Here is a 141709-nt window from a genome sequence, read left to right as displayed (position 1 = left end):
GTTTGTCAAATAAAAACGAAAGTGCTACAGTTTCAAAATCCAAAAACTTTTTGGATCTAAACAAGGCCTCAGTGTCGACATCAGGCAAACAGGTTCAAATAAAAATTTTGTGCGAATAACTACATCTATCTATAGGTAAGAAGAACGAGAACCAGTAACCATAATAATCTTCCTCATCGCAGCTATGAACTAAAACTCAACAAAATAGGAGTGACTACAAAAATTAAGCAGGTATAGTGATCATCCTCCGTTGAATCTGGACATTCATCATTGGCAAAGCATCCCAAAGCATCTAGATCGTTGTTTCTGACAAAAACAGGGAGGTTTCCCTGTTACTAAATGTCAATGCAACATACCAAAAAAAAAATTGTTTCCAGCAAGAACATGGTATAAACGGGATACTCATACATATAAGTAAGTTTGATGGATTGAGATTTTATTGTAACAAAATAAAGCTTCAAAAGCTGCCATGTAGATATATGATGTTTTCTCAACTCAACCTATACAATGGCACTTCTAAATCATTTTCCAGTGGGAATAGTTTCAAGATTTTCATTGCCCTTTCTGTCTGAGTTAGCAGATGGTCACTACATTGGAAACAGTTTCATTAGCGCTAGCAAATCATGTGGACAATATGGTGACTAAGTTTAAGCATCACACGAGACTGAATTTTCTGAACTTAGTATCTACACTATGCATTGAAAAGAAACATTCCTTACTACAAATGAGGCATCAAGTGCTAAATCTGTTGCAATAGTACCCATGCTCATCCCACTGGGTACAGTATAATGGTGTCTCTTTGCAATAGAACAAAACATCACCTCAACTCCAGAACTCCTGTAAATCAAAGCGCTGAAAGAGTTACAGGGAATCGGAGAAAAGCTTCAAGACATGTTTATTTAATTTTTTAATCACTGTTAAGATCCATCTGCTTGCCAAAGCTCCAAACCATACAAGATGAGAAATTTACCAAGAAATATGTGGCAATGGCAATTATGAGTAGAAAGGCAGACCTCATTGATCCCTTTGCCCTGACAATCTGCTGCTGGACTGAGAAACTGAAAAACAAAGAAAGAGAGCACGAGCTGCTTCTGTACACTAAACAGAGAATCATAATTTCTGCTATGTGCAGATAAAAAGGTAGTATGAAACATTGCAATGCAGCCATTGCGCACATTGCCTAAACATCATCAGACAAAGAAATAAATGATGACAAAATTAACATATCAAGTGAGAGTTCTAACTGATATGGACCATAGCAACTTAGCAAGTGTCTTACTGTGTAGATTTTACCCAGGTATCAACACATTTCGAAGTACACCACAACATATGATTAGAAGCATCTTCTGAATATCCGCAGAAAATAATTTCTGAATAAAAAACAATTGCAGTCAATTATCCCATATTGGCCAGGCCATCAAGGTTGGTAACCAGTGCCAAGCACACATTCACCTGATCAAATTGCTATAATTGAGTGATAATTCGATTAAAAGCAAGGTAAATAGATAACCATGTTCACCTAATCAGCATGTTGTGCATTTTGGCATAAGAGACGACAACATTACATCGTCCAGAAATTCTGAAATTTGAACAATTACTGTTAAAGAAGCAAAAGAGAGATAAATCACCATGAAATAGTTGGGCACCGTCATCCATGAAGGCCAGCGCAGGGAGAAGAAGTGGCAGGGCGTTGGCGTCAGCGGGAGAGAAGCAGTGGAGGGGGTTAGGGAGGCGGATGGTTGGTGCTGGAGGGCCACAACTTGTGCGGCCACCACGGCAGGGCGGCGTGCGTGCTCGAAGCGGTGGTGGCCGAGTTCAGCGCCGGTCTTGTCCACGCTCGCAGCGGTGGCGCGTGCTGCCTTGCCGAGTGGCTGGGGCTGCAGCCAGATGGCTAACCCTGGCGCCTGCCAACGGCGGCTGCGACCAGGTTCCACACCCTCGGATGGCAGCGAGGACGGGGATCGGGGCGGAGCGAGGACGACTGCGCGGGCGCGAATGGCGAGGTCGACGACGCGGGTTTCCTCGGCGAGGCGGTGGAGCGGTGGAACGGTCTTCTTGGAAATCCATACTGGGAGAAGACATGCGACGAGCTGGGAGCGGGTCAGCGGGATGGTACTGCGAGTTCGATTGGGCGGAGAGGATCTGGTAGCCACGGGAAGAAGGGGGAGCGAGAGAAAAAGGAAGGCAGGCTGCGGTGATTGCGCGGAACGGCGGCGAAGCTATCGGCAAGTGCGGTGATTCCTCGGGTGCTCGTGGGATCATAGATTGCGGCGATTCCTTCTTTTTGGTGCGGAAGCGAGGGGAGTGCGGTGCGGGAAATGAGTTCTGCGGGAGCGAGCGAGGGGAGTAGTGTGGACGATTGTGTTTCCTATGTTTTGTTTTATAGTTGTAGAGATAGAGATATACGTACTCGTATGCAGCAGCCGGCAGGTTAACAGAAGAATCGGAGTATATTACACATACATAATAATCGTTTTATATATGTTTGGGTACGGTGATTATTGACAGACTACTGCGACGATATCGGGACGTGTGACCAGGGCGTGCTACGAGTTCTGCCTCACGAAGAATTACACTGGTAGTAACTTCCACACAAACTGCTTGCCGCCGGATATTAACAAGTTCCCCCGATGCTGCTGCCGGTCGCCGGGAGCAGATCTTGGAGCATGAACGACGACGACGACGACGACGCGACTGCCGCCGCGCCCACGGAGAAGCTAAGGGCTCTGCTGCTTACGTGCATGGCTGGCAACGAAGAAGATGAGACAACGTAACACGTACGACTAGCTGGATTTCAACGGGGATATATATAGATTTTTATATATCTACTAACAAATAATAATATGGTTCATATGTAACGTCGAGGATTAGTTGCATGTACAAATATCCTTATATAATTCATGGATCGATCATCGATGCGAGGGTTCTGGCATGGTGTCATGGCATTATTTCTCCCTGTCTCGAAACGTACAAAAGCCAAAAATGTAGTAGCAGTATTTTCTAGCGAGCCAAAAATGTAGTAGTAGTATTTTCTAGCGAGTTGGGCCGTCTGCTTCTCGGCTTTCGTTGCACAGCCCAGGGCGGCAGGGAATCCGTTCGGGGTCAGGAAACAGGCCTGGCCTTTTTTGTGAAGCTCCAAGCCTGCTATAGTTATGTAGCCCAATCAGCATTTGAGGTCTAAATAACTCACACAACGCAGTGCATGCGACATAAGGATGGCAACCGGCCGGATTTGGATTGCATGAAGTCTCTATGGTTGCGTTTGGTTCATTTTTTATATAAGTCTGGCTAGCTAAACTAAGTCTGGCTAGCTCAAGCCTGTCTTTAGTAAGCCAAAACCAATTTATTTGGTTGCATACGTTGTGGAACCTGGCTAGGATAAATCCATATTTGGTTAGCTGGCTTGGTTTGTATACGGTCATCTCTTCCTTGAAAGGGTGAGTTTACCCCCTTTGAAGCATTCTGTCAAACATGCAGCGTGCGGACGACCTCGAGGCGGATAGACCAGGGGCCAAGCACGAGCACGACGGCACAAGTCGTCCGCCCCGCACATCTTGGCAAGCGGAGCCGTCCCCAACGCCTGCTTCCTCCTGCTCGTTGGGCTCCTTCTCACCTCCTCCTCACTCCTCCCACCCACCAGCAACCGCGACATGAACTCAAACGTGTGGCCTCCGCTTTGCTCGTCCGGGAACGCTTCCTCCTGGTCGCGGCAGGGGCGAGGAGGCGCCGACCAGGCTCGGTGGGGAAGTGCGCTCCACGGAGCCAGGGGCGATGGCGCAGATGGGCACGGAGGCTTCGGCCGCTGCAGCGGCGGGCGACGGCATCCCAGCGCGGACGGAGAGGATGGAGCCGACGGGGCACTCGCGCCAGCGGAGGTCCTCGATGCTGTGCGTGACCTCCTCAGCCAAGAGCATGGCAGGCGCGGCCGTGGCGGCGGCGCGGTGGCGTTGAGGGGGACGGTGGAGCAGGGCTGGGTGGCGGCGCTCGGCATCGGCGCGGGTGAGGCCCCCGAAGTCGCACGATGCCCTGGTGGTGTAGATCCAATCGCACGGGGAAGGGTGCTGGCGCTCGCTGCCCAAGGCGGCGGGGCTGCTACGCTGCGGCAACTTCACCGAAGACGTGGACAAGAGGTGACGAGAAAGCCACACAGGGCTGGCTCGGGCCTCGCTCTAGGAGAACGGCCGATTCGGCTGTTCAATCCTGCCCAGGCTCCAGGCGTACGACCAGCTCTGGTTAGCCACGCCCTAGGTCTAGTATAGCCAACCAAACACCCAAAAATTGGCCCAAGTGAGCCATGGCCAGGTTGGGCTGCCAACCAAACACACCCTATGTATCCGAACCTGAAACCCAAAATCAAAACCCGAAACCGCACCGAACACCGATTTGGATGCTAACCAATCCCCAAAACCAAACCCGCGGATACTCGAAACCCGCTTTCTATAGCAAAATAGTAATAGCAATAAAGGCTTTCTATAAACATATAATGATATATATACACACATATTTACATGTATAAACAAGAGATAATAAAAATAAATATTTTTATGAGTTGGCTTAGAATAAATTTGATAATCTAAGTAAACAAGTTATTATTAGTATATTATAAAATATAAAATTTAATTCTAATAATTTATTTTGAATATCCACTGGTGGAAAACCAAATACGAAACCGAACCGATAGGTTTCGGACCCCGAACCTAAAAGCCGTGGGTGAAAATTATCCCCAAACCCGAACCCACAAAAATCGAAACCCGTGGATATCCGACCCGAAACCGCCCCGCTGCCATCCTTAATGCGACATATATATAGCAACACCTATTTCTAGACTGTTTCAAAAAAACACCTATTTCAAGAGCAATATTTATTTGTTGCTCAAAAAAAGAGAGCAATATTTATTTTTGTAAACTATAAAATCTACCCTCCAATTAATTAGGCATGAAATGATGAGGGCTAGAAATCACGTCTGTCGAAGGGTTTACTTCCAACCATATACAAGCCACAATGTCCTTTTCTAGATCTATTATTGTCCAAAGTTACTCTTAAATTTGATCAACTTTATAAGAAAGAGCATTAACATCTATATATTACGTCGAAGAGAAAAGGTAAATTATGGTTTATTTTATTTGATATCACAAATATACAATTGTTTTTCAATCAATTTAATTAAGTTAGGTTAGAATAATTTGGCTTAATAAAGAGGAAGACGAGGGTTGGACGGAAGAAGACTTTGAAAGTCACATTGTTAAAGAACGAGAAGGCAAGAGACCTCTTTTATATAACTGCAGACCTGCAAATAACCCTTAAAAGAAGGTTTTGGGACTGTTCCTATTATGATACAAAATGTCTAGTATAAAAGAATATCAACTGGACACTAGGCCCAACTCAAACAGGCCCAATTCGGCTAGAGGCCCAGCTCCAAAACAGTACTGCTACATACACCTCTTTAAACGCACATCTGAGTTAGAATCTTACAGACGTGTGCACCAAACAAACGTCTGTAATTTAACGTCTGTGCAATGCGCGTCTGCGTTCCAGCTAATCAGAGACATGTGTTTATTGAGACGCTTATTACATACGCTTGTGATTCAACATACGTCTGTGTTAGTACTTATTACAGACGCATGTTTAACAGTTCTTATACATAACATGCAAATTTAAGCTTTTTTCACATAGTGTATTGTTGATGATGGTTACGTGCACTTCTTTTACATCTCCACGGTGAGATACCACCTCATGTCAAAACCTTAGTCCCCAAACCTTGCGACAGAAGAGTTCCTTCCTCTTCCTTCGTGACACATGTACTTATATACAATAATTCACTCTTTAATCACTGACAGCTTTTGCTTTGCTACTGTGCCTGGCTACAAGGCGGCAGGAGAGAACAACCAATTCTGAGCAGACGACACGAATCGCCTGCAAAAACTAAACTACAGTAGTTGAAGTCAAAAGACACATACGTTAGGCTGATCGCAACTCATCTGATGCATGCGTTTAATCGCTATCTAGATTGATCATCACACGTTTTTATGATCTTGTCTCCTGTTGTTTGACAACTGCAAATCAGCCTTCCACGTTGCAAAAGCTACTCCCAAATCCTGATCATTAAATACATCTCTTTACATGTCATGCGATTTAGGCGCATACGTCGCCAGATCTTTGAACAAAGATTAAACAAACATGACTTCAGAGATCTTCTGAGCATATCTCCAGCTATATGTTTATATATATAATCGTCGTGCAAATTATATAATGAGATAGATATAGTATAGTCCTGAATGATTAGCCGAGCAGGATAATCTGCCTCAGATTGAACTTCCTAAATCTGGGTAAATTTAATTGTAACTTTTCGCTTTACACCTACCTCGCTCGGTTTTTTAGATAAGGAAAAATTAAGTTCCAGCCACCACGCTCAGGGTTATTATTGTAAATGATCTTAACTAAGGTGTGTTTGTTTGGATTATTAGAATATGGGTTGTGATAGATTATAGCAATATATTAGTTACAGAAAATAATAATTAATCTTTAGATGAATTTATAAATTATTAGTTTAAGATGAATTATAGGATTCTAGCAATATGTTGGGTTAGATTATTATAATTTATTCCCTCCATACCTGTAAAGAAGTCGTTTAGGACAGCGACACGATCTCTAAAATATATTTTTATTAAAAAAAATATTTATCAAAAAATGGTATATGTATATTTTTATGAAAGTATTTTTTTAAAAAAATCTATTTATATGGTTTTAAATTTTTAAATTCAACAATTTAAAGGTGATTCATGATTTATATTCTCAATATTTGACATAAACCTTGTCCGAAATGATTTTTTTTACAGATATGGAGGGAATAATCTATAACTTAGGATATTTAGATCACTCAAGACGATTACAGATTATTAAAATCTAAAGGTGGACAAACAAACTGGCCAACACACGTAGTGGCGCACGGCTTCGATCTTGTACGCGCGCTGTAAATGTAATCGATCTTGTACGCGCGCTGTAAATGTAATCAATCAGCACTAGCAGCTCAGCTTTGTTGACACATTTGTCTCTTACTCAAATTTAATATGTGCGTTCTGTACTATGGATCTGCTTGATTGCAAGGGCAATTTTTGCCAAGCCAAAACATGGGCGCAAGCTCAAAAGATTTAGCATGCAATTAGTTTGGTGCCAAAACAATGATAATTCCTTCCAAAATTTTGGTAAGACAATTTTATATCTCCTGTTGGTAGCAAACCAAGCACAACCTTGCATTAGTTGCCTTACCAAAATATAGGCTTGGCTTAATATAGGTATACCCATATTTTGCCTTGCCTTAAAATTGGCATGGCAAACATTGGTATTTAATCAAACAGGCTCTATATCTCGTTGTTAGTGACAAGTGGGTTTACTGTCTTCGAAGTCTTGTTTTGCAAAAATGTTTGCAAATGTCTCTTTTATTTGCTATCTTATTTTCATGCCCCCTAAACAGTAGATGGTCAAAATAAGAAGACGATCAAAGACTCTTTTTTTTAGAGCTGTGATATATCACATGGTATATCCTATCTAAATCTCAAAAAATATTTTGATAGACATATCGTTTAGCATCAGAAGGACAATAACATTAAATCCTAAAAAATGATGAACACAACCGATGGCGAATCCAAAGGGGGGCTAGGGGGCTGCAGCCCCCCCCCCCCCCCCAAGACTGATTTCACCATTAAATTAATGTAGCAGCATCTTCAAATCACCATTAATCTTGATTGCAAATTAACATCTTCATTATTTAGCCCTCCTGTCTCCCATCCTAGATCCGCTCCTACACATCACCTACCACTAAAAAGAACTATAAGAAATCTAAACAGCTATGTACGGTACGCTTATGCCTTATATTTGAATTTAGAATTAAAATATTTGAATGAATTTGTATTTGAATGAATTTAGAATTAAAATATGTATTGTTTGCTGGATGGTATGATATGCATGATTGTTCCCTATGAAACATGCCCTTAGGGAAATGACCGTTACAGGTAGGATTGAACATGGCATGTCGATAGTTTTTCCTAGGATTATATTACCCTAGGAAAGACAGTTTCTCTAGAATTTCCTCGCAACACCCTAGGACACTCCGGAGTTTTCCGTTAATATTTTCTCTAGGAAGCATTCCTAGCGAGCCACCCTAGGGAAACTTGTTTACCTAAGGTATCTAAGCCTTTCTCTAGGGTTCAACGCCCTAGGGAAACTGGAGGATTCCAGTAGTTGATAGTTGGTTTGCTCGCACCGATTGCACTCACTGCTGATTGCCCCTTTGATGTTCATGCATGTGTAACCTGCTGGTACAGTGCAACGTTGGCGCACAGGTGTACGCCGGCGCGTGAAACGTTGACATGCATGGACTATACCCTACTATGTACATGCACGACGACCTTGCATTGTGTCCTGCGCTTGCGTAAGCTCACAACGCGGTGGCGGCCCACTGATGGAGCCAAACCATATATATATATATATATATATATATATATAGATGTGTGCACGTACAGTACGTCTCCATGATATGACACCCACAATTTATTTGGCCTGCTCGATAAAATTTATTTTAAAACAGAAAAAGGGCGCTGCCACGCACTTTACGATGCTACGTGGCAGGTGTTACGTCTGTTAATTGGAAGGTCAGGTCAACAACGTAACCCAACGGCCAGCCACGGGCGACGGCAGTAGATAGATAGATGGGCCAGCCAGGTGGCCCCTGCTGTGTTGCCGTCTCGCGCCAAAGCGGGAAATGGTCACGAGACGCAAGTGCACACAAGCACTGATCGATGCTGCACTACTGCCCATCAAGCCTGCTGCAAAAGTGCCGTCCTCATTTTGGAACTATGCTTTCATGGTACATTATCTGATTATATGCCCCAAACTTGTAGCAAAAAAATATAAAAGTATATACCATGTTAAATAGGCAAATTATTATGAAAAACACATATATTTCCATATATAGGCCTTGTTTAGATACACCCAAAAACCCAAAACTTTACAAGATTCCCCGTCACATCGAATCTTGCGACACATGCATGAAGTATTAAATATAGATAAAAAGAATAACTAATTGCACAGTTTACCTGTAAATCACGAGACGAATCTTTTAAGCCTAGTTACTCTATAATTAGACAATATTTGTCAAATAAAAACGAAAATGCTACAGTGTCAAAATCCAAAAACTTTTTGCATCTAAACAAGGCCATAGTTATCTAACAAAGATCATTTGGTATCATAAACAGTGTTGTTCTTTATTAAATTTGAAGAGATAATTTGGCCTATGATAATTGAAAACCGTTATATTTCAGGACTGGGTCCTCAGTATTTATATATATGAAACTCCTGCGGGAAAATTATTTGGAGAAACATATTTGTACCAGCACACACACACATATATATACAGCAGCCGGCAGGAGCATTTCATACAATTTCTGAGATGCTTTACAGCTGCTCTTCTTCTAAGCAAATGACACGAATTGTACTCCAAGATTGGTTGAAGTCAAACGATAGATACACCTTAGGTCGATTCCAACTCATCTCTCGTTTAATTTTAATAGAGCAGTATATACTAATGATCAATCATGTATAAGTTCTTGTCTCCTGTTAATTGACAAATACTAATTATGTTACACGTTGCAAAAAGATGATGTACTACCAAATCTTTGCGCTCTTTTTGGCGCTCGGCAAAGCCACTCTTTGCCCAGTGTAAATCTTTGCCGAGTGCAACACTCGGCAAAGAGAGGCTTTGCCGAGTGTCCGTGTTTTGGCTTTCGGCAAAGCCTTCGACTCTCAGCAAATTTCCCTTCTCTCGTAGTGTAATAAATTAAGATCGCATATGTTGTGTGCTCTACGGTGTACGGAACATCACTAAACTATTTGGTCACATAGGATAGCAGCTGGGCCTTCAAGATCTTTTCATCATATCTCGAGTGATTTGAATAAATTATCTTGTCACTTCTTATAATAAACTGATTACTGTGGTTAGCTAGACGAGAGCTTGCATGAACATCTACGACGAACCTTTCGTCATAAATTTGGATACATATATCGTAATGACTGTTCATAATCTTAAAGTTGGGCGCTGGCTACCTATCATTGAGCTTTCAACTGAAGTGTACTTGTAGACGCTTTCTTTGTTTGTCAATTTTTGTTGCAGTTCTCAGTTTTGACTTTTGAGTGTCCACGTTTTCTCTGATTATGGCAAATGAAAATGGAAGATTGGTTATCAACATTATCATAATAGCATTACCATTCATTTCACTAGTAATTGAAAAAACACATATGTAAAAACCCTACTCTCACATTCAAGTGACATAAGTAGCGCATGTTTTCTTCGTGTCATAATGCAATACCGTATATTTGAGGAAAATAACTTGCACTTACAGTAAACCACCACCATACTTATTAGAAACAACAGATCATTTATACACTGCTGTTAGTCCTTTCTATATCTAATCCAATTTTTAATGACCACTTCACCTTTAGTGTACTACAGTGCCACTCACCTTGTGGTTGTGGCAAGATTACCTCCTTCCTACCTTGTGTCACAGAAATCTGATTTTTCAGACAAGATTTGATCAAATCTTTTAAAAAAATCAATCAATAACTATTACATTATTTAGTTTGGAAACATCTGATGAGTTATGTCTATTGATTTCTATTTAAAATACTTGCAGAACATGTGAGTTACACATGGAATATATGTGAAAGATTCTAAGAACAATATATTCTAGAAGAAATTATAGTGGTTAAAGACGATATGGATTATTACAGACTGGTGCAATGTCAAATATGTCAAGTACGTATTTGTGATCGGACACAATACTAGAATAGATGGTATGCTTCACGGTTCTTCCTCTTCCAAGCGAACGACACGAGTTGTGTAAGAAAAGTTAAACTAATATTAACTGAAGCCAAGCGACGTAAGAACAAGTTTAATAATACAGCCTACTTACTAGCTGTAAGGTTTCTTGTAGCCTTCTCCCAGCCCATTCATACAATAGTTAGCTCTTCACTATTAATACATGACTCACTTATCTCTCTCACAAAGTTTCTTAGTTCTTGTGTCTAAGCTGACTGTAAGCTTACAGTCTGCTTCTCCTCTCTCATCCCTTCTCTCCTCCACCTCAGCATTTAGCCAGCTTACAGTCCACTATAATACTTGCTCTAAGCCCGATGGCTTACTGCTGGATTTGTTTAGTTAATCTATACTGATCCATCACGTTCTTGTCTCCCGTTAATTGTGAAATCTGGATTAGGAATCCACGTTGCAAAAGGTACCCCAAATCCAGATTAAATAGAATTGTGTACATGTCATTCAAGATTTACAGACATATATAGGTCATGAGATCAATGCATGAAAGGAGAGGAATTAGCTAATTAACTATGCTGCACCAGGCCTTAGCTAGCTTCAAGGATCTTTTGATCATATCTTGAGTGAGTAAAATATGCTATCTTGCAATGACTAGGATGAGGATAACAACGACCTCCCGCAAATCAGACGGTCGACCTGAATTTGGATAATAATCCATCAATGATAGCAAAATCGCGCTTTATACCTACCTCGGATGATTATACATGGACATATACAATTATGTGTGGCGCGGCTTCGATCTTTTTCCCTTTTGCTTAATTTTTTTTAATTTGTGGAACAAAAGTGACCATTCAACGCGGGATTAGCTTTAGTTTTACACGTTTTGCTGCACTCATATGTAATGTGCATTATTGAGGAATTAGTGGGCGCACGGCACAATGGTCACGTATACGTATTAGTAAAAGTTAAAGTTAAAAGTGGATTTCTAGAGCATTTTTTTAGAAAGATCCAAAAACAAAGGTCAGAAATCCTAATTCTGACATTTTAGAAAATGAGCCCATGATGCATGCCCCTTGTATGTTAGTTTTTCATTCAAGACTATCTCCAACAACGGTATCTAAAATATAAGACTCATTCCATGTTTGGGTACCGCTACGTCTTCAGAAGAAAGGATACTCAGATTTAGGTTGTGCCTCTCCTGACATTCAAAATAGGTAGGTACTCTGAAGATCGATACTATTCTATCGGAGATCTATTTTGGATTTAGGTGCTCCTTATAGGAGTCATCTGCTGGAGACAGTTAACCGCCGATAACTTTGGTGTGCCTACTGCCTACCAGTTCGCTGTTCGGGGAAAATTGATGCCATATACATACTCTGATTCGTTGCTTAAATTTGCCATAAGTTTTGAGCAATCTGATTACCACACATTAGCTAAGAAAATATATGTTGCTGAACGCGGGTCCTCGGCTCTCTTTTAGCCGCCATATTGGTGACAGTGACATCACTGCAATAAGAGATCAACAGCACGCAGTAGCTATACACCAAGGGTCATGCAGTCGCAAACTTTCTTGGTCATCGTCTCTTATCTCTAATCCAATTTTTAATGTGTGCTTTATCTTTAGTTTACTGCTGTGTCATCCCACAGGGTGGCAGCCTGGCAGGACTACGTATCCGAGATTTTCTTTTTTAACATGCTTTTCAGCCGCTCCTCTTCTAAGCAAATGACACGAACTGTGTGCGAAATTAAATTAACGACTAAGATTCATCCGAGTCATCAAACAAAGTTTTTTTTTTTTGTGCGAGAGAGTCAAATGAAGTTGGCTGTTGGCCGATATCGATCCGCCTACTCAGTGTTCTATTATATGCATCGATCAATCATGTTATTGTCTCCTATTAATTGACAAATGCTAATTATCAATAAGCAATCCATGTATCCAGCAGTTGTCCTCCAAGATTGATCTTTTGACGATATCTCGAGCGATTTAAGTATGTTATCATGTGCAACCATTAGCTGGGATACATGAAGATGAGTGCTTAGGAATCAGGTTGTCTAGCTCCATTGTGGATAATTAAATGGTAACTTGCGCTTTATACCAACCTTAGATTGCTCATGGCGGACTGTAATTAGTTTGGCTAGTCCGTCAATATGTGCCCTGCACGTGCTAGAATCCTAAAAAAGCATAAATATTATTATTAGAAGTTTAATTTAGAAGCTATAGCTAATCAAATATTTTAATTATCTCTATACAGCTTCTTTATTAATTAATTTCTTTCCCTGCCCGTTTGCTAAACACAGTACCCATATAGATAGATGAATCTATAGTTTGTGTATTTTTTTTCAGGAAACAGGAGGGGCTTGCGCCCCTACTGGAACGAATAAAAAGAGTACATATGGGTAGCTCAAAGAAATGTTTCTTAGGAAAAACTAAAGCAAAGACTATTTTTTTTTTCAAGAAACTACGTACATCCCAATTCCCTATCAAACAAGAACGACTAAATAGTTTGTGTATTGAGTCATGATAAATTTAATTACCAACAATTCTACATGTTTTTTTCCATATTCACAGTTTTCCCCATTTGCATCAACCTTCCTGTGCCTTCATTCTAATTAGTTCTTGTTTGATAGGGAATTGGGATGTACGTAGTTTCTTGAAAAAAAAAAATAGTCTTTGTTTAGTTTTTCCTAAGAAACATTTTTTTTGTTTCTACATACCTTCAATTATAATTAGTGTTTCTTACCTTTTTTGCCCTGCCAACTGCCTAGCATGTGTGGCGAAGCCGATCGAGGCAGAACCACACGCGGAGACCTGGATCATGCCACACCGCCACGGCAATCGCCAATCGGCCGACGTATGCGTGCAGGCCACTGGCAACCGGCGGCGCGCGTGGGCTAACTAGAAAGCGAGAGTGCCGTCACGTACCCTGCCACGGACGGACGGGGGCTGCTACAGTCCGCCCATTCGGACCGGGGCCACCGTCCGGCAGCTTCCCGCCTATTTTTCCCGCCCCTTGTATCACATGCAAATTTAATTAGCAGCTGGCAGAGGTAGCCTACGGTAGACAGAGGTAGCATGCATAAAGCTAAAGTTGTCATATCTAGCTGGCCCACCACAATCAATTCAGCCTTCAGCTCATGCACGTGATTTTTAACGAAACAAAAAAAAAGTCATAACTACTAAACCAAATATTAAAATTAAATTTCGATTTTACCATCGAGTTCCTTACAATAAATCCTTCAAAACAAGATCTCACATGAATATATTTAGATAACTTTTTTTAACGAACATTTATTTTATAAAGATAGAACATTTTTATTTATTTATCAGAAATGATGTTCTAAGTTCAAAAAAATAATGTTCTATCTTTGTAAGAAGAGTGTTCGTTCATAAAACTGGTATTATAATATACATAAAAATAAATATATAATAACATAAATAAAAATAATAAAATGTAGAGCAAAAACATAAGACAAAAAAATAAAACATGTTATAGAAAAAAATTAAAAGAATATCACATAGATGCTTTTTAAACATTCTAAAAATATGCTATAGAACACCACATGTATACTAAACGAACATTGTTAGAAATACCATAGAACATCATTTAATGCATTATAGAACATCACATATATATTATGTGAACACTAATAAAATACATCACATAACAACATATGTGTAGTAAGTGAACATCACTAAATATATCATAGAACATTACTAAATAAAATATAGAACATCACATATATTATGTGAACATTACTAAATACATCATAGAAAATAAAATGTATATTAAGTGAACATCACTAGATATATCATAGAACATTACTAAATACAATAAGAACATCGCATATATATTAAGTGAACATCACTAGATATATCATAGAACATTACTAAATACAATATAGAACATCGCATATATATTACGTGAATATCACTAAATACATACCACAGTATTATATGTTTAGTATGTGAACATAAAAAACACCATAGAACATCTCGTTTATAATTATTAGTAAAGAAACAAAGAACATTACATGCACAACATGCGAGCATCAAAATAATAAGAAAATAAAAAAAATAAAAGAAACATAAAATATAAAAAGTTAAAAGAGTATTAAAAAACATAAAACAAAAAAATAGTGAAGCATGAAAATATAAAATAAATGAAAAGGAAAAACTATAGAAAACATTAAGTAAAAAGAGAAAAAGAAAAAGAGAGAAAAAAGAATAAACATAAAAACAAAATTAAATGAAGTAAACAAAAAAAGAAATATGAAAACATAAAAAAAATCACATGAAACAAAAATAATAAATTGAAGCAAGGAAAGAAAAATAATAAGAAAAGGAAAGGAAAGAAAATAAAAAGCAAAAGAAAAAATAAAGATAAACAATTTAAAAAATGAAAAGAATAATAAAAACACATAAAACAAAAAAAATAAAAAATAAATTAAGCACAAAAAGGAAATAAAAAGAAAAAATAAATGAAGCACAAAAAGAAAAGAAAAACCAAAAAAAGAAAATGGCACTTCGCCCATACGCCGAAAAACATAGGTTAGCCCATCGCCCGTGGACGACGGTCGCGAGACGGCAACAACAGTTTGTGGAGACACAAGGGCTAAATATAGTATAAATAAAGAATAATAATAATAAATTGAATGAAATAAATACAAAAAATAATATCGATCCACGCGCTTGTATGTAGATTTTTTAGTTTTTTTCTATATGTAACAAATATCAGTCTACTAAAAGGATTGAACAACTACTACCCAACAGGATCATCCAGAGGCATTTGTTGTGCTTCCACCGCATGCATACCGCAAAAAAACGATCCAATAAATACCTTCATAACTAACGCTATATTAATGTGTTGGTAAATAAAACAAAAAAATAATAATGAAGAAAGGAAATAGAAAGTAATAAGAAAATAAAACAAAATAAATAAATTGAAGCAGAAAAAGGAATAGAAAAATAAATAAAGAAAATAAAAAAGTAAAAAATAAAGATAAAATAAACATAGTAAAATAAAAATAAGATAAACAAAAAAAGTAAAAGTAAAATCAAATTGAAGCTATAAAAAGAAAATAAGAAAAAAAAAGAACAGAAACAAAAAAATAAAGAAAATAAAAATACCAAGAAAAAAGGAAAAGAAACATAAAGAAAAAGAAAAAAAAGAAAACTAGACAACAGCGAATGAGAGGGAAAAAATAATAAAGAAAAAGAAAAGAAGATAAAATAAGGAAAAAAGAAAAAATAGGAAACAAAAAGGAAAACATACGCACCTGGATGAAAACCGTCGCCCGTACATGCGAGTAGCAGCTGCTCGCGTCCACACGCGGGAACATCGCGCGGGAATCATCGGACCGAGACTCCCGTCCGAACGTTCGGACGGGAAGAATCCCGCGGACGGACGGCCTCATCGCCAGCAGGCCGGCCGGCCGGCATTTTTAACATAGCCATTTGTTTAATTTGGTTGCACGCTGCTGCACTGTTTTTTTTTCTTTTTTGATTTGATCGGAATCGAAAGGGGTTGCATGTTGTGTGCGCCAAAGAATCAATTTTGGACAGGCAAAGTCACAGTATTGCCGGACTCCTCAGGAAAAAGAAGATCTAAAAAGGCAGTAACATATAAAGTCACGTTGCAAGTCATAACAGCGAACGTCAGAAAGTAATCGGAAACTTATGTGGTACTCCATCCCTCTCGAAAAAAAACAATTTTATTACACTATCAGTTCAGTTGATTAGGTTTCTTGTGATGAAACCAATTCACCTATGTTTAAATTCTCGAGTTGGCATAAGTACTCATATTTTTTTAATTTATTTTAGGATTTAACGACGTTATGCTTTCACTAGTAGGTGATCTGTGGTGACTTTGTCAATCTCGAAATATACCGACGTAATCTTTTGGATGTGTTCATATAGGTAGGATTTACGTACATGTTCATAGAAGGTAAGTGGTTGTGTGTGTTGAGTGTTTTGGGTGTGTTGAGCGTTTGCGTTTGTACTTGTGTAATTCATAAAAAAATATTTAAAATTTGACTAAGTTTACATAAAAGAAAAATAATGTTTGTGATACTAGATATTGTAAGGGCGTGTCTGAATCGTTTAGAACTAAAGTTTACTTGGTCAAGGTTGTCCGATAGTTAATAGTTTAATTGGGTGGTGTTTTTTTTATAATGACTTTTGGGTGGTGTTTAGGCACAAACTAAATTTTAGCTGAGTCATGTTTGGATAGATTAGCCCACCCCTTTGTGCAATGGGAAAGAGAGAAGCGAGAGGCCTTACTATACTTGTAGCTGGGCTAATTAAGAGGACGGTCAAGTGAACTCAAGTCCGCTAGCTAGCTTCTGACAGCAACTAGAGGCTTTGATTTTGTGTGCTTGCCAATTTGATTTGATAATGTACCTACGTTATCGACACGTTATCCGGCGCCACATTTATACATGTTGCGGACGAGGACGCAAGCGGGACTTGTTTAGATCACCCAAAACCTAAAACTTTAAAACTTAAAAGATTTCCCATCACATCGAATTTTGCGGCACTTGTATGGAACATTAAATATAGATAAAAAAGATAACTAATTGCACAGTTTACCTGTAAATCATGATACGAATCTTTTAAGCCTAGTTACTCTATAATTAGACAATGTTTGTCAAATAAAAACGAAAGTGCTACAGTGTCAAAATAAAAAAAAATTACATCTAAATAAGACGTAAGGCAACGGACGACCGGGACCAAACAACCGAGCGCCTTTCCGGCGTCCTGTAGCTGCTAGCTTCTCCGCATCGGGCACGTATATACATGTCGAATGCCGTCTCTCCCTGACGTTGCCCGTTTGCATGCATTGGGCACCACCATGTGCATGCAAAGCGCCCTGTTTAGTTTTTTAAAAAAGGCCTCGTTTAGTTCCGAAAAATGAAAAGTTTTCGGCATTGTAGCACTTTCGTTTGTTTGTGATAAATATTATCGAATTATGGACTAACTAGGATTAAAAGATTCGTCTCGTGATTTACAGCTAAACTGTGTAATTAGTTTTTGTTTTCGTCTATATTTAATATTTCATGCATGTGCCACAAAATTCGATGTGACGGAGAATCTTGAAAACTTTTTGGTTTTCAGGGTGAACTAAACAAGGCCAAAATTCTAAAATTTTTTAAGATTTTCTATCATATTGAATTTTTAGACATATACATGAAGTATTAAATATAGATTAAAAAACTAACTAATTACACAGTTTATCTATATAATTTGTAAGATGATTTTTTTGAGCCTAGCTAGTCTATAATTAGATAATAATTATCAAATACAAATGAAAGTGCTATAATAACTAAAATTAAAATTTTTCACCAAATAAACGAGACTCTAGTAACAAAACTGAGCAGTGCAGCTCATGCCGGTGCCAGGAAGAGGATTTTTTTAGAGCCAGCACACGCTAATTAGAGGCAGCGCGGCCACTTGTGCACTAGCTTCTCTGCAGCGTGTAGTATGGGATTTGGCTTTGCCTGAATTATATTATTGTTGGGCCAACCGGCCAAGACTCAATGCAAGTCAAATAAGTTAAGACTGCCGTTGCATTGATGAGCCAGAGGCTTGTGCATACTGTCAACCGAATTAAAGATGTTCCCTTCCTTCCATCCCCCCTTGTTTTTGGTCGTCATCATTGTGTTTGTGTATCCGATAGTAACTGTTTTGATCATAATTTGTGTGTCACTCTGTCGACGAAAGCTAGTCGGCAGTCTACCTTGGGGTATACCCACGGTAGTAGTTTATCGGTAGACGGTGCGCAAACTACGAACTCGATGGTGACGCAAGACACGGACAAGCTTTTTATCCAGGTTCGGCCGCCGAGTTGGCGTAATACCTACGTCCTGCGTCTGGTTGTATTGGATTGTGTTGAGAGATAATCTGTCCTAGGGGGTCCCTTGCCCCTCCTTATATAGTCTGGAGGGCAGGGTTACAGATCTAGAAACTAATCCTAGTCGGTTACAATTGCCATAGATAATTCGATATCAATTCCTATTCTAACCGACTAGAATCCTGCTTGATCTCCACGTCTTGTTTCTTTGCACGAAACTCGGGCTGTCGGATCAAGCCTTGAACTCGTCTCGTAGTGGGCCAAGCTTCCTGGCTGAAGTCTAGCCGTAAGGGTATAGGGGTTTATACCCCCACAGCTAGTCCCCGAGCACCATGTATTGTGATGCAACACGCCGTCTTGAACTTCTTCGATCAGCGAGGCTTGTCGTCTTCAATAAGCAGGGAAATCACCCAAACAGTTGCAACGGTTCCTTGACCAACTCGAAAGACAGTTGATCAACGTTGACATCGAAGAAGCGGGTTGTTCGAAGAATGCATGGTGCTCTAAAAAAAATTTCTTTCCTGGTGAAGTGTGCCCACTTTGCCTTTCTGAAAGGTAGAAGCATCAAAAAAGCAAGCAAATTCACCGCTAGGTGAAGTGTGCCCACTTAGTCCCCGAGCCTGGTAGTAGGTGTCGTAGGCACGTGGTGCCAGGGTCAAAAGAAAATTCCCCAAAGTAGTTTTGAGACTGAGATGCATCGCTAGATGCATCGTACCGATGTAGTCCCCGAGCTTGCTGGAAGGCGAAGTATGAGCCTTGTAGCAAGGTCTAAAAAATTAAATTTACCAGTCCCCGAGCATGTCATGCTCGTCTGCAATCGAAAAGACCAATCGACCAGTCCCCAGGCACTTAGTGTGCTGCTTGGAATTACATGTTACTATACTGTACGACCAGTCCCCGAGCATCGAGTGCTCAGTGGTCGGTGCATGCTTTAAAGCTTTGAGCTGATAGACTGAGCGACCAGTCCCCGAGCGTCGAGTACTCGGTGGTCGGTGCAGTCCTTGAAGTTCTGAGTTGATAGACTAGGCAGCCAGTCCCCGAGCGTCGAGTGCTCGGTGGTCGGTGCAGTCCTTGAAGTTCCGAGCTGATAGACTGGGCGACCAGTCCCCGAGCGTCGAGTGCTCGGTGGTCGGTGCAGTCCTTGAAGTTCCGAGCTGATAGACTAGGCAGCCAGTCCCCGAGCGTCGAGTGCTCGGTGGTCGGTGCAGTCCTTGAAGTTCCGAGCTGATAGACTGGGCGACCAGTCTCCGAGCGTCGAGTGCTCGGTGGTCGGTGCAGTCCCCGGATTGCTGACTCACTGGCGTATGTGTCTTCTTACTTTTGAAAAGGTCTTTCAAATTTAAAGTTGACGTGACGGGGTCTCCTGACGATATGTCAGACGGATGCATGAAAAGCTGTGCCTGGCAACTGTACAACCGCTCTTTGCATGGTTTGAGAAAAGGAAACCATCAATTGGTACGAAAACTCCGCCGCATTAATTGTCTATAATCATTGTAAACCGAAACGCCGTGTCCGCCGCATGGCCTGCCCACTTCCCGAGATTACAGGAAGTGGGAGAGGTGGGGTCGCGGGTTTATAAGGGCCTAATAGGACCGCCTGTACCGCTTCTCCTGCCATTGCCTTCAAACCTTCCGTCCTCATCTTCCCCAATCACCTGCATCTTCCTAACTCCAGCCCACATTCGCACCTCTAATGGCGAAGAGCGACTCCAGGAAGAGGGCCGACCTGATGGCCAAGGAATGGAAGAAGTCTCGCAGCACCACAAAATCTCTTGGTGACCTCGTCGATATGGGGCTTCTGCACGACGCAGAGCTCGGCGGCTGGAGGGCACCGGAGGGGGAGAGCTACCCCGATCCTCGCGCCGGTGAGGTCGTCGTTTTTGAAGACTTCGTTAAGAGAGGTTTTGGTGTTCCTGTCCATCCTTTTCTTCAAGGACTTCTTTTGTACTATGAGATCGGGATTTGCAATCTGCACCCGAACTCAATTCTCCTTATTTCCACCTTCATCCATCTGTGCGAGGCCTATGTTGGCATAGAGCCGCACTTCGATCTTTTCCGGTACCTTTTCTGCTTAAGGAAGAAGGGAGCAGTTGGAGGCTCCAAGGTTGCAGGTGGAGTATACCTCAACCTTCGTGATGGGATGAAGAACCGCTACCTGCACTGCCCATGGAACACTTCCTTGACCGAATGGTACAGGAAGTGGTTCTATGTCAGGGAGGAGCCGGGCAGCTCCACGTTCTGCGACGTGGGGTACATTCCCGAGAAGAGGTCGAGCTGGACCGACCGCCCAGAGTTCGACGGTCAAGTGGCGGATCTGATGAAGCTGATCGACTGGTCGCGCCTGGATGGGCTTGGCGTGGTCGGCAACTTCATTTGTCGCCGGGTGATGCCCTGCCAGAAGAGGGTGCACTCGGCGTACGAGTATGCCGGAAGCACAGACCCGACCAGGATGCGGTCGGAGATCTTGGAGAAAGCGGAGGTACAACAGCTGCTGAACGAGCTGTTTAACTTCGCGGATGGGGGCTTCACCCGTAGCAGTGATCGGGTGCAAGCCTTCAAGTTAGGACGACCAGCACCAAAGGTATGTAGCAAACTCCGTTTGATCATTCGTATATCGTCTGCAGTTGGCTCATCTCTGTTGCTTTTGCAGGTCGGTGATGTCGACCGGTGCGTGGTGTATGTATCACTGGCACCGGGGATGGAAGATCCTGTGGGAGAGGTCCCGCCAGAGGAGGATGCTGCTCGGTGTACTCATTACACCAGCAGTGAGGAAGACCGAGCCCGCCCCGTCCCGACCTCCGAGGAGAGGGTAGCGGGGAAAAGGCCATTGCCGGCGGATCCCTTGCCGACACCGGAGCTGCCGGCAGACCTACCGGCGGAGAGCAGCCAAGCGCCGAAACGTCGTCGGCTCGTGCGGATCGTCGACGACGACGACGACGACGAGGAGGCTGCGCCTTCGTTGGTCCGGCGGCCTCGGAACCGCCCAGACACTGCGCCGGTCGCCACTGATCGAGTGGCCAGTGGCGCCGCTGCCCCGCAAGTTGCCGAGGTGGGGGCACAGGCGCCGACCGGCCGGGCGAGAAGGAGGTTCACCGCGGCCCATCGTCGGTCAGACCTGTAAGTGTTCGACTTACGTATTTTGGACTCCTCCCTTTTTTTTTAACTTTAGTTCCTGTAGTGCGGCATCGGATGTCGACCCTGGCCAAACTGCCGGCCAGGGAACGGGCGAGCCTGCCCGCGGTTCTGGGGATGCAGCCCCCCAGACCACAGAGCAGCCAACAGCTGCAGTCGCGCCTGGAAGCACCGAGGGGCTCCCGAGCGCGGCGCCGACAACAAGCAGCCCGACCAGGGCTGGAGAGGCTCCCCCAACTGACTCCTCGGAGAAGGGGAGATCTCCGACCGCTCCTCCTGCCGGGGGGAGTGAAGTCCCCCCGCCGCCCCGAGCAGGAGCCTCTTCGGCTGCGGGCTCCCCAAGTCTGGTCCAAGGGCCAGTAATGCCTGGGACCACCACCGGGGGTGACGCAGCACAGGAGGAAGAAACCCGGGCGGCCTCCGACGACGAGGTGGAGGCGATCGAGGGTCGTCCCCGTGATGGCCGCCAACACGTGTATGTGTGGCGCCAACGCGGGGATCACTTTATCGGTCATGAGGAGGTCGCCGAGACCGAAGAGGCCGCCAGGGTGGAGCGCGCGGCCAAGCGCCTTGTCGACGAAGTCAAGGTAAGCGGCTTTTTGTACTGCTGCGCATTCTTTTGTCTTGTCTTGCTTGATCGTTGTATGCTTGCTTTGTAGGACGTAATGAAAACGGCGAAGTACCGGAAACGGTGCTTTGACCAGATAGAAGGCGTCATGGCCGAGAACAAGGCCCTTGCCGCGGAGGTAGACCGGTTGCGGGCGGAGGTCGGGGAGAAGGTGGTCGAGATGAGCGCTGAAAAGGAGCGTCGTCTCGACCTCGCTCGTCGTCTGGCCGACCAGTACCGGCTGCAGGAAGGTTGGTCACACGCTCCGAGCAGTTTCGCGTACTTGTATAATTTGCTTTGCTGACTAGTTTAGGATTCACGCAGACTTGGAGGAGGAGGTGGCGAGCCTCCAACAAGAGAAGGAGCAGCTCGGCCAACAGCTCGCCAGTGCACAGGAGTCCGGGCGGCGAGCGGAAGAGGAATTAGGTCGAAAAGACCGGGAGTTAGCTGGTAATGGGTGCCGCCTTATTGGTTGCTGCCTGCCCCTTTGCTTGTCTGGTATGTCGAAAGTAACGTTTCGTTTCGTTTGCAGTGCTCAGGGTGAACACCAAAAAGCACCTGGATGACCTGATCAAGGACCGGGACTCCTGGAAGGTCAACTGTTGCAGGATCTGGAAGGGAGTGTCCCCGGTCCTGGACCTGATCAGTCCCGAGCTCCCGGAGAGCCAGCCCCGCGCGCCGCAGTTGACCCCGGTCCAAAAGGCGCAACGGGCGTGGGACTGGCTCCAGCAGTTTGTGAAGGACGCCGGGGAGTTTGCCGGCGCGCACGTCCTCAGCATGGTACGCGCCCACTACCCCCTGGTCGACTTGAGCAGGCTGGAGAAGGGGTACCCGAAGGAAGTCGGCCCACAGGAAGCGGACGAACTTCGGGGTAGTCTGCTGGACTTGTCGTCGACAGTGATCGGCGACATCAACCTGTGCGGAACGGCCACTCCTCCAGACCAGCCGAGCTCAGATAGGTCGGCCAGGGAGTTGTCGGGCGCGTCCTTTGCTGGAGATGGGCGGTCGACGCCTGCGGTCTCGACCAGCCAGGCGCCGGTGGCCCCGACCCCTTCGTCCGGGCAGCAGGGCCAGGCGGGTGATCAGCCCGAGCAGCTAGGCCAATAAAGTAGTCTGTAGGAATAGACTAGTATCTGCCCGTCAGGGTATTTATTGTAAACTTTGTATGTAAAGTTTGTAATAAAGTTTTCTTTTTGTCATGACTGTTGTTTTGAGCGCTGTAAAAATATCTGAGTGACGTGTCACCGTATTTGTCTTGGTTGTCGCCAAGAGCATCCATTGCAGGAGTTTTGCCGAGTGCTGTGTATGACAAGGTATAGGCAAAAAATAGAGAATTTTATTGTCAAAAATTATAAGACACTTACAAAAGAAAGTCGTTAAAACTTTATGGATAGAAACGTCGCAGTTTGTCGATGTGCCAAGAGTTAGGTACTCGTGTTCCGTCTGGGTATGCCAATCTGTAGGACGTAGGTCGCGTGACCTCGGTCACCACGAAGGGTCCTTCCTAGGGAGTAGATAACTTGTGCATTCCCTCCTGGCTTGTTTTCCATCGAAGCACCAGATCACCGACCACGAAGGAACGGTCCTTGACGTTCCTGTTGTAGTATCGCCTGACTGCCGCGAGATATTTTGCTGTTCGGAGACATGAAACTAAACGCTTTTCCTCCATGCAATTGATTTCGAGTTCTCTGGCGTTGTCGGCGGTCGCCTGGTCGAAGTGCTCGATTCTAGGAGATCCGAAGTGTATGTCGGACGGCAAAACCGCCTCTGCGCCGTACACCATGAAATAGGGAGACACCCCTGTGTTTCGACTGGTTTGAGTTCGGAGGCCCCAGACCACTGCCGGCAATTCTTTCATCCATCGACCGGGTGCTCTGTCGTTCTCGGTGTACAATCTTTTCTTTAGGGCGTCGACGATCATTCCGTTAGCACGTTCAACTTGACCGTTGGCACGTGGATGTGCCACTGACACATATTTTATGACTATGCCTCTGTCATCGCAGAAATCCCAAAAAGTGGTGCCAGTAAACTGAGTGCCCAGGTCGGTGATTATGCTGTTCGGGATGCCGAATCTGTGTATAATTTGATTGAGGAACTCCACAGCCTTCTCGGAAGTTGCCTTGACCAGGGGCATGTATTCAATCCACTTGGAGAACTTGTCGATTAACACGAAGACAAACTTGAAGTTGCCCGGGGCTGGTTTAAATGGTCCGATCATGTCAAGCCCCCAGCAAGCAAAGGGCCAAGACGACGGGATGGTTTGAATTTCATGGGCAGGTACGTGGGTCCTCTTAGCGAAAAACTGACATCCTTCGCAATGCCGAACCAGTTTTTCTGCGTCGCTGACCGCGGTTGGCCAATAAAAGCCTGCTCGGAAAGCCTTTCTGACCAGCGTTCTAGATGCGGCGTGGTTGCCGCAGGATCCGGCGTGTATGTCCTCCAAGAGCTTGATACCATCGTCTTGGGGTATGCACTTGAGCAGTACCTCGGAGCTTGCGTTTTTCCGCATGAGTTTTCCGTCGACCAGGATGTAGTTCTTTGATCGTCGGATGAGACGCTCGTTCTCTGTTTTGTCCTGAAAACCTGTCCCGTCTGAGATGTATTTGATGAACGGGATACGCCAGTCGCGCCCACCGGTTGTCGGAGTGGCGTCATCTATGAGCATTGCCTCGGTGGGTTGCTTGTCGACCAGGGGGGAGCTTACGCTCGGCTCATGGATGTCCTGGACGAAAATACCCCCGCGGGATTTGGGCCCGAGACGAGCCTAACTTTGACAACGCATCTGCTGCTTGGTTCTTATCCCGGACCACGTGGATGTACTCTATGCCATAGAAGTTAGTTTCCCATTTGCGAATTTCTTTGCAGTAGAGATCCATCTTCTCGTGGGTTGCGTCCCACTCCTTGTTGAGCTGGTTGATGACCAAAGCGGAGTCGCCGTAGACATAGAGGCGCTTAACCCCCAGCTCGACGGCTAGTCGTACGCCATGTAAGCAAGCTTCGTATTCGGCGACATTGTTTGACGCCGGAAAAAGGATCCGAAGGACGTAGCGGAGTTTGTCCTTGTTTGGTGATACGAACAATACCCCAGCGCCTGCACCGTTGATGTTCAAGGACCCATCAAAGAACATTGACCAGTGGTCTGAGACATCTGGAACAGAAGGCTCGTTGAGATCCGTCCATTCGGCAATGAAATCGACCAGGGCTTGAGACTTGACCGTGGTGCGACTCTGGAACTCTAGGGAAAATGGACATAATTCCATTGCCCATTTCACGATTCTGCCGTTGGCGTCTTTATTGCGCAGGATGTCCCCGAGAGGAAAGCTGGTTGTCACCAGGACTCGATGGCCGTCGAAGTAGTGCTTCAGCTTTCTTGACGTTATCAGGATGGCGTATATAAGCTTCTGTATTTGTGGGTACCTGGCCTTGGATTCGTTTAAAACTTCACTTATGAAGTAAACGGGTCTCTGGACCTTGAAGACGTGACCTGGTTCATCTCGCTCGACCACTATTGCCGTGGAAACAACCCTGTCGGTTGCAGCAATGTAAAGGAGCAGGTCTTCATTGGGCTGAGGCGCTGTGAGGACAGGCGGTGAAGTGAGGAAGGTCTTAAGCTGAGTGAACGCAGCGTCGGCTTCTTTTGTCCAGGAGAATTTTTCTGACGCTTTCAATAGTTTGAAAAAAGGGAGGCCTTTTTCTCCCAGCCTTGAGATGAAACGACTGAGGGCGGCCATGCATCCGGTTAGCTTCTGAATATCCTTGACGTTCTTCGGTGGTCGCATGTCGAGTACGGCTTTGACTTTTGAAGGGTTTGGTCGTATGCCGTCGCAACTGACGACGTTGCCGAGCAGTAGACCGGAAGGAACGCCGAAAATGCATTTCTTGGGGTTGAGCTTCCACTTGTACCTATTGAGTGCCTTGAAGGTTCGGTCTAAGTTGTCGATTAGGGTGCTCGCGTCCCTTGTTTTTACGACCACGTCGTCCACATAGGCCTCGACGAGGTCATCGCGAATCTCGTCGTGGAGGCATTGCTGGATGGCCCTTTGATAAGTGGCCCCGGCGTTTTTAAGTCCGAAAGACATGGTAGTGTAACAGTATGCGCCGAAGGGTGTGATGAAGGATGTTTTGATCTGATCTTCTTCTTTTAACGAGATCTGGTGATAACCAGAGTAGCAATCTAGAAAGGAGAGGAGTTCGCATCCGGCCGTTGAGTCGACCACCTCGTCGATGCGAGGAAGACCAAAAGGATCTTTAGGACATTGTTTGTTGAGATCGGTGTAATCAACGCACATTCTCCATTCATTATTCTTTTTGCGTACAAGAACCGGATTGGCGAGCCAATCGGGATGATACACCTCTTTTATGAATCCGGCTGCTAGAAGCCGTGTTATTTCTGTCCTAATAGCCTCCTTTTTGTCACGAGCGAACCGTCGCAGTTTTTGCTTGATTGGTCTTGCGGTCTTCGAGACATTTAAGGAGTGCTCGATCAGGTTTCGTGGGACGCCGGGCATGTCTGCGGGTTTCCATGCGAAAACGCTCACGTTGTCCCTTAGAAACCTGACGAGCGCGTCTTCCTATTTTGGATCCAGGTTAGCCCCGATGAGGGCTGTCTTCTCGGGGTTGCCTTCGACCAGCTGCACTTCTTTGTACTCCTTGGATTTCGAATTCTTTCTGGCTGTCTCCTGCTCAGGTAATCGGAGCTGGTCGGGGGGCAGCTGTGCGGCTTGGTTTGCTGTTTCCGCCATGCGGATTGAGAGGTCAATTGCCTCGGTGATCTTGAAACTTTCTTCTTCGCAGGTGTACGCAGTGTAGACGTTGCCTCTGACGGTCAGGACACCCTTCTCCGTGGGCATCTTAAGCACTAGGTATGAGTAGTGCGGGACTGCCATGAACTTTGTCAGCGATGGGCGGCCCAGTATGGCGTGGTAGGTCCCGTCGAAGTCCGCGACTACGAAGTTGATGAACTCCGTCCGGAAGTGATCGGGTGTGCCGAATTGGACAGGCAATGTTATCTGTCCGAGGGGCACCGAACTTTGACCTGGCAAAACCCCCCAGAATTGGGCGTCGTAAGGTTTTAGTTGCGCCGGTGATATCTTGAGGGCGGGCAGGCTGTTGCGGAAGAGGATGTCAATGGAGCTTCCCCCGTCCACGAGCACGCGCTCGAATCTGATGCTATTGATGCAGGGATCAAGAATTAGTGGGAAACGACCCGGCTCTGGGATAGCGGCCCACTGGTCCTTCCTGCTGAACGCGATCTCCCTGTGGGACCAGGCGGGAAATTTCGGATCTGCGATCAGCCCGTCCGTGCTGTCTATGTTGAGGCAGGCTCTCTTTAACAGCTTTCTTTCTCGCTTGGACTCAGTGGAGACCTTGCCCCCGAAAATGGAGTGGACCACGTCGGTGGGGCTGACGTATTGGTGTCGGGGGTCCCTGTCTTGGTCCTCGTCCTCATCTTCGTGGTCGTGCCCGTCGCGTTTGTTACTTTTCTTGGCGGTGTCTTCTTGGGCGGCCCGCCGTGTATAGATATTTTTGAGGACGCGGCACTCTTCCATGGTATGGTTAGACTTTGGGTGTAGCTGGCACGGTCCCTTCAACGTTTTGTTGTAGTCGTCTTGGTAGTCCCGTCGTCCATTGGGACGTTTGACCGTGTTTACTTCGTGGTCGTATTCGCGAGGGCGCTTTCCTCTGAAGTCGTCGCGGCTGTCGCGCCGCCGATCCCAACCCTCTCGGTGATCGCGGTTGTCGGAGCGGCGGTGATTTCTGTTGTCGTAGCGGCCACGACCGTCATCTCGCCGGGAGGGCTGGTCGGTGCCTCTCGCATCGTCTCGGATTAGTTTTTCTGCGTCATCAGCATCGGCATAATTTTTAGCCGTGGCGAGGAGCTCTGCTACCGTTGATGGACGCTTACGCAACAGCTTGTTCCTCAGCGCTTCATGGAAACGTAAGCCCTTGATAAAGGCTGATATGGCCTCGTCATGAGAAATCTTCGGGATTTTGAGACGCATATCCGAGAATCGTCGGATGTAATCGCGCAGAGGTTCATTCTTCCTGTCTCTTATCCTCTCAAGGTCATACTTGTTTCCGGGCTGCTCGCATGTGGCGATGAAGTTGTCAATGAAAGCCTGTCGTAGCTCTTCCCAAGAGTCGAAGGAGTCCTCGGGCAAGCCGAGAAGCCACTGATGACCAGCCTGGTCGAGGACTACGGGGAAGTAGTTAGCCATGACGTGCTCATCTCCTGCCGCTGATCGGACGGCGATTTCGTAGAGGGTGATCCAGTTCTCTGGATTTTCCTTGCCGTCGTATTTTTTAAGTTTTTCGAGCTTGAAATTGCGGGGCCACACGACCTGGCGGAGGTGTGAGGAGAACTGCCTTAGGCCCGGGGGACCATGGGTCGCATCGTACTCGATGCGGCGCAGGTTTTCGTGGACTGCTCTCTCTGCGGCGCGCCTGTTGATGCGGTCCCGGGCATCTTTGGGGGGGATGTTGTGGCGGAGATCCCTGTGTTGATCTTCTTCTTCCTGGCCGCGTACGCGGTTCTGCTGGCGGCGGCCATCGGCGTCTCGACCACCATCGTCGCGCCGTGAGTCCCCTCGACGGTTGTCGGGGGAGCGGCTGCGGCGACGCCTGCTGGGCGAGGCCCGGCTACGATGAGTCTGGTCGGAGGCGGCTTCCGTATAAGAGACGTCCTGGACTCTCTTGAGCAGAGTTGCTGTCTGTCCCATCGCGGCGATCAGGTGTGCTCGGATACTGGTCCGGACTCCCTGGCATTCGGGTGTGTCAGGAAGCCGATCCAGGTTGGCCATGGCGACAGCCACGTTGGCGCTTGGCGTTTTGTAGACCGGCTGGTCCCCGACCATGTCAAAGGCATCGTTGAGGTTACCTGGTGGCGTCTGTTGTTGCTCGTCCGCGCGCCGTCGGGCGCGATCGGCGTTACGCTGTTCGCGGAGTTGCCTCTGGTCGTCTGTTTCTCCGTCAACAACCGGTTCGTCGGCGCTGACATTGAATACAATATCCCCTCGCCGGGGGGGGGAATATCGGGAACCGGTCGAAACCCGGAGGGTGTGAAGGGAAATCCAGGTCGTAGTCCTCGTCTTCGGTGTTCACAACCTCGGTGGGGACGGAGCCGGTGCTTGAGTTGGTGCTGGACACCTGGCCGTCCCGTAGCTCTCGGATGGTCACCATGTTGACGTGGTGACGATTGTTCCTTGTCGGCGACCAGCCCGCTTTGCTGAAAACGGATTGGACATGCTGTGAGTAAACAGAGGCCGAGTTGTTCAGGCCGCAAGGATAGTCTTCCTTTTTGAGCTCGACGGATCGTCCTGCGGGGGTTGAGGTTATCGTCAGGGACGTTCCTAGCCGTTCGTGTGTGGCGACACGAGTTGGCCGGCGGAATTTCGAAAAATCCGCTCGATCGGCTTGGTCGGGCTGGCGCAGAACTCCATCTATTAGTTGGGAGACTTCGAGTAGCTTGGAGTCGGCGCGATCGAGCGCTTGGAGGAGGTCCGAGCAGTCGATCTCCTTTCCCTTGTAGAGCGGGAACGGTGGTCGGGAGCTTGGTGCCGTCATGCGTGTGGTCGGAGACGGCGTGATCTCAGATTGGATCTGGATCTCTTTCGGAACCGTGGTCGCGAAAACGCCGCTGCACGTCGTCCACGTGATCTGGCCGACGGTGAACGTGAGGCCTTCGGGCACGGTCGCGGAAGCTGGGATCGTGACCATCTTGTTCGCCGGAAAAGTTGCACGCACACCCCCTACCTGGCGCGCCACTGTCGACGAAAGCTAGTCGGCAGTCTACCTTGGGGTATACCCACGGTAGTAGTTTATCGGTAGACGGTGCGCAAACTACGAACTCGATGGTGACGCAAGACACGGACAAGCTTTTTATCCAGGTTCGGCCGCCGAGTTGGCGTAATACCTACGTCCTGCGTCTGGTTGTATTGGATTGTGTTGAGAGATAATCTGTCCTAGGGGGTCCCTTGCCCCTCCTTATATAGTCTGGAGGGCAGGGTTACAGATCTAGAAACTAATCCTAGTCGGTTACAATTGCCATAGATAATTCGATATCAATTCCTATTCTAACCGACTAGAATCCTGCTTGATCTCCACGTCTTGTTTCTTTGCACGAAACTCGGGCTGTCGGATCAAGCCTTGAACTCGTCTCGTAGTGGGCCAAGCTTCCTGGCTGAAGTCTAGCCGTAAGGGTATAGGGGTTTATACCCCCACACACTCCATGATTATGGGTCGTCGTTTTCAATTCCATTTTGCAAATTCTTTTACCTGCAGCAGCACTGGACCTCAACAGTCTCCAAAATATTCACGCTGGAAAGTCATTTGAAAAAAGAAATGTTGGGTATCGTAAACCGAAATACTCTAACAAAAAGGAAAAAAGCAGCAAAAAAGAAACTTAGACCAACATGGACAAGACCAGAGCCCCTAGCCTCGAGCGCGATCAACGCCTCGCCCGAGCCCTGGCCTCGAGCGCGACCAACGTCTCGCCCGAACCCTGGCCTCGAGCGCAATCTCCGTCTCGCCCGAGCTCCGGCCTCGAGTGCAATCAACGCCTCACCTTTGTCATTGTGAGCGCTGCGTGACGGTAGGAGGAATGGGAGGAGTTAACTCGTGCTAGTGTAACCGTACTCTGGCGATTATTGTTCTACTGCTGCAGGACGAACTACAGGGCCTCGGATCCGACGGCCACGACCCAAACAGGGCTCGGCGACGCCACCAACAGGGACGATCATGCCACTGCCCATATCACAAGGACGAGGCGGCCGATCTCTATAGTGTCGGCACTGTAACCCCCCTACACACTGAGGATAAACTACCAGACTTGCACATGTAAAAACCATGCCGCCTTTTGTGGCTATAAAAGGGGAGGCAGGACACCCTATAGGGGACACAGACACAACCAGGAAGACCTCAACGAACACTTCAACGCGCACACGCACTAAGTTAGAAGGACTCTGAGCACACTCCTCACACATTCCCAAAGCCGAGACCTGGGACTCATCCCTCTCTCGCAACTAGCCTGTACTCCCCTACTACAAGCACTCTTGGGTGGAAGGCAATACAGGTTCCGACCCTCTCACTAGACGTAGGGCGCCTTCGGCCTGAACTAGTATAAACCCCCTGTGTTCTTGCATCACCATTCGGGTTAAGGGACACGCAGATTCATCACTTGTTAGAGCATCTCCAACAACTTGGTAAAATTCACTTGTCAAATCTTGAGTTATAGCAAGTTGCTAATTTGTTTAGCAAAAGAAAAAAGGATGTGTCTCCAATAAGTTGCTATTCTCGCTTGGTAAAAATAGAGGATGACAGATGGGACCCGCTCACTTGGTAAAAGAATATGTGTCTCCAACAAGTTGCGCTCGGGATAGCAACTTGGGATAGCAGCTTGACAAATCTCGGCAGTAGAAACCTCTGGATAGCAACTTGGGAAATTTAGCAAGTTGAGATAAGGAGTTGTTGGAGGAGGATTTTTATGCTTTTAGCAAATTTGGTAGGATAGCATGTTGAAATACCAAGTTGTTGGAGATGTTGCCTAGACCCCGAGTCCAGACACCAATAAGAAGCATACATATATTCAGAATGCACACAGGGTGTAAACTCTATCTAGTCACTATCGCAATCCAGAATTGCCTTGAGTGCTAAAAACCGTTAAGAAAGAGCTTACGCCGTCAAGTAAATGATGATCATTGGTCACAAACCGTCAAGCAAACGCACTCAAGAATAGAAGATAAGAAAAATTCATTTTCTTGATGATTTTGATACTCAAGGATGATTTTTTTAGAAGCTGATCGTCAATAAAACTATAACCAAACTTAATTTACCAAATGGCCAAGAAAATATTCCGGCCCTTAAAGTAATTCCAGGTTTTAGTAGTGAGTCCATAACCACAATGTTATCTGCTAGTTGTGACATGAGACGTGGGTATTTATAGCACTTGTTGAATTGGCTCTTTTTTTTCGCTCACTTGTCAGTTGAAATGAAGACCTCGTTTGCTAGTTTTTTTGGTCCTCTGTCTTGTGCGTGACGTGTTTTAAGACGATGGACACACAGGAGAAAAGGGCTGCACTTCTAGTCCTGGGTACGAAAACGGAGTGACGTCGTGGTAGGTACGTCTACACGCAACGTGTCGAACATACGGTGAAGTACCGCTGCCACGACGAGGAACGTACGCGCCGTAAACCCGTACAGGTTTAGGCGGTATTTACTGCACATCCACCATGCAAAATCGTGGAAACGAAATACGTACTAGGAGAAATTTTGTGATATATGACATCAAAAATTATAACTATCCTCTTATGTACAATCTAAATAAAATTACCCCTACTAGAGAGAATTTATGACAGATGGCCAAATAGACGGCACACAAATCAATTGAGAGTCTGTCTGGTTCTTTTTGCTAAATTTTAGTCAACTAAAGTTTTATAAGCAGACTGATTAAAAAGAAACTAAAAAAATTAGTCCCACTAGTCATAAAAAATAGCTAAAACTATTTTAGCGAAGCTAAATTTTAGCAAAAAGAACCAAACAAGACTTGAATTAGATTAGCATTGCACTATTACTAATCATGGCTTGTTGCACTTGTCTATAGGTTGTGACTTCGGCCGGTCGGCCCCGACATGACTCTACATTAGCGTTACCATGCCTCTAGTAGGACCACGCTCGCTACACTCACTCCTCTAAATATGTTGTTTGATATGAGGTGTTAAAGTTTAAGGACACTCCCAATATAGAAACCATCGTAGTTTCTATAAACATTAATTATAGTGTCACTTGAGCATTTTGTTGATATGACAAGAGAGTTATTGAAGAGAGAGCAAAAATCATAGAAATTGGGTTTAAATTAGAAACCATGTCTATACAAAATCCAAGACATAAAGTGATATGATTGATTAAGAATGGAGAGAGAACGAATGTGATTGGTTAAAAAAATATTCTATAGAAACTAGGACCATAGTTTCTATATATATATAGTGTATATAAAAATTAATACGTAGGGTGTAGTTTCTAGCATTAGGAGTGCCCTAATAGATACCTAGTATTTTTTGTTTTATTTATAGTATCTAATTATGGACTAATTAGGCTCAAAGATTCATCCCGCAGAAGCTATGTTTTTAGTTTTATAAATAATATATATTTAATATTCCATATATGTATCCAATATTCGATACGATAGAAGTCAAAAATTAACAATGTTAACCAAACGGGGTCTCAGCCATATGAGTATCTTGAGAGACTGAGCAAGTATGCTAGTAGTAGGTCTAATGGAACAATGGGTACTCGTCTGTCCGGCTGTATGCTTCCTGATCTACTAGTATACCTACGAGACGGAGGACGCCGTAGCACGGTGCACGATCGGACATGGATATTTGTGCGCGCCGGACCTTCCAAACTGTCACGAAGCGACCCATGCTGGACGCCGGCCACCCCGCATCGTGCCGGCACAGTCGCGCGCCCTACCGCCACCAGCCACGTGCCCCCCGGTTCGGTAATCAAACACCTCCCAGGGAAACCAACACAGAAATAGAATATCCCATCCCGGGCAAAAATTACTCTATTTCAACATCGATGGGAAAATGGAAAAAAAAAATACTACATCGATCACGCGCGGCCGCGCCACCTGTCCCGCCGCCGTGGCCTCCCTCCTCCTCCCTGCGAGCCTGCGCGACACGCCGGCACGCAGTATATATGCGCACTGCTCGCGCGTCCCCTTCTCCAACCTCGCAAGCTCATGCCTGCCTCCTACGCTCTGCTCTCTTCTCCCTACTCCTCCTCCTCCTCCTCCTCCTCTCCCTTTCGGCGGCTTCCGATTCCTTCCCGCGCGCGCACGTCGTCGGTCGTCCCTTCCCGATTCGCTCCGTCCGACGACGCTCCAGCTCTCCACCGTACCGCCGTGAGCTGAGCTACCTATCCAGCTAGCGCGCCATTAAAGCGACCTCTCTTTCCTCCTCGACCTGCCGCGCCAAGCGCAGAGAGCAAGCACGTACACACTAGCTAACACAGTATACTTACGTCTACACGAACCGCGACCCATTTCCAGCCATGGGCAACCGCAAGAAGCTCGTGCACTTCCTCCGCGTCGACCGGCCGGCGGCGGCGGCCGCGGTCTCCGCTACTTCCTCCCCTAGGTCCTTCTCCTCCAACTCCTCCTTCTCCGACGACGACGGCTACGCCTCCTCCTCCTTCCAGGGCTCCGCGTCGTCCTCGCCGTCGCGGTCGTCGTACAGCCCGCCCAAGTCGCCGTGGGCGCGCCTCCCGGGCCTCACCGGCGCCGCCGACGACGACGCGACCGCGACCGGGCTCATCGCGTCGCTCGTCAAGGAGGACGGCAAGGTCTACTCGCTGGCGGCCGCCGGGGACGTGCTCTACACCGGCACGGACTCGGAGACCGTGCGGGTGTGGCGGGACCGGCGCCAGCTCGCGGGGTTCCGGACCGGCAGCGGCCTCGTCAAGGCCATCGTGGTCGCCGCCGACGGCCGCATCTTCACGGGCCACCAGGACGGCAAGGTCCGGGTGTGGCGCGCCGATGGCGACGCCGCCGGCGCCGTGCACCGCCGCGTGGGGTCGCTCCCGCCGCTCGGGGACCTCCTGGTCAGCTCCGTAAACCCGTCCAGCTACGTCCGCTCGCCGCGCCGGCGCCGCGCGGCGGTGTGGCTCCGCCACTCGGACGCCGTGTCGTCGCTCAGCCTCGACGAGGCCGCGGGACTGCTCTACTCGGCCTCCTGGGACCGCACCTTCAAGGCGTGGCGCGTCTCCGACTACCGGTGCCTCGAGTCCGTGCCCGCGCACGACGACGCCGTCAACACCGTCGCCGCGGCCGGGTTCGGCGGCCTCGTGCTCACCGGCTCCGCCGACGGGACCGTCAAGGTGTGGAGGCGGGAGGTGGCGGCGGCGGCGGGAGGAGACCGGACGACGAGGCACGTCCTGGAGCGGGTGCTCCGGGAGGGCGGCGACGGCGCGGTGACCGCGATCGCGGCGTGCCCCGAGGCCCGCGCCGTGTACGTGGGCTCCTCCGACGGGCTGGTCACGTGCTGGCGGTGGGGGCTTGACGGCGGCGGCGAGCCGAGGCTCGCGGGCGTGCTGGCGGGACACGGGACGGGCGTGCTGTGCCTCGCCGTGTCCGGGCGCGTCGTCGTGAGCGGCTCCGCCGACGGGACGCTCTGCGTGTGGCGGCGCGACGACGAGGAGGAGGAGCACGAGGGACGCCACGCCCGCCTCGCCGTGCTCGTGGGGCACACGGGCCCCGTCAAGTGCGTCGCGGTGGCGGCGGACGGCGACGACGACTGCTACGCCTACGACGCGGACGGCGAGCGGCGGTTCGTGGTGTACAGCGGCAGCCTGGACGGGTCGGTCAAGGTGTGGCGCCTGTCGGAGGAGCGCGCGCTGGAGCCGCCGCCGGCGGTAGAGGCAACAACGGCTCCGTTTATGGCGGCACTGCGGGAGTCGGAGGCATGGATGCCCCGGCGCCGGACAGCACAGCTGCCGGCGTCGCCGCTGCAAGCGTGGGCGCCGGAGCTGAAGGGTGTGGCTGCTGCATGAGCACGACGAAGAAGCTACTGGCTGCACGTACTGCATGAGGTCGCGCGCGTGTGCGTGCAAGAAGAATGTGCCGCGCACACGTGTACTGTAGGAGAGTGTGTGTACATATACGTGTATAACATACGGTATCCGTGTGGTTAGATGGATTTTGAGGAGGATTTGAATCCTCTGTGGAGTGTGCCGGGGTTTTTTTTTTCAAAATTTAAAGAAAAAAAATTAAGTGTGTGGTGATGGTGATCTTATATACGGGTAGTTGATGAGGATAAACGGTCGGTTGGCCTGGTTTGAAAACGAGAGGTGTCTTCTACCATGTCAAAATCAAATTAATGGAGAAGGAAAAGGATTTCGTGCTTGTTAATTGGTAGATATTATTCTTTGCCTTGCTGCTAAGTTTGTGTGAAGGAGATGCAGATTTAAATGTATGGTTTTGGTTTGATCTTGTGGTGAAATTAACAGAGAGATTGTGATGTGCTTAATTAGTTTCTTGTGACGAAGACATGAAGTGGGGCTTCGTTTTGTGTTCACCATTTTCATTGAGCTTTATATATATATCACAAATATGGTGGTATATGTATCATCATCGATATCACGCACGTGCTGCAGTTGATCCATCCCACTCGCTTGCAGGTAATTAACTAGACAAAATTGCAGTGTGCATCATAAATGAAACTTTGAGCTAGCTGCGATTATTAGCTTATTATCTTATTAATTAACTAGGCTCAAGTATATTTCATAATCTCGCAATCCAATTTTTTAACATTGGATTATGAAACCATGTACTAGAAGCCCTTCCAACTGTCGAAACTAGACATTTTTTTCAAAAATAATAAATATCTAGTTTAATATCTTAAAATTCATTCATAAATAGTTTGTTCTTAAATCATAAAATATGAAATTGCACTATTCATTTTCTAAAAATATTATCTATCCGTTGGTGGTCCATTTGTAATTATTTGGATCTTATTTGTTCACATTCCTAGTGTTTCATTAGTTGTAGTTGTGCCTATTGTTTTTGTAAGCCTATCGATTTTGTGCTTTACTACTACTCCATGTTCATCAAATTGGTATTTGTTTCATATGCTGATTGCTGACACTTGAAAAATAGTTACAAATTTTTAGAGATTAAACCAGAATTTATAGTTTTTGGAAAACAGAAAACCACCTTTGAAATTAGTCAGATGGCCAAAATTGTTTGGTTCAGTAGTTGGAAGGTTTCTAGTGATTGGTTTTGTAGTTTACGATTGAAATTGGATATAAGGATGAAAATGGATCTTGCTCTATTAGCTCAAGATAGCAGCTGATAGCCTGGTCATTGAAGTAATAAAAGCAGGAAGGCATGTATGTAGAGATGGGTTGGGGATACAAAAACACCTTTGCACCAGCTATGTGACCAAATTTCTACACTTTAACAAAACTGCGAACAAAAGAGCTGATCTTGCTCGATTGAAGTGAAGTATACTCCATCGGTCTGTGTGTATACAAGGTGCAACCACTTTTTTTATATAGCCAGCCGAGTCACCGACCTAGAGTTTCTAGAAAGACTTTCCGTTAATCTCAGGGTCTGTCTTGTTTTATTGTTTCAGGGGAATATGAGCACATACTGCTTGCTTTTAGGGTGTTCCATATATAGTATTCTCTCCGTTCGAAATTATAAATTATTTTATTCTTTTTAAAGCTAAAACATTTCAAGTTTGACCAATTGACCAAAGTTTTGGCTCTATTGGCTCGAAGGAAACAGCCAGCCAGTTGAGATTAATCTGGCTCGGCGCAAGCACACAGTTATAGCATTGACCTGACGCAGTTATCAAACCGGCCGTAACCGTCAGTCTGTATATATCGAAGACAACTCGGTCATGGCAGCGGATTGGAAGATACCTGTATTCGAGCACGGACCACAAAATCCTACTACTACTAAAACTACTACTCAATCACCAAGTTGTAGCCCATATATACAGTGGAATTGAAGGCGAAGGGTATTCATGATCCAACCCAAGGCAGAGCCAGACAAAGGCAAGCCACAGATGTCAGTCAGATGGAGACTGGGGATGATGGCGTCGCCGTCGTGGGCGCTGGCCCGGCCCTCCTGGAACAGGGAACCGCGTGTGGAGGCCGAGGATTCCCTCTGTAGCACTGCACTGCAAGTGTATGTCTACTCCGGGCTCCGGGGCGGGAGGCGCCGATCGATCGGCCCGACGAGGACGGACGGCCGGCGTCCTTTTCAGATGCTGAGCTCGCCGACGCCGACGCCGACGCCGACGCCGACGCTGCTAGCCTCTCCGCCTCCGCCTCCGCCTCCGCCTGCCTGTCAACTTGTTGTCCATCAATCGACCTTCTTATTCCAAAGAAGAAATTATACTCGTAGCACAGTATAGATGATGATGAATGATGAGATACAAGGCAGCTCTCAGCCCGCGCTCGCTCATGTACGTCGTCGTGTCTCTCTGCCACCGAGGATGAGGATGAGGATGAGGTTTCCAGGTGAAGGAGCTGCGGCCAACGACTGGCCACACGCCCACACCCTGCCACATGGAGACCGGAGAGGTAAGCAATCGTATCAGTCCGTGAGTGACACGGGATTGAGCAGACCAAAAAATAAAATAAAATCAAAAGCAAAAGCTGCTGATTTCCTCCAAACTTCACAAGCATAATATAGGGGGACTGAGGCCTTGTTTAGTTCCCAACAAAAATTCAAAACTTTTCAAGATTCTCTGTCACATCGAATCTTACGGCACATGCATGAAGCATTAAATATGGATGAAAATAAAAATTAATTGTGCAATATTTTAAGCCTAGTTACTCCATAATTGAACAATGTTTGTTAAATAAAAATGAAAGTGCTACCGTATCGAAATCCAAAAAAATTTTGCAACTAAACAAGGCCTGAGTGGACGAGATTGATGAGATAATAATGCCATAATGGAGGAGTCTCCTTTTATGCCACAAATGCCCCTTTGGTTCATGAAAAAAAATCAGGGAGGACAGACATGGACGATGGTGTGAAGTGAGACCATGTTTGTGTCATCCCAAAACAAAAGCTCAGCCGTGACTAGGTCCTTTTGGATCAGTAGCTGTGACTAAAATTAGTCCAAATTAACTAGGGTTAGCCAGCTAGTTGGATAACACCTAGTTGAAAGCTTTGGTTACAAAATTAGTCCTATGTCTGGATGGATTAGAGCCACAAAATAAGTCCTATGTTAAGGCCACTTCAAAGGTCGGCCCTCCTGTGCGCCTCAACACTATTTTGGACCCAAGTAATCTTTACCACCCTTTCTTTCTTCCTCTACAAGTCTGCATCCCTATCATCCGTACCACCACAAACATCAATCACTATCTACATTAAGAGGTGGCCTCCCTTCTTCCACCGCCTACGGTCCTGCCTTTCGTGAACTCCTTGGGCAAAATTACCAATTATCATTAATCCCTGGTAATTGCCATTAGGGCGTCTCAATAGTCTAGCTTAGAGATAGTTGAATCAATTATTTAATCCCTAATTAGTGTAAAAAGGAAGACACTATCTTGGACTCAAAGATAGTCTTGCACATTTCATGATGCATCTGGAGGTACTTGTTGTGGTCTCTTTCCTCCATATTTATTAGCTTAGAGCTAAAGCTAGCTCATACAATTTTAGAGACGCCTTTAGAGGTAGGCATGTTATACTCTCTATGTCCACAATGTAATTTTCACTTTTTAAGCAATCGTACAAACTAAAGTTATATTAAAAAATACTAATATTTATGAAATATATTTTCATAGTAAATTTAGTTATAGATATAAATGTTGACAATATTCACTACAAACTTTGTTCAAGTTAAACTACTTTGACCGGCACAAATCTGTGAAAAAGAATTGGCCAGACTGTCGAATGGGTACAGTAGTACTGATAAAGCTGTCGCCACTCCCGAGTGGCTACTGGCTAGCCCGGATGGATCTCCATTCTCATTTTTTTTCTGATCGTGCAGAAAACCGAGGACACGCGCATCACATGGGTGGGCAGAAATGTAAATTCCAGGGGTGCTCCTAACCCTAAGGTTCCAGCTATAAATCAACAACAGAGCTTTCCAGGAAGGCATGACAGTCCAGTCAGCATTCGCTCCCGCCGCCAGCACTCTACTCCGCAACAGCTTCAACAGGTTGAGCCCCCCACTGCAGTTTTTTCCTCCTGGTTTGTTCGTCTCTGCTTGCGCCTTCCTCTTTCAGTTGCGACTTCGATCCTCTCGATTCGATCCTGGAATGGCTCCTCTGTCTCGGATCTTGAATCTCTCTCGGTTTTTCTTTTTGTATGAATTCTTTTGTGATTTGATTTGAAGGGGCACGTGTATCTTTCGTCGATCTGTTTCATTATGTTTGCTCAATCTGAAATAGGAGGAGTATTTTCTGTTTGCTTGTTCATTTGTTTGGTAGAGCGAGCCTGATGCAGCAGTGATAGTAAAATAATGACTCTTGATCATGAGGTTCGTGCTCCAGCAGAGTACCAACCCTGATTACTTTCAAGCACTGTTGAGCTGCATCTCGCTCTTCTTTCCTCGCCTGATGCAATTTTTTTCTATGAGATGCTACCCTTTTATTTCTGCGTTCGTGTTTCGCGAGTCGTGACGCGAGATGCTCAGGTTTCTGAAGCTGGGAAACCCGCAACACATGGGGCCACATTACGAACCCGATATAACTTGCACTTCAGCTGAACACCGAAAGTACCAATGACCCCCTCAAAACACAGGAAACAGAACAAACTTGGGCAAGACAGAACCTGTTTAACCGTGAAACAGAACAAACTTGGGCAAGACATAACCTGTTTAACCGTGAATTGAGTGACAATTAGACAATGGCAGTGTGAACATGAACACATTCTTTCCGGTACTTTGGGATGCATTGGTATTGATCCACAATCTACGGGCAGCAGTGCCTGTTCAAGTACAATCAGAGGCTTGATGTGACACCAGAACACGTATAATTAGGGAAAGCATGCCGCGTTCACTTCTATACAGAGGACATACACATACACACATTAAACCAAAAAAGGCCTAACGCAAGTGAGTGCAAAATTCAATGAAATGAATGGAATACATGGTGCTGTACTTGTATCTAAAAACTAGCAAGGACTTCTTTCATTTCGTTGACCGACATGATCGGCTCATTCCCATATATCCGTGTTACCATCTGAACAAAGCTCTCATATTTGTCCAGAAATTCCTTCTGCAAGTGTTGAGCAGATTACACAATCAGCTTAAATGGAACTTATAGGTTCGTCTGAAGCAATGGAGACAATACTGAACTAAACATCCATAATAACAGGATGGTCAAGTGGCTAACCTTGCACTTGTCCCACAGCGAAGGAAACAACTCATCAGACGTCAGTGTCTTCTGCAACCTCCTGTACATGGCGCCAATCGACTTATCAATCTGCAGAGTTTTACATTGAGTGAGTTCACATGGTCACCTCTTGATCAAACAAAATAATCTGGGCATTAAATTGCTGTAATTTATTTGAAACTAGAAGACAATAAATCTGTAACCCCGTAAGGAAATATGCTCACAGCTTAGGGCGAGAAGTGACAACCCCATAAGGAAATATGCTCACAGATTAGGGCGAGAGTGACAACTGCCACTTACTTTGGTAAGCAGATATAGATTTACTTACCCCAGATAAGCTGGACTTCAGCACCCTCCTTAGGTCAGTTTTTGACAACCCCAGCTGAAACGGAATCTGAGAATTTTGACAACAAAAGTTAATGGCTTAATAAAAAATGAATATTCAAAGTTCATTTATTGTCACTTCCCAATCACAATATAAGTTAGCTCACCTCCTCAGCAGCAATGGTGTATGTCAATTCTTCAACTTTCCGGTTGAATTGAAATAACCTCTCAAATTGCTGCCAAAGGTCCAAAAGAAATCTTAGATCTGTCAGAGAAATACAATATACCCACAAGAAATTTGAATGTGTTTACATACGAGATAAATGAGTGAGCTGATATGGCGAGTGCAAGCTAGTTCATATGATTCACTGGCTTGATGGTAGAACTTTGCAAGCGTTGGCACAACATTAGCCAAGTCATAAAGACTGCATCAAACACAATATATTGTTAGTTTTGTAGACCCACCTATGCATTAAAGAATGAAAAGGCAAGGATATATATAAGTGAAAGATCATATTCTCAACCATAGGACAAGCCCAAGTTAAGGAAAGATGAAAGAAGAAACATAACCTGTTCTGGAAAGCAGCATAATTCTCAATCAGCACAATATCAGCAGTTTTAGGATCACTCTGTGCAATTTTCTCCAAAGTTGCGAACATTGTGCTAACCTATTCCATAATATGGAAAGCAATTTAGCTATATGGTGAAAAAAAGTACTCAACTTACAAAAAATAATCTATAAAAATACAGCTACCAAGTAAAATAGAAATCTTGCAACAATGCAAAATCTTAGGACGAAATCTTCCTTGACTACTGACTAATGGCAAGATTATGCCATGTATCTCTAAAATCTAAATTACAGTCCCATTGGACTGAAAGAACTTGGGGTATAAAAAAACTATCATACACCATTTAGTGCAATGGAAGAAATTTGTAAATACTTGTGTATATTTCAGAGTAAAATCTGTTCACTAAAGACACCTTTCAGTGGCACCTATAAAGCCAATGGAGTCTACAAGTGTTGATAGGCAAGCAAACATCAATGAAACAAGCCAAAGTATATACCACATGCCATATGTTCATATACAGTACTACAAATTTATGAACTAAATCTGCAAAATACGTGATACCAAGAATGCAAACAAGTGCCAGATTGCAAGTGAATGAAACTCACTAGCTTTGTGTATGCTTTATCAATTAAATCCCTGGACTGCCCTTGAATATACTGTTCCATCCGTGATGCAAGGACAGCAAATCTATATGAAACACAGAACAGTCAGATTGGTCTCTGTTTGCTACTTCTGAAAAGAATCTCAAGACAACAAACTTGTCACAGTACACCCTGCAATAAGCACAATTTTCTCCATAGTGCTCTTGTTATCTTGAAGCGAGCTTTTATCATATAATCACCACTGCCAAGGATAAGAGCACCGGAGTCTTGCTGCTTATTGCCAGTTTTTATGTTTTTGGGTAAGAGCTGAGCATAGGCAAAACATATGTGAGAACCTGCTGAGTCATGCCAATTTTATCCTCTGTTGTTTTCACAGGGAATATAACGCTATAGGCAATGTGTTACAACATTTAAAGAAGGTTTTGCAAAGTACCAATGAGAACGTTTAAAATGTATGCTCTTATGAATATTATGAGCTATTATGTATCTTAATGAAATCCAAAATAATTCTAGGAATTCGGTCTAAGTGTAACAAAATTAAAATTTAAAAAATAATAATGCCATACTAGGATTTAATAAGACAATAAACAAAAGGTGAGCCAACATGCATGGAATGTTTAATCAGCATTTCTGTATCAGAAAGTACTCCCTCCTTTGTTTATATACAAGGCATATTAGGATTTGAAAATGTCAAACTTCATAAATTTTTATTACCAACTTAGTCAATGATATGCATGCTTAGTTTATGTAGTTTATATCAATCGACTACGACACTGATTTTGTAGTAATTAATGAGGCATTATATCAAAAATTGATGGTCAAAGTACACTTCCAAAAACTTCTTCAAATCCCAATATGCCTTATAAAAAGAACAGGGGGTGGTATTAAATATAATACTAGGCGACTACGCTGGAGTTACAAATAAATCACAGTGCTAATCCATCCAGTACAAATACCTTGGAATGTAGGCTAGAATTCCAGTTTGCCGCACATTTCTTTCATTACGCTCAATTTGATGGCATGCTTCATCAATAAACTGAAAGAAGAGAAGAAATAAAGTTCTAAACAAGCAGTGGGCAGAAAGCCAGCCTGTTATGAATAGTTACACTGAGCAGCTTAGGCTCAACAAGGGAACTAACCCGGCTGAACTGTACTGATATTCTTGATTCCAAGTCATCAAGTAGTTTGCGAACAAATCCTGCAGCATCAGCTTTCTGTCCAGAAAGGTAGCGCTCTGTAATCCCATGCATTGAGATGCAACGCAAGGGGTCAATTTTATACGCCCAATCTACAACCGCATAGAAGTCTTCCTGGAATAGAAGGGGAAAAAGATTTCAGTCACTGAAGGAAGCTGCAGTACTGCACTATAATGTAGATATGAAGAAACAGAAGATTGCACATTTGACTTTAAATCAGAAGTACTTCATGTTTGTCATATCAAAAAAAATTCTTCTTTTACCCTTCTTTCCGTCAGTATGGAAGAGCGAGGGTTGCAGTGTTCTATATCATGAAATATACCTGGATTCCATCGAGTAATTCTTGAAGAGCTTCATTCAATGTACCCAGTTCAGCAGAGGTACTATCTGGAAACAGGATAACAACACATCAGAAATAGAGCATTAACATTACATCCACACAACACATACTAGTGGGTACAAGAAAAGATACCAGGTTTCAGATCGTTGCCATCTGGATCCATAAGACCCAAATCATCATCGGCGTCATTTCCTCCAGATTTGCTCTTATTAGCATTAGGAGAACCAGCTGGAACAAGTGCAGGTACTTCAAAGCACATAAAATGTGCAAAAAAGGAACTCTGCAAAGGTAATAGCTAATTAGCTATTAGTTTGTCTATCGAGTAAAAACAAAGATAGTCACTACATTAATGAAAGGAAAGGAGCAACCTCATCCACAAGAAGTGGGATAAATATCGTAAGCATCTTTGAGTATGCATCTGAGACTGTTGAAGTATCAGCACTGCTTCCATTATGACCAGAGCCGCCAGAACCTTCAAGCCAAACAGCAGGATTCTTGGGTGCTTTTGTACTTGCACGAAGTTCATTGGCAAATTCACGTGCCTGAACCAAATTAAACAGTAAATTCCAAAATTGTGAATCCTTTAAAATCAAATAAAGGAGGAAAATGGATTGTAAACTAATTATCCATTAAGCAGACTCAAAAAATTGAATTGTTAAATGCGAGATGAAACAAAATGAACATATTTGAAACAGATAAACAGCAAGAAGTGAAATCTATGGTATCATATTAAAAAAACATTCCATTATCCATATCTGACCTCTCGTCGTAGTAGCAAATTAAGGGAATGGCAGTATGCCTTCCTTAAGGGACCTAAGCAGCTCTTGTCCAGACTCTGCAGTAAATTAGCAGCAAGAGATGATAAATGTGGCAATGGAGTAAAATATGTACTATCTAGGCAGATCCCTGGCAAGATCAAGGCAATTATTACCTTTAAGTGCTGCAGAAGTCGGGCATATGTCCTGCATTTATACCTAAGGTCTGCATGATCAGGCCGCTTCAATTGTCCTCGCTGCTTTCAGTTAAAAGTGAACTCTGTAGGTCATCTCAAATGGGAAAGGAAATATTTGCTTTGAAAAATGGAGCTATGAAGAAACCTGTGAAAAGTAGCTTTTGTCACTAATCATGAAGTCTACCAAGCTGGAGAAGTAGTTCCGCAAAAACTCTGATGCTCGTCGAACAAAAGTTGTTTTCAGTTTCTCCAGTTCTGCCTTTTTTTCTCTAACCTGAAAATATGTTATACAAAAGTATTTTATCAGAGATGTACAGTTCTCAACTTTAAGCTACCACAGAGAAAAACTTAAATAGGGTTTATCAAGGAAACGGTGACAACCAAAGCATTTTAAGCATAGTGGCTCTATGTAATGAAATACAACACTATTAGAAGCTCTTAAAATTTGTTCCTTAACCGATACAGGTGGATGCCTTTACAAAACAAGTTTTAACAATTTTGTAATGTTATTCAATGTTCAGTGTCACAACTCTATAACGTTAACTATTCTGTAATGTTAGCATGAATGCATGATCAATTCCATGCACTAGTAAATTGTAAATTTGTAGCAGAAAACGAGAAAGATAAAGATAGCTCACAGCGCGCATGTTGACATAGCATGGGTCCAAATTAGGAACTTCAAGAGTACGAATGGCCCCTGTCAACCATTCGCATGCCTCGACATTTTTCAGCATCCGTGACTCTTCAAATGAGCCTCCAGTTAATGATGCTGCAAACTGAATTGGGTATAAATAAATAAATATAAGACCTCAATATAAGGATATGAACATTATTCCTCTCCATCATACCTCCTGTGGAATCCGCAGACGCTCAAGCAATTTATCTAGCTCTTCCATAAGTCCTTTGTTATTTACGGACTGCATCTCCAAGCCGTTGTTACGTGATTCAATCTGCAGAATTAGTTAGCATTGGACCAGTTAAGTGAAGTTCTTTCTTATCAGCATCTAGAAGAATGTCTTCTGCTAACAATTGATTGCAGGATCACAAAACAGGCACAAGATTTAATTTTTCAAAATGGCAAGTCCAAGAGGCCACGTTTACCCAAAGGAAGAATCCTACCAAAATTCTGAAACTGATGATAACTAGCAAGCAAGGGTTCAGGGCCTTTCAGCTTCCGAGTGAGTATTTGAGTTGATTCAAAAGACCTTCTACCTCAGGTGCTAGTTACAACTACAGAACTAGTAAAAGTTGCTAGTGTTACTCAGCTTGGTAAGTTGTCTTTTTCTTAAGTTTTTCTGAAACTAGTAAAGCCAGCCAGACATGTCCTCAGAAGGGTCAGTCAGACAATCAGGCCAGAGGGGCTACAATTCTGAATGCATGTGTAGTCATCACAGTAGCATAATATGATATGTGAAGCATAGCACGGGTGGTAAGATCCTTTGGGTTTTGACTGGCAAATAATGGGGTTTGATCTATGGAGGCACAGAGGAATATTTTCAATTAACATCTACTACCTCAACTCCAAACTGTAAGTTGTTCTGACTTTTTGAAATACATAGCTGTTGCTATGCACCTAGATATAGGTTATGTCAAGATACATAGTAAAAGCTATATATCTAGAAAAGCCAGAACAACTTACAATTTGGAATGGAGGGAGTATATCCCACTGCTTTTCCCTTATCAGTAAACTTCACATACCTGATTGGGCACACACTAATCCTGGTTTTTAGTCTGTCTGGTTTTCAACTTTTCATAGCTATGCTTCTAACAAGTAAATAAAATAAACTAGAGAAGAAGTATATGTCCACTTCAAATCAGGCAGCTAACAAATAGAACTCCTCAAACATACCGATGCAATATCTTCTCTCATATGCCTCAGCTTCAGGTTGAAAATCCGTAACCACTCATCCATATCATCTACAGTTGCACTAGCAGCATCCAGACCCTGCAAGACCTGAAAATCCAAGCAACTAGATCAGTCAATGGATAAGCTTCCATTACCAAAAAAAGAAAAAACATTCACTCCAGAATAAATGTGAGATGTGTAATGGCAGTCAGATGCTGTACTATATCATTATCATCAGTGCACAAAAGGTTAATGCTGCACTGCAAAGGAAGATAAAAGCAATACCTCTTCTATTAAAGGCTCACTTTCCAGTAATTGATATACATTTGCGGCCTCCAATGCCACAAGCTCCTGCTTCAATCTCTCAGAGAACGCATCTGCTTCACCTATGCCCATAACATACCTGCATCACTTACACTATAAGCTTGTAGTGCTACCAAAAGCATTTCAGCAATAGTAAGGTCAGATGCAAGTGATATGCAAATTAATTACATGTGGGAACATTGGAAAGGCAAAGGGGTCTTTGGGCAGTGAGATTTTGTACGAGTCTAGTCTGGTCCTTCAAGTGCACGTAATGTTGAACTTAAAGTTATCGGTTGTTGCCCCATGAGATCAAATTGATGGGGCACATGACCAACTGAGTTCCCTGATGTTTCAACTGGTGTTAACATGGAAAACACAGACCAGGACTAGGTTTAATCTCAACAGGTCAGGGATGAACTCCTAGAGTTATTAAAAAAATGGCATATAAAAAGTTTGAAAACTACAAAATGAACTACTAGAATGGTATAGGTGTACTGCTAAAAGAACTAATAGGCTAAGAAATAGTTGCTGTATGCAGTTTTGGTAGTATTTTTGCAATAATTAGGGGGCAAAATCTACGTACGATAAGATATAGCTTGTGCTTACGTGTCAAGAAGTGCCTCCATGTCTTCTTCCTCCTCCTTTGCTTGGGACACGAGATCATTTTCAACAGTTACTGTTACTTTCCTCTCGGTCTGAGTAGCAACTGATGTTTCTTGACCATCTTGGGTACTCAATTGATTATCTATGGTCAGTGTGTTTTCCTGAAAAGGATTCAGGTTCATTAGAAAAAAATCCAGACAGCAACACATCAAGGGGCATATCAAGCAAAACCATCATTTTGATGAAAACGTGAAGATCAAATTAGTGAGCACCAAATCTATGTGAAATATTGCCCCAAAAATGAAATATCTGTAGAGCATATCAGGCCTTAATGTTTAAAGCTTAAACTAAAAATGAGCTAGGAATTACAAAAACGAGAAAGTTGCTATAAATAGTACTTCCTTTTCTTAATGTCGGATTTGCGAAGTGCAAACTTTAACTCTGTATGTTATGTGGCTGCTGGGGATCAAGGGAGATGGATTGGGATTGAAGGAGCGGCGGCTGTGGCGGAACAGTACCTGTGCTACAGTGCCCGCGGGTACTGTTCACAGGAAGGCGGCTGTGAGAGCGAGAGAGGAGGCTAGGGTTTTGGGCGCTAGGAACACCGGCCGCGGGGCTCTGCCCACGGCCGGCAAGAGAGAAGGGATTTCCTTCTAATCTCTTGCTTGATTAGATTGATGCATCTCCTCTCCTTACATAGAGAGGTTTACTTGACTTACAAGCAAGGCTTACTTACCCCTAAGCAAGCGACCCTTATCTCTAATTAACCCTAACACTAATGGGCTATGGCACCAGCCCAGTCCCACTAGGTCCCTTACGTACTCTAACACTGTATCTCTCTATTTTCTTTAACTTGTATTCCTCAAATAAAAAAAAAGTGACCAGGTCTTCAAAACATAACTTTGATCAGCAGTATATATTACAATCTATTTACACAAAACAGAAAAAAAAAATATGGTATTGTGAGACTAATTTTCAAGACAAATTTACTCATATCATTTTTCTAACATACAATCTTGATCTTCCAGAAGATGTCCACATTCAAATTCAAAAAGTTTGACTCCAAGCAAACAACATGTAGAGAGACCCTCAAAGATGTCTCCTTTCTTTCTCCAAATATAAATCAGTTTAAAACTCAAATTTTAAATGTGGTGGCACAAATGTAACTACATTGGGCTTGTAGGAGAAGGCTTTGTCTCTCCATTGTACATCTTTTCTAAATAAAATGACACACAGCTCTCCTGCGTCCTTCGAGAAAAAATTGGTGTTTGATGTATTGTGGACTTCATTTGGAAATCTTGCAGAACTTTGCATGTTGCTTTAGTGGTGCTTAAACTAATTTGATTGAAAATTCTCAACAATACTTTCTTAATCAATAATTAAACTGTACATACTATATATCATCAGCTTGTAGGAACTAAACATAATCTCAATTTTAAAGTACTGTAGATAGACAGTTTCTGTCAAATTAGTTCCAAGAAATCACTGTGTAACATAGGCATTCTATTTATTAGAAGCAATGAAGAGAGAGAGAGAGTGTGTGTGAGAGGGAGAGAGAGAGGTCAAGGGCACAAAAAAGGCATGCTCACAATGGATAGAAAAGGTTTTAATATGCACCTTTGCCCAAAGAGCTAGCTCCACAATATCAATTCCAACAACTTTCGGAAGATAACTGAGTATCTCCTTGCACATGTTCAGAATACAAAAAAGTAGACGGTTTCTGCAAAATATATAGTAAAGAATGTGATGTGAAGCAGAGGAGACAAAAGGAGATGGATAAAAGTAGCAGTCTAGCAGAGTCTAATACCACACAGCAAACTTTATAGGCAACAACCTGTCATCGATGTTACGCATCGTCCATTGTGGCGGGGCAACACTCTGACTCCTAAGGTTATCAAATCCCTGCAGTCCAGACACAAAACATAAAGAGTCAGTAATGGATATAACCGATGTTTTCTTCAAAAATACAACACAAGAAGCATTGCATAGGAGATCAAAGTACATACCAGAACAAATGTACAACCACTTGGGTCATTAGAAATAACCTCAACCTTTGTTAGATGTTTCAGCTTGTAAAGTTTGGCTGGCTGAAATAGAAGGGGAAAAAAACAGGAGAAGACTAAGTTTTTCGTAGCAAAGTAAGCAGTAACCTTCACCAAGAGCAAGAGGGGGAAAAACTAGTACAGTATTTTATTGATGAAGGGGTAGTGCAATACGCAATGCTAGCTTGAGGTAGTGTTCATGCAATCAACCGCGAGTGATTGAAAACAGAAGACAATAGTATATATAATCATGCATGCAATTTAAATACAGAGTGATCAAACAGTGTTCCATCTTTCAACAACAGCTTCTATACCCTCATGAAAGCTTAAGGCACCAAACAAGATAACCCTATTCCTGTGATGTACTGGACAACTATTAGATAGCAAGATTGTCAGTACAGAAAACAAACCTCAAGCACTGCCCCAGATGAATACTTTAATACTCGGAGAAAAGCTTTGTTTGCCTCGCCTCTTGATGATTGTTTAACTGCATGAAGCTAAAATTGTTCAGCGGATGTTGCAAGCATATACCTTCTACACTAACACAGTTACTACCCTATGTTTTCAAACACATAGTGACATATTTATTAATAGATGCCTATCATATGCCACCAAAGCTATAGCTACTGAACAGAAATATAAGCAAACTGCCACTGGCAACGGTAATAAATACAAAGTAAACCAAATCATGTATTGGGCAGATATAATGACCGAAGCATAATCAGGGATCCTCTTCAAGAGGCAACTCACTCCAATTAGACTCTGGTACTACATCGTTAAGCTCAATTTCTCTTCAAACAATCAAGTGAATGACAACTGCATACAGATTACTGTTTCATTCATCCAAAAAAAATCCTGGCTAAGCTAGGGATCTACTCGTATGAATATGCAAATACAGCAAACAATGCCTCAGTAGTCAGTCAGTACAGAGAACAGCTGTTATCTGAACAAATAAATCATTGTTGTTGCAATCCTCGAAGCCAACAGTTTCGGCTCATATGCTGAGCTCTCTCATAACGTCATTCTCAGCATGTAAGCTGGAACTGTATATCCCCTCTGGCCAACTGTGGTAGCTCCAGCTAACCTAAGAAGGGCATATCAAGCAGGTCCAGCACACCAACTTTGGCAGTTAGCGATTGCTCATCTTCTGTGCTCCTTAGTTGTAATAGTCGGTCAATGTGTACAGTTTGTGTTCCCTCATTTGCACTTTCTTGATCTAGAGCTTTGTGAGGTAACGGCTAATAATAGGCAACTTCTGTGCACTTAAACTATGCATAGTGGATCCAGGTGTGGTGAATGCAGGCTACTTTTCGAGCTAGATTATATGCTGGGCTCTCTCATAACAGTGTCATTCTCAGTATGTAAAACTAGAACTGTACATCATCAGCTCTGACCAGTCATGGTAGCTCCAGGCTCCAGCTAACCTCAGAATGACTTATCAAACAGGTCCAGCACATCAAGTTTGGCAGTTAGCAATTGCTCATCTTCTCTGCGCCTTAGTTGTTATAGTCGATCAATGTGTGAAGTTTGGGTTCCCTCATTTGTACTTTCTTGATCTAGAGCTTTGCGAGGTAACAGCTAATAGGCAAGTTGTGTGCACTTAAACTATGCAAAGTGGATCCAGGTGTGGTGAATGTAGGCCGCTCTTCGTGGTTTACAGCTAGCGCCAAGTAGCTTGAGATAAGCAACACGGATCTCCAGCAACAAGAGTGAATAAACAGCATAACGAGCAACACTTGGACTCGTGGAGATCCAGGCGGCCCAGATCACGACCCTCCGGGCAAGAGTCGTGCTAATGGCGATTCAGCAGCAAGTCACCAATGAACTCGGCACAATCCTCTGAGGCAGGCACGGAATCCGCCCCAAGCTACCCAACTTGGTGCTCAGGCTCAGGCGCTCAGCAAGCCCACCCCTCGCTCGCAGCGAGCGCAGCACAGCAAATCGAAGCGGAGGCAGAAGTGAGGAGAAGAGAGGGCTGAGGTGGGGGGGCGCTGACCGGTGAGCGCGAGGACGCGGGGCTTGGCGAGCCTGCCGAGCTTCTCGAAGATGCCGCGGCCCTTGGCGACGCGGATGGAGAAGGCCACGTCCTCTCCGCGCGCGCCCGACGCCGCCACGGCCGCGGCGCACGCGCGCCGCAGCTCGGCGTCGTCCGCGCTCGACTTCGCCATGACGCCTCGAGCTCTCCTCCGCCCCCCGGCTCGCCGCCGATCTGAGGAGGTGGGGGGCGCGTGAGGCGTGACGCGGTGGGGCGGGGGGATAGGTTGGTGGTGGGCGTGACGGTGGCTGGGCAGGAGACGGGGAAGGGAAGAGATTAATCAGTCAAATCATTTTTTCTTCGTACTACTGGTAGTTGCGTGCGTGCTGCGGTTTACGGAGTATTACTGGGGTTTCCATTTTTACGGTTTTACCGGCGGCACTGGCGCCGGGGGAGACGAGCGGGGCGGGGTGGGGACTTGCGGTGGAACCGGAACCGGCTGCGAGGCGATCGGTCGGCGGTCCTGAAGGCTGAAGGTTTTCTTTTTGCCGGTAGTAGACGGGATTATATTATCGATAAAGTCCATGTTAGCCCGTGTTATCTAAACTTGTAAATCGACAGTTTACATTCTCACACTTGTTTTATATTGTGTGTTATTTCAGCCTCTAAACTCATAAATTATTCTCCCTCGTGTAGCGCTACCCATATCGATTAAAAAAATTCATTTAATGCATGACGTAAAAAAAAGTTCATAAGGTTGTACTTTTTTATTACTATTTCCTATCACCAAATATATTGCAAATTTATCACGTGTTTGGTTCTGAGAATAGATCGACCCCTATTTCGAGGGAGTTTGGATGGTAGACACGAGATGTGTCATTCCTGCTGTAGGCCCCGTTGGATAAAAGTTACTCTCTCCATGCCAAATTGTAAGTCGTTTGATTTTTTTTACTCTAAGTTTGACCACTCGTCTTATTCAAAAAATTTGTGCAAATATAGTCAAATTTTAAGTCATTTTTGAAGAACTTTTATTAATAAACCAATACACAACAAAAAAAAGTGATATTTTGTACAAAACTTTGAATAAGACGAGTGGTCAAACTTGATATTAAAAAAAGTCAAACGACTTACAATTTGGGGTGGATTGAGTAGATTATAATATGGATTATGAACTATAATAATTAGAATGTTTGGACTCCTAAATTACTATACTAGATTATTCTTGCTTCAGGTGACAAATGCTCATAATCAACAAAAAAGCATATTTGAAGTGGATTATAGGATTAACGGTAATCTGGTGTTTTGATTATGATAATTCACCTTAGAAACTAGTATGTTTGGATCACAATTACATTATTTTAACTTATCTATCCTTTACCTTTAAAGCTATACTCCCTCCATATCTATAATTCTTGACGTTTAGGATATGATTATAGTAACCAAGAAGATATTAATTAGAGATTAGTTTTTCATATCTGCCCTAATAAATATAGCTACCAGAAAATAAACTAGCTCAGCTCGCTAGTGCGCAGAGGCAACGAGTGCATTGAATGCGAGCGGCCTGTGGTTGGGCGTGCATAGCACACGAGCGCATTGAATGCGAGCGTGTGGGGCCTACGGTTGGGCGTGCATGCGAGCGATTGGGCGCGTGCAGGCGAGCGGCTGAGCGTGGCGCGCCGTGTGTGGGCAGAGGTAAAGAGGTCCAACAGGAACCCCACGTGGGCAGGGGTAAACAGGTGGCGCGTGCAGGCAAGTGGCTGAGCGTGGCGAGCCGTGCGTGGGCAGGGGTAAAGAGGTCTAGCAGTAACCTCACGTGGGCAGGGGTAAACAGGCGGCACGTGCATTTCAGCAGAAACCCCACGTGGCCACAACGTCAAGCTTCGTGAAAACGCTTGAGTTATTCAGAAACCCCACGTGGCCACAATGTTAAGCTTCGTGAAAACGCTTGAGTTGTTCAGAACATCAACTATAACAGGTACGGAGGGAGTATACCACAGCGAACAGTGTGTACCCGTCATGTTGAGCAGTAACGGATCAGTGAATAGTGCATACCCATCATGTTGTGAACAACATCGAATCCTAGCGAATCTAGTGAACAGTGAACCCGATAGGATGTACCTGTTGTGTTGAACAATAACAGATCCAGTGACAGTGTGTGCGTGTCATGTTGTGAATAGTATTGGATCCATGAACAATGCGAATCCAATGAATAATAAACCCCGATAGGCTGGATCCGCTAAAGAATAACCCTCCACTTGCTTATGAAGAGTATCGGTTTCAGTAAACATCACATACCCATTATAAAACAATCTATGCCCATTATGACAGCCCAAAACCATTATGAACTAGGAACTATACAAACCCATTGTACGTTAGCACTCGCTACCATCATTACAAACCTGATACTACACCAAACAAACTTATTACTATTTCACACCTTAGTTTTTTCTTTTTGCTTCACCTCTCTTTCCATGTCGGATAACAAACTAATTCTCCCTCTCCTTCCCCTGCGCAAAGCACGGGGTCTCTCATTATTTCTCAATGGTTGCTAGCCCGCGCAACTGCACGAGGATCCATGCTAGTTATTATAATCATTGTGGATCCAAAGAGACGTGCTCTGCTAAAAACATTAATTCATGTGTCATCTCAACACCGATGTCTAAAAAACTTTTGTACACAAAATTAGTCACTAATGCTCATATGTCAGAACCTCCGTCCTCTCCACGTGATGTGAAATTATTTTAAATTTAGCAAGCACCAAAGATTAATATTTCCATGTTTGGCATCACCATGTGTAATGTGTCTACCTGAAGCTTCAAGTATATCTTCTTTCTCAACACTGATATTTGCCCACAATGTAGGTAGTCTTGGAACAACTTAATTAGTCTCTTTATATCCTTCCATATTGATAGGAATATATATTTTGGTAGGAGAACAAAAATCCTCCAATATATTATTCAATTAAATCTCTAAAAATCGTTATTTTCTAATTATGGAAATGTGAAAAATAATTATTTTTATTTAAATGTGTCTAAATAAAAATTGCGAGCAGGGCATCATTGATGTGTGGTGGACGAGGAGAAGAAGAAAAAAGAGGCGGATGTAGGACAACCACTTTAGAGAAGGCACAGGCATGAGCATATTAGTTTAGATTAAAGGAGGGAGAGATGTGAGAGAGCTTGGTGTCATAAAGGCGAAGGGGAATGATAGGGATAACCAGCAACCAATGAAAGGGTAGAGGATGGAGGAAAACAAGAAAAGAATGGTTAAGCACTGATAGGTGGGTCTCATGTGTCAATGGCGTTTTAAGTAGTTGATTGTAGCTTGCCCTTCTCAATGCCAAAAAAATATTTCTTAGGCTCCTTTGAAATAACCTATAGTCGACATGAACACATTCGTTTCTATATATTTCACATCAAAACTTCAGTTATATGATAATAATCGTTTATATGTTGTGAAGACTCATATAATAATGACAACTAGCTACAGATAAAATATTACAAACATCGCACTCAAGGTATTATATTTTGATAATAGCTCAGTACATGTTCAAATTCGAATTGTCATGGTATTATGAAGTGTCACTAGCATGGAAAACTATCATCTTTAAGCCTGCTCGCTTGTCTGAAAAGTCATGGCTAAAAGTGACTGAAAGTACTATTCACTATTTTGTTGTGAGAGAAAAATATTGTTGAATGACTGATGAATTGGACAAATAAACTAAAGCGAACGGACTCTTTGTTGGACTCAGGCTATGTGACGATGGTTTAGTTCCCTGCCCCATCCCTGTTAACCAAGCAAAGGTGTGCAATCATGCTAATTTACTGATATTGTGTTGACTATTAATGCTTTTGTTATTATACTTGCCGTGGGCGCTTCTATTCCACCGAAGAATTGCATATACGTGCAATGTTCTGTACCATCTATCCACCACCAGCAGAGGATCAGCCGTGTGATCTGAAAAACAATCAACCATGACGAAAAATGCCCTTTGGAAATGACTACAACGAGCCTGTCCATAAACAACTCGGTGGTGTGATCTTGTACACCAAATTCATGGTGGGACACAGTCATATTGATTCGATGCTTCAATCTAGAGTACAAATAATATTCGGTCCAGAAGCTTGAGTAGCCTAATCTCATGAAAAAGAAAATCAAACAGTGCAACATTACAAGGCCTATAATAGCACGTGTGACAAAAACGGTATTATGCATGATTTAGACGTGCAATGAAACGGTCATATAAAACAGAATACCTAATAGTTCTAATAAAATGGTCATATAAAACAGAATACCTAATAGTTCCTATATGGTTGGTTGGTAGTAGATGAATGTGGTTGGCTCGTTCCATTAATGCTACCATTCTAATATATACCTTTGATAAAGTGGGTAGAGATAACTTGAAACCTATGAAAAGTTGCACATGATGTGTTTCATGACTCTATGTCCATCCAGGGAGATTCTCTTTAGACCTTGTTTGGTAGAAATACGACAAGTCTTTTACCTTTGTCATATATAATAACTTTTAATAATAAGATGTAAAGACACAATAACGATAATCTTTTATCTTCCGAAATCTTGGAAGGGAGATATGATCGGCCTTGTTTACTTCTACCCTAAAACCTAAAATTTTTCAAAATTTCTTGTCACATCGAATTTTTAAACGCATGCATAAAGTATTAAATATAGACATAAATAAAAACTAATTGTATAGTTTGGTCAAAATTTACGAGACGAATTTTTTGAACCTAGTTAGTCCATAGTTAGACAATAGTTACCACAAACAAACGAAAGTGCTAGGGTACTACGAAATTTTTTTCTTTCACGAACGGAGTCTCGCGGTTAAGGCCCTGTTTAGTTTGCCCCATAAAATTTTTTCATCCATACCATCGAATCTTTGGACACATGCATGGAACATTAAATGTACATAAAAAAATAAACTAATTACACAGTTTGGTTGAAAATCGCGAGACGAATCTTTTAAGCCTAGTTACTCCATGATTAGCCTTAAGTGCTACAGTAACCCACATGCGCTAATGACAGATTAATTATGCTTAATAGATTTGTCTTGCAGTTTCCTGACGAGCTATGTAATTTGTTTTTTTATTCGTTTCTAAAAACCCCTCCCGACGTCCTTCCGACACGACACCCAAAATTTTTTTATCGGCCATCTAAACGGGCCTAAGAAAAGAACGATATGACCGGTCTCGGTCTCTCGGGCCAGGCCCTTCCTTCGCACGCCAGCGCACACGCGCCTGCCGGTGCCAGCTACGCCGGCGGAGACGAGTCGGGGACTCGGAGGAGCCGTGTGGTCGTGGTCCAACCCGAACCGACGAGCAACCCCTGGCGGCACGGCACGTGGCATGGGCGCTGGCCCACACCCACCACAAAACCCCCCGCTTGGGCTTGGGCGTGGCCGTTGCGCTCTTTGCGTTCGGGTTCACGCTAAAGCATCGTCATCAGTTCGTTCATCATCAGTGTGCCCCCTCGCCTCGCTCCCTCGGAAAACCCTCTCCTCTCCCCTCCCCTGCCCTGCCCGGCCGGCTGCCCTCGTCTCCCCCCACCCCGCCGCGATCAACCGAGACAGACCTCCACCGCCATGGCGAGCGACGAGGAGGGGGAGGTGTGCGACTACTTCTACGACGACGACGACGCCGAGGAGGACGCCGCCGCCGGCCTGGAGGAGGACTCTTCGCCGCCGCCGCCGCCGCCGCACGGCGCGGACTACTGGGTGAGTGGTCCGACCCAGACCCCGGGGTCGCGGGGATGATGATTGTGGGTTGGGATTTCCGCGCCGGCGAGATCTGGGAGGACCTCACCGATCGATTCGAGAGCCGCTCTGCTTACCCCCAGCTCACCAATTCCACCGTCCCAAGAAAGAAAATAAAGGGGGCGTGACACTCTGTTATTCCCAACCTGTGCACTTTGATATATGCGCTAATTGTTGGAGGCCTGGCTCAAATCGGTGCCGGATGTCTTCAAGAACTCACCGGATCGACTTGGGGGCTTGTTGGGTTGTTATATGGTTTGTTATTTCCGTGGGATGTATCCGTATGGTTTTGGAATTTGAGGGCGGTGAAACAAACAAATCCCTGCCTACTTCTTAGTTGTATAAGATAAGAATTGCTAAATTCGATCAGAGTACCTGTCTTTCACTGTAAAGTGTAAAGTTAGTATTTTATTTTGCCTAAAGTAGTGGCCATTGCTCAACAAATTCTTAAGCATGCCAAAGAATTACGAGATGCATGCTGCTCTTTTTTTTTTTTACTTAAAAAAACTCAAAGTTCGATTCAGTTAAAAACTAGGGAAAAAACCGCAAGCTTTTGTTTACCCTTTTTGTAGATTCTAGTACCACTAATATAACTAAACAAGCATTCACTGTAACTTGATAACTTCCGAACAAGGCATGTTATAGCAAGCAACCATTCATCTGTTGTACTGATATTAGTTCACTTCTCATCAGCTGATGGCCAGATGTTTGATCTATGGTGTAAACAGCTGTTTTTTCGTCTTGTTTTCTGCAATCATATATAGGTACCATTTGGCATTGTTTGAGGTGCTTTTCAGTGGATTGCACCCAAAACAGAGAATTTGTTTCCCCAAGAAGATTATTTATTTGTTTTAATTAACTAGATTCATCCATGCTGTTTTCATACTGAACTGTTTTCTAAAGAAACATGTTACATGGATAATTGTTGTTGGTTTTGCAGGCTATCACACAAGAGACCGTTTTTGCTGCACAGGTAATGGAACAGATTTAACCATTTCTTAAGTGTTCATGTTCATTGTTCAGAACTTCAGATTATGCCTGTCCTACCCTCATTTTTATCAACTACAATTTTCTACTAACCGACCTACAGAAACAAGACCTGTCTACGGTGATGAATTTGCTCAACATAAAAAAATATCAAGCACGGGCCCTCCTCATCCACCACCGGTGGAGGATCGATGGCATCTATGATTCCTTAGACAAGGGGCGAGAATGCATGCTCAGAAATGCAGGAATCGTGCTACAGGAGAATAATAGCATGGTGGCAGCTGGCTCAACGACACCATGGAGAACCGTGACCTGCAAAGTGTGCTTCGAGGAATTCTCCATGGCTGCTGTTTCGACCATGGACTGTGGGCATTGCTTCTGCAATGACTGTGAGTTTCACGTTCCACCCCAGTGTGTTTACCTTTTCATCTGTATAGATGCCTTAATTCACATGAGCTTATTTGTTTATTTTTGGTACGTGAGTTTCTCTATGAAGTTTCATCTGGCAAATGTTCAATTCCTTGAGCTTTCAAATAAATGAATAGATCATCAAAAAAGATTTCCTATATTGATGGCAAGATGCTAGTAAGTTTGCTTACCACATAGTTTGACCACTACTTTTTTTTTCCTCAGGTTGGACAGGGCATTTCCACGCTGCAGTAGAGAGTGGAAAAAAACAAATTCGGTGCATGGAGGTCAAGTGCTCGGCTTTCTGTGATGAGAACCTCGTGCTGTTTCTCCTTGGCCAAAAGTATCCAGACATGGCCAAGCGTTTCAATCGCTTCCTGCTTGAGTCCTACATTGAGGACAACGCCTCTGTGAAGTGGTGCCCCAGCACCCCAAACTGTGGCCATGCCATCCGCGTGGGCACCGGCGAGCGCTACTGCGAGGTGGAATGCCCCTGCGGCCTAAGCTTCTGCTTTAACTGTATGGCGCATGCGCATTCGCCTTGCCCGTGCCCCATATGGGAGAAATGGAATGCCAAGCGCTCCGAGGGAGAGAACATCAAGTGGATCCTCGCTAACACCAAGAGCTGCCCCAAATGCTTCAAGGCCATCGAGAAGAATGGTGGATGCAACCTTGTCCGCTGCAAGTGCGGCCAGTGTATGTGGTATGTATCATGTATGTATGTTGTTGGCACTCGAACACTTGAGACACTTTTGGGCGGGCATGTCTATAAGCTTTTTCGGTGAAAACATGTGAAACTCGGCAACCCACGACATGCAAATGGGTGCATGTTGGGGGACATCATTTGATTGTTTCAAATCGGATGGATTGTTGACCCTTTTTTTTCATGGTGGCATGGCGCAGTTGGCTCTGCGGCGGAGGTACTGGCATGGATCACACGTGGACCAGCATTGCCGGTCACAGCTGCAACCGGTACAAGGAGGAGTCCCGTGGAAAGACGGCGGACACGAGCAGGGAGCAGATGGAGCGGTACAAGCACTACCACGACCGGTTCAAGATCCACGGCGACTCGTACAGCGTGGAGAAGCAGAAGCTGGGGGCGACCATCGCGGAGCAGGTGCGGCTCCTGGAGTCGGACAAGGACCGCCCGCTCGCCATCCGGGACGGCGACTGGCTGACCCGGGCGCACCGCCGTCTGCTGGTGTCGCGGCAGGTGCTGTCGCGGTCGTACGTGTTCGCCTACTACATGTTCGGCGGCGGGTGCCAGCTGCGGACGCTCCCAGTCCCGGCGGCGAGGCGCGCGGGCGCGAGCCTCCTGGGCGTGGCGCGGAACCTGTTCGAGGACCAGCAGGAGCAGCTGGAGCAGCACGTGGAGCACCTGTCGAGGTCGCTGGCGGAGGCGGCCGTGGTGGCGGGGACCCCCGAGGCGGAGATCGTGCGGCAGAAGCAGGCGGCCGTCACGCTCGCCAAGACCGTGGAGCGGCTGTGCGGGGAGATGTACAAGTGCATCCAGGACGAGCTGCTCACGCTGCTCGTCGAGCCCATGACCATCGCGGCCTACAGGCCGGACGGCCCCGACCGAGCCAGGGAGCTCGCGGCCTGATTTTTTTTTTATTTTTACTACTTGCGGCCCAGTGTGGCAGCAGATGCATATACAGCGTGCGTGCCGTGAAATGCTTGTTTTTTACGGTGTTAACATAGGAGGATTGAAGTGTACTGATGTTAATTAATTAAAAGAAGGGGGGTCTGACCATCTGTCTGGTAGAGCATGTTTTCAGATAAACCAATACTCAATTTTAACTCTGTGCCAAGTCAAACTACACTAATTTTGACTAAGTTTTTAGAAACAAACATTAAAAATACATGAGTTAGATAAATGTGCTACCTATATTCGATCGAAATTCCGTTTCTGAGAGTGACTACCTATCACCCAGATGGTAGTTCATATAGTTATCAACCACTTTTTCAGCCAATCATAATTAAACACGTCATCTATAGGATTTATATAAAAAGACAGAGAAAAATGAATGGAAAAATATAATAAAATGATCAACCAGATCCTTTCCCTCCGCTCAAACGCGTCAACTCACACAAGAAGTCACGTACCCCTCTATACATATCCAAGAACACGACCAACTTTGGAGACCAAGGAAAAAAAATAAAAGGGCATACTGAAACAGATCTACAGAATAGAATAAACGATCATCCTGTGAATGAAACAAGATGCGAATGAAACATATCAAGAAAAGGTACTAAAAGATCCTTCACTAAAACATACTCGATCATCCTGTTCTCATTGGATTTGTCTACATACTAATATCAGATAAGCTCTTTGCTGTTGATGCTCTGAAGAACAAGAACAGAAATAGTGTAATCACATATAGAGTCCCTTCTGTTCACCATTCTCTGTACGGACAATATGCACGGCCGCTCCCAATCCCAATAGAAGCACCAAACATTTCCTTGTCATGTCAAGACGATATGACGTTTGTCTGTGGGCTCTAGTATGTGATTGTGGATAATGTGTGATGACCTAATCTGCCTGTACGATCTCTGATTAGATGACTGAAAAAAATGCATTTCATTTATATGCAGGTACACACAACTTCGGGAGTGGATAGAACATAGATGATTGAAAAAAGATCAGATGCATGCAGTTTCATTAATATGCAGGTATACCTAAAGGAAACTATATTTTGTTTCAGATAATCATAGATTTTTAAAAAGTGCATTTCATTTAGAGAGGGGGACCTAAAAATGTAAATATCTTTCATATCATTTTATAGGAACAAAGAGTTGGAGCGACAGATGAAGAAAAATGTCAAAATAAGATCAAGCCATGAACAGGTAACTGTATGGTGCTTAATTTTGGTCTCTCCTATTATTACATTGTTTCAGTTTTTTAAAACCAAGTAGTGAACCCAACTTCTATTAGAGTGATAACTCATCTATGCCAAGGGATTAATATTTCTTGATTCGATAGTGCTCTGCATTTTCATAAAACATATATTACTAACTGTGCATAATATTTGGAATGCTGATTCAGGGACCAACTTCAAATCATCAGACAGTGGACACCGGGTGCTTCAAAGGAAAATCAATTATGCAGCTAAGTCCCATGAGCCAGAGTATTGTAAACTATGTTGAGCAAAGGATGAGCACATGACTAATTCAACTGACAGATAACTGGAACTAGACAACTCAAGGAAATAAACCACCATATATAATTAAACACACAAGTCCGCATCCTAGCGCTGTCAAAACCAGAAAACAGAGGAACTGGAGCACTAGCCACCACACGCAATAACCTGTTAAGAATTATATTATTTGAGTAAACTGAATCGTCTGTTGTGGTTCCTTTAAAATCACAAACAAAAAACACTGAATCTCTGAGAGAACTAGATCTGAACATTGAGAATACATCACCATTGCTTGAAAATGACACATCATGCAATTATGAAATACTGAAATAACAAGCTCTGAAAAAATAGAGACTCTTGAATAAATGTATCAAGGATACTTATTCATACACATGGAAAATCCAAAAAATAATACCTAAATAAAGAATAACAAGACTGAACTGAACTACATGCGCAAGGGGCCATGCGTGCAATGCAGGCACCAGACGGGAAGCGAGTAGAAAAAAAAAAACAGAACCCTCTCCCTCTCTCTTTCTTAAACAAACAGCACACTAGAACAAAAAGTCAACAACCAATTTGTTCCGGCATTGACAACACCGAGAAAATGAACAATACTAATTAATTTTAAAACAAATGAGTGTGTCATCAGACGAACCTAAATACAATGGAATAACTCATAAGAGCAAGTATTATAGCTGGCTGTAAGTCAGCTAAATGCTGAGGTGAAGGAGAGAGAAGAGGAGAGAGACTAAAAGCGGGCTGTAAGCTTACAGCCGGCTCAGCACAAAAACCAAAAAGTGGACCATATATTAATAGTGATGAGCTAACCATTATATGAGTGGGCTGTAAGAAGACTGTAAAAAATCTTACAGCCAGCAGCTGGCTGTATTATAATACTTGCTCTAACTAAATCGCATTGAAGAAATAATTATCACACAACTACAGATTATGAGAACAACACCGCACCTGTTGGGCGGAGCAGCCCACTCCACCCATCGGCGACATCCCGTACACAACACAACCAATGGAAGCTGATGTGGAGGGGCTTGGGGTTAAGGTGAGAGAGCACAACGGAAGCGACCAGATGGAAGCTGCCGTGGAGGCCTGGACGGGAGTGAGGTTGAGGCGAGGGACAACGCCACAGTCCGCAGCTGTGGTGAGGGGGCGATTCCCCGCAGTCCGCAGCTCCCTCCCTCTCGTCTCCGGTCTCCACGTGACATACAAATGGGCTAAAAGAAACAAAACAATTGAGCTCACAGGACACAAACGGTAACAAACTAGGGTAGATGAAAACATAAATACCCATCACCTAGATGATTTGGATATAAATTCTGTTTCTATAAATACGGGCTCGTATCCTCTAGCGCTAGCGGTGCAGTCAATTGGGATGCTCAACAAACAACAAACAACCAAACCTAGTAGTTCTGACCGAATGAACATCTCCGCAATGGCTAGCATGCGCATGTCTTATCATTCACCGTTGCTCGTGCTTTAGGATTTGCGTTGGCCCTTTACTACCTCCATTTCTCATCTTCTATCAGCACGCGCGTTGATTCCCACCTGCTGTCAACGTCAATCCCAGCATCTTTTTTTTTATTTTTTCCTTATCTTTTTTTATGTCTCTCTGTTTATTTTTTTTAGAACACTTTTTTACTACTATTATTCATCTTTTATTTAGTTCACTCTTATAATATCTATTTTCAAAGTTAATTATTTATATGATAATTCTTAACACTTTTTTGTTAATACTTATTTTTACTATTCCACATTAGTGCACATTTTTTGGACTTTTTTGTCTTATATTTCCTTTAACTATTTTAATTATCTTCATTATACCAATTTTTTCTGCTCCACACCACTAAAGTTGCATGTATTTCATCTTTTTTTGTCTCAATTTATATCCATTTATCATGTAGCTAGACTCAATTACCACGCACAACAAATTTGCCCCATGGACACTTACATATACCTTTTCTCTTGTCTCTTCCGAACTCAGTTTCATCTACTATACTCTTTAAAACAAAGAAACAACTAGCTATGTCATCATAAATTTCAAACATGAGAAAAATATTTTTTTTTCATTTAGGAGAAGGTACAAAACTCATAAGAAGTTGATTTGCTTCGCCAACTACACTACACTGCTCACAAGATACAATTTCTCGTGCTCATTTGTTCATTAAAGCTATGTTCTATAGATTCTTTAGCCATCTCTCAGGATGTATTTTCCTTCAATTAATTCTATAGCAGCAACCATTTTCCTATCCTTTCTAGAATCCATGCAGGAGGATGACCTTCATTTCTATTCATAGTCAGCATTTGGTATAGAATGTTCAACTTCTACAGCCTACTCACACCCTGTAGAATAATTCAATGTTAAATTACATTTGATTATATATTATTTTTTTACTACACATATTACATAAAAAGCACATATCAGCCATTATTTTTTAAAACTCACCTTAGTTAGTACTCTTATAATAAACTCCTCGTCGAAGTACCTAGAGTAGAACATAGTGTACATTCTAATGTTGTAACTGCACAGAAAAAGGGGGTCATCTTGTTATGTTCATCAAATTATTTTGCATCTATTTATTAGTTAACCTAACTTGCACATACCTCTCACAACTGCCTCCTATAATGCTGACATATTTCGTTCCCCATGTGCCTTCTGCATCTATTTATTAGAAAATGAAGGTTTATGAAAGGTTTGTGTATGGATGGAACAAAGGTTCCTGTACAGACCCTTTCTTCAATATTGAGCACTGATAGCGAAAGGGTCTATATAAGTAACTTTGATAAAGAAAGGGTCTGTACAAGTAACTTTGATAGAGAAAGGGTCTGTACAAGTAACAAAACATGAATAAAAAAATTGACCTGCACATTAAATAGATTTAGGGATAAAACTATGAGCTATCAACAGTTATTTGAATAGATTTAAAAGCCAAAACTTAAACGTTGCTTAAACAAAAGAAAACAAACCTTATTAACTGCACTAGATCAATATCACATCTCCTAATTTAGAATACATATCTAACATATTAAGTTGAAAAAAAATAATCAAGTGCACTATACCAATATTAATAGCACTACAACAATATACAAAACTTGAATAAAAAAATTACCTACACATTAAATAGATTTAGTGCTAAAACTATGAGCTATCAACAGTTATTTGAATAGGTTTAAAAGGCAAAACTTAAACATTGCTTGACCAAAAGAAATCAAACCTTTTAACAACACTACATCAATATCACATCTCCTAATTTAGAACACATATCTAACATATTAAGTTCAAAAAATAATTTAGACCAACATTATTCACTAGAACAATTCAAACATGATTAAAAAAATTGTCTGTACAATTAACAAAATTCCCGGTTTGGTCAATAGTTAACGAAAACTATGATAAAGAAAGGTATGTGTACATTAATAAAGGTATTTGTACAACTAACAAAATGTGAGTACAAAAAATTACCTGCACATTAGTAGACTTAGTTCTTTGAATAGACTACAAGTTAAAACTTAAGTAAACCTTGTATAACAAAAACAATTCAAACCTTATTAACAGCAGTACATCAATATCACATATCCTAATCAAGAAAACTTATCTAACATATTAAGTTGGAAAAATAATCAACTGCACGAGCACTTCATCAATATCAAAAAGCTATGATTAAGAGAAACATATTTATATCAAAAAACTTGATTTCATGAAAACAAATTGTACCTGGGTTATAAGTGAAACATATTTCTGCTACATATGATTGTTGTTTGACTCTTTATAAGTGAATAGACAAAGTGATGTGCTATAGGAGTATTGCTTAACAGAGTTCTGACAAAAAAAAAACAGTGCAGCTGGGAGCGGCATTTCTCTTGAAGACCCAGTGATAGTCAGGAAGAAAATAATATTGAATCTATGGCAAAAACAATCTAAAAAAAGAGGCAGGAAGAAGTGAACTTCACTACTAATAACCTAATGAGGTGAGCAGGGAATATGTCACGACATTTAGGTTTTTGGTAAGATTTAAATAATAAACCAATATAAGAAAGATATGTTTTACAATGGTTGGGAAAGTACCGAGGTACTTCCTGGTACTTTCATTTTTTTTCTAATTAAATAAGAAATATATTACAGTGGGTATTTTAGTAATTGAGAGTGTGGTCTTTTGGAATTAGACTTTATGGGCCTATCAGCCTAGACCCAGCCCAATCTACCTCCTTCTACCGCACGCACGGAGATGACATTCTGCGACCGCACGCCGCCGCTCGTCCGCCCGCGCAGATGCTTGCGCCTGCCGCGAATCCGCTCCATCGGCCACCCGCACCCGTCGTCCGCCCGCCGCCGTTGTACACCTCGGCAACTAGCTGCCACAGCTAGTCGGAAGCCTCCATTCCCCCACGTTCGCTTAGTTCACGACGCACTGGAGCGGCGCGACTGCTGGTCCCCTTCCCCATCAGTCCCGGCAAGCCCCCACTCCTGCGCCCCGTCCCCCAGCGAGCGCCGACCCCGGTGGCAGGCTGCTGACGCGTCCCGGCGTCCCGTCCCCTAGCTCCAGCCTCAGCCGGCCAGGCCCTCAGCGCCCCTGGTCCAGACGCCCCTTGCGGCCTTCCTGGAGATGGTTAGAGCTTCTTCCCCTCTGCATTTTTCTTTTTCTTAGTGTTATTAAGTTTTCCCAAAATCTGTAACCCTGACTGTTCTTTACCATGATTTAATTTGTTATCTAGTTGTTGTATGATTATATTTGATTTAGTTCAGTTTATGCATCTTATAGATGTATGCAGTAAGAGTTAGGGATGTATTGATCGACTACTTGTGCATTATGCAATCTGGTTGTAGGATTTGTGAAGTACAAAGAGGGGTGGAGACTTCTTGTGGTCTTCTAATAATTTTTTGAAGGGAAGAGATGGCCGATTATAGTGCCGAGTCTATACTGGAATATGAGGAAATTGTAAGGAAATTGTTTGGTAGCGAAGACGAAGCCTTCGAGTTTTATAACAAATATGCATTTGATAAAGGATTCAGTGTGAGGAAAAGCTATGTGGAGTGGGACGATGCAAAAACTGAGATAGTCCTGAGGAAGTTTGTGTGCAGTCGGCAAGGTTTTCGTGAAGAGAAGTATATGGCCAAGGAAACTAAGAAAAGGAGGCCACGGGACATCAGCCGGGTTGGATGTGAAGCCAAATTGGTCATTGCGCGTGACCAGGAAGCAGGGTGGTGGTTTGTGAAGGACTTCATCGATGGGCACAACCATACGCTAGCGACAAGGGACCTTGTATGTTTCCTACGTTCGCACAGAAGAATCAGTGATGAGCAAAAGGCCGATATTGTGGAGATGGAAATTTCGGGAATCTGCAAGCACCAGATTATGGATATTCTGGAACTGCAGTATGGTGGTTATGATAATGTCGGTTGTACTAGTAGGGACTTGTACAATTTCTGCTATCGCTATAAGAAGGAGACAATTGCCGCTGGTGATGCAGAAACAGTGATCCGTCACCTGAAGGCAAGGCAAGAAAAAGATCCTGAGTTTTTCTTCAAGTTTTTTGTTGATGGGGACAATCATCTTCAGGGTTTGTTCTGGTGTGATAGTCAGTCTCAGCTAGACTATGAAGCTTTTGGTGATGTGGTTGTGTTTGATAGCACATATAAAACCAATCGATACAACTTGCCATTTGTGCCATTTGTGGGTTTAAATCACCACCGGAGCACTGTTATTTTTGGTTGTGGAGTTATTTCTCATGAGACTGGTGAGTCATATGAGTGGATGCTGCGGACTTTTTCAGAGGCCATGTCGCAGAAGCACCCGGTGTCTGTGATCACTGATGGAGACCTTGCAATGCAGAGAGCAATAAGGGTAGTTTGGCCAAATACAAACCATAGGTTGTGCGTATGGCATATTGAGCAGAATATAGTTCGTAATTTGCATGATGATAAGGTTAAGGAAGAATTTAGGTCTTTTCTATATGAAACTTTTTGCGTAGAAGATAGTGAGAGGAAATGGCATGAGTTTTTGGAAAGGCACAAAGTTACAAGTGAGGAGTCGTGGTTGCATCAGATGTATCAGATGAGGCACCTGTGGTGTGCTGCTTATCAGGTTGGACGTTGTTTCTTAGGATTAAGGAGTAACCAACGGAGTGAGAGCCTAAACTCTGTGCTGCATACACGTCTCGATAGGAAAATGTCATTGTTTGACATGTTCCTTCATTATGAGCGTTGCCTTTCTGGGTTGCGCAGGAATGAGGCTAAGCAGGACAGTATAGCGCTGCACTTTAAGCCTTTCACAGGAAAGGATGCTTCAAAAATTGAGGTAGATGCTTCAAATCAATTCACACCAACAATTTTTGCCTTGGTTCAGTGGAGTATACATGCAGCAAATAAATGTGTGGTCAGCGACATTCTTGATGGGTGTGATACTACTTTCATTGTGGCTAAGAAGGATAAAATGGACACCAAGTATGAGGTGCATTGCAACATGGTAGAAGGCAGTTTGAACGACATTGCTTGTTCTTGCCAGAAGCTAGAATGTGTTGGCACTCCTTGTTCACATATATTTCATGTATTACAACTTCTGCATGTAGACAGTCTCCCTAAGTGTTGTGTTCTTGACAGGTGGACGAGGAGTGCAAAGTGTGCATTTCCTCCAATAAGGAAGAGCAACATATATGACTATTCTAAAAGTCTAGTTAGGTACCGTGATCTACGGAATTTGAATCACGCAGCATCCTTCAGGGCGGCTCAGTCTAGTCAATCATATCAGCGACTGAAGCACGTTTTACTAGATGAAACTGATATGAAATCACCAAGTGGTAGTGGAAATGAAAAGATTAGGTATGGTCCGATGGTTGCTCAAGCACTGGAAGCTGATTGTGGAAAGGTTCTAGATCCAATGCATGTGCCAGGAAGAGGTGCTCCGAAGAAAAAGCTGAAGGCAGTAAATAAGAAGGAACGAGGAAAGGTGAAATGTACTCTTTGTAAGGACGTGGGTCACAATAGGCGTACATGCTCGAGGAGAAAAGAGGTGCTAAATTAGTAAATAATTTATAGTTTAAATCATTCTGATGCTCAAGTTTGTCATTATAATTGTGCAGTTTGTATCTTAAGTTATGTTGATCTGTAGGAGACCAAGCTCCCTGAGGATTTTGATGCTTAAGGATGATTGTGCTTGTTGGCTGCGTTCTCCATCAAGGTATGTCGGGGTACCACTTACCAGCTGCCACTTGTTAATTGTACCTTGTAGTTTGTCGAAGTTCATGGCTGACCCTTTGTGAATTGTCTGTAATTGTAATTCTTTTATAGCACTGAAAAATTAGCATCTTGTGCACCTGTGAGAGCAGGATATACTGAGCAGACTCACTCAAAAATTGTTGTCTGTAATGGCAATTCAGGTTCCAGAGATTGGTCTTTTTTTAGGCTGGAGACATTTTATTTTCTTTTAAAATAGAATGTCAAAATCACAGTGCTAACAAATGTTATATAATACTTTATGCAGCAATGCTCGCATCAGTCAGTTCATCAATTCCCATGTCTAGAATGTCAAAATCACAGTGCTAACAAATGTTATATAATACTTTATGCAGCAATGCTCGCATCAGTCAGTTCATCAATTCCCATGTCAGCTGTGGTGCAAAAACTTTGGCAAGAAGGAATACTGAAGGACCTTCCAAGTACCATGAACTCCGGGCTCCTTGCTTCTGCATTTTTTTGTGAAAACCTGAGGGGTTTGACGTTGTGATTGTAAACACGGCATGTTGTCCTTTTTTCACTTAATGTTTAAGGTTGATTCATAATAAGTCTTTTGTATATGTGGTTGACTGACTAAGATGGTATTGTCATTCCCAAAAAATAGTAATCACATTGTTTCCTAAAAAACAGTGAACACGGTGAAACACGTCGAAGCCAACTCCTGGCTTCATTCTGTCGCCTCCCTTAGGAATGGTCTCTATCACCTGCTCGCCGCCGTGAAGCAACGATCGTGTGTCAACGGATCACCAGTCACCAGGCGGAGGTGTGCCGATCAGTCTACATCTCTGCCTCGCCGCTGTCAAGCCACGCTCGGCCTCCAACATCCTCCTGCCCTTCACCACATCTGCTGTTACATCAAAGAGGTGCTTAACATTAGTATGATCAGCCTTATGTATTTTCTTTGTACTACAATCAACTTCTACATGTAATCTGTGCTGATTTTCTAGGAACAAAAAAGCCTTGGCCAAATTTGTACACATGATGGAAGCGTCGGTGTTGACACGAAGCGATGGCAACGCTTCAAGAACTGACGGCATCATACCTGACAGTCATGAAAATCAACCTACTTTGACCATGAAGAATTCTGCACCACGCGCACCAGTGGTTGGACCAGGTATCCAATTAGCCAATGAATCGCCGCTACCAGATAGTGATGACGAGGTATACTTGTTGACAATGATTTATTCATGTAGAATTAGTTCAATATCTCGTAACTTAGGTAGCATTCATGTCTGTTGCAGATTGTCAGCAAACATTCTAAAATGCATCTAGTATGCTCACCATTCAGATTTGGAAACATGGTTAAAGGCTTATCAGATAAACACAAAAAAGCTATTGAACATTGTGGCCTTGGAGGGCTCCTACATTTGAACCCAGTGACCCTTCGTCGTATGATATTGATTAAGCTTGCTAAGCGTCTTGACTACAAGAATCAGCGATTCCATATATGTGGTCAGAATATACCTATGACATCACAGGATGTACTCAAAATAATGGACCTCCCCATACAAGGATTGGATGTATTTAGTTGGACAAAAACAAAACCAAACATAAACTTGATCATTGCTTATGGAAGTGGGAACAGAATATGGACTACTGACCTATTGCAAATTCTTACTGAATCCAAAGATAAAGAACCAGACGATGACTTCATTAGGGTATTTGTTTTGTTCGCAATTGGAGTTCTCCTAGCACCGACAACAAAGGATTATGTAGACTCCAAATATTTGTCGGTGGTTGAGGACGCGAGCAACATTGCAAAGTTTAATTGGGGTCAATTCACTTTGACTCATCTGCTGAGCTCAATTCATAATTTCAACCATGGCGAACAAGTTAATTTACAGGGGAATTTAACACTGCTGCAAGTAAGTCTTACATAGTCGTCTGGAGTATGATTCAATTTCCTATAGCATCACTAATGTTTCCTACATGTAGTTCTGGTACTGGGAGCATGTGCATCCATATAGCCACCACGGTTTTACCTATGCCCCAATCCCACCACCACTGATGGCAAGATAGGATGAAAGCACAGCTAAAGTAAGAACGGAAGCTGGTAGAAAAAACAAAATAGACGATGGAATTGTAAGTTTGAGTACACAAAATTATATATGTTCTATTCTCTCCTTCAATCCTAACTTTGGCCACCTTTTCAAGGTTGTTATGAACATAGCTCAAATCATAGGACACACTAAATTTGATGAAACCATGCCTATCAGTTCAGCAAATGAACGTATACATGCACATGAAGGTGTCAGCTATCAGCCACGTTCACTAGAACAGAGTATCAATAAGCAACAGGTAAACCTATCAGACCAACTTGCTTTGTTTATTTACTACATTTATAATGTATCTCTAATCAACTTGTACTCCTATTTATGGCACAGATGGAGCAAATAGTACAACGTATGAACAACAATCATCTAGTATTTCAGAATGATATGGGTAGACAATTCATGTCCCTAGAGCATAAACTTGATGCCAAACTTCTTGCACACGGCGAGGCGATAGCAGAAATAAAAATGGGGGGTGTTGTAGGAATGAGAATATCTAAGCTAGAGGATGATTTTGCTGAATTAAAACAGGAATTTCAGGTATGCTATTTTAACACAGTGATTTAATCAATTGATTCTTATATAACAGTCCGACTGAAAGTTTCCTGTGACAGGAATTGAGGCAACTACTGCAGGCAAATCTACAGTCTATGTCGAAGGCTGCATACATCCAGGTATACTTTGGACATTTTCTTTGTACGACCAACTGTTTGGCCCTCATTGACAATCTATTTTTCAGGAACCATCGAGTCTACATCCACAAAATTGTACAGTATTCTTTCAACAATATCAATTCAAAGAGGAGGGCAAAGAACCTGAGGAAGCATCTACTAGACAGGATAAGATTATGGCAGATAATAAGGTGCCTTTAGACCTTCCCACAAATCAAATTGCACCACACAAGCCTGCTTTCCAGGATAAGATTATGGCAGAAAATAAGGAGCCTCGACATGCTCCCACTCATCAAATTGGACCACGGAAGCCTGCATTCGACAAGGATTACCTCATCACTACAGAGGACACAGAGGCTTTCTATTTCTTAACATATAGTTACTCAAAGGCTGAAGTTGTTCAAATAGATGACTATGTCCTCACAATTGAACACTTACAGAAAAATGTCACAGATGGCTTCATATATGATCAGGTTAGACCTTTTCAGTGCATCTAAATCATCTTGTCTACATATGTGTGATGTTACCTACATTTCAAACCTCAGGTTATCAATGCTTACGCACATATAAGCAGTGTGGAGACCGATTCCACATCATTCATAACAACTTTGCAGGCTCGAAAGTTGTTAGGTGAAACTGGAGGCATAGACAATGCAAAACAAACAACAACATGGGCTAACCTAATTGCAAACAAATGTATTGGAAAGAATTTGGTATGTATAATTTCATTTAAATCTCTATACTTATATCTCCCCTATTAGTACTTACACCCATTTTCTATAGATATTTGTCCCAATGAATGTAAATGACAACCACTGGGTCCTATTAGTACTGAATTTCTTAAAAGGAGAGATTCAAATCCTTAACTCCCTAGCCTCCAACCCCCATACTAGAGATGTGGTCAAAGAACATACACTGGTAAGTACGCTTATTATATTAGTTACATACACAACACAATTAACACATAGCTTTTACACATCTAACTAATCATATGTCGAACAATAAAATAGGTGGGCAACATACAAGAGTGCATTGACTTTGCTATTGCCGTTGGTAATGTTTCAGTAACCCAAGCTATCAATATTATGCAGTGGGAAACAGAAATGTATTCTAACATACCACAACAAACAGATGGGTAATATATTATACTTTTCCTATAAAATTTATTTCTCTACTATACTTATTTAACATTATATACCTGCAGCCATTCTTGTGGTGCATTCGTCCTTAAGTACATGATGGCATGGGATGGGGACAAGATGACAGAACATTTCACACAGGTCACTCTTATATTATTTATAGACTACATATATCTAATCACTAAAACATAGACTGGCACTTTTTAAACATCATGTTAGTTCTTCTGAAATTCAGACCCACATACATATTTTCAAAAGGAAAATTAGCTCCGCACTCCTGCGATCTGATTGCAACAAGCTTCGATTAGGCTCATATAAGGACCTTATTACGGTACGTGGTATAACAATGTATCACATTCTTATCATGGGTTCAATACTTGTTCGTTGTATCTAACATGTCTCATTTGAACTTTCAGAAAGAGGCTTACGATGCAAAATGTGCTGAAGTTCAGCAAGAAGACATGAGTAAGGCGGCTGATGACGATGTCAAAGAGATTAACAATCCTATACATGCCAGCAACTCCCATTCCTCAGATAAAAGGGGACGGGGTCGCCCAAAGAAGAATGAGGCTGCTGACGACGATGTCAAAGAGATCAGCAATCCTATAGATGCCAGCAACTCCAATACCTCAAATAAAAGAAAACGGGGACGCCCAAAGAAGAACGACAAAACTCCAATGTCTGTGAAAGACCAGTTAACCACCGCGTCTATTGCTAATCGTGTCGAACGCCCAAATCGCAGGGTCTCTAATCCAGGACCGTTGCAGTTGAGCCCCTACAAGAAATTTTAAGTTACATTATCGACTCTATATGTAATAATGTTACTATTTCCATTATTTGTGTTCAGCCTGTAATTTCTATATACTAAGAGATAATTGGCCTATGTTCAATGTCCAGCTTGGTATTATTGTTTCTATGAGATGTTTATGTTTAAACAAAGCAAGGTAATCATTGGAGCTCCCACAGTTTTCACATAAATCTAGCAAAACGAAAGCCAAACTGCAGCATGATACCTGCTGCCCTCATTCACACACGCAACGCAAGCTTTAAAAGAGCAACTGTTTTTTGACAACCAATATTGACAACAAATGATTCACCCATCTTACTATCTTTGTCAGAGAAACCCGGGAAGATTGTGGATGAAAGTAAAGAAAAAGAAGATTCAGTGTGGGGATGGGATTGGGTCTGGGTGTATTGACGAAGCCGTGGGTTGTTCCAACTCCAACACCTGCTACAAGTCTAGAACAGAGACCAGCACGTCATGAGCAGGCACTGCTCCTTTGATTGCTAACTACAGAACAACTATGCAATCCTGTCAGCTAACCAGGGAACGAGTGCTCAACAATTTGGCTTCCAAACTCGATTTTCAGAAGAGTAAGATTTTATCTGATGCTAGTTACTCATGTACTCATGTCAGATTCGGTCCTAGTTAGTTCTGTAATAAAAAACCAATGCCAAATTTGCCAACGCTAACAAATTAAAAAGATACAGGCAAATACTAGACCTCTATCTAAACTTGACCAAATTTGCACCTGGCCACAAACTCAATGTAAACTAGATCTTTTTTTGTATTCTTCTTCCACCCAAATGCAAGGGATAAGCCAGGAATGTTCATACCTCGACGATGCAATCCTAGGCCCAGCTCTCCAGCCTCGCCATGCCCGCGCCGACCACGCCCATCGGGGCCGCGCCCAGCACCGGCCGCCGCGCTCAAGAGTCCCAGACCGCCGCGCTCCGGAGTCACAGCCGTCCCCGTCGCACTCCGGCCACCGCACCTCCACCGAGGCTCACCAGAACTCGCGTCCTAGCGCATCCAACAAGCGTGCGCGGGTGCACTCACCGGCAGGAGCAGCTCGCTCGGGATCCGGCGCCCCGCCCGCCCCGCACTCCCCGCCGCCGCACTGCAGAGCACTCCGCTCTGGCCACACCTGCCGGTGGGGAGAGAGATGCAACGCCATGCCCAAGTACGAGAAGCCGGATGAGTGGATGACCCTTCGTATAAGACATGGAAAATCTCTTTTCTACCCTTTAATGGCCACATTGAAATGACAGAATAGCCCTTATTCGAAAAAAATGAAAATAAAAAAAAGATATGGTACCACATATTTTGGTACCGGTCCTATCAAATCTGGTACTTTCTCCTACTATTTGTACTTCCACGTACTTTCGCTTCGGTTCTTCCTACTTTTCCACCGTCCGATCGTAGACAATGGATGGTCCATGTTTTTTTCAACCATTGTAAAATTTCTCATATAAGAAAATATTGGGGAAGAGAAGGGAAAAGAATCAAGAGATGAGAGCAAAAGAATGCAAGCCAGAACACGAATCAAAACTGCAGCAGGTCAGGTAACTTGGATTAAAAATAAACTAAGATAAAAAATATTGGGGAAGAGAAGGGAAAAATTGACATTGTAGCAGAAAATGCAAGCTAGAATATAAATCGGAACTACGGTAGCTTATTGGTAAGTTGAATTTAAATAAACCAATATTGTAAAAAAAATGGAAAAAGAACGGGAGAGAGATGGGACTCTAGAGCGTTTGGCAGAAAGAGGCCGAGAGCTTTCTGGAGAGAGAGAAAGAGCTCGAAAGGGGAAACAAATTGCTCAAATTTGGAGAGAGACGAGTGTCGGATCTGAGGGAGAGAGAGGAAGAGAGAGAGAGAAAAAGAGGGATAAAGAGAGACGATTGTTGGATGAGAGAGAGAGGAGTGTCTGACCGAGGGAGAAGATAGAGGTATAAGAAAGGTGAGCAAGGTTGTTTAGTTCCAATTTTTTTTTAGGCACTCTGGTCTTATTTAGTTCTTGAAAAAATTTACAAAAAATTTAGATTCTTTATCACATCAAATCTTGTGGCGTATGCAAGAAGTATTAAATATAGATAAAAAATAATTTATTATACAGTTTGCCTATAATTTGCGAGACGAATCTTTTGAGCCTAGTTAGTCCATGATTGGACAATATTTATCAAATACAAACGAAAATACTACAATGTCCATTTTGCAATTTTTTTGGAACTAAATGGACATTGTAGCACTTTTGTTTGTATTTGATAAATATTGTTCAATCATGAACTAATTAGGCTCAAAAGATTCGTCTCGCAAAGTACAGACAAACTGTGCAATTAGTATTTTTTATTTATATTAATACTCCATATATGTGCCGCAAGATTCGCTGTGATGGGGAATCTATTTTTTTTTCATTTTTTTGAACTAAGGCCTTGTTTAGTTCACCCAAAAAATAAAAAACTTTTTAAGATTCTTCGTCACATGGAATCTTGCGGCACATGCATGAAGCATTAAATATAGATAAAAATAAAAACTAATTGCATAGTTTGACTGTAAATCGTGAGACGAATCTTTTAAATCTAGCTACTCCATGATTAGACAATGTTTATCAAATAAGAACGAAAGTGCTACAGTGTCAAAAACTTTTTGAATCTAAACAAGGACTAAAGTTCTAGACGGGAATTGAAAGGAATTTAAGTTAGGAATAGAGATGGAGAAACAGGAATCGAACGAGAATAAGCAGTCTGGGAATTGAACCTTGGAAACAGATGGGCTGTCTCGACCATCACGAATCCTGATGAAATAGGAGACGCATGACAGAGCGGCCGCATGCCGTGGTGATAAAACCGGGACGCCGCCGCTAACTTGCGACTCTGCCCATTCTAACGAATTCCTATTCCCTCGCCCGCCGCGCCGCCAGCCACCGACCTGAATTCGCAGCCTACATACCTCGCCTGTTGCGCCACAAGCGACCAAGATGCCGCACCATCCGCCGCGCATGTACAATACTAGCGACTTCTACGGCAGTGATGAAGACGAGGAGCTGGTGACGGGGGACGACGATGAGGATGAGGGGTGGCAGGACCAGGAGGAGGATGACATGCCGCCGCGGCGGTCCCTGCAGATTTCGGTGAGTGACAGCGACTCTCCAACTTTTGTGGTTCCCATTATAAGTGTCTTAAATCTTGACTGAATCCGCCACGCATAAAAAAACTTTGATTTGATCGAATCCGGCGGCCTTTGATCGTGTCCCTATTTATTACAAATCCTCTCGTCGTCGTTGCAATTATAATAATCTACAAAATTAAACAAAGGTTAAAAAAAGTTTATCATGCACTAGTATTCAGTGGCGAAGCTCGCAGTCAATCCAATGGAGGGCCAATTGTTACAGTATAGCAATAGTTAGGTTGCGGTTACCACGTGGTATGGCAACACTAGTGAGCGACGGAGTATATTATCATGGTGCCTTCAAGCAATTAGATGCGGCTTGTGTTGTTTGCAATCAATAGTTCAAGATCATGAAGGCTTGTGTTTGATTCTAGCTAGACTTCTAGACGGATCAGTACGTACCATAGTGAAATTGTTGATTTGTTGCATCTTTGAACATCCAAAACATTTGAATGAGCTGAACTCTTTACAATTTTTTCTTGGGCGGGAGGGGGGGGGGGGCGTCCAGGTTGGTCGATGGGTAGCTCCGCCAGTGCTAGTATTATCGATACTAAGCAGTTGATTTCATAAATTCTTGCCCAGTTGGCTTTGCTTGTGATGACTAATTTAATCTCAATTTAGTGTTTTAATAGAAACCAATGTTTCTTTCCTGAAACAAACCAAGTAATAAAACGAACTTGGTTTGGTTTAATCCTTCTGTATACACCTTTGAAAGTGAAAACAATAAGATACATTCGAGGTTCCGTAACTTGCATAATAAATCATGTAAGCTAACAACATTTTTTTAGGTGGAGCTTATTTACGTAATAAGACCTTGGCTGAAACACACTAGCTCATTGAAAAGTTTGGAAGTCGTCATTCGGTCACTGGTACTAAGGCCAGTCTCAATGCATAGTTTCATGATACAGTTAACAAGACTATAAACTAGGTAACCGAGCCACAAGAGTTTCATGGGGATGAAACTCCTCTCTCATCTGATGAAACTCCTTCATTTAATGACTCTGCCAAGTCAGCAATTTTGCTTATGTGGCACCCTATTTAATGTGCATGACACTCCCATGAAATATGCATTAAGACTGGCCTAAATATATACGCATTAAGAACCATATTTAATGCCGACTATGGCAGTAACTTTGTATTTGTTTATGATGATTTGCATTGAGAATTTAAATTATTAATAACTCTGTGCAACTTAATCACTGATTACTGAGAACAAATTTCACCTGTATCACCACCAGAACTTTAATCTTGTGTGTATATGGCCCCTCATTGGGGGCACATACATCTTTAGTTTTCACATGCTTTGGGTTTAGACTTCTACTAGACTGGTGACAGAAATGTATTGGTATATGTTAAGGAAAAAAAGAGAGAATTCTAAAAAAAGCTTCAACCAAAAAATAAAAGAAAAAAGATTAAAACTTTAATCCGTGACCTCAAGAAAATTACAATCTTGGTTTCTTTTACAAGTTTTTTCTTGATGTTGTTTTCTCAACTACTATTGCTACTTTGACAAGATCAATAAATCAATTTTGTTCCTCTTGTTGCAGGCCATTAAGAAGGACTCTCTTTCGGTGGCGCAGGTAATGTTCTGGCTTGACTAGGCATTCTTAAGAGTTAACTGATTACTGACATGTTATTTATCAATCAAAATATGCACCTTCTCCTACATGTGTTTCATGTTTGTAACTCCTTTGTAACAATGAACAAAGGAGGAATCCTGTACTAAAATTAATCCTATTTGAAAAATTCTATGGGTGCCCTACCTAAGTATTGGACCTCCAGAATTCATAACAAATCTATTACTACAAGAAATTTGAAGAATCTCTAACATTAGTCCAGCTTCTTGGAAAAAACCTTTTACATCTTTCTCAAATTCCTTTTGTTCTCTGCTTCATGAAAACAATTTTCATTTTTACATTCCATAGGATCTGATGAGGTGCTACGGGACTGCAGTCCTGCTTTCTGATTCCTATGCTTGGATAATCCTACTTTCAATTTGAACACATTATATATGCGTAATAATTTAAAACATCTTCAAGAGTTTGCTAAAAGCACTTGCTATCCTTGTTTGTTTTGGCAAAACATAAAAAATCATGGTCCAACAGCTTGGTAACTGACTTTGTGTAATCTGAGGAGTTGGTATCTTGAGCTGAATCCGCGCATATTTGCGTGTGAGTTTGGCTTGCCATCCTGCGTAGGACCGCCACCTGCTCATCTTCGGCGCCAATTAAATGCATATGTTTAGAACCGGCCGGCCTAGCGGCGAGGGGACGCCCTGCACTGCATCACTTCGGCCAACACGTGATCCCATCAAAATGCATCAAATTGTTTGTCACATCAACTCTGATGGCCGGAAAGGGATGTCACATGTCCTCGTTGCACATAGGACATGTTTAAATACACTTAAAAATTCTAAAGTTTACAAGAGATTCTATGTCACATCAAATCTTGCAACATATACATAAAATATTAAATATAGATAAAAAACTAATTGCATACTTTACCTATAAATCACGAGACAAATCTTTTAAGTCTAGTTACTCTATAATTAGACAATATTTGTCAAATACAAACGAAAATACTATAGTGTCAAAATCCAAACAGATTTTGCATCTACACAGGGCCATAGATTGAAAGTTCCCGAGCAAAAGCAGCTTTGCATACACTATGATAAGATGAGGCGATGGTAAAAATTAGTTCATCTAGTTTAGAAGTGGGCCTAGTTTTTTAATTTTATCAAGCCTAAATGGCAAACTATTGGAGATACAATCTTTTTTCACTTGTCATATAGTTTAAGCACTTGTCAAATCACAAGATTTGCCAAGTAAAATTTGTCAAACTCTTGGAGACGCTCAGTAAGCATCAGTCAACTTCTTAAAAAACCTTCTTTACATCTTCTCTCTTTTTTCCAGATTCCTGTGTTTTTGTGCTTAATGCAAGCTGTTTTTGTTTTTATTTTCATCCCATAGGATTTGAGGTGCTATATATGGTACTATAGTTATCCTGCTTTCCCCTATTCCTGTTTGTGCTTGGATAATCAACTTTCAATTTGAAAAGGAGCCTTATTAGCCCCTAAGAGATTAGTGAACCTATTATATTTGCTTAATATAATCTTCTAGTAAGCATCAGTTTAGTGATTAGTACAGCCTTCCTTGTGTCCTCTATACATCTGCAGCAACAAGACCTGTCCATGGTGATGGGCCTGTTCAACATAAAGCAGCACCACGCGCGTGCTCTCCTCATCCACTGCCGGTGGAACACCGATTGCCTCGGTGACCACCTGGAGAGGAAAGGGCAAGAACGCATGCTCATGGAGGCCGGCGTCGTGCTACAGCAACAGGAGACGAGCAGCAGCAGCAGCAGCAGCAGGGTGCTGTGCGAGGTGTGTTTCGAGGACTCGTCGCCGCGCCACGTCTCCACCATGGACTGCGGCCACTCCTTCTGCAACGACTGCTGGACGCAGCACTTCGTCGCCGCGCTCGACCTGGGCAAGAAACAGATCCGGTGCATGGGGTTCAGGTGCCCCGCCATCTGCGACGAGGCCGTGGTGCAGCGGCTCCTGGGCCGCCGGGACCCCGCCGCGGCACGGCGGCTCCACGACCTGCTCCTCCGGTCGTACGTGGACGACAACGGCGCCGTGAAGTGGTGCCCCAGCGTTCCGCACTGCGGCCGCGCCATCCGCGTGGACGCCGCCGACGAGGCGGAGCCGCTGTGCGAGGTGTCGTGCCCCTGCGGCGTCAGCTTCTGCTTCCGGTGCGCCGCGGCCGCGCACTCGCCGTGCCCGTGCGCCATGTGGGAGCGCTGGGAGGCCAAGAGCCAGGGCGAGGCCGAGAACGTCCGGTGGCTCCTCGCCAACACCAAGAGCTGCCCCAAGTGCTTCAGGCCCATCGACAAGATCGACGGCTGCAACCTTATGACCTGCCAATGCGGCCAGCATTTCTGGTAATAATTAAACTAAGCTCCATCTCCTCGCTCACTGTTATAATGGCGCTGTTCGCTTGTCCGAAAAGTCATGGCTACTGTTCGTCGCTGATGCATGCAGTTGGCTGTGCGGCGGCGCCACAGGGTTTGCACACACATGGACTAGGATCAACAACCACAGCTGCAACCGCTTCGAGAAGGGGGAGGAGAAGAGGAAGGTGGACGACGCCAAGCGGCAGGTGCGGCGGTACGAGCACTACTACCAGCGGTTCCACGCGCACGACTTCTCGTACAGGGCGGAGCACGACAAGCTGGGGCCGGCGGTCGCCGGGCGCGCGCTGACGCTGGAGCGGAGCGGCGGCGTCCTGACCAGGGACGCGGCGTGGCTGGGCGACGCGCACGGGAGCCTGCTGCGGTGCCGGCAGGTGCTGGCGCGCTCCTACGCGTTCGCCTACTACATGTTCGACGCCGAGGCGACGGCGACGCTGTCCATGGCGAAGAAGCAGGCGCTGTTCGAGGACTACCAGGAGCAGGTGGAGGGCAACGTGGAGCGGCTGTCCAAGCTGCTGGAGACGACGGACGTGCCTGAGCTGCCGGAGCCGGAGATCCTGCAGGCGAAGCAGGACGTCACCAACCTCGTCCGGGTCGTCGAGGCGCACTGCGGCAAGATGTACGGATGCATCCAGGACGAGCTGCTGCCGATGCTCGTCGAGCCCATGTCCATCGTGGCGTACCAGCAGGGCGGCCCCAGCAAGGCCCACGAGTTGCCGGCTTGACTCTTTTTTTAAAAAATAATAATTATTATTATTCCTTTCGTTCCAAATTATAGATCATTTTGACTGTTTTGGTACATCAAATTTACTATATATTTAGTATTCTGTCTAAATCATAACAAATTTGATATATTTGAAAAATCAAAAAGGCTTATAATTTAGAACACAGAAAACGTTAATTTAAAAGATCAACTTAAACAGAGGGTGTAGTAATTTGGACGATCAACTTGAGTTGCCGCTTCACCGGCTGGCCTTCTTTCATTCTTTTCTCTTTTTTTCCCTCTAGAATTTCTTAAAATGGACCAAGGAATGATTTGAACATTGTGCCAAAGTTGAAAACAACTTGCTTATTACATATACCACCAAAATATGTCACCAGCGAGGATTCCTGGTTTGAAATTATATACCTTTGAATTTCACTGGAGTTGAAAAACAAGAGACAACGAGGTCGATCAACGACGGGAGTTGGAAGTGTCTCAAACGACGAAAGTGAAGACTTGGCAACAACGTACTACCTACGGTGGGAAATAATGCAATTCTAATTTTGATCAACGTCAAACTAATTTAAATTATTGATTTTATGAAAAATTATCAACGTTTAATAATATTTAAAAAATGTGAAGTATTCGGAATATTATGGTTAGATAAATCTATATATGCCACGTAAATTGGTGTGCTTGATAGCTCATTTGGTTGGGAGTAATTGGAAAGAGGGAATGAGAGGGTTCAAATATTGAGGTTTCGATAATTTTTTTGGGTTATATGAGAGTAATGGTTTTAGTGGGAAGGAGAATGTGATCAGTTTAGATGGCGAGCTCCCATCGTTTACTTCCTAGGCAGACGTGGCATTTGAGTGGAAGTTGTGCTTTTAGTAGTCGCATCTTCAATGTACATCATGACTTACGAGCAAAATAAACGAATGAGACTAAATATCAAATTTCCATCTCAATTCTCTCCGACTTCGTTCGTTCCAAAAATAATGTTACTATCACTTTGGAGTCAATCCAATATCAAGTTTGTCACTATATGTACAAAAGATACTAATGTTAATGTTGCGTAATAAATATCATAATAGAAATAATAAATATTTTATTAACAACCCATATTTGAGATGCAAATATAGATATAAACCTAATAAAACTTTTTTAAGTTTGATTTAGTCTAAACTTAGGGCAACAATATTTTGAGATGGAGGGATTAATCGCCAAAAACATTGTGAGAGATTCATGATTTGGGGAGTTAGTTCATTTCCCTCTTGAGTTTGAATGTGTTTATCTAAGCAACCCCTAAAACAAACTGAGACTTTTTTGTGCACTAAAGTTTCGTTTCACTCCTTTTATTATTTTGCATCATTATCACCATCATCATCATTGGGCACTTTCCAGATTTGTGTTTGTTACGTTATGGCGTTTTCTAGAATTTAGTGTAAATCATATTTTTGGTGCAATCATGAAAACCATTTATAAAACTATACTTATATTTTTTTAAAAAAAACTGAAAAAAACCTTTATAAATTTTAATATGATTTTAATAAAATTTTCACCAATTACATCAAAAAATGTGTTTTACGGCGAACGACATAGCAATCGGTCAACCCATTTGGGCCGGAGGCCCACTCGACTCCGAAAGACCAGCGCGTAAAAACGACCCGAACCCCCTCTCCTTCTTCTCTGCAGCAACCGCATCGGATCCCTAGGGTTTAAGCCGCACAGCCTCCACAGCTCGAAACCCTCGCCGCCGATCGGATTCGGAGAAAGAGACGCGAAACAAGATGTTCCTCGGCGCGGTCCCGCGTCGCCCGAGCAAGGAGGCTGCGTACAAGCAGCTGCGGTCGCACCTCGTCATCATGGCCTCCTGCGCCGCCGTCATCCGCGCCGCCCCCTACATCCTCCACTTCCTCACCCGCGACGGCGATGTCCAGGAGCTCAAGCTCGAGCTCTAGGCCCCTCAGTTCCCATGCCACCTCCAAAGGTGAGGCCCCCCCCCCCCCTCCCCCGGTCCTTCTCCTCCCCTCAATAGGAGATTCGTTGCCTTGCGTCCGTTTGACCCCCCTTTATCGCAACAGGCTTGTGGGGATTGATAGGTCTCTGTGATTGCGTGTGGTTCGCAGCGATTTTGTTTTGTGTTCACGGTAGATGAACCGCAGTCGGTCTTTAGCTCGTTCCTGTCGCATTATAGGTTCTGATTGAACGATTTGTTGACTTGGATTCGCCATCCTTTGTTGGATAAATCAGTGTGGCACTAGGTCATCATAGTTTAAATTCTGCAATTCCAAGAAGAATTGACCAGATGAATTGTTACATTAGGTGTTTTAGTTCACTGGTGGGTTTCTTTGAGTTAGCGGTCTTGATTAGGTGTCTGTTGATATGGTATTAAGTATTATTTAATGTTTATTACTCTTATGTTTGAATTGTTAGGGCATTCACAATGCAGAAACTAGGTTAGCTTCTACGTGTATTTATTATCCTGCTAGGTAAGCATTTTTGTTAATGTGACAAAGTATTTATTGAAGGGAGAGAAGAGAAAATAGAGAAACCGTTTCTACATCAAGAAACAGAGTATTAACGCGCATTGAAGGCGCAAGATACAATCCAATCCATTCTGTGTTGGGCATGGTGGCATCATTTATATCGGCCTTAGATCCCATGCTCCCACAACCTCCCTCCCTGCTGCTGAGAGTGCTGCTGCCAAAATCCTCTCCCTGCGCATGCTGACATCGGGTATCCATCCATGCCTTTTCTTCTCGCTTCTGGATCCAACGCAGCCACAGCCGATGTGCCACCGCAGTCCACTGTGTGGAGGTGCACATCCTACGCTGGTCTCATGCGCAGGTATCCATTCATGGCTTTTCTCCTCGCTTATCGATCCACCGTAGCCGCAGCCGATGCGCCACTGCAGTCCACTGTGTGTGGAGTACATCCTACACCGGTCTCACACACTGACATCAGGTGTCCATCCATGCCTTTTCTCTTTGCTTCTGGATCCACTGCAGCCGCAGCCGATGCGCCACCACAGTCCACTATGTGTGGAGGTGCACATCCTACGCCAGTCTTGTGCGCAGCTCAAACCGTCTCCATCTGATTGGTGAACAAGCTCCACCTATCATCTACTTGCCAAAATCCATCCCCAATTGCTCTTACCCAAGGTTTCATGATCCCAATTTCTCTGCAAGAATGAATCGACCAGCTAGAGTAGAGCAAGTTGAAAGATCATAGAAGCATACTTTGGGTACAAGGTGAAACACTGGTGCTCTGGTCGCCGGTGCTCATAGCTGTTGGCCTAGCTGCCTATTCTTCTGCCGCTAGTGGTCTGAATGGTATGATTCTTATATGCATGCTTTGGCTAGGATGTGTTCTGTTCTGCACTTCTGCTAAGTTGTGACTAGTCTAGATTAGCTTCTGCTACTGGCTCGAATCAGTTACTGGAGAAACTGTTGTCCATTCAGTTTCTGAAGAAATAATTGACCCCCAATTGTTGTAACCCACTTTTTATGGTATATTTATGTTCTGTCTCTGCGCAAAATAAAAGCCTTGCTTGTTCCCTAATGATTTTTCATATGAACAAACGTGAAATTTCTTTGCAGTGAATTTTTCATATCCACAATGGTTGAGTCTAAACTCTTTTTTTAACTCGATAGTGTAATAGCATGATGGCCAAACACTTGCTTGCCAGTTGCCACAGCAGATCAATCTCTGTCTCTCTTTGTAGTGCATGTACGAAGTTATTAAATTTTTCTATGCATAGAAACTACTATGGAAGCCATGCATTGCAAAGGTTAGGTCTAAAAGGAATTTTGTTTGGCTCTCTCCTATAAACTACCCATATAAACTGTGTGTTGGGACTGCCCTTAGAGCTTCACAATTGAAGAAAGTAAACAAGTACCCGGATCTCGATTTTATGTTTGCAAAGCAACCTGGACCATCGCTAGTCCATCCTGGTTGTATACTTCTATGTCAGTGGGATCTGGGAACTCATTATTGTTTGATCTGTCTTCCTTCCTTCTTTCTTTCTATTTTTAATAAAAAAAACCTTATTGCATATCTTAAATTTGACTCTTTCATTGCCTTGAGGCACAATTCATCATCAGAGATTTAAGCTTATGTAATTAAGTTCAAACATTTGAGACAGGTTTATTCTCCTGCTACCCATCTGGAATTCTGTGCTTTGGAATTCAAAGACCTAATCACAACTTTATGAGGACATGTTGAAGGACGTATATGTAGCTCAAATGGACTATTACTTTTTTTTTGTGAAAGTGCAAACTTATGAGACTTTGATTTTTTCACAGTTATGGCTGATTTCCATTCTCAGTTTTCACCATTAGGTGATTGATTGGTTGATGAGTACAATGATGATTTATGTGTGTGATAACCTGACCCTTGGAATTATTTTGTCTCGTCTAGATTGATTAATGCCCGTTAAATGTAGCCTGTGGTACTTGATGAATTTGGTAATGATATGCTATTTTGTTATATGGACATGGTAAGCAAGTTTTAATTTTGTTTTCTGCACTATTTGTTGGTGTATCGTTCTAACCTGATTTTCTCATATGCATTTTTATTATTAAGGATCTGTTAATAGAGTTGTGTGATACATTGTCATACAAGTGTGGTATATTCTCTATGCGAGTGTAGTATTGAATTTGGTGTGGAAGACCTTGGACCTTGGTTTGGATATCATATTGAATACGTCTGTTTTTTTGTCCATTTGCTGCTCTAATTGGATGTTTCTTGTTTCAGTAAGCACAAAAACCACTGACTGATATATTTCTTGTTTCTGCTAGGTTCTACAAAGGCAATCGTCATTTGAGACTACTGCAAAGTAATATGAAGTCAGCGACCCCAGTGCTACTTAAGTTTCTTTGTTCTTTCAAATTTAGTGACAATGGTGTAGTAACTGGCTTGTGACTGTGACCAGTATTGCATTTTGCCTATCTGTATGGTCTAGACTTGTCTGCATTGGTGGATCTGCAGAGATGTTATCATTCAACCATTCTCTGAGCTCAGTTGCCATGTGTAGGACTTGTTTCGGCTTGAATTTGTTATGTGTCTGAGCTATTCTTACGCACTGCTTGATTATAGCCACGAGATGCAGCAGGCGGTGCTCTGAGGTCATCGCTGGTATCACAGTTGAAGTTGGCCAGCATAAATCACAGCTCTAGAGCCTTGAACTCGGTTTGTTTATTTATATGTGCAAGTGCTTCGCGTTGCATTCGATGATCTTATTAGAATAATTAGTACGCTTGATCTTATTATAGTAAGTAGTATGACGAGTTTAGCAGATCCGGTAAAATCTGGGAGACCGATGGAAGGATGAGATTTGTGTACCGTGCAAATAATTGTAGTAAAAGAATCATTAACTGAGTGGTAACTTAAAGCCAATCTTTTCTAAATACTCATAATAAGTAATCCTACGATCCGAACAGCCACAGCGAACACGTGGATTTTTTTTCTTTCATGCATTTTTTTTATTATGAAATTGAATTGATTCCTAGAAAATTCCTGTATAAATTGTTTGAAATTCACGTGTCCCAAGCAGAGTTGTTAGGAATGAATATACACCTCTATACAGCTTTCGGTAGATTTTGATAATCTATACCTCTATATATATATATATATTTTCAGCCAAAAATTTCGTCTGGACGGAATTTTCGTCTGGCTTCTCCCCACTTCCGTAACAATCTCCCACTCCGAAGGTAACAAGACTTCCTCTGGTAACTCAAATCTATAATGAAGGTTTTTTTTTCCAAATTTGCAATCTACATGTAAGGCAAAAAACCAAATCGAGATTGAATCAAAATATGCAAATCCATCCAAATCCAAATCCAGACTGCTCGTCGGAGTCGTCGGCGGAGTCGGAGTGGTCGGCGGCAGCCGAGGTGGAGGGCTTGGACGGGGACGAGAAGGAAAGAACAAATCAGCCAAAGATCCTAATCGAGTTAAAAAAGAGCTCTAAACCGAATCCAGATTTCAGACCTAGCAACGAACTAAACCAAAAACCATATATTACAAAGTCCATCCCCAAACCCGAGCGGGGAATCCATCCCCGATGGGATCCCCATCCCTGCAATATAAGTTAGAAAAAATTTACTCAGATCATCAATCTAGAAAAGGAAATATTTATCACAAACGCATCTTGCACCAACATGAAATAGAATCGTTTAGTTTTAGAAATCACCGCAAACAAATCAAAAATAAAATCTACAAGTGCTTGTGTTAGGATGAGACAATAGATGCAAAAAAAAAAGGCAAGATGCGCCTCTGTTGTCCACTGGCAGGCTGAGAAAAAGGAGACGAAGTCAAGCAACACGGCAATTTCTATCTTTCTTCACATCGAGGTAATCAGGCAGCAGTAGTGCCACGGTGGTCACTGGTGACTAGCGATGCTTGGCTGTGGGGGGTTCCGGTATGCTGCAAGCAAGGGAGGGCGGAGAAGCTTCGGATGAGGACGCGTGACGGCGTGAATCGCGCCCAGGCAGCGGCCGACATCTGCGCCTAGGACTCCGGTGGTTGCGAGAGTGGCTGGGGCTGGGGGATTCGAGAACTGAGGAATTAGGTTACAGGTTTCTATATATACTGAAGCCACAGATGGGCCTTTAGATGGGCCGAATTGATGTGGATCTTATACTTGCGAAACAGTGTATTCTTAGCCGACCAGGTTTATGGGGATCGAGGACAGGAGAACAAATCCCATCCCCGTACGCACTAGACCCGACGGAAACTATTTTTTTACTTATTAAATCCCCATTTAGAGTAAATTGATCTCATCTCCGTTCTCTAATAAGAGAATTCTCCACGGAGAACCGGAGATCGGAGTCTGCTGCCATCTTTAGAGGAGAGGGCATTGTGGGCGAGACACGGCAACAATGCCACAACAATGCGGCACAGGAAGACAACGATAACATGAGCAAGGCCAATGTGTGGACGAGCATGGATGTGAGGGGAGATGCTAAGACACGAGCAAGGTCCCACCTATAAAACCTAATTATAATTATTTATATTTCATTGCATGAAATTGGCTATTTTTTGGCTTAAACAAAATTAAAGTTCTAAGACCTATTTTATTAACTGCATAATTTTTTTATAAACCAACTAAAATCATATCAAGGCGTTGTGCTATCTTTGTTTAATATTAAATTAAAAATAATATTTTCTAATTACCTTTGTTTTTTCTTCCTACAATGCCTTATGGTTCTTCATGTCTCATAAATAACTTGGAGCTAGGGCCATCTTCAATGGGGGTTTCATGACCCAGTTTTCTATATATCTATTTTTTTAAAAACAGTACAGAAGAGTTTTATTGGAATGAAACTCTCTCTACTTACATGAAACTTTTATCATCTCTCTTTATTAATATAGTGCATATTACAATATTTAATGTGCGTGAAACTCTAATGAAACATCCATTGAGACTGGCCTTATGACATGTATTCTCTCGAGCTACAACATGTGTCCAAGACATATCAGAACACACGATCATTGGAGATATAAATCATCTAGATAAGTGTAAAACAAGCTATTACAATTTTAATTGTTATATAAAATGTTGAAAAATATAAATATTAAATGAATAATTTGGCGTTCACCGTAGCAACGCACGGGCACATTTACTAGTATCTATAAAGAGCTAAAATTTCAGTTTGCCAATACATTTCTTCCGTCACCATGTCCGAGCCATGTTCGAACAGTAGAGGGAAGAAAGAAGGAAAAAAATCCAACAAAATCGAAACCATGATGGAATCGCACTCTAACAACCAGAGTCCTTGTCGCTCCTGCCTTCCAAAATCTCCACCGAAATATAGAGTATTAACATAAAAGCAACATGACTTAGAAGACAGCAAAAACGAGAAGAGTCCAATCTGTAAACCACAAGACAAAATCTCTCTCTAATATAACAGGACATCATGGGTCCGTATTATATTTCCTCTTTGGGTACCAAGCAATTGCAGATGGAATCCAAATCGACAATAATAAGTGCAATACAACGAGTCAATTAAAAATGTTAAGCAACAAAAACTTGCAAAGCAGGAAACAACGGGAGAGAAAAGATTCCAGATAAAAGAAAAAAATCAAGATGAAAAAGAACTCTAAAAGCTATGCCAAGAAAAGAACCATGTTCTTTACGAGATCATAAATAACAGCCCAATATATGTCAAGAAAAATAAATATAAAGTATTTTTTTATGATACTTTTTTCTCCCGTTGCAACGCACGAGTATATTTGCTAGTTTTTCATAAATTGCAAAAATACATATCCTCACAACCTTAAGGATACCTTGAGTATAGATCTACTGGTGCATCTTTTATGCACTAATTTTGCATCTAATTTAACTTAATCATTTGTAAATCGTTATAAAAACTTGACTTTTTTCTAGTAAAAAATTCGGTGAAAGGAGGAGTTCCCCGCCCCGGTGAGTCTACTGCTCGCTTCTTCTTTTTTTGTTTGCAAATTCAACGGGGTGAACCGTTTCAGACTTTGAGCTACGCATGCACATGCAGCATGTGGCAGATTTTCCGGAGGTTGGAGCCGGCCAGCCGGCCCTGCGGTTTGCCAATTGCCATGTGGCCTGATGCCATCCTGGCACTCCCCCGTTGCCACACCACAATACGATTTCGTTGGCATTGGGATTTGGAAGGATCTTCTCAAGGTATATTGGGCTTCTTGAATGATTGAATTCTACGAATTGGTGGAGATTCTGTATTGAAAAGATGATGCAGATTGCAATTCCGTCCATCTGGCACAGGTTAGTGACCTAACAGCGCGCTGCACCGGTATCAAAATGTTAAGTGTAGAGAAGATGTCACTTACAGTGTTGCAGTTCATTATTTAACTGTTAAGAGTACATACGATTTACAAAGGTCATCACCTAGTTGTTGAATTTTGTGGATGTGCGAAACTTCAGGAAGGTCCAGCATGTTCCTGAGTGGAACTTCTCCATTACAACTCCAGCAAAGGAAGGCTACTTGCTCAGGAAATGTTGCATTGCCCTGTCATCACTTCATCACTAAATTAAACGTGCCAAACTACAGATAGAGCAAGTTCGCGGTCCTATTCCTCTATGCAGTCTCTTTCACATTCCCCATAATACATGGACTGCTGTAGCCGCCTTCTAAAGATGGGAACTGATGGGAAGACAAATGAGATCTCAGTCATTGTCACATCAAAGATATGCAGTACTCCGTACCTAACTATCAAATCCAGCTGGCCCAAATGGTTGGTTCTTGGGTGTTCCACTTGTCGCTGTTTCGTAACGCGTTGAAATTTTTTTTTTAGAGCACATGGAAGATACAAATGAACGCTGAAAGAAAATTGGAGGCCAATAGTATCCATATCCAAATCAGATTGGTTCTCCTTGTTGCTGGAACCCTTGACCTTTCAGAATGCAGTTGTATAAAAAGGGCTCCTTTGTTATCTTCTCCATGTTAGATGATCAGAAACAAGGGTTCAGTTTCAGTGAGTCGGCATGGGCAACTGCAGCAGCTTTACTCTTCCAAAATGGTATCTCATCTCTAAACTTTGTAACCTTTTCTTTTCAATTGGTATGATTCTTTTGCATTTCATCATTGATACACGCATAAACAACGCAGGGGAAGCAAGCTACTCAATAATGGCATGGTTTCGATTGATGAGGATGGAACTCATGAAGGAATAAAGACAATTCCAGTTCAGAAAGTCTGTGAATTCACCACCAACTCTGTGCTCTGCATTTGCATCGTCACATGGAACATGAATAGCAAGGTACATATATTTGTGACTCCATCCATTTCCCTTCGATGATAATTAAGCCATTTACAATGACTTTTTTTAATGCAGTTTACATTGACTTGATATGTGTTCTGTTGGTGAAGATGTCTGTGGAAGATGTAACGAAATTGGTGAGCTCCAACAGAAAGTTCGATTTGCTAGTTGTTGGGCTGCAGGAAGCCCCAAAATCAGATGTTTCACAAGTTCTGCAGGAGGCGTTGGCCGAGACGCACGTGTAAGGACTACATCTCTACTCTCGTCTTCTCCATTGAACATCTCAGAGCTTTTCACAATATTCTGAAAAAGTTTGATGCCCTTGAAATTTCAGGCTATTGGGTCAGAAGAGCATGCAGTCTCTTCAGATGCTTCTTTTCGGTTCAAGGAGTTCGGAGAAGTACATCAGAGGTGACTGTGAACCTTGTTTATCCTTTTATATCTGTTTATTTATTATCCCAAATTTTCTTGATTGCTTATAGTTCCAACTGCATCTTTCTTCGTCAGTCAAATTAATCTGTTCATTTCTTCATTTTGGATAGAGATGAAGGTGGACAAACATGCGGTTGGAGGTTGCGGTGGTATCATTGGGAGAAAGAAAGGAGCAGTGGCCATGTACATCAACTTCAGTGGGATCCGGATGGTTTTTGTGTCCTGTCATCTTGCAGGTTAATTTTCAATCATCGGTTTATACTTTCATCTATCAGTGTCACTTGTAGCGTTGATATAGCCGTTAACTTTAACCAAGTGCCATTTCGAAGTAACAAGATGTATGTAACTGAAGTGCAGCACATGAACACAAGGTGGAGAAGAGGAACTCAGAATTCCAGCATATTTCACAGTCGCTCTTCTCCAAGTATGGCACACCATACGCCCAATCTGCCGACATAACAGTGTGGCTCGGCGATCTCAATTATAGACTCGAAGGAATAAGCTCGATGCCTGCACGGAAGATGATTGAGGAGAACCGTCAGAGTGTAAGTGCTTGTTGACATCAGGTCACTATTTTTGTACTGTAATCAGTGTCTCATGTTTTTCTAATTATTTTGTTCTTTCATCAGAAGCTAAGAGGCAAAGACCAGCTTCTGCAAGAAGCTGAAAAGGGCGAAGTGTTCAACGGGTACTGCGAAGGGACCCTGTCGTTTAAGCCAACGTACAAATATGATGTCGGGAGTAGCATCTACGACACAAGCTCTAAGGTATCTTGACTGAACGAACATCACTTGCAGATATGAATATGAACCTATGGAAGCTTCTCAAACCTGACGTTTTGTGTTTGTAAATTTGTGATCTTCACTTGTGCAGATAAGGGTGCCTTCTTGGACAGACAGGATATTGTTCAAGGTTGGCCATTCTTCAGGCTTGGATGCAGTCTTGAGCTCATATGAGTCCCTCGACTGTGTTCGGAGCTCCGACCACAAGCCTGTGAAAGCCCATCTTTGTCTCAGAGTACGCAGTGACGGTGATGCTGACTAATGACAGCAGTTATAAGTCATGGCTGAAAGTACTGTCTGCTGATTTGTTGTGAACGAACAGGATGGTGTAAGGCACAGAATGAGGGGTTTTAACTGGCGGTTACTGTATTCTGTAAATTAACATGGCTTGCTACGATGGAATGTTTTAGCGAGGAATGGTGATTACTGTAGTATCACAGAACATGACATTCTTAGTGAAAACATGTCATTCTTTCTTCTTTCTTATCCTTTTATTTATGTTTTTTTTTCTAGTGCAACTACGCCAAACAAAAGAAGAAGAGGCCGTAAACACTAAGCAATAGTGACTGACCTAATAAATTAATTGAGAGCAACACGTTTACTCGCTCCGAATTATAGTGCACCTCATGTCTCTTTTGGCGTACCGGTGCGTCAACCGTCAACCTTTTTCTTTTGCACTAAACACCTCGAGACCTATTGTGCTGTTGCATTGTCACTGTGACCAAATTGGACTCAAAACTGGTACTGAATTAACAACAATCTTTTCCTAGTACAAATAGTTTGAACTCCATTCTATACACATACTCATATACTCTCTCCATCACGCAAAAAGTGTCATTCTTACTTTGTAAGAAGTTAAACAGTTTTAACTTTGACCAAATATATATATATATATAGTGCATATAATAAGTATCATTAGATTAATTGCTAAATTACTTTATTTTTGTACCAAGGGACAATACTCAACTATTTTGGGTGAGTGTCAATGCATGTTATTTTGGGTGACTGTCAATGCATGTTTACATCCCGTGAATGCGAGTTAGAAGAAACAACTGTTCTATTTTCGTTTTAAATGTTTTGCTTACTCTATCTGCAGTTTTGCACCGGCATATATTTTGCAAGCTTCCGTGAGTCATTTAGGATCTTAAAGCAAAAAATAACTCACGGAAGCTTAAAGCAAAACTGAGAGGGGGCCAATCAAACTTGAGTTACCAATAGAGAGGGCTAGATTATCCATTCATCAGCACTTAAGTGGTGGAATCCAGTGTTTTTTTAATAAAATTTCTAGGTTAGGAGGGCCATGGCCCACTTTAATCTACACTAACTTCAGCCCAGTGAGCTTGGGGTTTATCAAGCACTGAGTATCACTAGAAGATGATACTTTTTTAGAGAAGTGCAGGCCATGATCTCTTGGCAAACTAGTTTTACTTGAGCAATTTATGGGACGTGCACAGATCAAGTTTTCCTCCGAAGACTTTGTATCAACTTAATATTTGTTCTTGAATATGTTAATAAAATCTTCAATTATACAAAGATATGAATCTGCAGAAGGGAATAAAGATAGAAATAACTAGTTGAGTTAGACAGAGTATAGATCAACCATACAAACTGTTATAAAACCAAAACCATTTTTAGACAAAGTTATATACAAACAAATGTGTCTATTTATCAGTTCTCTACAAAAATATTTGGTCTTGTAGAAGAAACTATGGGATTTCAAGTAAAATTCTTTATCTAATAATTCCTAAGCAAATTCACGTGAGACAATAGGCCATAGGATTGTATCAAGTTTGAACAACCAACCAATAAAACAAAACAATGGCTTAACAAATGGTGATGTGTTAGTGTTTGGTGTAAGCACCATAACACCCTAACAGATGATGTGTGGCAGAGTTTGTAGTGAGATGCATTCTCTATGCTAATTTTTACTCTAAATTTCTAAATACCCAAATTAAGAAAAGACCAAAAAAGTAACTCGAAAGGTCAATTAAGACCAAATTTCCTCGAAACAAAATAGTCATAGCACCTTAGAATATACATTGTATTAATGGATATATGAAGTAAACTTAATGAGTCTGTACATGTTTGAGAATCATATTTCCTAGAAGCATCCAATATTACCTCTAGGTCTTGATGTCCTTTGTATTAGTTAGGCACAAAGTGTTCCATGCAGTGACGGACCTAGAAATTTTCTAGAGCCTAGGCGAATATAACAATGGTGAATAATTAAGTTTACATAAATATATTGACCACTCATGTGAATTACATCATGAACACGTCAATAACTCAAAAGTTTGTGCTAAGGTTTCCTTAGTCTTAACAAGATGAAGCAAATATGTTGGAATATCAACCTTATATAAACAAAGCATTTTTTAAAAAAATGTTGTCAGCTGGAAAACAAACAAGTCTATAAGTTTCTACCATATGCCTATCACTCTGTGAGACTTAAGAAGTAGCAAATCGAGTGATTGATTTAGTAAAGCCTACTAATAAAAGTTATATAGACATGAGACGCAGTTGTGGTGTAGACGTGCAATGTCCTTCACTACTTCCCCACGCTTGTTAGATTCAGGGTCGCAGCGGTCGTCGGGCCCCGGGTCTATCCTGGTTGTATGCAATTGTGTGCACTGGAATATCTACTGAGTGCAATCTTTTGGGACTTTGTGTAATTCAAGTTTATCAGTGCAATAAATAAATAGGGCCCAGTTAGTTCACCCCAAAATCAAAAAACTTTTTAAGATTTCTCATCTTGTGGTATATGCATGAAGCATTAAATATAAATAAAAAATAACTAATTATATAGTTTGCCTGTAATTTACGACATGAATCTTTTAAACTTAGTTAGTCTACGATTAGATAATAATTACTAAAGAAAATACTACAGTATCAAAATCCAAAAAAAAATCTAAACAAGGCCTAAGCAATATACTGATCACATTGGATTTACAAAACCATAAACATAAAGGACTTTGGTGTAAAAACAGCCTGGCCAGCACTGCCATTGACTCTGGTAGCGACCTCGCACCCCACTCCTCTCTCTCCAGCTCCCACCCCTCAACCGCCCGCTCCAAGGTCCGAGCCCAACTGCCAGGGAATTTCCTGCGCGCGCAGGCAGGGCGCTCGACGGAATGCGTGCGCCAGACGTCGCCGCGCCTCCTCGCCAGCCTCAGCCCCACGTGGGACACCTCCTCCCCCCTCCCCCTCCCCCTCCCCCTCCCCCTCCCTCCGGGGCCGCGCGTAGGGGTGGGTGTCGACGTCGCCGCGACAGCGACGCGGGCGGGCGGTTGGCGAGTGACAGTGGGATTGAACAGAGATGTCAACCTCAACTCGTTGTGTGTGTGTTTTTTTTTTCAAATTCTCCCTACTCTATTCCTTTGCTGCACCTGCACCTCCCCTTCCCGTCCATGTCACGCTTTCGTCGCTTCTTTTCTTCCATCATTTCTCCCCGTTTCGTCGAGCTTCTTTTCTGTCGCCTCCCCGTTTCGTCTATCTGCGGCCGGCCGGCCGGCCTTTCTGCTGCAAGGAAACCAAGACTATCCGTCGGATCTTTCAAGAGGGAAAACCAAGATTCCGAGAGCAAGAAGCAGGGCGATCTTTGCTGAATTCGTAGGCTCTGAATTGGTCAGTCTTCTGCTCTTCTTATTTTACTTGAATTACAGTGGCCTTCTTGGCTTGTTTCTGTGTTACTTTACTAGCTTCACCGGTACTCAAGTTAGTTTGGTAGCTGATGTCTTTTTGTGGTTGCTGAACTGTGGGCTCTGTACTTCGATGCTTTGTGGGGACTGGGGCTGCCATAATGGTTTCTTTCTGTTCTGGTGCAGGAGCTGGAAGTGTGGTGATTTCCTGATTGGGGACATAAGGTGGGGTTTGTGCCTACTCCCCAGTGACCTCCACGCGGTCCCTGCTGTTCTTCCAGTCAAAATTCTGTACCCTCCGGTGCTGGGATCAAGGAACTAGGCGTCAGAGTTGGGTTGTCTTGAACTCTTGATTCGCTTCATGGAAATTTTATCTGCTTTTCTCTGAATTCAAGGTCCTCCCTATCGTTTCCAGGCTTCCCGAGGTAAGGATAAGATAATGACGTGATCTGTTTTAATTTATTCTGTAGTCTCTTTCTCCTATGATGGCGCACTTCTCTCTGCTGCTTCTTTTAGTACTGGCTACCGAACTTTGGATTCATCATACCGTGACAGCTTGCCCTGATTCTCTCTACTGTTTGGTAGCCAGTGATTTCCACAGGGCTTGAATTTTTTTTCGTATATGCAGGGCTGCATATATAGTTTTTGTTTGTGAGGTTCTCAAAAGGACAATTTCATGTCTTGTAATCGAAGAGACATGTTAAGCCATTTTGTTGAATTTGGATACTTTTGGTTTGAGGATCCAGACCATAAATAACTTGTATGAGCTCATGGGAAGATAAGCGGCATACATATCCATGTAGGTGATCAATTGCTGGTCTCTTCATTGTAGCTTACATAACAAGCCACTTGCCTATCTTACTCTTGTTCAAATGCAACTACGAGTCTTTCTGATAGTTTGTCCTTGAAATCTTCAGTTGTCTTTCCATTGGTCTATAGAGGTTGTTCTTTGGGGTTACTTGTGTGCATTTTGCATTCTGAATGGCATGCATACAGAATCATCAATATTTCATCAATGTGGTGGCACACAAGCGTATTTTTTTTTATTCCACCATTTAAAGTATTGTAGAGTGCAGTACCGACAGTGGCCTGATAATATTCACTTTCAAAGCAAATAGCACTCTGTAAATTGTTTTAAGTACCGACAAAATTTTAGGAGTGCTTAATGCTAGAAACATTGTGGTATCTCCAGCAGTCTGCATCAATGCTTACTGTGGGAATCCACATTACACAACTAATATGGAGATATAATTGCTATACATTTGTGGAATCATAATTTTTAAGGTGTATGGCTTAATTTATAACCTATGAATGTGCTTGACTATTGAAAATTCATGAGCCTTCACCTTCACCTCTGAGGTCTGTGCTTGCTATTGGAATACGGAAACATGCATTGCAAAAGTAGTAAGGAAGACAGAACTGCTATACATCCGTCGATGAAATTTTTGGGGGCCACATGGAATTTCTAGCTTGGTAATGTGCTTGAAGATTCTTTTACCTTCATCTTTTGCTTAGCATGTGTCACTGGTGCCCCGCATCATACCTTCAGCAAAGCTCAATGCCTGTTTTGCTGGATGTGCTTATATTTCCAAGCAGTGAATGTTTTTAGATTTCTTTCGTATTGATTCCAGTTTCAAGGCCACAGGGGATCTAGGGGAGAGGCAAGCAAAGAGCTGGTAGTGAAGGTGTTCATGTGTGTTTGGTACAGGGTAGGGACTAATAGTGGAGAGGGATTTCTATTGGATGTAGCAGTAGCACTAACATTTAAGGGTCAACTGCTACATAAGAAATACTAGAGTGTGATATAGAGGCCCTCAATTGCCTTGTTTAAATGTGAAGGGCTCATATTCACACATTTTCTACAAATATGATTCTAAATGCATCTTGTTTTGCAGTGCAGGAAGAAGGATATTGTCCCTCTCCAAACTGTAAACATGGGTTGGTTGAGTAAAATATTTAAAGGTCCAGTAAATAGAGTTTCAAGAGGACACTACAACGGGAACTCCCATGAAGGCTATTCAACTCAGCACACTAAATCATATGTACTGCTCAGTTGCACCTTATCCTCTTAATCTTTATCTTTACTGATGCAAATTAGTTAGTTTAAGTAAAACCTACTATAAAAAATGAAGAAGAGAATCATAATGCATCAAAATGTGTTCCCCAATATTATATACTATCAGTTGCTCAGTGCAGTTGCCGTATTTGTTTACTCAATTTGAAATGGGTCCTTCCCTATTTCTAATAAATAGTGTTGATTAAAGTATATTGTTGGTATGCCTGCCTGGAAAAATATAAGTAGTGAACAGCTTACCAATCTGTGCTTGACTAATGAGGACCCACGATATTTTTAATGTATATATCAGGACTCACAACATGTTTCATGTTCCTCATTCCTGAGAGGAAAGCAATAGAACTGGATGTGCTTTTTGCATACTTAATTATTCCCTGCTTATTTTTTGGTATATAATTAAAATTTACTGTAGGGTGCACATGGAAATGAGGATGAAGACATGGATCATGCTATTGCCTTATCCTTATCAGAGGAAGATCAAAGGAAGGGAAAGACCATTGGTTTGTAGTGCTCTGCCACATATTTGCATGTTTTGGCTATCTCAATTTAGGGACAAATAGATTGCATATCTAATTCCTAAACTTTTGTGGTTTAGTTGCGTCTTTTAACTTGAGACTAAACTTTCAGATTTGCTAAACTGTTATAAGTTAGAGGGAACAGTTCTGAAACCTGCTGTAACTTAGCAACCAGTGATGCCGAAGCACTTTGCTCTAATAATGGTAATGCTTGATGATATCCTCTGTGAAGCAATACTAATTCAAAACTAGTAAAACACTTTAAAAGACATCATAGTTCCATTTAAATTCAAAAGGCTAGCTCTTCACTAATTTCACATGCTGGCTGCAAAGTCAAATTATCAACCTGAACATTTGAGGAAAAAATTAGCAACCTGAAATAGCATGTCATCTCTAATTACGGATTAATATACAAGTTCAGGTACTACATATGTAATCCTTATGTTCAGGACTAAAAACAACACAGCTCATTTTTGGACAGTTTTTTCCTATAGGTATTAAGTTTCTTCTCTAGTAATTACCAGAAATACCAGACAGCTGGTTTTTATAAGGTGTTTGAGGAAAAGCATATTCATATAAGCACGGATAGTCAGAAATATGAATTCTAATGCTGTCATGTTTTTATTTTAATTATGAACCAGATACCGGGCATCATTTAGATGAAGATGAACAGCTTGCACGGGCTCTGCAAGAAAGTATGAATGATGGACCTCATTTTCGAATATTCATTCAGATAATTGTTCATTAATTTCACATTATGACTGCAAAGTCAAATAAGCAACCCAAATATTGCTTGTGCATGCCTTGACCACATATGCAAGTTCAGGGATAAAATATTGAGCTCTCATTTCTCAAGTTAGGGACCAAAAATAACACAACTTTGTCGTTCAAAAAAATAACACAACTTTATTAGACAGGGTATTCCTGTAATATTAAATTTGATTCTTGAGTACTTACCAAAGAATTGCAAATAGCAGTTCTTGTTTAACAAATGAGTACTGTTGGTCAGAACCATGAATTGTAATGCTTTGTGTCATAATAATGTACCAGATACTGGTCATGACCTAGATGAAGATGAACAGCTTGCACGGGCTCTGCAAGAAAGTATGAATGATGGACCTCCTCGTCAGGACATTCCAATTGAAGATGTTCACCCAGAAAGTGCTCCAGCAAGTAGCTTGCCCTCAAATATTTTCCCCTCAAGTGGCTTGAGGTATTTCTCGTAATGGTACAGTACATTATGGATGCTTCGCTAGTTGCTTCTGCCACCTTGCATATCCTACAATCTAATCAGCACAAATTTCTTTGTTATTTACCTTTTAAAAATACTAATAAGCATAAACACACTCTGCTTGGAGGTCCCTGGAACATTAGGCATCAGATGTGTTAGACTTGGATCCCTCGCATTAGCTTGTTGGTTTCTCACATATGGCAATGAAAAAACAACTCTGACTTTGGATTCTAGGGTAGGGCTACGGTTTGAGTTTTTAGAAGCACCATTTGTTCTGGAAACATGACACAACTGCAAACTCAGATATTCCAAAGGCTACCCGAGCGAGATATATATTACATAATGAGCCAGTATTCATAGAAGGCTAGATACAGAAGGATAATATGGCTCAGAATTGTCTACATCTAATACTAAAGGATTATCTTGACTGGATATGCAATATGGATCAATTTGTCTGAGCCTTGTTCTAGTGTGATGGAGAACCTTATTATCTGATTTTTCTCTCTTTCTCTGATTTAGCTTTTTCTGGTCTGTAATTTTTGTGTATCTGGTTGCACCACTGCCTTCTGTAGGGTTTGTGCTGGATGCAAAAGTCCAATTGGTCGTGGTCGGTTTCTCAGTTGTATGGACTCTGTCTGGCACCCCGAGTGCTTTAGGTGTTATGCTTGCGATAGACCAATATCAGAGTATGAGGTATACAATAGAACGTTCCTGACCTAACATTCTTCAACTTCGCAAGATAATTAACATCGGTCTTTCTTTTTGTAAGTTTGCTGTTCATGAAAACCATGCGTACCACAGGCCTTGCTACAAGGAGTGTTTCCATCCTAAATGTGATGTTTGCAGTAGCTTTGTAAGCACTCTTTACTTTGATTTGATCAATGAGCTTGAAAATTTAGTAGTAAATAATCATGATTATCCATTGGATTATTCTTATTGCTGATGGAATTTTGGTAACCAGATTCCCACAAATAAAAGTGGCCTCATTGAATACCGGGCCCATCCTTTCTGGATGCAGAAGTATTGTCCTTCCCATGAAAACGATGGTACACCTAGGTGCTGCAGTTGTGAACGAATGGAGGTTAGTGTTATGTTTATGTACAATTATATATATATTGATGGATATATAAAAAATTAAATGCTGATCCCAAATGCTATTTCAAATACTCCAACAGCTGCATTTGCCTCTTTTCAGAAATTTACCTGTGAATTTGATGAATTATATTATCTTGTGCCACCTATGTGCACATCTTCCTGACTTTGGCTATTCCAATGACATTTCCTTCTTTTATTGTTTTCTTGTCAACCATAGCCAAAGGACAGTCAATACATAACATTAGATGATGGCCGGAGACTCTGCTTGGAGTGTCTGCATACTGCTATTATGGAGACCAATGAATGCCAGCCACTATACATTGATATTCAAGAATTTTATGAGGGTATGAACATGAAAGTAGAACAACAAGTTCCCTTGCTTTTGGTAGAGCGACAAGCTTTAAATGAAGCCATGGAAGCAGAGAAATCTGTAAGTGACATTCTATCCTTTATTGTGCGGTATATATAACATATATCTAATGTACTCTCGTTGATTAGGTGCACCACCTTCCTGAAACCAGAGGCCTCTGCCTATCTGAGGAGCAGATTGTCAGAACTGTATGTGATCTTAAAACATTTCCTTGTTTTGCTTAATTGGTCTACTGAATTTGTGAGCTTCAAGGTCACTTGTGATTAAACATAAATAAAATAATGATATTTTCCAGATATTAAAAAGGCCAATAATTGGACCAGGCAACAGAATCATAGATATGATCACAGGACCATACAAACTCGTTCGACGGTGTGAAGTGACTGCAATTCTTATACTGTACGGGCTGCCAAGGTGATTTTTTTCTCATTATTTAACAAAGTAATTACAATTGGTGTGGTTTCCCTTTGACGAACGTTGATTCTACTACCAATCCATCAGAATGCATGCACGTTTTAATTTTCATTTATTTAATTGCATGCAGGCTGTTAACTGGCTCGATTTTGGCTCATGAGATGATGCATGCTTACCTCCGACTTAAAGGTATTCTGGTTGTGTTGTTTGCAGCATCCTCTTCATTCTTCGATATCATTGAATGTGTTTGAAGAACGGCAGTATTTACTATCTTAACACCTTTTTTTTTGGGTAGGATACCGAACCCTGAGTCCAGAGGTTGAAGAAGGCATCTGTCAGGTTCTAGCTCATCTTTGGCTTGAGTCAGAAATCACATCAGGTTCTGGTACCATGGCAACCACCTCAGATGCATCGTCATCATCGTCTTCAACATCTTCTTCATCGAAAAAGGGTGCAAAGACGGAATTTGAAAAAAGACTTGGCGAGTTCTTCAAGCACCAAATTGAAACAGATTCTTCTGTGGCTTATGGAGATGGGTTTCGAGCAGGCATGCGAGCCGTTGAGCGTTACGGCTTGAGAAGCACTCTTGATCATATCAAGATGACGGGGTCTTTTCCATACTGAAGCTGGGTTTTCCCCTCACTTTGAATATGGGTATAGATTTTTTGAGAACTTTTGGTTCAAGTTATACATACGGAAAGCTGAAAAGGGTATATATTGTCTACAGTAAAGAGAAGTATCGAGAAGAGGAATAAGGATTTTGCTATACTGTCCATTGCAGGAAAAGATGTTTTTCCTTTACAATTATATGATTTTACAGTACACACATGAAGGTATGCGGTCTTTAGCTTGGCCAACCTTGTAGAATGCTGTCACTTAATGCAAAAGAAATTCGAATCTATATGCTTTGTTGTGCTTGAAATGCAATTGTTTGGATGCTATGCTCTTTTCTATTTCTTGCCTTCTTAGTTCTTTTGTACCGTAGTAGACTTCCAAGCCAATTCTCGAATACCCTGCGTTTACTACTTTTTATAAAAAAGGATTGTTCAGCTTAGGATTTGTTTTTATAAGGGGGAGGGTGCACCATTATATTCGTTATGTTTTTGAAACGGCTGCGTCAATGAAAACCCTTTTCCTTCTCAGTTGGGTCACTCCGGCCTTTGTACCCAACACCCGGTACTCATTAATCCAAAGGCCCACTACGTTGTTCATCTAGTCATCTTAATTATTTGTTCATCATCCTTACGGCCTGTTTGGTACAGCTGTTGTTGTGAGCTTTTTTTTTTGCCAAACACTTATTTAAAACAGTTTTATGGGTAAAACTATTTTTCTTCTCTCACAAAGACATGAGTTGGGATGAATCTGAAAAAGTAGCTTATTGCAGTTCTCTTCCTCATTTCTCTCTCTCATCTATGTAAAGTAGTTGGTGAAGCTATTTTATCAAACACCTTTTTTCCAAAATAACTCAACTTCACCTATAAAGTTGCTCATGAAGCTATGACTTTGTTGAAGATGAGAACAACAAAGGCATCAATAACTTTCTTGGCTTGACGATATGGAGACTTACTTTCCATACGTCAACATCAAGACGAAGATGATCGTTGCTATGGAATAATTTTCTTCAGTCCCTTCTCTATTTTATTGTGGTTAGATCTAACCATGATAAAGTACTAGAGAGAATAATTTTCAGATCAGTTTTCCTTGTTCTTTGACGGCAGGTTTTCCACTTTGCCTGCAGGAATATTGGTCATTGTTCATTGGACATCTGCTTTTAGGCCTTTTGCTGAATATTTACCTGTGCGGTCATCCATACGTATCGTCGTAGAGGTTTGGAGTTGAGATTTAGGGCTATACAAAGCATAAGTATAATTTAAATGATTAGTTTCTAGATATATGTAGTGTATTTCAGTGTGCTTATAACGTGATACTGTACTCAACTACTACAATCTAACAGAATTCTTCTTTCGTCTAAAAAAATACTCGTTACCTCTACTCATAACTTTATAGTTAGCATACCTAGCTGCTGGACAAGCAAGGGCCTCCCGAGCACGCCGCACCTGTGAAAATCTCCTCAGCTTGCTTCCAAGCCGCAGTTGATGCCGGAGGTAAAACATTGCATTCGTCCACATTTTGTTCGTATAAGGCCCAAAACTATTGTTTGTGTCAGCAGCGCGTGAACTCTTAGAATTAGGTGTTGAAAATCGCTGCCATTTTGCATGACACTAAGTGAATATTTAGGATTAGTAATCTTTTTACAAGAAAAATCACTTGTGAAACTTCTACCACATGCAAATATATTAATTAAGAGAATCTCCGACAGTCTATCTAAATCCACTATCTATCCTATACTTAAATAGTGGATTTAGATAACTGTCGGAGATGTGTCGTTCCTGCGACAATGTGTTTCCCTAAGACGATGTTGTTTCCATGGCCGAGTTTGTATGTGCACTAGGAAGAGGATGACATGTGGGCTCCACATGGCTACTAAACTGAGGTGTTCACCCAAAAAAACAAAAACTTTTCAAAATTTCCCATCACATCGAATCTTGCGGTACATACATGGAGCACTAAATATAAACGAAAATAAAAACTAATTGCACAGTTTACCTGTAAATCGCGAGATGAATCTTTTAAGGCTAGTTACATTATGATTAGACAATGTTTGTCAAATAAAAATGAAAGACCTGAATTTGAGAGTCATGTGTTTAGGTAGTATTGTTGGAGTTCGATTTAAAATTTAAATAGGATAAAAATAGTTGGCCATCTAAATAAATAAATAGGTAATCTGATTTAGATAGTACTAGAGGAGAAGATTTTTTTTCAAGATTAGGTAGACGGGTGATTTTTTTCAAAACAGACAGGTCAGTATTGTGGCGAATTCTTATAAAAGAATACTGTGACGAATGGAGACTTCACCCTAGAAAAAATGGTGTGGCACATCGTTCTTAGCAAATATATCTATTATCTCAGTATATATATATATAACATTTTCGAATCGCATATGTTTCTCTTATCTTGGCAAATCATGATTTGCATAGAGAGAAGTCGACAGAGAAGGGAGAGCAGAGTGGTTACTTTCTCAAATGAATGTAATAAAAGGAAATATATATTTAGATTTTTTTCTCTAAAAATGTTTGAAAAGTGAAAAATGGACCTAAGTACAGTGTATGGTCTTCTACCCAGAAACGTAGGAGCAAAAGTCGTCAAGAATTGGGGGAAAAAAAGAAATTTAAAGGAGGTTCCGGCACTATATATAAATTAATTAAGCTCCACTCGATCAATCTGTACATATTAATCCATCCTAAACTATCTACGCGGATCTGTGCCGCTGCCGCAGCTGCAAGTTCTCAGATAGCAGCAGCATTTGATGATGGATCCGCATCTTTCACCGCCGGCGCGACCTGCGTCGCCGACGGCAGGGCGTCGCTCCTCCCTCCCCACTCCCTCACCCTCTCTTCGGCCCGCATAGCCTGCACCACCATTCAAAGTCCACACAGTTCAATTTCTTCGTCAGATAGATTGATAAAATAATCTCTCTTAACTTGACACTTATATATATATATATATATATATATAGTAATTGACAGCTCCGTTCGTTAGCTTATAGTGTAGTAGTGCACCAACCTGTTTCTCCCACTTGGTCCTGTACGAAATGAACACAAGGATAGCCGTCTGAAGCAGAGTTCCCAGCGTCATGCCCAACCAAATCCCCTGCAGCAGAGATTTCATTTGATCAGATGTAACAATTATGCAGAGAGATTATTACATACATTTCGATTACGTACCATGGCATCCATGCTTAGCTTGAATCCGAAGAGCGCCGCGAGCGGGATGCCGACGAAGTAGTAGCTGCCGATGTTGACGAAGGCGACGAGCGCCTGCCAGCCTGCTCCGATGGCGACGCCCGAGAGCACCGGCTGGACGCTGTTGAGGAAGATGGAGCCCGCGAGGAGGTAGCCCAGCCTTGAGGCCTCCCTCAGCACGTCGCCGTCCTCGCTGAAGAAGCGCGGCAGCCCCGTCCTCCAGGCCAGGAAGACGGCGAAGAAGACGGCGCCGATGGAGCCCGACGTCAGCACCGCCACGATCACCGAGAACTTGGCCGCCTTGGGACGGTTGGCGCCCAGCTCGTTGGACACCCTCACGCTGGAAACACAAGAAATTGCATTGGTTAAGCAAGCAAGCGTCAGTGATCGAATTGCATATTTGGATGAGTAGTCAGTCCATGCATGGTGTCCTTGAGTGAGTTGACTTGTTAGTTACCGTACGTACCTCACTGCTGCGTTGAAGCCCAGTGCAACCATCAGCGTCCACAGCTGGTAATTGATGCTGTCAAATTTACCAATTCAGTGGTTAGCTAATCAGTTTATTATGCAGTGAGTGAGCAAATTACCAAATGGGTAATTTGATGCATGGGGTTCCTTGATTACCAAATGGACATGACGTCAATCTGAAGCTGTGCGTTCTTTAGGAAACCCACAAGGATGAGCACCGCAGTGTAGTACCACAGCTCCAAGCTGCAAGAACAGATAGCATTTTGCAATCGAGTGAAAAGTTAAACTAATTAATGTCGATAAACTGCTGGTTGAAAAAAAGAATTAATACGGGTAGCAACCAACCAAACAACCAACCCCTACCAGAGCATGACGGCGGAGGCGAGCGACAGCTTGACGAAGGCGGCGAGGTTGCTGAACGCGAGCATGGAGAACCCTTGCCACGCCTCCGGAAAGCACCCGGAGACGAGGTAGCCGACCTGCGCGGCGATGACGAGCCACCAGGTGACGTTCCCGACGACGGCGGCGCCAAGGAGTCCGTGCCCCAGGCGCGCGACGACGACGTAGTTGAGGACGACGTGGACGGCGAGCCCGGCGCCGGAGACGGCGGTGACCACCCACACCCGGCTCTGCGACTGGAAGAACTTCTGCAGCGGGAAGTTGGCGGCGTACGCGAACAGCTGCGGGGCCACCCAGCGCGCGTAGGTGCCCGCCACGCGCGCGACGTCGCCGGGCTGCCGGAGCGCGCGGAGGATGGGCGCCGTGAAGAGGTACGTCGGCGTGAGGACCACCGCCGTGGCGCCGCAGATGAGCCAGGACCGCTGGATGTACACGCCCAGCATGGACACCTGGCCAGCGCCCACTGCTTGCCCGCATAGCGTCTCCAGCGCGCTGCCCATGCCCAGCTGATGCCAATGCCATTGCCATGAGACATGCCATGGATCACACACGCAGCGCGTCACGTACTTGTTAGTTAGGTCGTGGGCGCGGGAAAGTTCAAACGTCAACCGCAACTTCAAATGAAATCCGATTAAGTTTTTTTTACTGTAGCAGACATAAATAAAGCAGTATACCTACCGGTTTGATTGTTGGATATAGAGCATAGTAATTATTACCCCTCGATTTCAAATTATAAGGTCATCCTCAATGGGAGTTTCATGACACAGTTTCCAACATATTCATATTTTGAAAACAGTGCATAGGAGTTTTATGGGGATGAAACTCTCTCAACTCCCATGAAACTCTTATCATCTTTCTCTTCATTAATATAGCGCCACATCAGCATATTTAATGTGCATGAAACTCTAATGAAACTCCCATTGAGACTGACCTCACAATGCAAGACTCTATCACAGAGTCCAAGACAACTAATTACATATTATTTATGGTATTTTACTGATGTGGCAGCATATTTATTGAAGAAAAAGGTAGAAAAATAAGACTCCAAGTCTTATTTAGACTCTGAGTTCACATTGTTCGAGGTAATAAATAACTTTAGACTCTATGATAAAGTCTGCATTGTGAGTGCCCTAAGGCGCTTAAGTTTTTTAAATACATTATTTTTACTATATACACAACAAAAGATATGTAACCAAAAATATTCTTATAGTTTAGAACAGAGGAAGTAGTAATCTTGTAGATATTTGTTTATTTTTCTTTGCCTTCCATCATTAAATTTTCCTATCCTTCTTTGGACACCTAAACTTTCCTATCTGTTTTCATTCTGTATCTTTTATGATGGGCACATAATAAGAGTTTATTTGGTAGGGCTTTTGTCCTAGCTTCATAAAGCTATTTTTGAGCTTCTCCTACCAAACAAGTCCTGATAGAACAACTTGTCCCTAAAAGTTGTTTTCATCTCCTCTCACAGCACAAGAAGGTGAAATAGAAAATATTAGCTTCTCCTAGCTTTCTCTTTACTATCTTCCCTGAAAGTTATTTTACCAAGCGGTTTTTGAAAGAGCCTTTAGCTTTACTGGTGAAGATAGAACTGAAACTAAAAAATAAACTACTTCACCAATGAAATTGAACTGTATCAAACGTACCTAATAATAGCAACTTGTGAATCTATTTAATTTAATTTCATGTGTACATATGCATGCATGAAACAGGTTTCTCTCTAATGAGATGGGCAGGCGAATGAAGTGATGATGAAGCTTCCGTTTGTTTCCTATCTGCTATGCATGGGACGTGATACCCAAACCAATAGGCAAGATTGTCTTTCTAATTTGAAGACCGTGTCCATGTCCATGTCCAAACAATCGCTATTATTTCGTAAGGAGATCGGGTAAATGTAGTATATCCATCGGTGCTCACGGATCATGACCGTACCCTATAGCTAGCTAGCCGACAGAGCGCAAAATGCCACGGGACGACTCTTACACTAGGGTCTTGTTTAGTTCTGAAAAAATTTTGATTTTCGATATTGTAACACTTTCGTTTTTATTTGGCAATTATTGTTTAATTATAGATTAACTAGACTCAACAGATTCATTTCGTGATTTACAGATAAACTGTGCAATTAATTTTTATTTTCGCCTATATTTAGTGCTTTATGCATATGTCGCAAAATTTGATGTGACGAAATCTTAAAAAGTTTTTGGTTTTTGGGATGAACTAAACAAGGCCATATCGTGCAGCGCGTGGAAATGGTCAAAGAAATGAGCAATGCTCCGTTGCTTTGCATCCAACTAAAAACTTTTAGTTCCATCATATTAAATATTTAGACACATGGAATATTAAATATAGATTAAAGATATAACTAGTCTTATAGTTTGCATGTATTTTATGAGATGATTTTTTTAAACTTAATTAGTATATGATTTATCAGCACTAATTGATATATATAGTTACAAATACACTACAATACCTAAAAACTTTTGTTTTTGCAAACTAAACAAGGTCAAAGCCCACCACTTTTGGATGGAGCCGAGACAGACGTAGAGACAGAAAGATGTCTCGCCTAGTTCTCATCGGATCCATCTAACTTTGTCCACCTCTCTCCGAACCGGCACCACCTAACGATCGAAAACGACCGCCGGGAAAGTGCAGTGGAAAAAGCATGGCGTTTCTCGACGACTCGTCGGGACGTGTCGTCGCCATCGATGGATATCTCATCGGATCGTCGGACGATGCTTGCATTATATTGTTGGTCAATGCGGCACGAATTCTTCGCCCTTTGATTTGATTTATTTGGACATCATCACCAGCTAATATAGCTAGCAGATGAGACGACGTACTAGTTAGCTATACCTTGTTTTGTGGTGGAATATAATTTTCATATTGTGTACCTATTCATAATTAGATGCCAAAAATATGTTAGGTGTCAAAAATATGTTGTTTTTAATAAATTGATCAAAATTTAAATTGGCAAACCTAAAATATTAGTTATTTTATGATGCATGGAGTAACGATTAACTTTGTGTACTCCCTCTATTCCAGAAAATCGATCGTTCTAGCGTTTAAATCTTGTCCCAGTGAAAGTGTCACTATAGCCTAGGTCCCACCACCTTTACCCCAATCCAAGGCACAGTAGGCCTATGCCTATTCGCACTCGCTCACCCATCTCACCCTGTGTTTCTCGTTTTCACCATCCCGCATGCCCTCTCCTCTTCCCCTTCCCTATCATCTCCTCCCCCGCCGGAGCCCATCGTCACCACTGTGGAAGTGCCCATCGTTGTCACGACCCTAGAGGCATGGCTGAGCACGGAGCGAAGACAGATTGGCCTAGTGTCGAGGCAGAGCACACGGCTGGCGCAGAAGCGGAGCAGCCAAGGCAGAGGCAGATCTGCTGGCCCATGGCAGAGCGAATTGCAACCGGCGTCCATATCCTCTTCTCCATCGAGATCTGGCATCATTCGTCTTCTTCTCCTCCACCGACAACCATCCTTGTCCATCCCCAAACCTGTGTAGCAGAGAGGAGGCACACGAGGGCGACGTGCAGTGGCCCACGCGGCGTGGAGGACACAAGCTCGGCTGGGCGTGGCCTGCGCCGGCGAGGAGGCTTGCTCACCGGACGACCTTAGTGTGTGGCTTGTGCCGGCAAGGAAGCTTAGTCGCTCGGCTGGAGTTGATTTGGATTTCGAGGGGAGGAGCAAGAGAGCACGGGAACCGAAGAGTTACAATAGGGGCAGCAGGGTCTTTTCTCCTTGGCCTTGGTATCGGTGACCAGTTCTTAAACGACAGTATTTTTAGGACAGAGGAAGTACTAACTAATGCTAGGATAGTACTACTATGTACTGTACAAAAAGAACGTAATGTCTCTAACGAGGTTTACAACGGAAATTTATTTCATAACGACTTTAACAATACTTATTTTTATATCATATAAGTATTATTACTTTTCATATAAGTTTATCGTTTGACTTAGCGAAAAATAAGAATGATACTTTTTTTTTGATGGAAAGAGTAAGTTTGAAGGGAGACAAGTGTACCGCTTGCTGTTTAGTCGTACCAACTTCTAGAAAGCGTGGAGACAACTAGTACAAAAAATTTGGCCGGAACGCAACGCAGTCATCTCATCATGCATGTTGCTTCCTTTTTCAGCTTGGCCTTTGTTGCATGGCTTGCTTTTACTAGCTAGTAACACATGTCACATGTGGTGCAATATATATATGTCTGCCATCACCTTATTAATTACGTGCCAATAAGTTGTTCCGGTCCTCGCTAGTGGCTACGTTTTTACTACTTGGCGTTCCATGCATCTCTGCCACACACATGTATATGCATCATGTCACAGACTCACAACAGCACGTCACCACGTATATATAAGTAGCTAGCTAGATAGCTGTTCATGTATGCTATATATGGATTTCTCATTATTATAGCTTTATTCTGAGAATAATGTGATCCCTCTAGCTAGCAGTTATACCGAACACTTAGTTTAATTTCATTATTTATATTAATTAGTTCGTCCTAATTAAGAATCGACATGTCTTTTTGACCAAAACAAAATGAGAGGAGAAGATTAAGTTCACCAACACCATCAGTGTGTGGCTCAATCAATGCCTTAATGGCTATACACTTGGCATGTACTTAGCTATCTAATCCATCGAAGAAGCTAATAGATGCATGCATGGATCGGACCCGTGTGCTAGCTAGCTAACCCATTTCACTTCAAAGTGTGTCGGATCCATACACGCGTGCACGGAAAAATTGAAGTGGCATGTAGGTTCGTGAAAACTAAAGCATACTATAAGCACCAACTAAATAATTTGATTAACACATCTCGTAAAAAAAATGATTAACGCATATATATAATAACAAACTTTCGATCGAGCACAAGAATGTTCGTGACAGTATACGTTCATAATTAAAGAACTAGAAGTTAGCTATCTGATTTTTTAGTAGAGTAATACTATAAATGACTTCTTTGAAATACGGAGTAGTAACTACTATTAAGGCCCTGTTTAGTTTCCCACCCAAATTTTTTTCATCCATCCATCGAATCTTTAGACACATGCATGAAACATTAAATGTACATAAAAAAATAAACTAATTACACAGTTTGGTTAAAAATCGCGAGACGAATCTTTTAAGCCTAGTTACTTCATGATTAGCCTTAAGTGCTACAGTAACCCACATATGCTAATGACAGATTAATTATGCTTAATAGATTTATCTTGTAGTTTCCTGACAAGCTATGTAATTTGTTTTTTATTAGTTTCTAAAAACTCCTCCCGACATCCTTCCGACACATTCGATGTGACACTCAAAAAAATTTTCATCTCCAATCTAAACAGGGCCTAAGTATTTCCTTGACCTACGCATATGCAAATGTTCGTTGCCCCGGCTAATTAAGGGCCCGTTCGTTTACTCCGGAACGGTTGTCCCTGAACTATTCCAACTGAAGGCTTATTCGTATTAACATTGATTAGCTGGAATAGTTTCCAGTCTCAATCCAGGCCAAACGAACAAAGCCTAACTCATCCTCGCTCCTGTCCTGGCCTAGATCGCTCTCTCATCGTCGTCTAACCCACCATGGGAAGGAACAAATTACTTTATGTATATATGCGTGAGAAGAAGCCAGGATGGGGATGGTGCTAAAAAGGGATCGCGGTTCTTCACTAAATAGACAATTATTTATTCTCTTATTTTTTATTTAATTTATTAAATTAAATTAGAAAAGAACTATGGTATCTATTTAGAGCACCACCCCCACCCCCATCCTTAGGATAGCTATTAGCGACGACGGGGACGTGCAAACCACCCACACCATTCTTCATCGATCGATTTTAAGCAACATCCGATCGATCTTCTAGATTTATTTATTTATTAACTATCCTTTTTTTTTTGAACGAACAGGTCCTTGTTTTAATCCGACCAAAGTCGACGATCTTTGTGTTTAATTAATTTTCTAATGAAAATGAAACAAATTAAAACCGATGGAGAGGGGGCGACATTGGGAGAGTTGCATGATGGATGCATGGGTGCGTACCAGGACTCCGTAGGCGAAACCTTCGATGACGTTCTCGACGACGGTGACGGCGGCGAGCTCGACGGAGCCGATGTGGCCCACGAAGGCGACGGTGACGAAGCCGATGGAGAACTGGAAGACGGCGGTGAGGATGGCCGGGAAGGCGATGTGCCACAGCAGCTTCGACTCCTGCAAGCTCTTGCTCACCGCCGCCTTCCCCTTGCCCATGGCCATGGACGACGACGACATGGAGGTAGCTATAGCTCGCTCGCTAGCTATGGATCGATCGATGATCGATCACCTGCATCTGTATACCTAAAGACAACTATCTCTCTTGTATATACAGGATATAGGGGCAGGGAGAGGACGCATGCAATGGAATTGGAAGCAATGGAGGAGCTAGCTAGGACGCACTGGAAGCAGCCAAGCCAGCAGACACACAAGTTGTTAGCTGGAGCTCTCAGCTGTACCAGCGGCTACTTAGGTTGGGCTGGGTGGTTATAGTCTCTCTCTCTCTCTCTCTCTTCTGCTGGCTGAGTACTACAAAGTGTGTGTAAAGAGTCTGTAAGGCCTTGTTTAGTTCTAAAAAAAATGGGAAAAACGACACTGTAGCACTTTTGTTTTTATTTGATAAATATTGTCTAATCATGGAGTAACTAGGCTTAAAAGATTCATCTAGCAATTTACAGACAAACTGTGTAATTATTTTTTATTTTCATCTATATTTAATGTTCCATGCATGTACCGCAAGATTCGATGTGACAGCGAATCTTAAAAAGTTTTTGATTTTTAGGTTGAACTAAATAAGGCATAAGTCATAGTTGAAAGCACTATTTGCTAATTTATTGTGAGAAAAAAATATTGATGACTGAGAGAAAATACGGGTAAAATAGAGGCACCAGCTACAACTACAAATGCTGCTAATTAAGCCAGGTTTAGGTGGGCGCGTACACATGTACACTTGACAGGAGAGACAATATTGTGCCCTTTTTTTTTCTCATTTCAATTCAATTGGTGTAGACCGAATGTATATGTTAAGGAAGTGGTATAATCGGTGCAGTTCAAATATATTCCCACCATCCACAAAAGAATATACTTCTTATTTTTCGAGAAGTCAAGTCATTTGAACTTGGGCCTTGTTTAGTTAACCACAAAAACCAAAAAAAATTTCAAGATTACTCGCCAAATCGAATCTTGCGGCACATGCATGGAACAAAAACTAATTGCACAGTTTGCCTGTAAATCGCGAGATGAATCTTTTAAGTCTAGTTACTCCATGATTGGACAATATTTGTCAAATAAAAACGAAAATGCTACAGTGTCAAAATTTAAAAACTTTTTAAATCTAAACGAGGCCTTGACTGAACTTATATAAAAAGCTACTAATATTCATGATACATGATTAGTTCTAAAAAGCCAGCAGGTTGTTAAAAACTAGCAAAAATTGAAGGGATGCAAATAAACATTAGATGTCTATGAGATTCAAATATTGAGATTTTGTATGGTCTTGTTTAAATCAAGGGTGTAAAGTTTTGGGGGTGTTACATCAGCCACATCGAGGTATCACATGAGAGTGTTCGGATAATAATAATAAAATAAATTACATAAGCCATAAGTACTTCACGAGACGAAATTATTAAATCTAATTATCTGTCATTAACACATATTTATTGTAGCATCACATTGTTGAATCATAAAAATTCGTCTCGTAAAATAGTCATAATTAATTAATTTTTTTGTCTATATTTAATATACTAGTGTTTATAAATATTTGATAAGACACCAGGCCCTTTTTTTTAAGATTACACAGTACAACGCAGACACTGAACACGCACGCACACTCACCCATATGAACACAGTACGCAAACCCTACCTCTATGAGCACCTTCGAAAGACTGAGCCGGCAAATCTTGAAGTTCATGAAGTCACCACAGGCGCCTCGCTATCGACGGGCACGTCGCCATGCATAGCGTTGAAAAATTCTGGAATAAATTCAGAATAAAGTGCTGCACCCAGAATTTGAACCCTAGGTGGGAGCCCCACAACATTTTGCTTTTGCAACGCTGCGCTTCCGGGAGGTCCCCGCCCAGGCGAGTGCGAAGTTGGTGGTGGTAATGGGTGGTTCAGGTCAGTACTCACTGCATCTGCATTCACAGCCCACAGCCCACATGCGGACGGCTTGGTTAGGTAGGAATCTCCCGGCCCACGACACTCTAATACTAGTATTAGTAGTGGTAGTGGTACCTACTCCACTCTTTTCCTGTGCGTTCCGCCAAATCCATCCCGATCCATCCATGGAACGCCGCCGTACTCTGCTGCTGCTGCTGCTCGGCCGTGGTCGCACCACCGCCGTCATTGTTGATGATGATCGGTTCTGTGCTTCTTCTCCGGCAATGTACTACGCTGGTGGTGGGTTGGGCGGAATCCGGCACCGTTCCAGTGATGATGATCAGGAGCGCGGCCGGAGTTTTTACACGGCAGCGCCCCCGGCGGACAGCGGTGGTCGTCACAGCGAGACTGGCCGAGCCTCACTTCTCTCTGGAGTAGACACGTTGATGAGTGTTCAACCCAAAGAAGGCCAGCTTTAAACACAACACAACGTTCCGTACGTGTGCTAACATACGGCCGGGTACGGCTTTCGTGTTTGGGCCCAACAGATATGTGTTGCAAGTGCTTCATCAATCATCATGTACCGGACCTTGTTGAGAATGGATCGGCCCGGTGGGAAGCATCACATCCAAATATGGGTTGGGGGGTTGGGGCTGGGGTTGGCCCACAACATGCGGCTTCTTCTTCTCCTCCTCCTCCTCGTGAAAATATTTGTATTCGCTCATCATTCAACTCGGACTCATATAAATTGTTATTTATTAGTTAGTATTAAAAAATGATTTTACCTCCAAGAATAATCGTCGTTGTCAAATTTTTCTCCTCATTTTTGAAAACTAATAAACCATCCTGAGTTGAAGTGGTTTTGACAACAGTTTTGTCGCTTTTAGTTAAAATAATTCGGTAGATCGGGATACAAAATCCGAAGTTTAAATATTTGGGGTCTCAAATATTTCTCGAGTGCCAAAACGAAGGTCCAAATTTACATATGGTCTTGCAATTTAATATCCTTTTAATCATATATAAGTTATTGTCGGTTGAGGTGCACAAGGAAAAACAAGAAGGAGCAGATTGGAAAGTTCTGCCACGAGTTATGGTTTCCCATTTTTATTCAATATATGATCTCAGGTAGTAATAGTTAAAAGGTCTTGTTTAGCTTTGGTAATTGAATAACAACTTAGATAGATTAATAGTGCTTATATGAGATACACACGATATTAGTCTACAGATGAATATGTGATGATAGAGGAGTTTATTGCAAATAAGACATGATATCGAGTCATGTGACTAAGGTAGAGAAGATCAAGATGAGGCTTGGCTCGATGGACAGGTTGCAAGATTGATGAACCAATACGGTCACATGATGATATGAAGTGGATCATATCATTTGGTGTTTGGTTGGTACATGTGTTTCATCAACATTGGAGGAGATGAAATGGAATGCATAAGGCAAAGGTATAACCTAGGATATTCTTATTTCACCGGTCATAGGCGTGTAGAGAAGTTGATGACCGGATTTATGATAGATGATCATACTATCAGGAGGAGCAAACTTGTTTGGATATCGATCATCTAGTGCTACTTGAGTGATTTAACTTTGCATACATGTTAGGATCCAGTGGTGTGGCAAGTTTGAAAGGATAACTCATTTGGCAAAATGTTTGTGAAAAACTGACACACGGACACATGGTGGTGTGCTGTACATTTGGTAGTGTTAGCACATTTGCAAAGGAACGTGGAGTTTGAGAGGTAGAGAGGGGTTTTGAGATCCTCTCTCCCTCCAGTCGAGCTTGCGAGGCAGGATTCAGTGTTTTTGTGAAAATAAATGTATATTTTCTATTGCACCGAAGGGAAAGTTTCGGAAAAATTACGAGAGTATTGAGAGACACTCACCAGACGCTGGTTGTAGAGGCGTTGGACACTGGCCTAGCATCCTGTGCACACTGGCTATGTAGCGTAGAATAGCGTGGTGGGTCTGTGCGTTCGAGGGTTTCGGTTGGACGCTGGCTAAGTATTGTTTATATAGTGCAGTCCACCTATTTCACTCTGGGCATTCGGTACTTCGGTTCTCATGAAAATTCGGTTCCTTGAAAAATAGGTACCGATCGATTTCTTTCAAAATTGGTACCGAGAAAATTCGGTTTCGATACTTTCGGTTCAGTTTTGATATTTACCGAAAAATACCAAACTGATCCCATGGATATGTAATGGCATGATCAAAAGCTAATTGTAACATAATTTGAAAATGATTTCATAGAGAATAATAGTGTCAAATACATATATATATATATACAAGTCCACAAAATTATATGAGTAGAGTACCATATATACAAAATATAATAAACTAAAATAGTGTTATTAATAATATAACTAGACTCAAATTTATCACATTTTGATAAATTTGGTTCTCTAAGGTATAGTATTGGTTCTTGAAAAATAAAAACCGAGCAAGGTACTACGGTTTCTATACTCTAGGTATTTTTGATGGCAACGGATCTAGTGCAAACTCATCTTCCGTGCAAACTGTGCAAACTCTAATCTGGATCACAGGATGTTGATCCAAGGGGTGCGGAGAGATTGGGTAATTTTGCACTTAACCGCCCACTCTTAATCACACTTTTACAAATCCCTCCTTCCACCTCTCTCATGCGCCCCCTTGGATCAACATCCTGCGGTCCAGAATAGAGTTTGCACAGTTTACACGGGAGATGAGTTTGCATTAGATTCGTTGCCATTTTTGATTCGGTTTAGTTCTCGGTATTTCGTGGCAAGGGTGACACCTATCCACCTCTCTGACTCCGGTCTCCACGAGCGCTCCACTCCGCACACGAATCAGCCATGCAGGCCTAGATCCCCAGCCCTTCCTTCCTTCCGGCGGCAGTTCCTCGCCGGCGTCGTGCCCTCCCCTCCCCTCCCTCCACCTTCTCCTCAGGACTCAGGTACCACACTCTCCTTTCATTTACTCCCCTTTTGATCTGGGGTCCCGTGCTCTTGCGCCGATTAAGAGAATCCCGAGCGCCGGGTCTCATGATTTTGGGGCGGGGGGGGGGGGGGGGGGGGGGGGGGACGCACGGGTGGGATTTTAGCTAAGAGATCAGTCATCCAGTTTTGCTGCGACGGCGTGTCCTCTCTCCTTCAGGTTTAGGGTTTGAAGCGCGACGATATATGATTGGTCGCTCTGACTTGATTTCGGCTTTTTGGGGGTGCGCACCTAGATATTTGTGGAGTTCAGTGGTTGTATATGCATCCCTAGTCGGTGCAGATTCTGGAGTTTATTCTTGCTTAATCTTAGAAAAACGGTGCCGGTGAAGTTGTCTGAGTGAAGAGATGAACTCGATTGGATATGCAGCCTCTTATAGATTAATAGATACGTGCTGTTCAGAGGGAAAAAGGTCTGTATGCTGTTTTCTATGTGTGCAGCTGTTGGAAACCCATACCTGCTTAGGTGACTTGTGACTTCTAACAAATTTTTCATGTCTGTGGCTAGAACTTATGGACGAACAGGTGGAAAACTTTGTGGGGCATGACAAAGGTGGATTGGCCCAAGTTCCTTATGACGGAGAGCAGCCAAACCCGTATGATGATGTTGCGAAGCAGTACAGTGAAGAGCTAGGTGACCAGTACAATGAGCAACCTGGTGCCCAATATGATGAAGGGTCTGCGAATCCGTATAATGAAGAGCAAGCAAACGTGTACAACGAGGAAACCGGGAATCAGTACAATGAGGACCCAACAAATTCTTACCAGGAAGAGCTGGAGAATGCATTCAGTGGAGACCCGGACATGGCACAAAAGGACAACTCGCAGGTCAACAATGTTGACGATGACAAATGGCCTGGATGGCCAGGAGAGAGTGTTTTCCGTATACTGGTTCCAGCTCAGAAGGTCGGAGCTATCATTGGTCGCAAAGGGGAGTTTATCAAGAAGATGTGCGAGGAGACTAAAGCGCGCATCAAAATACTTGATGGCCCGCCTGGTGTGCCAGAAAGAGCAGTAAGTGCCTTTATGGAATTTGTATTTGGGAAGTTAGTAGTCTCATTGGTTCAAACTAGCATATGTGCCACTCGGTGTGCAGGTCCACCCATGAAGTTAACTTTGTTTTATTTCATGACGCGTGTTTGGTACTAGCTGGTCTGTTAGGAACATCTTATGTAGATCTAGATACTCTACCTCCTACTCATTCCACTCCACATATGAGCACTGGAGCTGGTCTATTTCTCCATATATGCTCGTTTCAGCATAAAACATCATTATATCAGGGGAAACAGATAAGATGGACTATTTGTCCAACAGCTGAACTTTAGTTACTGAATCTTAAAGCAGCTTTGTTTTAGTTTCCTAAAATCTAGGAACATTTTGTTTTGTCTTAGTTGAGGGTTTGCAATGGGTCCTGAAACTGGTAATATTTTCCTTAGCTAGTGTGGGTTTTGAATCTTATATCAAATGCACGTTATAAGTTATATAATATAATAACTCGACATCTTTGTGTAAGGAACATACCAATTTTTCTTTATGGCTCCTATCCTAGTTGGGATCATCCTTTCTTCACAATTTCAACTTAATAAATGTGCCACAACTCAGTGTAAGAATTAAGAAGCATTGTTAATATCCTGACAACACTGAGAATTAAAGTTAAACAGTGAAGTTCTGCACACTAAAGAGTAGCTCTAAAACTGACTTAAAAAAGTGACCTTCCACCAAAGGCCAAAATCGGGAAGCTTTGATAATATAACACATATTAATGTTTGCAGGTTGTGACTACAGTCTAAGGCCCCAAACCAAACAATGTTTCCAAAATGGTTGATCGGACATGGTTCTGAAAGTCCAGTTTTGTGGTCCTGTGCTGCAAATATGAATAGGTCATTTGATTATTGGATGAAGATCTCTTTCAAGATGCTCCTTAACTATCTGGTAATTTCATTACCTTTTTTTATTTTCAACTAAAGGGAAGAGGTAAAACGATAAAAGTGTACCAAGTTGTCTACATGCAAATGAATATTTTAAAATTCATCTGCATGATGACATATGTATTGAATTTGATTTTTAGATGAAGATCTCTTTCAAGCTGTTCCATAAACTATCTGTTAATTTCGTGACCTTTTTTTATTTTTATTTTTTTACTAAAGGAAATAACTAAAGGGAAGAGGTAAAAGGATAAAAAATGTACCAAGTTGTCTACATGCAAACGAATATACTACATGCACTACATAATTTAAAAATCCACCCGCATGATGACATAGGTATTGAATTTTTCTCACAAAGTATACAAATACATACATACATTTGAAGAAGTATAACTCTTTGTTTTGGAAGATCAAGTGTTTGCTTAAGAAAATAAATAAATAAATATCATGCTATTTACATCATTGGACATTAGTGAATTCCAAACAAAAAAAGGTTGATGCGTTTAATAACATATGAAACAATAACTATTGGCGAAGGACATTTCATTTGATAAATAAGGTTACTATAAGTGAATAACAGAAGAAAAACAACTCTTCTGATCAGTCATTGAATGCTTCACCACTGTTGATTAAATGTGTAGGATCATAAGATGGAATGCTCTACTGAACTTGTTAAAAAAAAAGGTCTACTGAACTTTGGAAGTTATCTTTGTGTTGGCATTTCAGGATCGGATGCATTTGTTGTTGTGTGCTTGAGCAACAATCACTACTGTAGTATGAATAAAGTAAAGTTAAGCTTAAGTAGAATGTTCATATGACTATATTTTGGAATTACTATTTTATGCGGTTCAGGTGGAAAATGTATATGTCGTTATTAAACCATACTGTCATGAAACCATAGTTTATTTATTTTGTGAAGAGAGGCATCATTTGACTTATCTAGTAGGGTGTAGAATCTCTTGATTACAAGGAACCCAAATAGGAAAGTTTTGGCAATTAGAAATTTTGAGGTTGACCTAATCAAACTTACTTATGGCACTGACCATTCATTATACTTGTTCCAGACACACATATTTTTGTGAATGCCAGTGTCATCAAACCTCATGCAGTATCTGGAGCTCATCTAGGTCTAATCATTAAGCAATACTAGTGTTTTGCGCTGTCAGCTCCTTTTAACTATTAATTCATTTGTCACTTTCACCTTTGAAGGTAATGATTTCAGCAAAGGATGAACCAGATGCACCTCTCTCTCCAGCTGTGGATGGCTTACTTAGAGTTCATAAAAGAATAACTGATAGTTCAAATGGTGAATCTGGTCAGCTTCAACGAAGTGCTGGTAATATAGGACCAACACGTCTTCTAGTGCCATCTTCGCAAGCTGGCAGCCTTATTGGCAAGCAGGGAGCAACTATTAAATCAATACAAGATTCTTCTAAGTCCGTTGTCCGTATTGTTGGTAAGTTTTGTCATGTTTCTTCTATGCTATATATGCTGGATCTATCCCTCTTTGATATGTTGCACGAGTTGCATCCTTAGCTGTGTGTTGTGACCTGCAGCTTGGTTAATGACCATTAGGAAATTATGATACTACTTCCCTTTGCTATCCACATAAATAAATGCGTCTTATTTGGTTCTTCAATGTGGAATCTAGTCTTTTTAACTGATTTATATGGATCCATGTCAACCACCAACCTGCTCAGCATTAAAGAAAAAATACTCTTCTGAGCTTGACATTTAGATGTAAACTATGGAATCTTGTCTGTTTAACTGATTTACCATGAAACTTGGATACTAAATGATGTTATAGTTATTTTTTAAATCAAGAACAATGAAAAAAAAGAGTTTGTTGGTGATGCTTTGACATGTGTTGTTATAAAGGACCTAAAAGTTCATTGATCTACTGGTTATGTTTTTAGAGAACAATGCTACACATACAGGCAATTATTTTAAAAAGATTTACTGATTTGTATTGCAGAAAATATAACTACACAAATATAATTAAACTTTTACCTTCTGCCTTTGTTCACTGTGCTGATTATCATAGCATTTATCTTTAGTCATGTTTTTTTTTCTACTCCATACCCGGGTCAAAATCTTCTCTCTGGCACCTGATTTTTTTGCTTTTCTTTTTCTTTCCCTTTCTTCTTCCCAAATAGCATGCATGGAAGGAAATAAGCATGTATGGAACAGAATAAAAACTAAGATTCGGGTGAAAATCTTCTCTTCCACATCACAATTTTAGTTAATGTCATGTCAACATATGGACACTCAACTTGTGCTAGAGTTGTGCTGATTATTTTGGTATAATTTCTAGGCAGAATTGGTTTCACTATAAATTCGGGTGAAAATCTTCTCCATATCCCATTTTAGTTACTGTCAACTTGTGCTAGAGTTACGATGATTATTTTGGTGTAATTTCTAGGTAGAATTGGTGTAACTAAAAATTCCGGTGTGGGGAATATATATATTTCACCCTATTCTTACAACACCTTTAATCTGGGTGTGGAATTCTTGCTCATAAAATTTGGGTGTAGGAAGCAAAATTTTCACCTAGGCATGATATAGCAAAACTGTTAATCATTTGTTTGTATATTTGTACTGGTATGTTATCCTCCAAGGGTGCAAACTTCTAATTCGAGGTTTTATACTTTTGTTCAGAGAATGTGCCTCCTGTTGCACTAAATGATGATAGAGTTGTGGAGATACAAGGCGAGCCTCTTGGTGTCCAAAAAGCAGTGGAATTAATAGCGAGTCACTTAAGAAAATTTCTTGTTGACCGCAGTGTTCTTCCATTGTTTGAAACACATGTAAGTTTTTTTGTTTATTTTGGCATGTTGTATTTGTGTCAGTAATGATGTTTTGCATGTAGTGTGTGACAATGTAAATTTTAATGTCTGCAGATGAAAATGCATGGTATGCCGAGGGAGCAACCAGTGCCACCTCCCCAGCATTGGGGCCCTCCTCAAACCTGGGGCCCTCCTCCGAACATTCCTCCAGGTGGTCCTGGTTTTGGAGGAAATCCACAGTTCATACCTCCAAGGCCGCAAGACAGTTATTATCCTACTCCTGATGCCCCCGCTATGGAAAAGCAGCCGCACTATGGTATTTCTGCATATGGTCGGGAGGCCCCACCAAGTGGTGCTTCTGCTACAGGGAATCAACCACTCTCTCATGCAGGTTCTCAGGTAAGTTCTATTGCACTTAGTCTCAAGATGGCTTGTGATTTCATTTGGTTGGTATGCCGATCAGATACTGACTTTTATGTATTTTTGAAAGGTGACTCATAACATGCACATTCCCCTTAACTATGCTGATGCTGTGATTGGGGCAGCTGGTGCTAGTATCAGTTATATCCGTAGACACAGTGGCGCAACAGTAACTATTTAAGAAAGCAGAGGTGCACCTGGAGAGATGGCTGTGGAGATAATTGGGACTGCAGCCCAAGTTCAAACTGCTCAGCAACTGATCCAGGTACCTTTTCTGCCATGCGTTGCACGTACCAGAAATCTGTAAGCTAATTCAGATTGTACTCTTTAGTTCTAGAATTTGCTCAGGTGATGCTATGTTGCACCATCTCTCTAAACGAAAACATATTTCACCTTTCGATGCCCCCCTTGCTGTTAGCTAATGTGATCTTTTACTTTGCAGAATTTCATGGCAGAGGCTGCTGCCCCAGGCCCGGCGCCAGCTTCTAACCCTCCCGCTCCACCAGTTGATCCGAGCTACGGCTCTTACCCACCACCATATGGAGCACCTCCTTATGGTTCTTCTGTGGCCGCCAGGCCTCCTCTGCAGTACAATGGTGGGAGCTATGGTGGTCCGACCTACCCTCCCAGCTATGGTTATTAGTATTCAAGTAGCAGCAAACCTCTTTTCTTGAAGGATAATCCTCAATGCAAGGTGTCTTTTTCCTTGTGTGATGGTAAGGATTTAGTTGCTGAATAATGACTGTGTGGAGCTGAACGCCATCCTGCTACTGTGTATGATAAAGATCATTTTGTTAGACACATCCATGAGTGTGTTATGTGCTCGTTACTTGGTCATTGTTAATTCTGTGGTATGTGAGCGACGACCGTGCATCATTATGTATGCATGTCTTTGGGCACACTTAAAAGATGAAGGTGAACCAATGTTCTACGGTTTTGAAACAGATGGAAACAACATTATGAATAATAGTATTCTAGTCCGATCATGAGATGTATATTATCTGTGAAAGACATGTTTGCCATTGAAAAAACAAACGTGTGTGAACCTGCCACTAGCTAGTCGAAGCATTTTGCGACCAACGGTGGCTAAATTCTATTGGATAGTTGCGGTCTAAACAGTAGCAACTACTGGGTGTTGAAAACATTCAAAGAACACACAATGAACAAGTGTTGTGACCACCCAAAGTTGCACCATGAAGGTCACTAACGCATCAGATGGTCAAGTAGTCAACGTGCATACGAATTGTGTGTTGGACGTACTAATGAAAAAAAAACAAAGACAAAAAAAAACATAGGGGGTTGCTTCGCAAGGAATCAAGCGCACTTACATTACCCCACTAAGAGCTTAGGCAATTTTGGCAATAAATAGTATTCCCTCTGATCTATTTTATCTAGCGCAGGTTAGAAGGACACGGTCTTCTAAATGATATTTTGACCATTCATTTATTTTATATCATAGTATATCATTTATCTTATAAACTTATAATAATTGGATAGTACAATTCCTTACAAATTTGATTATATAAAATTTGTGTTATAGTAGTTAATAATTATTAGTCTAATTAGTAGTTAAAGTTTTTAAAGTTCGAATATCGATATGCGTGTGCGCCAGATAAAATAGACAGGAGGGAGTAATTAAGAGCCGATTTGAATCTAGCCAACTAAGGCCTTGTTTAGTTCTCAAAAATTTTTGCCAAAAAATTAGATTTCTCGTCACATCGAATCTTGCGGCATATGCATGAAGTATTAAATATAAACGAAAACGAAAACTAATTATATAGTTTACCTATAATTTATGAGACGAATCTTTTGAGTGTACTTAGTTCATGATTGGACAATATTTGTCAAATACAAACGAAAGTGCTACGGTACCCAAAATCCCAAAATTTTGCAAACTGAACAAGACCTAAAAATTGTTACTCTGTCCAACATGTTATGACTTCCAAAATTTGCAGTAGAAAAAAAATAAAGCATTCAATTTGGCGCTTGATTTGACAAAGTTTGTTAAAAAAACAATAATTTAAGGAGAAACTTTTTATAATTAAAAAAAACTATGGATATATGCGTCATACGGTATTTTATTAAATTAGGCCCCTTCAATTCTACTTATTTGTAGCAGGCATAGGCTGCAGCAGCTGGTTTCTTGCCTGGATGAACAATATTTCCTTGTTACTTTTTGCAACAGTAGTGATCGCTTCCAAACAAGCCCATTACCTCAGTTTTTGGAATGCAATCGATGGAGGGAGTAGCTATAGATAAAGGAGGCCTTTTACTAACGGGATTATTAGTTGACCTATTAGTTGAGCCCCATTTAGATCCTCTTGCTATTTTTTTCGACTCATAGCACAGAGAGACACTCATACATGCACGTACACTAACCACCTATGAACGCGTGCGCACGCGCGCGCACACACCCCCCTCCTCTATGAGCATCTTTGAGAGATTGAGACTCAGTGGACAGATCTCAAGATTAACAAAGTTCCACAATGTTTCATTGTCAGTGAACACATCGCCCTACCACTGACAGAACATCATTTAAATTCTAAAATAAATCTTAGTAGTACTTATAGCTAGTAAGAGACAACTAACAATTGTTTATCAGCTAAATAGTTTATTTGAAACTATTATTAGTTAGGATGTTTTGATCCACGAGCTAATTTTAATAGTTAATTATTAGGTCATGGGATCAAACAAAGTCTAAATAACAGAGGCATATGGTTTCATACTATAGCACAACTAAGAGGATCTTTAAGAGATTAGTCAAAAAAGACTAGCAAAATTTACTGATTTACCTACTCTCTAAAATAGATTTGACAAAAAATATGAAAGTACCCCAACTGACTCTATAAAGGATGACTAGTGAGGTAGACTATCCAAAATTAGAGAGCGAATAAGGTGGGATGGAGAGCTACTAATAAATTTGGAGAGTCATTTACAGAGTCTGTTAGAAATGTTTTTCCTTCAACAATAGCCAAATTTACTTTTAGAAAATGATTTAACTAATCTCTTGGAGATGCTCTAAGAGAGAGTATCAATAAATACCTTCAACAATTAGCAGAGAGGGATGTACCACAAACTTAATGGCTATTCGGATGCATAGGGATGATGATTAGCCAATTAATTTTAGCCTTAGCGTATCTAAACACAAAGCCAATAGGTGGTCTAACTTTTTAAACCAAACCTCTGTCCATCTAGTTATTATCTGACTAACTGGTTAAGCCTAGCTAGTTTAGGTGCCGTTTGGTAGAGTTTCTCTCCGACTCCAGCTCTAGCTTCTCTGGAGGAGCCCTACGAAACGGCTCAAGGTGTTTTTCAGTGAAAAAAAAAGAGCCGGAGCTATTTTGAAACAGGTCTGGCTCCTCTAGCGAAGCCCTCCAAAGTACACCCTTAGATTGTTTTTAGCCTCAGCTAATAACTAGCTCTACTAATTGATCTAAACATGTCTTTTTGGCGATAATTATATACATGTGCGTGTAAACGTTTGTTTATCCATCATTCTCGTTTTAATATAATAATTCGCATGCTTTCCTGCCTTAATTGTTGAACTTGATCTTTCGGTCGCTCTAGTCTTTTCGAGAGAGAAAGAAATTCAAAAAGAAAATATAGAGAATTGAATTTCCTTGTGTCATTCCATATCTTTCGGTCACTCTGGTCTTTTTGAGAGAAAAAGAAAATACAGAGAATTGAATTTCCTTGTGTGATTCCATTGAACCGTGCATTTCCATTTTGCAAAGGTGATCGCAGGTTGGTCAGGTCGGTCTGACGGTCTCCTGCTAGGTCGGTGGGGAGCAAAAGCAAAGCTGTAAGTAAACCGTGTGACAGAGACACGAGCGAGCATTTTAATTGTCGAGCTTAAACAGGGCCGCCTAGCTCTGAGTGAGTAGCAGGTGTAGTTTGCTGCAAAGTCGCCCCATGAAGAGCTTAGTTTTTCTTCGGTCCTCTCTACCTTTTTCGCTTAATTAGTTCCTAGCTAATCTCCGCGTACGGAACTCTGACCATTTCTATCTCTATGGCTCTATCGTCTCTCTCTGCTGACTGCTGGCCATTATATTAATTAGCCACCTCGTTGATCATGCATGCATCTGATGGCATTACTAATCACTCGTGATGACGATCAACATATTATATATATGCAGCTCCCTTTACGGCCATATATATAGAGATTGGAGAGAAGGGGGCATTGTGCATAGCATAGCTCCCTAAACTGAAACAGGAAGTAGCAGCAACTAACAGTGCAACACCACCACCAACACACCGTCACTTTGGAAGTTCTCTGCCCTAGCTTCACCGATAGAGTTAGCATAGCATACTCTCTAATCCTCTTGTAAAAGCTTCCAAAATTCAATTTGGAGCTCATCACTAGGAATCCCATTTCTTTCTTGCGTGCCGCCGGCCGGGAATATTAGTCAATAGTTTCGTCGCGTCAAGTCAAGTCAAGATCAGTCTATCATGGCCAAGGTGCTGAGGCCTGCTGGCACGACGGCGATTGCTGTGGCCGCCCTCGTGCTCATCGTCGTGGTTTTGTCGGCTGTCCCAACCGTCGGCGCCGGGAGGCCGGGTCTGCGTGCGGCGGCGGCGCCGGCAACGACGACGACGATGGCGCCTGCCATGAAGCCTGATCAGACGACGACGACGGCGATGGCGACGACGGATTCATCAGCCGGGCCGTCGGGGTGCAGCAACAGCCCCAACAACGGTGGCGCCCGGTGCCCTCACGGCCAGACATCAAGCACCAACCCGAGCAATCAGACGGCTAATTGAAAAGCCGGCGGGCATGCATGGCGATCGATCAAGCGTGCGTGCCTGGACGCATTCATGTATACTGCATAGATTTTTATTAATTGGCATAAATATATATGACGGCATGCATATTTTTTATGCCAAAGCACGTACGTAATTAGGCTCATCCGTCCATCTATCGTGATTCCATTCACATGCATGTCTGATTGTCTCATCGTCGATTCGTCATCAGTTGGTTTCGCCTGTGAGGAGTGATGAGGTACGTTGCATGCCACATGCATGCTGTATGCGTGTCGTTTTGAGCATTCTAGCTCTAGCTTATTGAGTCCACAATGATCATCGACCAGTTCAATTATTTGTCATGAAATATATAGTGTTACATATACCACACCTACCAGTCGTCGCCTAATAATCTATCTATCTGTGCATGCGCGAGCCGTACGTGCACGGTGCACACAAGTTCACTAGTACAGAGATAAATTTTGCAAATGGTCAAAAACAATTATCATGACTGATTTTTAAAAAAACTGCTACTACTATGCCATCAATAGTAAAAAATATGAAGTGATTTTCAGGGATGGTTTTGCTTTTAATTTAGAACCCTAAAAATCAATTTCTAAAGGTGGCAATTCTCTTAAAGCAACTGCCCTTAAAAATTTATTTACAGGATCAGTTTTGTTAAGTCAACCATCCCTAAAAATAATTGCCCATTTAGAAGTTGGAAAAAATATTTCTTTTCACCTGGTAATACACTCTAATTAGGTCGCTAAGTGTTGGGGGCTGGCCGCATCCTTTCCCATGGTCGCTTCGAAGGATATCCTCCACCTGAAGAACCTTCGTACGAAACTGTGCGGGGGTCCTGAGAAAAACTAACGCTAACGTGTCTCTTGTGCTACTGAGCAAATGCAGGGACTAAGACAACGGCGGAGGTCATGAGCAGAGAAGGAAGGAACCTTCGAACCTCTCCGTGTCGGAGGATGGCCGAAGGAAGGACGTAGGACGCGGCGGAGGAGACGAGCTTTCGGCGCGTCTACGCCGGGAAACCTCCGACGTGGCCAAGCCGAGAGGCCTTCGTCGTAGAAACATCGAAGGTTAGGCGGTCGAGCGGAGGATCCAAGCATTTGACAAGCGTGAAGCCCTAGGCGAGGAGTGCGTGAGAAGCCCGTGGAGTGAAATTACATAAATGACTTAGGGTCAGTAGACCGTAACATAGGAATATGCCAAGATATTCCCCCACCGTCACGGGGTATTTCTGTAATTAGCTTAGGTCGGTTTCTGAGCCCTATATAAGGGGAGTGATGCCACCATTAAGAAGGGAGAGAGAGCATTTATCTTGATACACCGCTTCGCTGGAAAGTGCAGTGCGCATTTTCCCAACACTAAGTCCTCAATTGAGCAAAGGGACTGGGGGACAGCCGGAGAGGCAGAGTAGACATTTTAGATGAGGCTGTGCATGTAATGCATGTCATAGAATCGAATTGGCCTCGAGTATAGTGAACCCAAAATTCCAATACAGATGATATTAATTTCTTGATCATTTTTTCTGTACGTGTCGAAGGACCTATGTGACAAATTCATGACAGCGATATATGATGATCAATAAAGCTAACTATTAAATAATCCTATCGTTGGCAATGTAGTGGTAGCTTGTCTTACTTGTTCAATATGTCAATGAAGGGTTGGATATTCTCTCGTGGCCTCCTTCGAGAGTGGAAAACGATGAGAGCGCATTTCATATCAAAGCGGTCTTAACTATGTTTCAACTTTTTCTTGTGTTGCGGACACTAGTGGCATCTACAGCGGAGCTAACCATGAGATATCTGGGTTGCCATAAGACCTTGTTAGTTTTATTGTGGACCAAGTCCTGAGTTCGGATGGAGAGCATCATCTTATCTATTCAAGGTACTAATGTTCTTCTTGTAATGTCGGTTTTATCATGAACGATCTTATGTTTGCTTGTGTTCACTAGTGCAGGTACGGGTAGTAGTCTCGGTCGGAGAACCCATCCAAATCCTGGGCGAATTCGAGACTAAAGGCCCGTCCTTTAGTCCCGGACCACGCAACTGGGATTGAATACATGGGACTTCTAATCAACCAACCGGAACTAAAAGAGGTTCTAGCCCAGGTTCGAGGGCGCACACACCAACCAGGACTAAATGCTACTTTATTTCTTTTTCTTTTATAGTTTTTCTGTTCAATCTGTTTTTGTTTCAAATAGTTTTGTATACGTATTATATGCTATACTATTGTACCTCCACAAATAAGAATAGAACTAGTTAAGTAAGAGCTTGTATATTACAATGATCATCCCCATTCATCAAGCACATACAAAACCATAATAACTTAAACCAAGTTATTACAAACTAGATGTCCAAGTACACCCCAAATTAAAGTTCATGCAAACATAAGCAGATCAATGCCTTTGACTTTATCGTATTATGAAAACTATGTCATTGTGGTTAGATTTGTTGGATGGATTCATGTCTCGATAGTGATATATGTTTGAATACAATACATTGTCTCCGTATATATATATTGCTGGCGATGTAAGCCCTGAAGTTTCCGTATTATTACTACAATTGTATTATGAACAATGATATACAGTGCCAACACCAGCAGTAATGGACAAGACATTAATTATTACCACCGGAACAAACACAATGGTGACGCTGATGCTGCCCTCGTTACCGCCGAATGAAATGACGATCAACCAGCTATGATGGTACCTACATTTTTTTTAAAGACCACGCTCAGCGTGTATTTTATTAAGAAGGAAGCTGGTTACAAGGTAACCCGAAGCGGTGTCTAGAGGCAGAAACAAGCTTAAGAAAACAGACAGCAAAGTAACCAAGGTGGCTAGCCGGTTGACTACACAGAGGGCAGCACTAGTAGCGCCTGGATAGGTTTGAAGCCCGCCAGACCCCAGACTGCAGCCTCATCCAGGATTTTTATCAGGAGCTGCGAAGGCGACGAGGCCACCACGTCAAAAGTTCTCGCGTTTCGTTCCTTCCAAAGCGTCCAGCCCACAAGGAAAAAGAGTGAGTCGAAACCACGGCGGAGGACTTTGGGGACTCCCTTCCTGTTTTGAATCCACCAGGACATGACGTGCTCTTCGTTGACTGTAACGAACTGCTGCAAGCAGAACCTGTTGAGGCACAGATGCCAGACTTGCTTGCTGAAGCAACAACCCAGTAGAATGTGGTCGATCGTCTCAGGCAGCTGGTCACACATGACACAAGTCGCGGAGCTCTGCAAACCGTGACGGAAACGTCGTTCAGCAGTCCAACAACGCCGATGCAACACAAGCCAGAAAAAGAAGCGCACACGCGGCGGGGCTGCAGTCTTCCAAATTTCCTTGGCGCCAACTGGCATCGAGGAGCCAATGAACATAGCCCCATACGCTGAGGCGGCCGAGTAGGTGCCATCGCCAGAAAGCCTCCAGCAGAAGGTGTCCGGAGTGTCTGAAAGTTGGATATGGCGCAGCAAGTCACAGATTTTATTGAACTCAATCAGTAGCTGCCTTGTGATCGGTCCATATGTGGCGAACCCAAGCATCACCAGGTAGCGCATCCGCAACCAGGCACCGCCTCTTGCGCGCCCGAACGGCAGAGAAAACGTTGGGCGCAATCGACTTGATGCTGCCCCCTGAATCCAGCGATCTGTCCAGAAATAAGTTGCTTTACCGTCGCCTAGCTGAAGCACCGTTGCTGCATCAAAGAGTGCTAGAGCCACCCTGTCCATCATCACCGCCATGTAGTACACTCATCCGGCGTTGATGTATCTTTCATCACTACCTGATGATACACCTTTCGACGTTGACGTATACATCATCACCGCCGGATGATATGCCTGCTCGACATTGATTCATCTACCATCACCGTCAGACTATACTCCAGACCGGCATTGATGTCTCTTATCATCACTGCCACATGTTACGTTAGACTAGCATTGATGTCTTCACATCACCATGGATCTAATGCCTATGGAGCAGTGATGATAAAGCACCACTGATTGAACGTTGGTTCGATGGTGATGAACAATGTCACTGACGGTTCAAAACTGGCAGTGATTAACAACGAGTGTCACCAACGACTTTCACTCTAACAGCGACCCAAAACCGGCGGTTAAGGATATTTGGAACCAACTATGGTGAACTTTCTGCTGTAGTGCTAGTCCGATCATGACATGTACATTGTTTATGAAAGACATCTTTGTTTGCACACCGAGAAAACAAACGTTTGTCAACCTGCCACTAGTTGAAGCATTTTGAGACCAACGGATGGCTAAATTGCCTATTGGATAGTTGCATTGCGGTCCTAAACAGTAGCAACTGTTGAGAGTCTGTTGAAAGCATTCAAAGAACATACAATGGTAAAAGTGGTGTGACCAACCAAACGTGCACCAGTGAAGGTCGCTAACGTATCAGAGGGTCAAGTAGTCAACGTGCATACGAACACACACACACACAAAAGGGGTTGCTTCGCAACGAATCAAGCGAGACTTACACGGGACCAGTACCACACTATATTGAACTACGTACTGCTAACAAATCGACAACGCAGGAAGTTAGGCAATTTTTGGTAATAAAATAGCAATTAAGAGTCTGTTTGAATCTGGCCAGTAATTGTCACTCCCTCCATCCAGAAATACAACATATTATGACTTCTAAACTTCGTATAAAGTGCTCGACTTGACAAAGTTTGTTAAGAAAACAGTAATTTGAGAAGAAACTTTTTTTAATTGGAAAAATCGATGGATACATGTAGCGGCCGCTATGGCTGCAGCTGCTAGTTTGTTGCCTGGGCGAACAGTATCAGAAGAAAGCGCTTCCGAACATTATCTTATAGTTTTTTGGTATGCGTTTGATGGAGGGAGTAGCTGCTAGCTAAAAGAAGCCAACAAATAACCTATTATAGCGGGATTATTAGCTGATCTATTAGCTGAGCCCCATTTAAATTCTCTTGTTATTTTTTTAATCAAAATAGAGACAAAGACACTCATATATGCCCGTACTATATACTCACGCCTATGAACACACACATCCTCGATCTCCTATGATCCCCTTCGAGAGTCTGAAACTAGGATGATAGATTTTAAGATTGATGAAGTTACTACAAACGTTGGACACTTCCACGAAAAATAATATCATTAAATCCTGAAATAAATCTTAGCTAGTAAGAGACAAATAATAACTTTTCATCTCTTAGCAAAATAGTTTATTTTAAACTACATTGATTAGTTAGGTTGTTTGAATCCTCAAGCTAACTTTGACAGTTAATTATAAGATCAAGGGATAAAACAGAACCTAAATAATATGATTACTATGTGCGAAATATATATATAGGCATATATATATGGGGTCATTTAATTTTGAGATGAAAAAAGATATATATATATATATATATATATATATATATATATATATATATATATATATATATATATATATATATATATATATATATATATATATATATATATATATATATATATATATATATATATATATATATATATATATATATATATATATATATATATATATATATATATATATATATATATATATATATATATATATATATATATATATATATATATATATAGCGATCGAATTGAATTTCCTTGTGGTGACACCATTGAACCGTGCATTTCCATTTTGCAGGGGTTGATCGCAGGTTGGCCAGGTCGGTCGGTCTCCTGCTGGGTCGGTGGGTAGCAAAAGCAAAGCTGTAAACCGCGTGACAGAGACACACACGACTACACTACACTACACGAGCGAGCATTTTAATTGTCGAGCTTAAAATTAAAAGGGCCGCCTCTGATCGAGTGAGTAGCAGGTGTACTTTGCATGCCGCAAAGTTGGAGGACTACGCACCCATGAAGCTTATTTTTAATTTGTCTTCGGTCCTCCACCTTTTCGCTTCCTAATCCCCGCGTACGGAACTTATTGACTCTGACCGTTTCTAATTCTACCTCTATTTCTCTGGTCTCTGCAGACTCCTGCTGGCCATTATTAGCGACGACCGACCTCGTTAAGCATGCACCTGATGCATGCATTTAGAAATATCCTTGTGATCAGATTACATAATCATATGCAGCTCCCCTTTACGGCCATATATATAGAGAAGGGGAGACACATGCATAGCAGCACAGCTCCCTAAACCGCAACACAGCATCACCTTTTTTCTCCTGCACCCTCTCGCTAGAAATCTGCCCTAGCTAGCTTCACCAAGATCCAGTTAGCAGCATATATACATATATATATATATATTTCACTGTAATCTTTCTGGAAATAATTACAAACAGTATCGTCATGGCCAACAAGGTGCTGAGGCGGCGGTCTGTAGGTGGCACGGCGACGGCGATTGCTGCGGCCGTCCTCGTGCTCGTCGTCGTCGTTTCGTCGGCCGTGCCAACCGTCGTCGGCGCCGGGAGGCCGGGTCGTCTGCTCTCGGCTGCCACGAAGCCTGATCAGACGACGACGACGACGGCGACGGCGACGGCAGCGACAGCGGCGACGACCGAATCATCAACGGGGCCGTCGAATTGCAGCTACAACCCCAACAACAACAACCCTGCTGGCGGCCGGTGCCCTCATCACGGGATGTCCAGCCCCAAACCGAGCCCATCAACGACTAATAATTGATAAGCCGACGGGCATGGCGCCGATCGATCAAACGCGCGCGCGTGCGTGCGTGCGTACGTGGACGTACGCATGCATGCATGCATGTGTAGATTGATTGGCATATACATGCATGCTTAGCCAGGCTCATGGTTTATCCATCTATAGTGTACGTCATGATTCCATGTGTCTCATCGTCATCAGTTGCATTATTGTTGGTTTAATTTCGTCGTCTGTGAGGAGTGTGAGGTTATATATATAGGTAGTACGTACGGTGCATGCCACATGCATGCGTGTTGAGCATGCTAGCTATATATATATAGCTTATTGAGTCCATAGTAATATAGCTAGCTCATACCATGCATTTGCATTATCATGAAATATATTTAGTGCTACATATAAACCAGTCTCGTCTTTTAATTAATTTATGCATGTGTGTGCCATGCACACGTACATGTACATGTTGTGGCGTTTCGTTTTTATTGTTCTACTACCTTGTATTGCTGGAGAATATATATCTTGTTATTATGTGTGGTACGGTCTTGCATTATCATCGTTCGTCATTGAATTATTATGCAGCAACACTAGTAGAGAAACTAGCTGTAGTCCCGGTTCCCAACCTCATTTAGTCCCGGTTTTGGGAACCGGCCGGACTATGCACTCGGACTAAATGTCTTAATTTATAGTCCTAGTTCCTACCATCGGGAATCCTAACTTCCACCACACATCTAACTTAGATAAGATACGCTTTTCTTTTAAATTCACTCTAGAGCTAGGCATCTTTAGTCCAGGTTTGAGACACAAACCAGGACTAAAGGTACCTTTAATCTGGGTTTGTGTCTCAAACTAGGACTAAAAGTAGCATTTTTAGTCTAGGTTCATGTCTCAAACCGGTACTAAAGCTTCTCGTACTGGCACACCTGGTAACTGTTAGGATCGAGACTAAAGGGTAGATCGAATTAGTCCCAATTTATATTACAAACCAAGACGAAAAGTCCTGTTGTCCCTTTAGTCACGATTGCAAATTTTAAACCAGGACTAAATACTTTTTGGCCATCGATGAAAGGTTATTTTTCTACTAGAGACGTACCCCCTCCATTCTAAGTTATAAGATATTTTTTCCTAGGTGTATTGGTTTTATTTTGTATCTAGATATACGTATATATCGAGATGCATAGAAAATCTTTGTATATCTAGAAATGTCAAAACAATTAGTTGATTATTGTTATTTATTTTCTTTTTTTCCACGATGAAACTTTTTCCACATACTTCCGAAGAAATTACAATTCTATAATTGAACCAAGTAAATATTTTAGGTATGATTAAATTTAGAAAAAAAATAATATCAACATTTATGTTCATAAATAGATTTATTATGAAAATAAATTACATGTTTAAATTTAATAATACTTGTTTAGAACTACAAATATTAATAATTATTTTTAATAGATTTTTGGTCAAATCTAAAATGTTTGACTCCTAGAATCGGAATTCACTCTTGGGACGGAGAGATAGTACGTGTGATCAGTGGGTCGTAGTGCCATTCAGCCTTTATGTACGATTATTTATTATACTATCGCTGACACCGCTAGTAGTTCGATCCTCTCAATTTCTAAATTAAGACGCGCTCAATTAGCTAGGGACATGCAGATGACATGTTATAATTATCAATCAGTAGCTACGTGCCAACAATATATACAGAGAGGCGGCGTACATTAATTAAGTTGGTCGCTCGCTAGATGACGACGACGACGTATGCACGCCTGAAGAATGTGCCGTGCCGTGTGCGTGACCACAAAATTAAACCTAACCCGCACTACAAGTACGTACTAAAACCCTCCCGCCCTCTGCTCTGCGTGGGCCCATACGTACACGTCGCTAGGAGTCAACGCCCACGTGAGCATTATGCATTTAGCTTGGGGCTTATTTAGTTATAATTTTTTTTGTTTTGACAACCGTAGCACTTTTGTTTGTATTTAGTAATTATTGTCTAATTATTGACTAATTAGGCTTAATAGATTTATCTTACAAATTATAGATAAATTATATAATTAGTTATTTTGCATCTATATTTAATGTTCTATGTATATATCTAAATATTCGATATAGAGAATCTTGAAAATTTTTAGAAACTAAACAAGACCTTATTGCCTTGGAGAGACTGACTAGTATAGTAGTACGGTGACATCGACAAAGAGCACCACGTACTGCTGGGTGCTGGCCAGCTAGCTAGCACAATGATTCTCGTACAAAGAGCGACCCATGCAATACTGCAGAACTCGATAAGTTACAAAACTACAAAAGGCAGCAAGCTAATCAACATCACACACCAGGAAATTAGGGGGAAATCCATTTCCACAGGTTCACTGTGTGTGTATTGCAGATATACATATACACAACTCGTTCTCTACGTTGTTGTCATTTGTACGCTTCAAAATTGTCCAAAAACTTTTACATCAACTGCGTTATATATATATTATAGCTACTAATAACCAGCAAATGTATATAGACCGGTTTAGGTGACAGAACTCAAGGCCATATTTAGTTCACTCTGAAAACCAAAAAGTTTTCAAGATTTCCTGTCACATCGAATCTTGTGGCATATGCATGAAACATTAAATATAGACGAAAACAAAAACTAATTACACAGTTTAGCTGTAAATCACGAGATAAATCTTTTAATCCTAGTTAATTCATGATTGGATAATATTTATTACAAACAAACGAAAATGCTACAATACCGAAAAGTTTTTACTTTTCGGAACTAAAGAAGGCCTTAAGAAAATCTACATGGAGCAGCTGGACACACGTTTGCTAGGTAGTAGGTGGTTGGAGTATAGGGCCCAGGTCAGACAAAGGATCTCCATCTCAGGCGTCTAATAAAATAAAATCAGACTGCGGTTAAGCTGCCTCTTTCTCAGAGAATGTTGGTTAGCGTTCTTTTAGGCCTTGTTTAGTTCCAAAAAATTTTGGGAAATCGATACTGTAGCATTTTCGTTTGTATTTGACAAATATTATCCAATTATGGGCTAACTAGACTCAAAAGATTCGTCTAATCAATTTTGACCAAACTGTGCAATTAGTTTTTATTTTCGACTATATTTAATACTCCATGTATGTGTCTAAAGATTCGATGTGATGGAGAATCTGAAAAATTTTGTAAAATCTTTTGGAAACTAAACAAGGCCTTATTCTACTGCTTGATGCATGATTTCCTTTTTTTTTCTGTTCCTGAACCGGCGGTTGACTACGTACATATGGGCCGCGTACCTGCCTTCCTTTTCCTCTACGAATCAAGGCCAGCCGGCTGTTTCCAAGCACGGTTTTGGGCTGTATAGGCCCAAAATTTCTTCGTATATGTGACACAGAAGACAGATATACATGGACAGTCTTCGTACGTACCTAGGCTCAGCACACGAGTTTTTTCTTATGGGGTTCTGCTTTTTATGGCTGTATGTATGGGCACATTTCCTAGTTTGAAATAAAGTTCCAGTCTATATTTTCTTGTTGATTTTTTTAGAAATGGAACAAAAACTATTGCGAATGAATAAAAAAAGAATGAGACCTGATATGCTCTAAACAACATAGAATCCCAAACCCAAGGTATAGCTCAAATCCACATTATCAACCTACATTCCAATTACAGAGAAAGAAGCTTGACGTGATTCCTATTCAGTCTCGCACTACAAAGCCAAGTGGTTAAAGTCCATAAAACTTCGTCCAGGCGTTGGCCCAGACCACTAGTATCTCATCCGAGCGACTGAAGCACGTTCGTGCTTTGCGCCAAAAGGGAAGAGATGAAGGGGGAGGCCAATGCTGGTTCTCTGGCGAGGTGGCCGACGGCTTGTTTGCCGAGTGCCACCCACGGCGCAATTGGCAAACCGTATGTCGGCAAAGCTTGGTTCACCGAGTGATTTTTATCGAGCATTCGACGAATATTTTACCGAGTGCCAACATGACCCTCGGTAAAAAAGAACGGGTTCATCATGGGACAGCAGGGTTTGCCGAGTGCCAAAAAATTAAACACTTAGCAAACATTTTAAATAAAAAATTAAATTGATTACTTCGTCGAGTGCTCTCTAGAGAGGCACTCGGCAAACATTTATTGTTCGACGTCAAACAATAAATTGTCCCTTGCAATGGAGGAAGGAGAACCAAAGAAGACTTATGTCTTGTTAGATGCCAAAAGTTTTTAAAGTTTGATACTGAGCACTTTCATTTGTATTTGATAATTATTATTCAACTATGAACTAATTAGAATCAAAAGATTTATCTTACAAATTATAGATAAGTTGTGCAATTAGCTATTTTTTAATGTGTATTTAATGCTTCATGTATATGTATAAAGATTTATATATATATAAATTTGATGTAACGGAGAATGTTATAAATTTTTAGAATTTTGAAGGTATCTAAACAAGGGCCTTGTTTAGTTCCGAAAAGTGAAAAGTTTTCAGTACTGTAGCACTTTCGTTTGTTTGTGACAAATATTATCTAATCATGGACTAACTAGGATTAAAATATTCGTCTGGTGATTTATAGCTAAACTGTGTAATTAGTTTTAGTTTTCGTCTATATTTAATGTTTTATGCATGTGCCACAAGATTCCATATGACAGGGAATTTTGAAAACTTTTTAGTTTTTAGGGTGAACTTAGAGGCCTTAGTATGCAAAAGCAATTATGGATGGTACCTTGCTGCCGGTACGACGACGTACGCGACACGCTGTGTGTCTGTCGTCCGGCCTCTTCTCCAAGCTGGAACGGGATTACTATTATATATTCGTCCACAGAAGGGACACCAGAGGCATGCAGCTTGCATTGCTGTAGGTAATTAAAGGTAAGAGCTTCTCCTAGTTTTTTAACTATATATGTATGGAGCAAGCATGTTCCTGGTATATATGTATGGTGTATTTGGACGTAGTTTAACAGCCAAACAAACAATTCATATTATATAAACTATCAAGTTGAACAACCAAATACACACATACTACAACTAGTATTATGCGAGTGTTACATTAATCATGGCGTGCCTGGCGTGCGTGAGATATATATTATATATATATGTACTATTATATGATGATGACCCGACCATGATACGATATATACAAACGGAAACTGATCGATGGATGATGGGCCGTCCAGCTAGGACGCGCACTTCTTTATTCAGAATGACTTAAGCAGGCGCGTGTTCTACTCATCGCCTCTCACCAGAGTCATGCCTTGTTTACTTCTGAAAAATTTATGGATTTCGGTATTGTAGTATTTTTATTTTTATTTGACAAATATTATTCAAGAATAGACTAATTAGGTTTAAAAAATTCATCTCGTGATTTACAGTTAAACTGTACAATTAGTTTTTGTTTTCGTCTATATTTAATACTAAATGCATGTGCCGCAACATTCGATATGATAAGAAATTTTGAAAAGTTTTTAGTTTTTAGGATGACAAGAAATCTTTTAAGATAAAAATAATACAGTACCTAAAACCAAAAAATTTTCTACCTAAACAAGGCCTCACTGCCTCGATCATATATCCAGCCTCTTGCTCCGATCTTTCTCCCACAATGCAAACAGACAATATGGTGGTCGAATGTGCAAGCACTTGGACGTATGCTACCTGCTACCAGCAGCTGCTTCCTACAACTACAACTACTTACAAGGCCTTCTAGTTTCCTGAAAATTTTGCAAAATTTTTTATATTCTCCGTTATATTAAATCTTACGACACATAAATAAAATATTAAATATAGATAAAAAAAATAACTAATTATACAATTTTTTCTATAATTTGAGAGTTGAGACTATTTAATCTATGATTAGACAATATTTATCACATAAAAAAAAGTACTACGATGCTCATTTTCCAAAATATTTCTTGGTTGCTGCGTGTGCCTAGCTAGCTAGCTAGCTATCTACTCCTAGCTATCTAGGGCCTAGAAAGGGTCTTCAGTTCGTCATAAAAAAGCTAAACAATCTAAACAATGCATAACAATAAATTAAACCACATCAAGTTGGTCCGGTGTGCAGGTTGATCGGTTGCGTGACAAGGACAGGAGAAAGGTCGTCGTCGTCTAAGTCCTGCAAAACAAATCAGGAGCGATGGGTTAGTTGACCTTATTATTGATGATGAGGCGGAATCAACGCTACTGAAAACAAATCAGCTACGAAGAGGTAATCTGGCCGGCCGGGTTCATCTCATGTACAGTTAGTTGACGGTTGCAACTGCATACGCAAGCGTGGAACTATTGTTAGCCAGAGGCCGCGAATAATTAATGTTTAGGTTTCTAACCTCCATGTTTATTTGGTGCGTGCTAGATGTTGGAGTTAGGTCAAATTGCCTCATCAGAGTACTAGTCAAGTTTTCCCTCTCTGTCTCTCTCTCTCTCTTGTACCAGTCGATTCATGCAGTTAAATATACGGTACTATAGTTAGGTACATTTATTGATGAGTTCTAATCACGTACAGCTCCTATGTAGAGAGTATTACAGTCTAATACAAAAATAACTGCTTTTTGCTATTGGGTATTTGATTTGTGAAGTGAGGTACTTCATCATCTTATCAATTTTTAACTTTTTTATCACAATAGAATGAGCTGATTCATCATCGCTTCATTTCTTGCAAAATAATATTAGTATAAAGAATATAATGAGATCATTCCACTAAACTTAAATAATCAGAAATATGCTAGTACAAGGGTACTATAGTACTATATGGGCGTCAGAATTTCTAATTCGCCACACGCCAATATATATGGCTCCAAAAATGGTCGTTCAGACAGTGACATTAACAGCCTATTATTCTCTTGGTTGATCAGATCACACTTGTTATAAAGTTGCCTATAATAGTAAAATAACCACAGACAAATTATTAAAATAAACGTTCAATAAAAGCAGAGGTTTCTCCTTTTTTTAAAAAAAAAAACTAACTGATCAACGAACTAAACAACCAGTCCTCAACTCCTGGCCCACGACGATCCGGTCAACACATCCCATTTCTCACACTCTCGACTCTAATCAAACAATTCGACCAATAGTTGCGCTGATGGCGTTCAATTCAATATTTCTACAAAGTACATGCAAACAACTACT

The 141709-nt window shown here is 42.3% G+C and overlaps 10 protein-coding genes and 1 long non-coding RNA gene across 20 annotated transcripts; 9 read left to right on the top strand and 2 right to left on the bottom strand.

The window, feature by feature from the left end:
* Nucleotides 34136-36326, top strand: LOC8062252 (protein JINGUBANG). 2 transcript variants are annotated; one of them, XM_021460211.1, is made up of 2 exons: nucleotides 34136-34403; nucleotides 34433-36326. In XM_021460211.1, the coding sequence occupies exon 2, from the start codon at nucleotides 34459-34461 to the stop codon at nucleotides 35953-35955; it is 1497 nt and encodes a 498-aa protein (XP_021315886.1). In that variant the 5' UTR covers nucleotides 34136-34403; nucleotides 34433-34458; the 3' UTR covers nucleotides 35956-36326. The 2 variants fall into 2 exon arrangements, with proteins under 2 accessions (XP_021315886.1, XP_021315891.1); XM_021460216.1 differs by having other exon boundaries at nucleotides 34136-34407; nucleotides 34437-36326.
* On the bottom strand, nucleotides 40726-52346 carry LOC8062485 (exocyst complex component SEC3A). Its single transcript, XM_002464169.2, has 25 exons — nucleotides 52036-52346; nucleotides 50450-50526; nucleotides 50004-50084; nucleotides 49832-49899; nucleotides 49615-49717; nucleotides 48001-48158; nucleotides 47377-47494; nucleotides 47095-47199; nucleotides 46094-46195; nucleotides 45884-46021; nucleotides 45391-45519; nucleotides 45225-45305; nucleotides 45054-45128; nucleotides 44662-44835; nucleotides 44426-44573; nucleotides 44276-44340; nucleotides 43897-44067; nucleotides 43714-43793; nucleotides 42761-42842; nucleotides 42157-42254; nucleotides 41903-42011; nucleotides 41754-41822; nucleotides 41591-41656; nucleotides 41263-41352; nucleotides 40726-41145 (listed from the first exon to the last, which is right to left on the bottom strand). The coding sequence occupies exons 1-25, from the start codon at nucleotides 52205-52207 to the stop codon at nucleotides 41035-41037; spliced, it is 2670 nt and encodes an 889-aa protein (XP_002464214.1). The 5' UTR covers nucleotides 52208-52346; the 3' UTR covers nucleotides 40726-41034.
* LOC8062484 (probable E3 ubiquitin-protein ligase ARI1) lies at nucleotides 57447-60943 on the top strand. Its single transcript, XM_002466747.2, has 5 exons — nucleotides 57447-57745; nucleotides 58725-58757; nucleotides 58875-59160; nucleotides 59405-59882; nucleotides 60083-60943. Exons 1-5 carry the CDS (start codon nucleotides 57614-57616, stop codon nucleotides 60780-60782), a joined length of 1629 nt encoding a protein of 542 aa, XP_002466792.1. The 5' UTR covers nucleotides 57447-57613; the 3' UTR covers nucleotides 60783-60943.
* On the top strand, nucleotides 66550-70426 carry LOC8062483 (protein FAR1-RELATED SEQUENCE 5). Of its 2 annotated transcripts, none has more exons than XM_002466746.2 (4): nucleotides 66550-66938; nucleotides 67157-69338; nucleotides 69438-69506; nucleotides 69898-70426. In XM_002466746.2, the coding sequence occupies exons 2-3, from the start codon at nucleotides 67224-67226 to the stop codon at nucleotides 69468-69470; spliced, it is 2148 nt and encodes a 715-aa protein (XP_002466791.2). In that variant the 5' UTR covers nucleotides 66550-66938; nucleotides 67157-67223; the 3' UTR covers nucleotides 69471-69506; nucleotides 69898-70426. The 2 variants fall into 2 exon arrangements, with proteins under 2 accessions (XP_002466791.2, XP_021321074.1); XM_021465399.1 differs by lacking the exon at nucleotides 69898-70426 and adding an exon at nucleotides 69810-69864.
* Nucleotides 70289-74337, top strand: LOC8062482. 3 transcript variants are annotated; one of them, XM_021465407.1, is made up of 14 exons: nucleotides 70289-70425; nucleotides 70510-70723; nucleotides 70804-71427; nucleotides 71498-71644; nucleotides 71717-71860; nucleotides 71947-72153; nucleotides 72228-72287; nucleotides 72353-72757; nucleotides 72830-72997; nucleotides 73068-73202; nucleotides 73295-73419; nucleotides 73489-73564; nucleotides 73659-73754; nucleotides 73840-74337. In XM_021465407.1, the coding sequence occupies exons 5-14, from the start codon at nucleotides 71723-71725 to the stop codon at nucleotides 74212-74214; spliced, it is 1785 nt and encodes a 594-aa protein (XP_021321082.1). In that variant the 5' UTR covers nucleotides 70289-70425; nucleotides 70510-70723; nucleotides 70804-71427; nucleotides 71498-71644; nucleotides 71717-71722; the 3' UTR covers nucleotides 74215-74337. The 3 variants fall into 3 exon arrangements, with proteins under 3 accessions (XP_021321082.1, XP_021321095.1, XP_021321090.1); XM_021465420.1 differs by having other exon boundaries at nucleotides 73376-73419; nucleotides 73840-74319; XM_021465415.1 differs by having other exon boundaries at nucleotides 71498-71860; nucleotides 73840-74319.
* LOC8062481 (probable E3 ubiquitin-protein ligase ARI2) lies at nucleotides 77185-82138 on the top strand. The gene is made up of 4 exons (XM_002466744.2): nucleotides 77185-77337; nucleotides 78923-78955; nucleotides 80551-81317; nucleotides 81418-82138. The coding sequence occupies exons 1-4, from the start codon at nucleotides 77185-77187 to the stop codon at nucleotides 82070-82072; spliced, it is 1608 nt and encodes a 535-aa protein (XP_002466789.1). The 3' UTR covers nucleotides 82073-82138.
* LOC8062480 lies at nucleotides 83728-87132 on the top strand. Its single transcript, XR_002449298.1, has 2 exons — nucleotides 83728-84040; nucleotides 86853-87132. It is a non-coding gene; the product is annotated as an uncharacterized LOC8062480 (long non-coding RNA).
* On the top strand, nucleotides 91392-93506 carry LOC8062479 (type IV inositol polyphosphate 5-phosphatase 11). Of its 3 annotated transcripts, none has more exons than XM_002466742.2 (8): nucleotides 91392-91566; nucleotides 91656-91806; nucleotides 91917-92047; nucleotides 92141-92217; nucleotides 92349-92474; nucleotides 92596-92783; nucleotides 92868-93005; nucleotides 93112-93506. In XM_002466742.2, exons 1-8 carry the CDS (start codon nucleotides 91532-91534, stop codon nucleotides 93280-93282), a joined length of 1017 nt encoding a protein of 338 aa, XP_002466787.1. In that variant the 5' UTR covers nucleotides 91392-91531; the 3' UTR covers nucleotides 93283-93506. The 3 variants fall into 3 exon arrangements, with proteins under 3 accessions (XP_002466787.1, XP_021315592.1, XP_021315596.1); XM_021459917.1 differs by having other exon boundaries at nucleotides 91397-91566; nucleotides 92871-93005; XM_021459921.1 differs by lacking the exon at nucleotides 91392-91566 and having other exon boundaries at nucleotides 91671-91806; nucleotides 91882-92047.
* LOC8062251 (protein DA1-related 1) lies at nucleotides 96355-103255 on the top strand. 4 transcript variants are annotated; one of them, XM_021450911.1, is made up of 15 exons: nucleotides 96355-96641; nucleotides 96842-97080; nucleotides 97284-97454; nucleotides 98551-98697; nucleotides 99142-99229; nucleotides 99886-99939; nucleotides 100295-100457; nucleotides 101048-101168; nucleotides 101245-101328; nucleotides 101437-101556; nucleotides 101788-102000; nucleotides 102069-102128; nucleotides 102236-102354; nucleotides 102485-102543; nucleotides 102650-103255. In XM_021450911.1, the coding sequence occupies exons 4-15, from the start codon at nucleotides 98590-98592 to the stop codon at nucleotides 102976-102978; spliced, it is 1518 nt and encodes a 505-aa protein (XP_021306586.1). In that variant the 5' UTR covers nucleotides 96355-96641; nucleotides 96842-97080; nucleotides 97284-97454; nucleotides 98551-98589; the 3' UTR covers nucleotides 102979-103255. The 4 variants fall into 4 exon arrangements, with proteins under 4 accessions (XP_021306586.1, XP_021306587.1, XP_021306585.1 ...); XM_021450912.1 differs by lacking the exon at nucleotides 97284-97454 and having other exon boundaries at nucleotides 98556-98697; XM_021450910.1 differs by lacking the exon at nucleotides 97284-97454 and having other exon boundaries at nucleotides 96356-96641.
* Nucleotides 105441-113632, bottom strand: LOC8062478 (protein DETOXIFICATION 29). The gene is made up of 7 exons (XM_002464168.2): nucleotides 113062-113632; nucleotides 106989-107530; nucleotides 106782-106868; nucleotides 106624-106680; nucleotides 106140-106497; nucleotides 105979-106065; nucleotides 105441-105824 (listed from the first exon to the last, which is right to left on the bottom strand). The coding sequence occupies exons 1-7, from the start codon at nucleotides 113287-113289 to the stop codon at nucleotides 105702-105704; spliced, it is 1482 nt and encodes a 493-aa protein (XP_002464213.1). The 5' UTR covers nucleotides 113290-113632; the 3' UTR covers nucleotides 105441-105701.
* Nucleotides 115335-124251, top strand: LOC8062477 (flowering locus K homology domain). Its single transcript, XM_002466740.2, has 8 exons — nucleotides 115335-115591; nucleotides 117898-118085; nucleotides 118634-119139; nucleotides 121260-121506; nucleotides 122709-122857; nucleotides 122951-123235; nucleotides 123327-123521; nucleotides 123699-124251. The coding sequence occupies exons 1-7, from the start codon at nucleotides 115335-115337 to the stop codon at nucleotides 123435-123437; spliced, it is 1743 nt and encodes a 580-aa protein (XP_002466785.2). The 3' UTR covers nucleotides 123438-123521; nucleotides 123699-124251.

Source organism: Sorghum bicolor, chromosome 1 (genome assembly GCF_000003195.3).
Source record: "Sorghum bicolor cultivar BTx623 chromosome 1, Sorghum_bicolor_NCBIv3, whole genome shotgun sequence".
Classification (NCBI taxonomy): Eukaryota; Viridiplantae; Streptophyta; class Magnoliopsida; order Poales; family Poaceae; genus Sorghum; species Sorghum bicolor.
This window is presented reverse-complemented; position numbering and strand designations above follow the sequence as displayed.

What these genes read in the sequence shown, in the direction of transcription:
- LOC8062251 (XM_021450912.1), top strand. Translation starts at nt 98,590, where the DNA reads ATGGGTTGGTTGAGTAAAATATTTAAAGGTCCAGTAAATAGAGTTTCA. An exon ending in TGCACGGGCTCTGCAAGAAA is followed by an intron (nt 99,940 to 100,294) that starts GTATGAATGATG and finishes ATAATGTACCAG; the next exon opens with ATACTGGTCATGACCTAGAT. An exon ending in GCAGTTGTGAACGAATGGAG is followed by an intron (nt 101,557 to 101,787) that starts GTTAGTGTTATG and finishes TGTCAACCATAG; the next exon opens with CCAAAGGACAGTCAATACAT.
- LOC8062477 (XM_002466740.2), top strand. Translation starts at nt 115,335, where the DNA reads ATGGAACGCCGCCGTACTCTGCTGCTGCTGCTGCTCGGCCGTGGTCGC. An exon ending in CTGGTGTGCCAGAAAGAGCA is followed by an intron (nt 119,140 to 121,259) that starts GTAAGTGCCTTT and finishes TCACCTTTGAAG; the next exon opens with GTAATGATTTCAGCAAAGGA. An exon ending in TCTCTCATGCAGGTTCTCAG is followed by an intron (nt 123,236 to 123,326) that starts GTAAGTTCTATT and finishes TATTTTTGAAAG; the next exon opens with GTGACTCATAACATGCACAT.
- LOC8062482 (XM_021465407.1), top strand. Translation starts at nt 71,723, where the DNA reads ATGAACATAGCTCAAATCATAGGACACACTAAATTTGATGAAACCATG. An exon ending in AATTAAAACAGGAATTTCAG is followed by an intron (nt 72,154 to 72,227) that starts GTATGCTATTTT and finishes TTCCTGTGACAG; the next exon opens with GAATTGAGGCAACTACTGCA. An exon ending in TGACAGAACATTTCACACAG is followed by an intron (nt 73,565 to 73,658) that starts GTCACTCTTATA and finishes TCTGAAATTCAG; the next exon opens with ACCCACATACATATTTTCAA.
- LOC8062479 (XM_002466742.2), top strand. Translation starts at nt 91,532, where the DNA reads ATGGGCAACTGCAGCAGCTTTACTCTTCCAAAATG. An exon ending in AGCTTTACTCTTCCAAAATG is followed by an intron (nt 91,567 to 91,655) that starts GTATCTCATCTC and finishes TAAACAACGCAG; the next exon opens with GGGAAGCAAGCTACTCAATA. An exon ending in TTGAGGAGAACCGTCAGAGT is followed by an intron (nt 92,784 to 92,867) that starts GTAAGTGCTTGT and finishes TTCTTTCATCAG; the next exon opens with AAGCTAAGAGGCAAAGACCA.
- LOC8062478 (XM_002464168.2), bottom strand. Translation starts at nt 113,289, where the DNA reads ATGTCGTCGTCGTCCATGGCCATGGGCAAGGGGAAGGCGGCGGTGAGC. An exon ending in GTTTCGCCTACGGAGTCCTG is followed by an intron (nt 107,531 to 113,061) that starts GTACGCACCCAT and finishes CATTGGCATCAG; the next exon opens with CTGGGCATGGGCAGCGCGCT. An exon ending in ATTGACGTCATGTCCATTTG is followed by an intron (nt 106,681 to 106,781) that starts GTAATCAAGGAA and finishes TAAATTTGACAG; the next exon opens with CATCAATTACCAGCTGTGGA.
- LOC8062481 (XM_002466744.2), top strand. Translation starts at nt 77,185, where the DNA reads ATGCCGCACCATCCGCCGCGCATGTACAATACTAGCGACTTCTACGGC. An exon ending in GGCGGTCCCTGCAGATTTCG is followed by an intron (nt 77,338 to 78,922) that starts GTGAGTGACAGC and finishes CTCTTGTTGCAG; the next exon opens with GCCATTAAGAAGGACTCTCT. An exon ending in CAATGCGGCCAGCATTTCTG is followed by an intron (nt 81,318 to 81,417) that starts GTAATAATTAAA and finishes TGATGCATGCAG; the next exon opens with TTGGCTGTGCGGCGGCGCCA.
- LOC8062484 (XM_002466747.2), top strand. Translation starts at nt 57,614, where the DNA reads ATGGCGAGCGACGAGGAGGGGGAGGTGTGCGACTACTTCTACGACGAC. An exon ending in GCATTGCTTCTGCAATGACT is followed by an intron (nt 59,161 to 59,404) that starts GTGAGTTTCACG and finishes TTTTTTCCTCAG; the next exon opens with GTTGGACAGGGCATTTCCAC. An exon ending in AAGTGCGGCCAGTGTATGTG is followed by an intron (nt 59,883 to 60,082) that starts GTATGTATCATG and finishes GGCATGGCGCAG; the next exon opens with TTGGCTCTGCGGCGGAGGTA.
- LOC8062483 (XM_002466746.2), top strand. Translation starts at nt 67,224, where the DNA reads ATGGCCGATTATAGTGCCGAGTCTATACTGGAATATGAGGAAATTGTA. An exon ending in CATGCTCGAGGAGAAAAGAG is followed by an intron (nt 69,339 to 69,437) that starts GTGCTAAATTAG and finishes GTTGATCTGTAG; the next exon opens with GAGACCAAGCTCCCTGAGGA.
- LOC8062485 (XM_002464169.2), bottom strand. Translation starts at nt 52,207, where the DNA reads ATGGCGAAGTCGAGCGCGGACGACGCCGAGCTGCGGCGCGCGTGCGCC. An exon ending in ATTTGCTACTACGACGAGAG is followed by an intron (nt 44,836 to 45,053) that starts GTCAGATATGGA and finishes AATTTGGTTCAG; the next exon opens with GCACGTGAATTTGCCAATGA. An exon ending in CGCTGTGGGACAAGTGCAAG is followed by an intron (nt 41,146 to 41,262) that starts GTTAGCCACTTG and finishes CAACACTTGCAG; the next exon opens with AAGGAATTTCTGGACAAATA.
- LOC8062252 (XM_021460211.1), top strand. Translation starts at nt 34,459, where the DNA reads ATGGGCAACCGCAAGAAGCTCGTGCACTTCCTCCGCGTCGACCGGCCG.